Raw genomic sequence first — 144,179 nt, forward strand, 5'->3', positions numbered from 1 at the left:
CTCTTTCCACTGGGGACTAGGTCTGTAACTCACCCTGACCGGCAGAACAAAGAAGGTTGTCTTTCAAATGGCAAGCCAAGCAGTGGTGAGACATCCATATTTTAGTAATGCTTTCCCCACAATGTTCCCTTTTCATTGGGATCTCACAACATGAACGAGCCTGTAGAAAGGAGGAGTGAGGCCTGCAGAAATAACTTCTGTCCAAGCAAAGCCCCTTCACATGCCTTTCCTGGGCTTATCAATGTAGAGGAGAACGCAGAGCAGCCCCACAAGCTCCCGCCGGGACCATCAGCTCCTGAGGGCCCCTGTGCCTCCTTGCCAGTGCCCCAGACCACCACCAGCCCAGCAAGGCACAATGGCCCTTCTTCAGCGGATGTGGAGACTGAATGGTCTGTCTTCACTTTTACTGCCGGTTCTGCCATCTGCCTTTTGTTATCTGAAATTACTCCTATGGGTATCTGCTCTGCCTGCTCTTGTCTGCCTCTTCTGCTTACACTGCAAGGTCTTTGGGCCAGGGTGTCATCTGCAGATGTTTGGGCTACGCTCAGCATGTTGGGGATACTTGAGCTGAAATCACAATATTTTTCACACCCTAGTTTTCCCCTTGCTCTAGTAAGGAATTTAGAGATTTGCCTTCCCATCGGGTTTTCCACAACGCTGGGTATAAACAAATATAAAACTGATTTTCAGATGTTTTTTTCAAGACTGATATGGATTGAGTGGACTTATCCTTTTTCTTTGGTCAACTGTCAGAGTAAGCAGGAACTGGTTGTTTGGAAACTGAATCCTTACAGCTTGTATTCAACCCATTATATTTCATATATTCCCACTGCTTGGCTATTGTTCATATTTTAACACTATTTTAAAAGGAAATGTGCAATTTATGACAAGTAAAAGGTGTGAACGACTGAATCAATGCCATCAATGATTTAATGGAAAGCGGAATCAAATGCTCGGTCAAACTGAACACCTTGGAGCACAATCCTGCAGACTTTATTCAGATTAAAACCCCATTGAAAGCACTGGGGAATTTGGTGTAAGCCTTTTATTATCAGAAACCTAGATTTCCATTGCAAAAACCATTGCAAGACTGCTACTGGCAATTAAATCTGCTCTTTGCCTACGATAAAGTCTTAATACAAATTGTTTAAACCAAACCTGTTTTAAATATGTATTTGGAGGGCTGAGGACAGGGAAAAGAGGTTTGATGATGCATCTAAAGAACAGGTATGGTGCATTCGATATATCTTTGTGCTATGGCAACAAAATAGTACAACTAGAATTTGTGCAAAATACAACTCACAACTAAGGCAACTACTCATTTTGTGGGTCAGTGTAGTCACATTTGTTTTTCACATCCGCCAGTCCATGAGACTTTAATGATTAACTTAATGCATCTGGTAAATTATAAACTGGATCTTTTACTCGTACGTGTACCATAGGAGGGGTTTTGTATATGCAAAGTCTTTTTTTTAATTATTCATGTTCTTGGAAGTATAATTACATTACAAAAATATAAGATGGCTATAAATCTTATTTGACTTAGTAAGGAGGAAATAGCTAGTCAGTTGAAAACAGGTTTTACTTCAGTAACAGATTTGAAAGAAATAATTTTTGATTAACACAAATAGTACAAAGCATCTGAATATTGTTCCTCTATTGTAAATCACAAATTATTGCAACTACCTATACAGATTCTAATACACCCTTAGTGTACACACACTGATGAGAAACATTTTTGCAATAAATACACTTTGCATATGACATTTAAAACAGTTGATTAGGGGAAAGATAATTAAAGTTGATAGAAGTGTTGGATTTCCATTTATGCACTTTCTATGTTTTATAATTGCATTAGTGTTATACAAATATATTCCACCATTCCTGCAAGTATTGAGACTGGCTTACTAGATTATTTGGAGTGAAAATATTTTAAACTATCTATCTCTTGAAGCATGTTTCTCAATATGAAAGCCTAAATATTTTCAGAGGTAGTTTTATTTGTTAGTGTAGCACACTTCCCAGCATAGAGTTAGAACATGACTAAAGGGTATCTATGAAAAAGGCATGGTCAGGTGTGTCCTGGTGCAGTGAATGCTAATATGCCTTCAGTAGAAGCACATTATGCTTTTATTTCTGACTGTACGCTGAATTATTTACACCTTCAAGGCAGCTGATTGAACTGCAGCATCAGTCAATTAGCAAATCAAAAATTTATATGATTCCAATTTAGCATGGAGTCCTTCTCTCTTTTTTTTTCTTTTTAGATTTTCACCCTGACAGTGACAAATTACTCCTCTGCTGGCTGAGATTGGAAATTAAAAGCATTTAGAGTTGCTCATGCATTTATGCTAATGAGAACTTCTGATATGATTTGCATGCAAAAGAGGACAATCTGAAAGCTCATCAGTTTTTCATGCTTCCGCATTTTGATGTAGTAGGATTTTTTCTGTTTTCTGCAGAGCAGAAAGATTTTTCTTGGGGAAACAATACTCTATGTGAACAAAAAGAGTTTTTCTTTTAAGTCAGAAAGTTCCTGTTTTTTTTTTTTACCCTCCAGATTCTTGTCAAATCATTTGCTTTGCTGTTTCAGAACTGCAGCCCACATTCATTAGCATTTTAGATGTTTATCAAAGGAACGATCCAGTATCTGCCATGCGAGATTAGAGCTCAAGCTTCATTTTAAATTCAGCAAGAAAAAAAGACCCGAGGACAGATGAGAAGAGGGACGTGCACTCTGACAATCTTCTTCACAGATACACCCGAATTAATCCTATTTAGAGCAAAATTTGATTAATCACCAGAGGTGGCAGTTTTAAGTTTAGTGAAATAGTTAACTCTGACAAATTTTGGGGTCCTCTTTAGCACAGCCATCCTGGAATGCAAATAAAGAAGCCAGGCGATACAAACGAGACAGCAGATAACTTTAAAAGCTTCTGTTCAGTAAAGAGATTGCTGCCATTTTTAGGTGTTTAATTTTTCTCTCCGACTTGCTATAACAAAAGACAACATGGCAAAGAGGGGTCTGGAGGTAACAGAAAAATTCAGTGTATTTATTTTTCTTTTACTGTGCATGATTTTGTATATTGTAGGTAGTATAATTAAAATAATTTGCTAAGTAAAAGAAGAGAATTGTTTCCTGATTGTTCACCTTGCTTGAGAAGGTTGATCAGGTTATATCCATGTATGTTTGTATTTTTGTGAACATACAGAGTTTTTGTTTCGGAAATGATCTTTATAACAGCACTAATTTGAAAGATCCCGGTTAACTATTGTCTTGTGTGTACAAAAATTTCTGGTGATATAGTACATGATGAACATTAGCATAATCCAATAATTCTTTCAGCCCCCAAAAGCTACTATTTAGAGTTTTAATTGTAATTATTCCTTCTATCTTATCACTCAATTGATCAAGTTCCAAAGTATTGTTTAGTAAAACAATACATAATATGTGATACATCTGTTTCACATTTGAAATTAATTCACATAAAACTAAGAAATGAAATTCAGATCATAATATAGTCAAACCATCTTCCAGAATACACTTTACACTTTGGATCATTTTTTATACCCAGGTACATGCAGCAGCACTGAAGACTTGCTGGGTTTCAGAGGTGTTACAGAAGAGAATTTCACCCATTGACTTCACTGGTGTTGCAGTGAGGTGTTTTACAACCAGTGTGCTGTATGCTCAAAGACAGATAACAGGTGTATACTGTGTTTTGATAACATCTCCTGTCTTAAGGCAGTATTCTTGCTTTATGTAATTGAAAATAAAATATCAATTTCTTCTATAACTGCAGCAGTTCCCCTTTTTCTTTTGCTGCATTTATCCTTGGTCCATGGAGTAGATATCTTACTTCATCCCTTGATGAGAGACAGGTGTGGTACGGTAGTCATGAAAAGGGAAGCAGAATGAGTAGTCAAGAAAGGAGACCAGGAGAGAAAGGGCCATGCAAGATCATAACTCAGCCTTGCCTGTCATCTTTGGCACGTTAGAAGTTATGGTACAGTGGAAAAAAGAGCTACCTAAAATCTCCCCAGTCCTTGATGCTGTTTGCCTGCAACTGCCACCATTAAACCAAATAAATGATTTCTTGCTCTTGCTTCAGACCGGCATCTCTGTATCACCATTCAGCCCTACTTCTTTTGGCAGCCAGCTAGATGACTCTCTCATTTTGCACCTCTAAAGGTTCCAGGCCAAAATGTCTCACTTCAAGTTCTTCCTCCAAGTCAGGTGCTTTGCAGCTACAGCTTCTGGGTTTAACTCTTCGAGGTTTTGAACTCTTCAAATAGTTGATGTGCCTCACCACTGATAGAATTCCAGCTTTCTTCTCCCTCACCCATTTCTGGGTTATGCAAGTGACATGTCCTTGGCCGTTAAGATTAGGTCTCAATGGCAGTGACTGCTTTCCACTTTCCTTCCACATCCATAGGAAGCCCTCAGGCTCTGTGGCTGTTTCTCTGTTAAAGCAGATGCACAGAAATGGCTCAGAGGCAGTTATCACCAGGGAAGCAGAAAAATCTCCGCTTGCCAGTATCTATTAAGACAGGGAACCTTGAAAACTCCATGAATATGATGTAAGGCTTGCATGAAGTTCTTCCTTCATGAAAGTCTTCATGTAACACAGGTTAAAAGACAGTGCCAGAAGAATGGATTATTTTTTCACTTTCCTTCTCTCATAACTAAACATCATTTGCCAGGGTTATGTTACTTCTTACTGAATGACTCTTGAATTGCAGAGTGAACACTTTCATGTCTCTTGCTTTGCTATCTTTCCTGAAAAGCCCTGCTGAGATAACCTACCAAAATACTAAATTAAGAACATGATTTTCCTAACTTGACACCACATGCAATGTGAGTTGTCTCCAGAGCCCATTTCCTAACCTGTGCTGAAATTCACTTTGTGTGCATGTAGAATCAAAGATCCCTGAACTAAAAATCTACTTTTATATTCCCCAAAAGAATTTACAAGCCCAGCATTTTCTTTTATCCTTGCAAAGATAGGCATATTGCCTATTCTGAAAACGCTTCTCTTCGGCAAGAGGATTTGCAAAGGCTTCCATTTCAAAACAGTCTGAAGTCATAATTACCTTGGTTTTGAGTGAGGTAGTTTTGCTTCATCATCCTCAATGATCATCAACTGTGGTAAGGAGTTTTTGCCCTGCAGATTTTGTTTTCTAAATTGCTCCTCCTTGATTCCAATTGGATAGCTGAGATCCTTGAAACCAAAGATTACAACAAAGAAAAATAATTATTTTGGAATTATTTAAATGTCAGTCTCCCAACATAATGCAGTTAGTTTCTCATCAATGCTAAGAAAATATCAGTCTTTATCACTTACAGTTCATATATGTTGAGCTCTATCTCGTTCACACCATTGGTGAAACATCATTTTCACAGGCTCATCATGACCTATTTGTGGGGGCAAGCCAGTACCTCTTAATCTTTCAATAGACACCTTTGTAAATCACCTTTTGTCCTTCAGGAAGATAGACTATCAAGTAGTATTGGAAGAGAATTCAGAAGCCTCTGATCTGGAAGTGTCATGCATCTTACATTAGTTTAGCAATAATCTTCTATCTCCCTCCTGGTCACCTCTTTGTCAGTAGAGATTCTAGCTTGCCAGGCTGATGAGTTCAACTGGGACGTCTTTTGAGCCCTGAAGTTGATTCTCTTCAGGACTTATACGTTCGTATGCTGGTGGACAGCCTTCCTTGAAGCAAGTTCAATGATCTAACGTATCTATTCCCAAATGCAGCAAATGAGCAATAATTACCTTTGTGAACAGAGAGTGCCTCAACCATTAAAACTGCTGTCCAATGCTCTAATTGTAGCCATCATCCTATGTTCATCAGGGAGCTGGGGATATTTGACTATAAATTCACCCGTCTGATTGAAACATACTATCAGAAAATTGCTTTACAATCAGGTATTCTTCTTGGAGATTTCCCAGCACTTGTCGTTTCCCATTTATAGATGAGTTTAGGTCAGTTATTGCTGAATTTATGTGTGCCAAAAACTCTGTATATAGATTTCTATCTGGTCTGCTTCTATAGTGGACTTAACTGGCAAATTATTTGCTTGCTTCTGTTCTGGTAGGAACCATAATGTTGCAAATTCTTATTGTCTTCATAACACACAGTAGAGTATGACAAAAGGAATTACTGGGAATAATTTTCCATTCTTCAGTTTACATCTTAACACCAATGTAGACAAAGTCATGAATAGTTATAGGAAGTACTTTAGAAGTGTTGCATTATATTGCCATGTTCTCTGTGTGAAACTCCCCTTGAAGTCAATAAGAGTTGTGTATGCTATTCAGTGGCATAATCAGGCAATAAATTATGAAAGCTCTGCAAACACCAAACATAACAAGCCACAAACAAATGACATTAACAAGTGACAAAAATACCCAGTTTTATGCTAGTAGAAGAGTTAAAGCTAATAATTTTGAACATGATAAAATTCTTATAGCTGGTAGGATTTGGCAACCTCTAGCAAATGGGTTAAGAGAAGCTTAGCTTATACACCTGCTTATTGCAGGGTTCCCAGCCTCTTCCCCCCAGTGAATCTCAATTGCAACTGTGATGGAAAACGGGGCTGAGTGGAGACTTGCATGCTCTGCCATTACAGCGTTCTTCTGCTCCAGGACTCCTGATAGGTGGCTTTGTTGGGGCTCAGATGTAATTTCCGGAAGAGTTTAAAACAGATCTAATGTAAGGTAATATTTTAGGTCAGTGGTAACACTACACGTTTGAAATATCCTCCCAAAAACTTTGCTTGAGGAAAAGCTGGCTGCAAAAAGTGCCTTTGAAAGAATACATTTTCATAGTATACTTAAAATAAAATGTTGATATAGAATTTTCCAAAATGACCACTTTAAGCCTATAATCTAAAATAAGATTTACTAAAAAATTCAGAAGATCTTGACACTTACAAAAGGGACTGAGAAATGTGAGCCTTGTGTTGACTAAAAGTGACATTCTGAAATTGTTCTCTCAGATCTTAAAAGCCAATTAAGAATAAACAAAAGGATCCCAGAGGTCTAAGATTGCTCTAGGCTTTAGAGCTGAGTCTAACTTACAAGAAACAAGATCTTTGTAGAATACAGCCGTGCTTCTCCTCGGAGTATTTGTAACAGCAAGATGAATGTGTGCTCAGATGCTGCAGCTGTTATCAGAAGCCAGAAGTTTATGACAAAGCAAAGGAAAAACTGGCTGTCACTGCAATGGTTCTTCCACCTTCCCATCTGGGGGATGCACCCATGGTACTCCTTGGACAGTGAAGGTTTCTGACTCTCACTATGAAAGCATCCTTCTCTGCTTGCAGAGTAATTCTGAAGCCCAGGCTATAAAAGGGGGTGTGAAGATCCAGCCAGCCCTGCTTTTAGAGCAGCGATAACTGGCCAAAAATAAGTTGGGCTGATTCAGCCTCTTCCAACACTTGTTGGTTTGGGTTTGTTTTGTTTTGTTTTTTTTTTGTCTAGAATTAGTTGAAGCTACTTTCAGGTTATTTTATTTGAAAGAAGATTTGTGCCGACTTCCTGCTTCCTCTTCCTTATTGTAAAAAATACATGACATTGCAGAACAGGTTTCAGTTTTCCAATATCCTCCACTCCTTACTCAACAACAGCAATTGAATTACCAGGGCAGCGCTGTGTTCCCTTATCAGAGCTAAGGATGGCTGGCCAGTGGTTTCACCATTAGCTTCTGCTGCAGCTCAGTGAGTAAGTTTGCTGTAGGCTTGGGTACCACTTGGAGAAGAATGGCACTCAACAGAAACAGAGGAGGAAGGGCTCCATGAAAAGGGCAAATAAATCCTATCTGGGCTTCAGTTTTAAACTCTATCTAGTACCATAGATATCACGTAAGGCTTCAGAGCTGAAAGCCACATCAGCCAGCATGCCATCCTGTGCAAGTGGGCTGCTACTCCAGACCAATGAATTGTGCCACTAAAGCTCATGAGGCTCAACATCTCCCAACCTCCCTTGCTCCTCCTTCCTAGGGGGGAAGTGGGGCAAAAGAAAGGATCATTTTGGGAAGTGGGGAGCCAGCAAAAAGCTAACAGGAGGCAGGAGGGAACCCCTGCCATCTGAGAGTAAAAACATGCTCTTTCATTAGGAAGGTCCTTCTACGCATCTGAAATTCTCCTCTTCCCTCTTGGCCTCACTGTCACATGGTTGAGCTCTCTGTTTGCAGGATCTGTGATATTTTGGTTTCTTTTAAAAAGATGTGATTTTGTAGGCAGATGATAAGTATTTTTCATTTCTGGCAAAATCAAGGGCTCTTATGGAAAGAAAGCACTGTAGTAAATACTGCTTTCTGATCATTTATCTTTTGTGTGCAGAAAAACCATAGAAGTGTGTGTGTTCTTCATTGATATTCATTTGGTCTTTCATGAGTTACTTAATTTTCTTCAAAAAAATAAAAGGGAGATAGAGGGAGAGGGAAGATATATGGTATAATTCCCACAAAGTATTTCATAGATGGGTATTTTTTTCCACAATTCAGTGGTGTGGACAGCAAGAAAATGTCTATTACTGTGTTAGCAATTACAGAAGCACTCTCCTTCAGTCTACAGTTTCAAAAAGACAGTGTACATTTTTCATGTCTGAAGAAAATGATTGTGGACATTTAGCCAGCAATAGACTTAAACTTATAAGCAGGTTCTACATTTACTTGAATTACTTTTATATGTGCCAAGACAACTATGGCTTACCTTTATATTTCTGTTTACCATTTGCTGGCTTATACCGTCACAGTAGTTGTTTTATGTGGAAGGGACATGTAGTATTTTTTCATGTTCCATTGCATGTGTGTAGTTGTCCACAGCTTTAATGCATGTGGTCTGTAAGTGCCCCTGAACAGGCTGGAAGGCCAGAAATGTAATATAATTCTAGGACCGGACATGTGTGTTACTGCTTGTATTTCTTAAATTGTACTTCATATCTGCTCCAAGGTAACTTCATGCCTACTCCAAGGTACCACTTTTTATCATTGTATTTCCAGGACATGCAGATTCATCTCAGTATTTGGCGTTAGTTGCTCTGTGTCCAAGCTCTCCAGAAAACAAAGCTTTTGTTTTATGAAAAAAGCCAAGCTTTTGAAGTTGGTTTTATTACATACTTGGATAAAAATGAGATCTTCAGAAATCTCTACAAAAATGAGATAGCAAGACTGGGCCATCATTCAGTAGCCAACAGTTCAATGGTTAGCCCACTCACCTACTTTACTTAGAACATTGACCTTACTTTTGCCCCCTCCCACCCCACCAAAGAGGGGGCTTGTTTGCTCTCAGACTGGTGGATGCTTTCCTTCCTAGCAGGGCTTAAGAAACTTTACAAGTTTGTTAAAATGTTCCGGCCAACTCTACTTCATTATCTTCAGGCTCGTTGCTCCAGTTTGGGGAGTCTTCCATAGACATCCTCATAAAGGTATTTCATATGTGTATGTTCTCAGAAAGAGAGAGGTGCTTCATCTGTATTTATTTTCTGACATAGCTGACAGGTAGAGTGATCTCTTCTTCTTCTTTCTTCTTTTGTTGCAGCAGTACTAATCATACCACATGGAGACACATTTGTCATTATATGTAATTACGTGCAATATGTTTACATTATAATATTTTATATTGGAGAGGCACAGGTTTCATAATGTTTTTACTCCCAGTTCTTTTCTGCTACAGATTATTTCGGTTTATGCATATTTATAAATGATATTTAAAAGTACAATAGCGCATTAATTATAATAAAATGGTGATTTGGAAATAGCAGCAACTAGAGAACAGATCTAGACAACTACATAACTTCTGACAGAGGATCAGCAATTTGTTAGTGCATGGGGAGCTTGCCTTTGCCTCCTTTAATGTACAGAGAGTGACCACGAGTTATTAAGAAAGGCTGCCACTTTTTACACGATTAAAACAGGTTTGAGCAAACCTTGCTATTTCAGAAACCTTTTGAAAGACTTGTTCCTCTGTGGACCTGTTACTAATCCTGACAGCAAAGTGTTTTTACCCTCTCTCATCACTACTCCCCTTTTTTCCACTTCCTCCCCCCTTTTCTCCAACCCAATTAGCAGATTAGCCAGCAGGCTGTGAAGCCTGAAGAAGTAGAAATTAAATCGACTTTTATCACATGCCAAACTGTGGAGTTAACCAAGAGTACAGCCATAGCCTCGGAGACTCCCGTCCTTAAGGACCCCCAAGGGTGGGTAAGGAAATCAAAGGTGCCATCAAAGACTCCTTCGAAGCTATGACCCTTTCCTCCACAAAAACACTTCCCGGTAGCATACGGACGAGGCCCTGATGGTGCAGTTAGGTGACATGCTGTGGGGCTGGCAGCAGTGGGAAAGCGAGGGGCTGCATTAGTGCAGCCAGCCCCTAATGAGAGTGTGTTACAGAGCTGAGCAGAGCAGGTGAAAGGCAGAAAACAGCAATAACCACAAGTCAAGCACAGCTCCTGCATGTGCTGCCATCAGCAGAAGAAAGAAGATATTTAATTGTGGGGTTTTTAAGTGCATAGTTGCAAATGCGGGTAATATGACAGTGCTGGCAAGGCAGATGTAGTCGTTAGGTTTTAGCAGGTTGAGGTAAACTTCATTATTTAGGCAATAGAGGTATGTTCTAACTAGAGCCATTCTTCTATGTTGATATGTTACCACACATTAATTACCATTCATTTACTAGCACATTGTGATAAATATTTTGCCTACCTGTGAAAGAATCTTTTTGTCACTTTTGAACAATTCAGGCAACTTGTAGGAGATATACACAGGTGAAAGACCTGCACCACTTTAGCCAAGTCTATTTTATAGATCGTATTTTATATCAAATAGAATAAATTATTATTGTATAGATGGTAAAACAGTGGACCAGGCTGATACACACTACATGAGCGGCTCTTACAAGTAAAGAACAGTTCTTAAGGTTGCTGAACTGTTTAGGTTTGAAAAGATTTTGGAATGTACTGTATAAAGTACAACTCCATAAGATAGCTTGAAGTAAACTCTTTCTGCACTTGAAGAAATTAGTGTGACTGGGAAAAGCAAACATTTTACCTCCACAAAACAGGAGTAAGGAAAGCGGGGATCACCTCAGCTATTGGACTGCCGTGGAGCTGCTCACCCCACACCTTCCGGACTCTGGCATAATCCTAAAATCTACACACACATCAAATATTTTCACCTCAAAAACAGACCATTAAATGTCTGCCTGCATACAGAGGATCATACCAATGTGAAGTTTGTTTCTGCACACACAACTGACAGACTTGCTCTATCTGTCCCATTGCTTTCCTCTGACTGTTAGCTCTGAAGCTTAATGACGACACCCTCTGTAAAAAAAAAAAAAAAAAAAAAAAAATGCAGTGCAAATACTTAGCAAATAATTAATCTAATCATCCTGATAGAGAGTATTCAGTGTGAATATCTTGCCAGAATAATTAAGATTTGAAAATTTCTTTTTCCTTATCTTCATGAAATCAGAGAAACAGAGAAGATCCAGGAGTTGAGGATCTGAGGAGCAGAGCAGAAAAGCTGAATCACAGAAAGAGAAAACAACAAAAAACATTTTGTAGGAGCAGGAAGGTAAAGTAAACTTTTAACAAAAAATAATTTTCATAGTAGGTAAGAGAGAGAGGATTTTAAAATGCAACTATTCATATTTATAGTTCACTGCACATTTTTCTGTTTTGGTTTTGCATTAATGTACTCTAAAATTATTGTACATATTTTGACTGCATGTTTTCCAAATAAGTTTGAAGAACGTGTGGGAAAATTCAGTTAAGCAACAACATCCTGTAAAATTCCAGTGGGCCAAGTGATCAACACACAGAAGGTCAAGATAAATACATATAGAAACATTAAATAATTTGCCATAAATAGCAATAATTATGTGTCATCCCATTCCAGCCATGGAGAACATCCCACCAAAGTCTGCGAACTGACTAATTTTTAAACTTCAGGGGCAAATCGATTTTTATATATATCTACCCAACTGCATGCTGTGTCATGTTCTACCTCTTCTGCTTCAGACAGCCTGCTGTGGCAAATTATTCCATGTATGCTATACAGAGAAAGCTTATTTTTTAAATATATTTATAGGTTATAAAAATTAACTTTTAATGGGACAGTGATGTTAATCGGCTCTAAATAACAACAGAGTTCTGTGATACAAAGAAAATATAAAAGGAAGGGATGGTAAGGGATGATTGAATTAATAACATTCTCCTGCTATATTCCACTTGTTCTTTTCATTTCCTCAACACAATTATTTAGTAGCGGCCTCTGGTAACGTTTTACACCTAAAGCATGTTCATAAAATATTCAGAAGTTACTATATTTTAATACTGCTGAGTAAGTGCTTTGTTTTTATTCTCTGATGTTTATAGTATGGTGCTGTATTCCTGTATGAAAGGCTAAAGAACAGTGCAAAAATACAGACTTTATACTTAAAGTTCGGCAACAACATGCACACACACTTTGAGGGCATGTATGGCTTGAAAGGCCAGGTACCATCTAGCAGGTTGAAGTCTCCAGGGAATGGCCCACTGCAGAACAGAGAAAGCGGAAAAATGCACAGTTCTGCCACTTTACACCAAGAAGTGCTGTTTGTGTCTGCTCAGGGAAGAGTTGCTTTTGCTGTTTGCCTCCTCAACATCTTTACCTCAGCAGACCTCAGCTGTGGGTCCAGTTCCTTCCATGTACAAATGACACTGCCCGGGTAGGAGGATGACGTGCTTAATATTTGTATAGGTGTTTTTAAACACTGATCTGCAGGACCTCTCCCTGCATCTCTGCCCCACCACAGAGCAGCACAAGGTGGGAATTCGCTGCTAGTTTTCAACAGATGCGCACAACTCCCAAAGATCCATTTCTCTGTCTTTTTTTATGTCTTAGAATGCTGCTGCCTTGAGGATGTTTCCAGTCTTCTCCTTTACTTATAAAGGCTAATCCTTTTCTGGCAGTAAACAAAGAACTCTTTCTTATACAACCAATATTAGCTACAGCTTTTGTCTGCGGCAGATTGCACCAGTCATACAGAGAAGGATCCATCTTCAATGCTCAGACTTCGGAAAGCTCAAAGTGGTTTCAGTTTTATGTGTCTTGTCTGGCTAATGCCATGATTGAGCTCATATGATAGGAGGCTGAGACCTGATTTCTGAAGAGAGTTATATGTGAATAGAAATGAATGAATCAGTTCCCACCCCAAGCTCATACAAATGCCTAAGTACAAACCATTCCCTCTATCAGGACAAACCTGGAAAATCGAGTGCTTCTACCCCCTAGCCAATGAAGAAGACACAGCTCTATTATCTCCTCTGCATAGGAACAGGGAAATTTCCCAATCAGTTCAGACAGGGAGGCCACCTCTGAACTGCCATGGGGGAGCTGAGACTCAGAAAGATGCTTCAAACTGCAGGCACTAAGAGGCAGAAGCATAGTAAAGCTTACTGGGAGAAAGCAAGCAGTTTTCAGATTTTAATAGGAATTTTGAGAACTGAGTTTAAGAACCTCTTTCACCTGAGTCCCCTCTAGTTCTCATGGCTGGTATTGAGCTTCTGAGGCTGGAGGGCTGCTCTGGTTTCCACAAAGTTTCAAATCACAATAAAATATTCTGGAAGGAGCGTTTAATGAGGCACTTCGAAGTTACTTGTGGTTCCCAAGAATGAAGCCCAGATCAGCTTTAAACAATAATTTTCTCTGGGACACAGTAGCTCAAGAGCGAGTGACCTGCAGAGCTATGTTAGAGAGTGTAAAGTTCCGCGGTCCCCCTAATCGTAGGAAATAAGTAAACACAATCTGTGCTGAGGAGCAGTCATGATTCGGGCAGAACACAGCACCAACTACGTAGTGCTTGGTCTTTCCATTACACTGATGTTAAGGGGACAGACATCTGCAATCCTTACTTCTAACTTTTTACCTCTCACTATGCTGTCAATAGTCCGCAGGTCTTTCTTTTCCAGCAGATGCCTGACACAAACATATTATTTTTTTTGTAACCCAGCACAATGGGTTAAACCCTTCACCTTGACGTCAGCAATGTTAAAGAAGAAAAACTTCCCATGAAAAGCATGATATTCAGATGTGCTGACATCTTGAAATAGTTATAAAGGAAATCATTATCCAGCTGCATCTTGATTGTCAATAAATGCGGTTTTTATTATTGTTGTGTTTTTCAGTGAGAAAGGGATTTTACAGTGGCAAAGACACCTCTCCCAGATCATATTTTGATTACATGTCATTATAAACTAGGTAATTATGGTTATCTGAAGTGAATGCAAGCATATATTTTTGAATATATTTTGCTTTTACCCTAGCCCTCCAGTCCATCCTGGTGTAGGCTGCTAGAACAGAACTGCTGCAAGTATTTTTTTCCATAGCTTTTTAAGGTTTGCTGCTTTATAACATCAGCTTCTTTCAGTCAAATGCATAAAGAAGCTGGGACTAGCAACTGTAGTGTTTAGGCACTCTAGAAATTAAATATTAGAAAAAAGTGAAATGAGTTCTCAGACAATATTATCTTTCTTTTTAGGTTATAAAGCATTTTGCTGAAAGATATCACTTTTCACACACAGATATCAAGAGTTCTAGTTTCCAAACTGAATTACAAATAAAAATATGATTTTGAATTTTGGATCAAAAGAATCCATTTCCCCTCACAGAATGTATGTATCAACATTATAAATACAGTGATCATTGTTTCAAATTGAATTTTTACAACAATTGTGCAAATAATTAAATTTTCCATTCATGTTCATTATGAAAAAAACATCCCGTTCAGAGGCGCTACTCTTTGCAGATTTTTTTTCTTTTGCTCAGCCTCCTAACTGCCTCGGGAACTGTTGCTCACTGTTTTCATCCTCTATTGACCGTAAAGGAGTTACTCCCAAGTTACAGGAGCATAAATAAAATGAATTATGTGCTTTGGGCTTTCACCTTGTTGCTCAAGGAAAGGAGAAGAAAATGGAAACCCTCACAGCCCTGGGAACGTGATGTTTACGTGCTGTGTGTCTACTCAAACCTTGGAAAGAGTGATTTGTTTTGATACGTACAAGACACCATTAGCCAGAGCTGCTAGAAACGAGGCAGAATGCTGAACCACCACACTGAGATGATTCTGCCTCTCCTTGCAGGGGGGCTTCATGCAGGGTGCCTGGAAGAGCTCAGCAGGAACCCCTTCTCCTGCTGCATTTTTGCAGACTGTGCAAAGCAGCGGGCTCCAGATCTGCTCCTCTCCCAGACTGACCTCAGGGCCCACTGCACCTCGCTGAGCTCAGCCGTGTGCTGCTGCAGGCCAAGTCTCTGCTGCTCGACTGTGGCAAGGTTATGGAGGGACTGGTGACCCAGGAGCCTCTGCCTGTCGTTAAAGAGAAGTTCCAGACCCTTCTGCAAACCGGAGTATCTGCCTCTCAGATAGGTGGTAATTTTTCTCTCTCTGAAAAGGCAGCTGCTCCTAGCTCCTTGCTTCTGCTGAGTTCAGCAGCAACCCAGTGCCTGTGGCCAAAATATCCCCCAGTTGCTTCGACCTGACAGCAAGCACTAGGCTGCAGAAAAGCAAGCTATAGCACTTACCTGAAAATGTTGAATTGAAATAACAATTGTATTTTCCTCAAATAAACAGAATAAAAAATCATTTTTCACTCAACTTTTGGGAGTATAAGGCACTCAAATGCAAAATTATGTGTTTCTGTGATGGAAGATTGCAGGAATACATGAGGAAGATCACACTGATGTGACTGGCAGAATTAGCTCTGCCAGGTCTCATCCTCTGCAGAAGGAGAAACCATCCTCCTTGAAGAATAGATTCAATATTTAATGACCATCAAGGCATGTTTGTTGAAAGTGAAGTTTAAAAAGAGTACTTGGACTTAGAAGACAGTAAGTGAAGAAAATTAAAGTACATAGCCGGTCATTCTGTTCAGGTACACATCATCTTTATTTCTGATAGCATCTTTATCTCTCTCACTCTTGAAATGCATTTGTATAATATGTGTATAACTCTGTGTGTGTAAGTTCGTGTGTGACACTGATCAAGGCGTATGCCATAATTGGATTGGCTGAGTTTAATTCAAGGATTTATGATGAATGTGTCCAGATCTTGTTTCCCTTCTTCTTTAAGACCTGGGATCTGTGAAAGAAGTAACAGCAATGGTTTAAGAGGCAGTTGTTGCAGTACATAGGGCTGTTTCTCAGAAAATCCTGCTTTCCGGCACTGTGCCTGTCCTGGTATCATGTGGCCAAGTAAATATGTCTGATTTCCTAATAATCCTATAACTCTTCTCATGCCTTCTGGTAATTGTGCCTTCATGTGTTTCAGCATCTATGTAGCAGTATAAACTAGCCATTATTACTCAAAAAATGCTTGGGATTATTTCCTAGAGATTTGCAGCTGGTAGTTTAGCTGTGGTGAGTACCTTTGAGTAAAATCATTACTTAACATGATTTTACATGTCAGTCAAAACCTGGATAAATGTAAACTAATTTGTGTTTTAATATAGCTACAGGTTTTCCACTTAACTTGATCACCTTCAACTGTGAAAAAAATAATCAGATAATCCTATTGGTGAAACTGTATTTTAAAGGGAGGTAAACAGTAGATAAAAAGAACCTACAGGAATGTACTAAATTACAAAATATTTTCTGTAGTGTTACATATGAGACTGCATTTATTTTGTGGAAAGCTCTGATCTGGATTACTGCCCTGTTGTGTTCAGCCATAGAGAAATAAAAAAAAAAAAAGGTAAAAAATAGATTAACAATTTCAAAGACGAATTTTTATTAGACACAAGATGGCAAAAGACAATGGATGAGCAAAACATAATGTAAGCATCTTCTTAGAAGACATCACAGAGAAATAAATCATAAATGTATTGGACAAACAGATATAAAATGAGTTCCAGACAAAAAGTCCACGTAGAAACGGTGCAGGACTCGTGCCTCAAGCAATTCGTGGTGATGAAAGGGCACTTCACTGCAGTACAAGAATAATACTCAGCTGCGGGCTCCAGACATACTGGTGTAAGGGAACCCCCTCTGTTAATTCCACAATAAGGGTGTCCAAATGAAGAGACAGATTAGCAGTTACACCTGTTATAGACCTGCAGCTATAAGTAGCACTGATGAGCTAGAGCACTTTAAAACTTGCTTTTTGGTTATGTTCTCTTGAGGTGGAAGATGCAACTCTGGGTCAAGGACAAGGCCAGGCCAGCAGCTGCAATGATTACAGTGAAGTTTCCTAGGAAGGTGAAAGGTTGGAGCCTTCCACGCTAACTGAAATGCATGGTACTTTCTGAAACTACTTCTCCCTAATCTTTAATTTCAAAATGGCTTTATTTTTCTTAAGACACTCTATATCTTTATTCCAAGTGCAGTTTTTTAAATACATTGTCCAGAATTTCCTACTGTGCTCTTAATTATCCATCAGCCAGCTTCTCCCTTATTAATTAATGCTCAAGTTTTAGCAGCAGCTTGAACCGGGTCACTCTTCACACGTTGAAACAACAGATGCAAAGGGCTTTGTGAGTGACAGGATAAAAATCAGGCACCGTCTTGGCATGAAGCTTCAGAAAGATGTTAAGAAACCTCTCTGCATTTCATATTGGACTCTATTCCACATCTCCGAGTACTGTATATACTGTACAAATGCTTCATTTTAAGTCTGCCAACATTGCTACTCCAATTTGTCAATCCTGGAATTCTTTTTAGTAAATGCTACAAATGTACAACTCATCGTTGTTATTATGTTCCATTAGAACATTTGCCAGTTTTGAGTTCTGTCAGATATATGCGATAGCATTTGATGAATCACTGCTGAAATGATCCACTACAAACAACATCCAATTTCTTGGAGTGCTTTCTACCAGTATTGATAAGTATCTGGGGTTTAAATGCAATGCTGCTTCTACACAATCAGTCATATTGCTTTTTGCAAACATTTGGAATGAGTTTACTATCGACTTCTTAATTAATCGTCTTGGCTCATACTTTTTTCTGTCAGTCAAGGATTCACTAGTCTACCTCCACAATGATATTTTGTTGGAGAAAAGGTGTCACCTTCAGTTGCATGATTGATTTGGTAACCCATTTCCAACATTGGAGTGCTCCAATACAGCAAACCTCCATCTGTACTTGAGGCTTGCATTTCTTGCCTTTGTGGAGTGTGTTCAGCATCTGGGTTGCTGCAGCAGACAGGACAAGACTTTGTAAATATGCACACAAGCTCTCTTGAGCAAGTCATTGATCCAGAAAATGTCCTGTAGAGCAAAACCTGCAAAGCAGAGTGCCTCATCCTGTAAACCTAACTCTTCAGACATAGGCTTGTCTAAGTCTTGGGGGAGGGAAAGAAGTAAAAAATTAAAACAAAAAAAAGAGGGGAAGGTACAGCTTTGGAAAAACTAGGATATCTCTGTATTCTACTTTTCGGTAGAGGTGGAAATATTTCAGCCACAATGTAACATGTAATTCTATAAATCACATCATCTTCATCATAAAAATTTAGTTGAGTAGCAAGCAGTTAGAGCCTTCTAAGGTGTATATATAACTATGAAGTCAATAAAGAGCTATATTCTACAATATATTCCAAAGGCAGTATTTTCATCTGGTTCTATGCTTAACTACACAGTTAGTAAGTTTTTCATCACTTCGTTGTTACTAGGGAAGGTTCTCTTTCAGCTCATCATTTACTCATTCATATTCATTTCCCTTCCTTGAGGACTGGAAAAGACCTCAGACTTATGATTGTTGTTAATTCATTGCATTACTAAAGGACCTTGGAAACTCAGTGAAGGACCAGCTCCCAGCTGGTGAGGACCTGCCCATGAACGAGCGAAAAGATGGACTCAGATCCAAAAGACTTACTCTCTGAATTTAAGGCAGCACCAGTGCAAGGACACAAAAAGATGACAGACAAGGGAATCAGCTTCATTTTCTGTAACAGAGAGGGAAGAACCAATCAAGGGATGAATAAGAATCCCTTTTGGCAGCTCTTTGGGAGGCAGGAGAGCAACCATGAGAGGTTCAAGAGGTCAATAGACACAGCATTTTAAGATTATGATCAGCTGTGCTGAGTGCACCTCAGCTCATAGAGAATAAAGACAGACTGAAAAAATAAAAGACTGGCTAAAACAGCACCATTTTTTAGTTACTGTGTTAATTCAGTGCTCTGTGAAGCGTGTTGGGGCTAATGAGTGTAAAAGAATAACAAGATATCAGCCACATCAAGCAAACAGATTTTTCCTTAATATTGATTATGAAAACATTTGATAACTTTCTGCTTGTTTTAAATTCCAGTGCTTTATTTGGACAGCTGAAAATCCAGCAAAATGAGATATATTTGACTTCAATGCTGATAAAATTACAGATCTTTTAAAAACACTAAATGGCCTTCTGTCCTTTCTTTACTTAAAAAAAAAAAAAGTTCTTTCTTAAATCTCTAAGCTGTCCTATTACTCTTTCTGTCATTAATTCTTCCTACCACCCATCATTGTGTTATTCTAGGTAACAAGCCTCCCATGAGCAATCTCATTTCTTCCACCATTCTATTACCTCCTTTCAGGGAACAAAACTATCTAGTTTTCTGCATTATGGAAGAAATTAGTTCTGTTTTAAATGTCTTGAACTGACATACAAATAAATTTGCCATGTGTCTGTGGTGCAACTCAGATCAGAATCTGGAACACCTCTTCTAAAACCCATTTTTTCCCCAGGTTTGAGCTTTAACCTCACAAGCTTTTTTTTTTTTTTTTCTCCCCAAAGTGCATCTCTACTATCAAGAAGTACTCACAATTCTTTTCAAGTCCTGTCTAGCAAAGAGTATGAAATAGAAATGTTGAATGCAAACAAAATGTCTCCAAAGAAGCCATAAAACTTCTCTTGTACAGCTGCTTTACTGCTTTAGACTACTAAAACATACCACTGATTTCTCCAAACAATTCTAGCAGATTTTAAAGCTACTAACTCCTGCAAATCAGCTTTGAGAAATTTCCCTTCAACAATCAAATTATACCTCCTTTCTCATACAAGAAGGTGTAATTTTCACTCCCATGCCCTTACATAACTTAGTCATGCTGTGCACTTATCTAAACCACACTGAAGTGCTGTAGCTTCTTGAAACAAGATAGAGAACTAGGAGTTCTTACTTGCTGGTAAAGAACCTGAAGTTTCGCAGCCATGTTTTCTCCTTTCTCCAAGCCTCTTGCTGGCTACAGTTGTCTCATGGATAAATGGTATGTTTAAAACAGGCACAGGCCCTTCAGTCACTTAACAGTCTATCTAACCACAGCCCTGTTCAACTGATGTTCCATCTCTTAGTTGCATACTTCTAGCTTTTACCTGCAGCTTTTTCTTCTGCTTTTGGTTTTCTCCTTATTCCTTGAATTATCTTTCACCCACTTCTTTTTTCCCCATTTTTTCCCTCAAATTTTCTAGTCTGCCACCCAAGAGCCTGCTGCTCATTACTTTGTGTGAGGCAGTTGTGACATAACAGTAAGTCAGCAAGTCACTGTGACATAATCAGTAAGGTTAGCAATAGAGGCAGCCTTGGAAATCAGAGTAACTGGGCCCTGACTCTGTCTCCAGGACTGATTTAATCCAAGATGATAGGTCATTCCCTGGGACCTTTCAATCAGCCAGAGATACCCAATTGTCAGTTTTGATTTTATGCACTTTCACTCAGCATGTACTACCCCCTCTTTCTTGCTTTAGCTTTTTCCCTGCGTTAAGTAGTACAGACAGTGTTGTTGCAAATCCACAGAGGTAAATGCACTTTCCATCTGCTTATAATTACGGCAGAGGGAAGAGGAGCTAAATTAGATGCAACAAGTGCAATGGGAAATATAGCAGAGTTGTAGTTAAGAGTGCATCACGTTCATTTAAATGAAGCAATATTGTCAAATCTGCATAGAGCCCAAAGGTTGTGGAAGATTGTCTACGTTTAGCCTGTACCCAGGGCTAAACGTAACAGTCACTCTGTCACCTGATGAACCCTCACCAGCTGGAGAGGGGAATCGGGAAAAAGGAGAGAGAATCCATAGGTGGAAGTACAACAGATTCAATGAAACCACCACAAGTACAAACAGAAAACACTCAGCCAAATAAATATGCTGTCATCAGAGTAGCCCTCAGCAGAAGAGAAGCAAGAGGAACCCCAGCAGAAATAACCTCACAGGAACTCACTCTCCTCAGTAAACCTCCTCCCTTTATAATGACCATGACATTACAGTATGGGCTACAGCTTTAGCTAATTCAGGTCGGCTGCCCTGGCTGGCTTGAGCCTGCCTAGCATGGCTGGCCTATGGTTCTATCCCAGGCAAACCAGGACAGAGATGATGGGCCATATCTCAGAAAAAATTGTAACTATATCTAAAATATCATCTTTCCTGCCTTGCACAGGCTGTCAGCATTGTAAAGACTTGACATAGCAGCCCAAGTTAATGTTTGCAAGAGGTATTAATATCCTTCTGCGGCTGGCTGAGTTTTTGGACCTATCTGTCTGTTGCAAGAAAACCTCGCAGTGTGGAAACACATCTTGTGCTTGCAAAAGACCACTTATACCATTCCGGTGGCAGCATAACACACAGCAGTTTCCCCCCAAAACGTGAAAAGATCATATACTTCACCAATACAAGGGCTTCAAAACTTTCAAGCACAGATAAAAGCATGAAAAAAAAAAAAACTCTTTGAGCTAGGTGAAGGAATGATCAAAGTTCCCTGAACATAGAAATGGTTCTGTCATAACCTCAATCTCAGACTGAAAAGATCTGAAGGTAACAATCACCTATATCTGCACACAGGTTTACATGGTAGGTTCCATACAAATACACTGTCTTCAAAGAACATTAAGTAACAAGACAGAGCATTTAAGAATCAGAAAATGTCAATATAGTAGAATTATTGTAGTAAACCAACAGAAGATATAGCTTCTATTAAATAATTCATGCAATAATGAAATTAGTTGAAAGAGTAAAATTGTCTCCGGTAGCCTATGAAATAGACTGCAGTCAAGTAATCTTATCTTGCCAAAATGTGATCACAATCTAAAATTCAGCCAAAACTAACACGTGGAAGATGCCCGGGAAAAAAAAAAACAAACAAAACCCCCAAAAAAACCCAATTATCACAAGGTTAATAACAATATTCTTTTTGTGTGTGTGTGGTGCTGAAGATCAGCCACAGAAGAACAGGAGTACAACCATACAGGAAAGATTTCAATTGGAAGAAGCTTTGGAACCCATCCCCCAGAAGGAACCAAGAGCCTGTGAAAGATAAAAATAGAGACGAGAAGTTGCCTTCTGAAATCCAAATCTGTTGCTAAAATGTGAATAAACAAAATGCTCTGCCAATTTTATGACTCAAAAGAAAGCAAAAAAAAAAAAGTAATCTGAAAGGTAAGGTGAAATGTGTCTGATAACTAATTAGCTGATTGATGGTGTCTGAATATGCCACACAAGCTACTGCCTCACTAAAAACATGCTTTATAAACAGACCAGTTGGCAATAAAAATGTATCTTCACTTCTCTGTTCCCTCAGATTAATCTTTAAACGCATTAATTTTTCATCATAATGAAGTATCTCACTGAAAAAAAAGTCTCAGGTGGAAAAAAGAGGCTTCCATGGATAAAGCTTGACTCATATTAATATTTGTCAAGTTTCATCACTTATGCAACCTTGGTCGTTCATGCAGCATTAAGCTGGACTACTGACATTTCAAAGGATTTGCCAAGGTTTATAAACTGACTAGAAGTTTAAAGAAGCTGTTTTCCTCCCTTTAACAGCATTTACTATCCTCTAAGATTCCTTGCAGAATCAGATTAAATTGTTCGCTAATTGCAGTACCGTTTCAATTGAAAAGCATAATGCAGAAGAGTGATATATGGAAGACAAAGGTCCACAGACATTCTTTCTGTTCAAAGGAAACTGTTCACAATCTATTTCTTTCAGAGATAAACACAGAATCTAGGCATTTAATGTAATAAATGGGAGAAATAATTTTCCCTATTTTCAAATGCCAAAGACTAAAACAACAACAAAAAATGGTCATAAAACTTGGATTAGTTTGAAAAATGCCTAATGCATTGAACATTTTCAGATTGAAACCTGATCACAATATAGTTTGTTTTACATCACTTGTATTTCAGCACTGCAGTAATCCTACTTGAAAGAATGCAAGGCTTGTAGCAACAACAGCCCATCTTCAGCAGTCAGGAAATGGGGAGAAGAACGTCTCTATTTCAATAAAGACTGGCACAGGAAGAATGAACTGTATTTAACTGAATTCTATTATTAACCAGTTTATCACATTTAGAGAAGATATTGGCAATTCCCAACCTGTAAGATACAAATAGAGCAGGGTCATTTATTTATACTGTGGAAAAAAGTAGTTTATCGTTTTCCTGGGTCTGAGCCACACACAAATGAGAATCATATTTAATTAATAGTTTCTAACAAAGCAAACAAAAACCCACATTCCTATATCAGAACAGTTCATCTCAACTTTTCTTAAATTTTTAAAACCTTTGGATTCAGGGGCTAAGAATTGGGTATATATTTTGGTGCCAAGCAGGAAACTGAAAGGATGTTTACTTTTCACCTCACTAAATAAAAGAATACAGTGCTTCAGGGACAGGAACATGGCTGCATCACTTCTCTCAGAGTGGTTTTGCCCAAAAGATTTAAAGCCAGCCTATTACTGTCTTTAAGCCATTAACTATTTCACAAGACATTCAAAGGAGGAAACTTTCAGACAGCACCTGCAGAGAGGAGAACCTCAGTATAGGTCTCCTCCACCTCAGGTGAGTGTCCTGAGGACATGGTTTATAAGATGTCTGGGCTCACAGCTATACTCTCTTACATCTTGCAGATAGCATTTAGGAAAACTTTTTGTGCCACAGATCCTTTCATCCTCCCAAAAAGCAGCAAAAGCCACAGACTGGACACGAGGAAGCACTTCTTTACTGAGAGAACTGGAACTAGCTTCCTAGAGAGGTGGTTGATGCCCTAAGCCTGTCAGTGTTTAAGAGGCATTTGGGCAATGCTCTGAATAACATGCTTTAACTTTTGGGCAGCTCTGAATTGATCAGGCAGTTGGTCTAGGTGATTGTTTTAGAGCCCTTCCAATTGAAATATTCTATTCTATTCTATTCTATTCTATTCTATTCTATTCTATTCTATTCTATTCTATTCTATTCTATTCTATTCTGATCTGAGATCAGGTTGTTTGGTTTTTCAGTTTGCTTAAATGGTTCAAAATTACAATTTTTTCCAAGACTGCCAGAGAATTTTTACAATTCTAGGTGCAAGTGACCTGCACTGAAGCTTTATACCTCAGTACTCCATGAAACATTAGGGGTGTGATTGTTGGGGTTTTTTCCACTAAAAGCAAAAAGACCTTACAAGTGTGGAGCTGCCTACCTCAAATTTTAGGTCTATATGATAACATGATATTGACTTTCCCCATTGTGTGCTGGTGAAACAATGCAGTGTCAGGCTGTTATATCAACTTCCAGCAGACAAAAATCCAACATCTGTGGATTTGCAGTGTTTGTAAACACATAAAATATGATAATGCTTGTACCCAAGTGTTAAATTTTAGCTTACTAAAGTTAAGCATAATAGGTAACCTTTGGGAGCCTTATTAAAAGTATAGCAGCACCAATAAACTGAAAAAGCCTGAAAAAAGAAAACAAGTAGAAGTCCAGGAAATTTTGATATGGTATGACTATAAGCAAGATTATTTTGTAAATATTTTTTTTACTATGTGACATTTTTATTATTGAAGAACTGCTCTTATATTCATATAGTTGTTTAAATCCTTTTTTAAAGTCAGGGATTTATTTTTAAATCATGTGAACCATGTGATCCTTAATTCATGTTTAAAAAGGAATTACTTTCTGGGGACTTGTCCTACCTGAAACACAGATGTTTAACATTCAATTCATAATATTGTAATGTAAAGATAATCTATTTTTATTGATATAACATGTTTCTTCAGCAACAGCTATTACTTGTTAAGTCAGTGTTTCTCAAGCAAACTTAGAAGATTTCTTATTCATAAATATTTTATTATTTATTATTATTTACTGTTCACAATTGAGTTTCCTTATGCCTTTATGCACAAAGAGTGATGACAACTTCTTCAGTGACAAAATAAAAGTTCATTATCTTCAATGACAGGGAAGAAAATGGACCTAAACTATCAGGCCTTATACAAGCAAAACCACTCAAAGCTTGCATTCATTTGCACCAGAACTGAACATGGGTTTGCATTACATTTTACCATGGCAACTAACAGCATTAAAATATCCTACAAGCTATGCAGAACAGAAAAACTAACTGCCAAATTTTAAAGAATATATATTGTAGTGCATTTTAGGAATCCTCTTGTGTACTTGAAAATATTAAAAATAATTGTTTATTCCCAGTTACCATAAACTGAATGATCTAAAAATCGCCCCTAGTTAGAATTCATTAATTCAAATACTGGAGTGTTAACTCAATTTTCACTTGCATGATTGTTTAAGATAATTGTAACTTGAATCTTTTTAAATTATTTCACTGTTGTAATTTGAGCTGAGTTTGACTAAAATAAGATCTTTTTACAGTGAAAAAAATAGTTGATTTATTTATCTTGTATCTTAATGTCACGGTTTGTGGCTGGGCCGGCCACTAACGAATGACAGACGCTCTCTACTAACCCCTCTCCCCTTCCAAAAGGGAAAAGGAGAGAGAACAAAGGAGAGAGACTTTACGGTTTGGAAAAGAAAACTAAAACAGCTTTAATGGAACAATAACAATAAAAGAAAAGATAATAATAAGAATAAGGAAAAAAAATGAAATATATACAGTATGTACAAATATATACAAAACCAATACCGAACCCAACTCCCCCCCACCCTGATGACAATACGTCACCACCACACCGCAGGGCTGGCACTGGGGCAGTCCCAGGCTGGACTCGGCAGCAGACAGGGATGGGATGCAGGAGCTGGACTCAGGCCCTGGATTCAGGGATGCACGGATCAGTCCTCCTCAGATGTCGGCCATCGAAGAAGAGCGAAGGGGCAAGACCCTCGTGATCTCTCAGCTTTATACTGAATATGACGTCTGTGGGATGGAATACTCTGTTGGTCAGGTTTGGGTCACCTGTCCAGTTCGCTCCTCCCTGTAGGTGCAACTCTTTTCACTCCTGGCACCCCAACACCGAGTACAAGATTTAGCAGTGACCTTGGTCGCCATAAGAACAAGTCTAAGCAAGGGCCTCTCTGCATGCCATTCCTTGGTACGAACTATAAACACCAGGCCTTATCACTGCTAGGAGCAGTCACTGTCTGGAAAAACATGCTGCTGTTTCAGAAAGTGCTGGTAGTTAGAGGAGACTTAACTGAAAAATTAAAGCACTAAAATAGAATTAGTTCTGATTTAGCCCAAACCAGGACACTTAGCTTCCAGGTTGCCATTTTTTGCTTTTACCCAACTAACACCAAGACCCATGTGTTTTCCTACACATCCCTTTATCCTTTCATTCTCCATGCTCGTTTTCATAAGCTGCTATCTGCTTTTTCATACCTGATGCATAATTTAGATCTCACTCCAACCTGCAAAAACCAAAGCCTAGGAAGCCATTGATCACAGAGGTTATACCTACAGTGAACATCCTCAGGAAAAGCCTGGTACAGCATTACCTTCCCATTTCCATACCAGATAAAAAGAAAACCATTTGGAGGATTCCTGCACGTTCTCTAAGCAACGTTGATGTGATTTTCCTCAGCTTCACTCCTGGGACCCAGCAGCTGAGGAGAAGCCACCACGTTTCTTCAGCCCCAGGCAAGGCTGCTGTGCAAAAAGCCTCTGAGCCACCCAGATCAAGGGCCCGCGTGCTGCAGGGCTTCCTTAGAAATACAGGTCTTGGATGCCTGTGCTAAAGATTTCAGGTTCCTACTTCATCAAGACCAGTCCTTCTACAAACAGGGTTGGCCTTTTTTTGTTTCTTGACATTTTGTTTAAAAAAGCCCATTCAAGTTTGTCACAGTATTTTGGTACTTTCACTACCCCTCCAAGCTTAACATTGAACACTTCTGCATGTTGGAAGTAAAAGCCAAACACAAAGATTTTCACAAAGCTCTCAGGAGTTCCGTGGGAAGTTGGGTTGATTGCAATTTTTTTTCCTGCCTAATAATGGTTTTTTTATGCCTGAAGTGCTTCTAACACAGAAGATTATGTTTAAGCTACAGTACATGGAAGAATGCTTGGAAAGCCCCACAGAAACATAAAAGAAAATTGTTCAATGAGCAGGAGAGGAACGCATGAAAAAGTTTGGTAGAGACGTGGATTCCTGACCGAATGAGCCTATGTGTCTGGTATGTCCAGAATGCTTAATGTCCAATACACTGGGCAACTGCTGCTTAGGGAAACATCTTAAACCATGAACATCTTTATTTGAGCAAGTGACCTTTATCCAGATTCTAGTAGGACTATGCACAACAAAAATAAGGTTCAGTGTTTATTTCTGTTTTATATCCCTAACATTATTATACTGCATGTATTTAGAAGTAAAAACGTAACCTGAAAATTCTTTTTATTTTACAGTGCAGACATTTCATGTCATCTCTATACAAGGTACATTCAAGGCATTGTCTGTTCATTTACTGGGAACCTCAGTGGTGTTGTTTTATCATATCCACTGTGTATGCAGTAGAAATACATTCAGCTACCCTCTATTGTATAAGATGCATAGTTGGCTCATATGCTCTTGCTCTATTTAAACATTAATAATACACATACACACTATGGGTCCAATATCAAATATGGATGTTTTAATGGGATGTCTAAATCTCAGACATGAATGCTCAAATCAGCACTTAGATCCACAGAGTGGGCATTTACACATCTAAGTGTCCATGTAAGTACCCAAATATGCAATTTGGATGTCCTATTAAGATGCCCATATTTGAAAATTAGGCTGCCTTCCCGGCATTTTTGGCAACATGTTGCACAGTGATTCTGGCAAAAATGCAGGTTTTTAATGAAACTGCACTAAGGGGTTTTTGATTGTTTGTTTGTAAAAAAAAAAAAAAGAAGAAAAAAAGATTCGTCATTCTAGAAATAGATTTTGCTCTACTTTTACTACCTGTTTTATATGGTCTTGTAATTGATTACTGACATACCAGCTGAACATTGCTGCCAGAAGTCCGGTATCCTTATGAAAAAGAAGTTCTAATGCCTCAGGGCATATATTGAGGTTTGTCATATTTTAGTCTGAAGAGTCATAAAATGCACTATCACAGGGTGCTGCAAGTTCGGTACCCACTGAAGCAAAGGAGTTAAATAAGCTCTCTGTTTTATGGAGCTTTAAATTGTAAGTGATGTTCTGTGTTGCACATTGTAAGTACAGCTATGAAACAATATATGTAACATTTTTCTAATTCTCTGCAGAATCTGAGTAGAAAACTGAAAGCCCAGTAACCTCAGCGGAGCAAGAGCACCATAAAAGCATCTGCCAGACAACTCTAGTCAAAGTAGATGCATTAAGATTATCCACCACTTTGGAATATTTACAGGAATGACCACAAAAGTAGCATGAGCCATTTTAAAAAGGTCTCCTAACTTTATTATTTTATAAGGAAGCAAAATCTTTCTTGGCCATGAATTCTAAAGCTTTTCCCCTTTCTTAAAATAAGGACAATGACTCAAAATAAAATAAGCTAAAGCCAAAACAGAATGCATAATGAAAAATAGTCTGATAGTTTATAATGAAATGTATTTTGTCGCTTCCATTTTATTTATAAAAACAGAAGTACCTGCTCTGTGATAGTCATGCCAAGATTTAGCTAGATTTCAGTTACTTTTAAAGCAAACTTGAGTGAATGTGCTTTTTTTGAGGCTCAACATTTTTAACACAAGCCACTGATTTATTACTGCAAGCTATTGTTTTAAGCTTCTATTTCTGTCCTGATGAAGTACTTATGTGCTTGAGAAAGGTTATTTCTCTTTTCCCTGTATCATAAGGGGATAAAATATATTATTCCTCCCCACAAACCTTGCCTGTACTAGAACTGTGTATTTGACAGCTTTTGTCTTGTCAGTCTAATAGGCATCTGTAAGATAAAACCTTCATCTCAGATTTTGCATGTTTTTCAATGTCCTGCATTCTATATGGTCTTTATCAGGTTCCAGGTGTTTTCATCTCTCATTTACGAGATCATGTCATGACTTTTGTAAGAGAATAGGGGCTTTATCATTTATTTTGCTCTAGATAGAATTTCCCTTTTCAATTTAAAAGTCATTCTCTCCTACTGGATGAAACAGCTCTACTTTCAGCATTTGTTAAATGCATTGCCTTTCCTTCTTTATCATACACTACAAATGCACAGTTCCTATAACATTTGTGTTCTCTTTGACTTTCAAACCTCCTCCCCGTCTTATAGCAGGTTTGCACTTATTCATAAACCAATGAAGTGCATGGGTAATGTTTTTTTCCTTCTCCCGTATTTGTAAAGTTTCATCTAGACTTACAGTAGGATGCAAACTAAAATAAAAATCATAACAAAGAGAATGCTGACATAGATGTGAAAGCTTTAAGTGAGCCTGATAGTCAGACTCCAGTGTGCTAAAGCACAGTGCTTCTTTGTCACCTTCCCTATGGTTTTTGTTTGCATAAAGCGTATCTCATTCAAACACATTATTACAATTCAGCTTTTTTGGTTCTAGTGCTAAACTGGAAAAATAATTAAGTTGACAGGAAAAAATACTTTGCCTTCCAAAGCAAAAACTTTGTGTGCCTCTGATCATAAATTTGAATACACCATCCTATGCTCATATGCAAACCCAGCTTCTTCCTAAGGTTTTTCTATATTAATTTAACAGCTCTGAACGTTTTGTTCTGAATTTGGCATGCTCCTAAGGTGTCTACCTGTAAAGCCTTATTCCACTTCTCTCATTTCCTTTAGTTTATAGGATGATAAAAATCATTGATACAAACCTTCATTACTTTTGTGTGGTATTTTATCTGGAGAAATAACAACATCTCCATTAAGGGTAAAGATGAACAAATTTGAAAGGCCCTTGTGTCTCTCTGCAGTTCATAGAGCCAGGCAGTATCAGTTTGTGCTGTGGTCTTGTCAGGCGGGGTAAGCTACAGGGGATCATGCCTGGTCAATGCCTGAACAGGAGTGCTCCCACAGCACACATACAGGAGTCCAGTCAGTGCCACGGTGAGTAACAAGCCAGTTCTTCAGCTGCCTTCGACCAGGACAGCAGTACCCTTTGTGCTGGAAGAGCTGCAAAACCAAATCCTCCCACTTACAGCCATTAACGATCCCATGGCACTTCCCAGGAGGCGCCTACATTTTCCATCCCAGGTTATGGGCTCTATGCATTTCAGTACTCCACAATTCACTTTAAGGTAGATGTATGCTTTCAGATACAATGAAGATGCCATTTAAAACATTGTTGAATGACAACGCTGCTTTAGGAATTCCCTCCCTCTTTGTCTTCTGAGTGTAAAACAAAGTAACATACCACAGGGAGGAACAATGAAACGTGCAAACATTTGACCTAAGGAAAGCATTCATGTTGCAGCAAAGTGTCCTCAAATCCCTCAGAGGTTCCCCTTTTCAGTCAAACAATTAGGCAAAAATAACCTTGAATGACTTCAGTTAATTACAATACAGTTATGATTAATGTGCCCCATTATGAAGACAGAATTAGTAAACGAAAATTATTCCTGTCTAAACCCCAGCTTTTCTGTAAAAGATTATTTATTAGTTTTTCCACAAATACTATTGAATACAAGAAAGCCACACCATTTTCCAGAGAATTCACTATCTCTGTTTCCTGGATTTCAGTTGTGTTGTTGAGTATATACACATATGTGTGTATATATACAGGTCAAAATCAGAACAAACCTCTGCAGACTTTTGTGTTTAGTTCATCGTTCCATATGGTCCATGAAAGCCTTCAGAAGCAAGCTGGTTGAGGAAACCTTACATTTAAGTCTGCCCTCTATCTATATTCAAAGGGTTTTCTATGCAGTTTTGAATAGTTCTTTTTAAAAGCCCGGCTGGAATTTTGTCAAATAAATTCTGCAGTACTTTAAGTTCTTTTCACTCAATTAAGCTGTTAATAATGGTACCCCATATTCCAATTTCCTGTTATAAAATGGGAACTTCTGCTGCAAGAATGTTATATCAGAAATGATTAAATAACTTGTTGTACTGATACCTTTCCTCTGTATAACATCATCACGAGGTAACTCCAGACTAAATTTCTACATCATAATTACTAATTGGATTGACTCATTTAAATCTTTTTTGCACATTGCCAGTCAAGACTTACATTTGTTGATACCTATTTCATCTAGCCAAACATATTGCATGTACGTTTTATTCTCCACTGCATGTAGTGTCAATTATAGCGACACTGGTCTGTATCTTTTCATTACCTCAGTGCATACTGAAGCTACTTGGAATGATATTCTTTTCTATTTGTCAAGATGTAGCTAAAATCTTTTATTCCAATCATAATCAGAGGTGAGCAAATAATCTTTCTTCGTCACCACTAACTATATATTTGTTAAAATGTGTTCACAACCACAGTAAAACAATTTTAAATTTTCTTTTCTACCTGTCCCATATACTATGTAGTTTCCCAGGTACTGATCTAGCAAAAATATATGCATAGGCGGCAGATAATTTTTCTGAACTCCATGCAGTGACCTAGAACAAATTAAGTAGATGCTCTGGTCTTTGCAAAAGCAGGGTTCAAATATATATTCTACATGATTTAATATTCCCAATGGGTGTATTTAAAACTTACACTGAACAATTAAGATTCAGTGCCATACCGTATGACCTACACCTTACAAATGTGGAGTTTACATACCATCAGACTTAGGGAATGAAACCTCATAGTAGGCTTAGTGCAATGGGTTTAAATAACACAATAGAAAAAATCATGTAGTTGTTCAGTCCACCCATCACTTGCATATAGTCCTTTTTTCAGACTCATAGTGATTTGTAAAAGGAAATGCAGAAATACCTATATAAATAACAGTGAACTATCATAAGAAATACATGCAGTGTGCTCATAGATTTCTGTGAAAAGTAAACTGAACATTCCCTAATTTCTTAAGGCCCAGTATAAAATTAGAAGAAATAATTTTGATAATTCTAGGCCCATTGCATTGCAGACCCATACCCCGCCACTTGCAACTCCAGATACCTCTAATTTTCCAACTTGCTTTGTCATGTTCTTCCCTCTACATTCACTACAGCATGTCATAACAGAGAGGAAAAAGGTAAATACTGTTATGGAAAGTAGCATTCTAAAAATAGAGCCTGTTTCTTGTATTTGGGAACATTTTCCTTATGTGGAAAATAATTCAGTATTTATTACATTTGCTGTAGCATAATGTCAGATTAGCTGTATTAAAAAAAAAAAAAAAAAAAAAAAAAGAATAAGAATTAGGCACCAGAAAAATATCTTCTCCTTAATAAATGAAAACTGCAGCTTGCATCTCCCTCTGTGATTCATCCATGCTCTCCCCTCCTCACAGACCATTTCTTTTTCCCATTCTACCTCACTTTCTGCAGAAACTGAGAGTAGGAGAGAAAGGACATTTGCAGAGCAGGAGATTATGAGCTGAGTTTCCGATGCTTACAGGATTATCACAAGTGTAACAACGGTCTTTGTTTCCTTAAAATTTGCCTCCTGAAGCAATCTGCAAGGTTTTCCCATTTACCAAAATGCCATTTTCTCACACTACTCTGAACAAAGCTGTGGCTAGAATACTTTCTACAAACATGATCGCTACCTCTCTCAAGTCTTTGCAGGCAAATATTAAATTGCTTCTAGTAAAAGAGATTAACTTTTGTTTCTGCATTCCTTAAATGTGGCTGTGGTAGAAAATGGGGAAATAGAGCAGAAAAGCAGGCTAGAAGAGAAGAAGCAGTGAATAGTATAATTGGGTAAGGTGCCATGGGAAAAAAAAGAGAAGGACAACATGTGGAAAAGGAAATGAAAGATAATGAAGGATGTAGTGAATATGTAAGAAACAGAAAACTGGGAAGCAAGGAAGGAGGGATGAAAACTGGAATGCAGGAGGATGAGCAGGGGAAAAAAAAAAGCCAGCTCCTAGGTTTACCACAGAGAACTTGATGGGCAGATTTTTTTTAATGTTGTTTGGGTTTTTTTTGACAGCCAGAGGGACTTCTGACTTTTAAGTGAATTTGAGACTAGAGTTAGCATTACTGGGAAAGGACACTCAGAAAGTCCAAGTAGCATCAAAAGGCAAGACTTAACACTTCCTTTTATACCCAAAGCTAATATTAAAGAAAATTGGGAAATACGAAAAATTCAGACACAAAGATACAGTGAAATCAATATTAAGACTAAGAAAGTTCTGTACAAAACACATTATAGGCTGAAAAATCAATTTTGGAACTTTCAAATACGTTGTAATGAAATATTGCAGACAAATGGAAGAATAGTCCCAACCATGGAAGTGTGAAATACCTCCTTTATACATATATATAAAGAGATACAGTATTGCAATAACTGAGAAATACTTACTTTATCAACTAACATTAAGAAGACAATAAAATACCTCTATACCGTATCTAGAAATATTACAGAGACTGGTAAATATGTGCTTAGAGAGTATTCTATGAAGTACCTACAAGAGAAAGAAAAACAAAATTGCCTGAACTGGAAAAAACCATATATTTTATTAACTAACGCTAGGAAAATTGTGAAATACAGTAGCACACATATAGAAACAAAATAAACTGAAAGACATACGGAGCCTAATCCTGCTTTCCCTTATGCTGAAGTGATACAGTTCAAGAGAATGGAGTTATTCTGCATCCAGTCAGTGGTAAGCAAAAGACGAATTTCTCCCATTGAGTATATATTATTTAGTCTTTGAGAAACAATAAAAATAGTTTTGGAAGCTAAAAATACCTGCTGATCATACAATAGGGTTCACTTTTGAAATATTAAATTTTAATGGCCTCTCCATGAATCTTCCTCTGACAGATAGACTGTGAAAAGTCTGCGGAGCAGCTGAAATTATTCCAAACAGCAATTGTTTTTCTTAAGCACAAGTTACTGTTGTAGACCAAATACAGACATCATGAGACTGTTTTGTGCAATCCTTACAATGAATTAAAGTGTCATATTTTGCTGCAGTGCAAATGGAAGTGACAATAAATAGTTTTCTTGTCCTAGTTAGGAAAGAACTCATGCATTCAAGAGGGACTATTCTGTATGCTGGATCTGAATGCTGGATGTTCTTCTATCAAGACAGAACACTGCATGCAGTGAAAAAAATCTTGGATTGACAATTTGGAGGCTGTATTGTCAACTCTTGCGATTTTTATTGAAACCTTTGTGCTATGTGTTAATTTTCCTAGGTCTCATCTTCTGAATTGAAGGTATTACATGAAAATCTGTTTTCTTTTTCCTTTTTAAAAAATGCCTTGTTCTTACTGTGACAAAAAATGCTTTAAGCAGAAATCCTAACATACAAAAAAACCCAAAGGCAAGTGTAAAAAAAAAAAAATCCAAATATACACTTTTAAATATGATGTTACGATTTTGTGGGAACAGGCTAATAACAAACCTGACTGCCTATTTTTGGCATCATGCCTTCTTTCCCTCAGCATGTTATAAAAATTCTTACTTAGAGAACTTCTTATGATTGATAACTGGACTCAAATTATAGGAAGCGCTTGTGGGGAGGGGAAATTGTACTACTTTCTGTAACACATTATTTCTTATTAAGTACAGGTGTTGCTACTTGCACATGCTGGCAAAACTGTGCATATTACTGCCTATGTATAAATAATATGATCTATCCTCTAATTATATGTTTTGCCTGTTGTTATGGTACATGGTCCAACCATGGGGAAAAAATTATTGAACAACAAGTGGCAAAAAGGTCTTGCTCACAATACAATGTCTCGTTAGACATGGATGTAGTCAAATCTATTTCATATTCAAGAAAGACAAAGTTCAGTGTTAGGCACACTTTCCTTCTCCTTACCCCCACATTGTTGTGATTGAGAAATTTTGTCTTACAGTTCAGTTCTACGGCCAGACTGAAGGATAGCTGAGAATGCAAGAGCAGCAATTTTCATTTGAATACATATTAGGTTTAACAAAATCCACAAAATTCAACTGCATTTGAAAAGACTTTTTAAAATCTTTTTTTGCCTTATTCATGAGACCCTTATAGAACAGAAAGAAGCAGCAGTGATCTGGACAAAGGGGAAAAGATTTTCCAAAGAGAGAAGTGGTATCAGTACATTAAGAGAGAAAATAGCTTTTTCAGGAGCTAACAGAAGAAACAAAAAAAGAAAGGTTTAGTGATGAAAAGAGAGCTGCAAGAAACAGTGTAGGCAATGCTTAAATTAAAGTGCATCTTATCTAGAATTGCTTTGCCCTGCATCTTAGCCAGAATTGCTTTGCCCAAGCTTCCCAATGTTGATGCTGGCAACAGACCTCTGCTCTCCCAGGAGCACTCATATGCATATTTCTTCCTCTCACAGCGACCTCACCCAAGGGAATAAACTGGCTTTCAGAAAGAAGTATTTCCTTTCCGGCACAGGCAGCAACAGGTGGTTTGTCACCTGAAGCATTTCCTCTCAGGCATGGTAACACAATACACCAAGGTTTCTCAGAGGATATGTCTTGTGGTAGAACTCAAGAACAAAGAGCTGCATGTTAACCATATAAACAGAAAACCAGAAGCATGTGATGAAGACTGGCAGGAGGCAGGAAATTCCCACCTCAATCTCTTCAGCAGGAGGGGGAAAAAGATGGGAGGGAAGCCTGTGAGTTCACCTGGATATGGGAGCTCCTCACTCTGCTGTTCCTCCTGAGTGCAGATGAATGCCCAAGTCCTCATTGCTCAGCCTTTTTGCTGGAGTTCCTCCCTTTCAAGCAGCTCAGCAGCCACTGTGCCATCACAGGATGAAATTGCTGTATATTGCAGAGTAGAGAAGTCTCCAGGAGTATGGAAGACCAAGGCTCAGGTCCCTTCTTCATAGTGTTCCAATTGGCACAAAACAGAACTCACCTGAAGGAAAAAGAGACCCCTCCAGACAAAAGCTGGGATATGCGAAGGACATTTGGAAGATCAGGAGTTGAGCCTCCAGCCTGAACCAGGCCAGGTGTTCTTGATGAGCTCCCTTGTTGTAGCATTCTGACTTTTGTCACTATTTCTACTCTGAGCCTGGAAAATCTTTCTCCAAAAGGTAGGATGAAAGAGAAAGTTTTTACTGAAAGTTTTAACTTTGATGAATCATTTTTCTATCATGAAAAGCTATTTTGTCACAAAACTCCTGGCTAGCTCTAGTGGTGATATCATTGCCTAGTATATCTGTCAGACAGCCCTCCTAATTAAGCCATTTTTGTACAAAATTCTGTGTATAGTTTGTGAATCACAAAGCTTATGACTCTAGTTCCATATCACCACAGGAAAATTCTCCCAGAGGGAGATCATAATGCTGTGCTCCACAACCCGAAATTGTTATAAAAAGCATTTACTCTTCCATATTGGAACAGACTGTCCTACTATCCTAGCAGCCTTTCAATTCCTCAAAACATGGAACAAAAAGGAGAGGTCTTTGTATGAACAGAGAGGCATTTGATCAATTTTTTTCATGTGTTGCTGGACCTAGAAGTGTTTCATAACATAACGGTTAGACATATTCATGTCAAACTTCAGATAAGGTAAAGGTAAAATGAAAACTAAGGAAGTGTGATGTCTGAAGTACACACAACGAATGTAACACCATACCAAACCATCAAGTCAGTACTGCCTGGGGGGCTGAATTGTTCCCTGAGTTCTATGCCATTTTTGCTCCATCAACAAAACTTAATTGGGTAATGAAACAGGTTAAAAATTTTTGGTCAAAATTAAAGTGCAGTTTTGCAAGAAGAGCCTTCTAAAACTCACGCAGTAATTAATAAAAAATTAGACTTGACAGCATTCACAGCCATATCTGCTTAGAGTCTCCTGGTTTTCATCCCACTGTAGTATAACAATTTTCACCATCAGAGTGGGAGAAGAGTGTTGGATGAAACTAATATTGTGCTCCAACTGTGGCACATCATCAGGAACAAGTGTTGGTTTGCCATAATACCACCTTCTCCAGATTTGATTCTTGCTTCAGGTTCATTTCTGCTTCCGAAGTGAGTGCCAATAATAGTTTTACAGTATTCTCACCATTTTTGCCATTACCATTACTGTCCTTCACTTCCCAACTCACTTCCAAGGTCTTCGGCCACCATCTAGGTCACCCACATATTTGCTCATGTTTTAGAATGCAAGGTTTATGGGACCACCACTATTTTTTTTTTTTCTCTGTTGTTTCTTTCTTTTTAAAGGATGGCATGCATCTCAAATAAATAAATCAATAAATAAAGCTCATTGGAGGAGAAAACCACTTAAACAGACCTCTGGACAGGTATGTCTGTACTGGTTTTGTTTATCACTAAATCTTGTTGAGTTCTGTTTAGCTGTCCAGCCCTGCCGGTACCAGGAACAAAATCAACAGCATGGTGGAAGCAGGTGCATTACAGCAACAAGCCCTTTTACATGTTGTGCCTGAAGACTGCTCAAGAATTGACCAAAATCAAGACAAAACACTTGACTCATTCCTTTCTCTTTTTACTATCTCTTTCAAATCCTGCTCTGCTGGACAGAATAGCACAACTTAAAGCTAATAATGTGAGATATCAAACTTGTCATGCAGAAAATTGTTCCTTGAAAATACTCACCATGTAGCTTCCACTGAACCTCTTATTTCCTCTTCCTCACAGAGCTACTGGGTCAGAGGGAAGTGATGAGAGCAACTTGTTAAAAAGGGAAGACCACATCATTTGGTATCCAATATTGTGTGCTGGGCTTGACATTCACTGAGGAGGAGAAAAATACTGTAGACGTTCAATCTCAACATGTATTTCCAAGTGGACATATATAATGTTTTACTGAAGCTGTTCATAGGGAGATAATGGTGTATGATTCCTAGCTTCCAAATAAAAAACAGTGCTTGAACTCTATAGCCTGAAAACTTGAACATTTAAACAAAAAAAATCAAGTGTTGGAACCTGAAGTTACAAACCCAGAAGACCTTCAGGTGTTCAGCATTTCAGAGAGCCTCTTTAGTAAAGAAGCGACAGAAGATACCAGTGAGGACAGGGGACACTAATCAAGCTCTTTTGTTGTCAGTTGCTGCCTCTATATTTTCTTCCTCTAACAATAAGTTTACTCTTCAAATGTTTACATGCATCTTATGTTTATAGCTGGGGAGGGGGATAATCATGTATTTGCTGAAAGATATCTGTGAGTAAAAGCTGTGCTGGGCTGTGTGTTTGGATACACACAAGATATTAAATTATGTCACTATAGGTTTTCTTTTTGCCACAGTAGCAGATATTTGTGATGAGAACAGCAGGTATCATTCTGCGGTGCATCAAATGTTATATTGCATTCTTAAGGATCTCTGTAACTACTTGCTCTCATTATACAGAAAAACATATTTTCTACAACACTTGCTAGCTATGCAGTTGCTGAAACTGTTGTAAGTATACAAGAAATATTAAAAAATTTTAGACATGGAAGTTTGGAGCTGGAGTTTAAAACCCCTGAAATCTAGAGGAAAATCTTCCTGGAAGTTCAGAATCATCTATAAATTTGTCATTAAACCTAGGTTCAAGGTTCCATTTGTCTGGATACTAGGTTTTCCCACATATGCGCTTCTCTGGATCTGCATCTGTGTATAGCTAATAACATTAACAACATCTGCTATCCATCTGCCTTTTTGATTCCACACAGATTTCACTTCTGTACACCTTTTTAAAGGAACTTAAATTGACACCTTACATTCAATACATTGAAGAATCAGGTTGCAATTTCTGCTTGCAGATTTTGTCTCTACAATTAACCTTATTTTGAAAGAAAGTAAGAAGAGATTAATACAAACAGGTGTTATTTGAAGCCTTTAAAGTTCTCCTGAAAATGCAGTATTATCACAATTTTAAGCACTCTTCCATAAATGTTACCTAATTATCTTCTGCCAGCTGATTTTAACTCAATTTTTTGCATTGCTCGTCTCAGAAGAGCAAAGTGAAACCTGAAATCAGAAAACTTGGCTGCTTTCAGATGCCACTGCAGTAATGAAATTCGTAGTCTATGTGCTTTTAGAGAATCATCTGAGGCCATAAAACTTAAGAGGCAGACTGGGCCTCTTTTTAACTTTGCACTGAATCGTGGTGCCTAATCAGTGTCATTGTGGTGATGGTACCAGGAGAATTTTGGCTGCTTTGACTGAGGAGGTTTTTTTTTTAGGTTTGGTAGTGCTCACTCTTCAGTGAATCTCAGAGGGTGGAGTGGGATGCAGATTCACATAGACTACAGATATATATATATTTGTACATGTACTTGCAAATGTAAAATCTCGAAGTTTTGCAATATCACAAGTAAAGCTTACTTCACAGATTTCCCTAATGTATGGTCTGATGTAAATCCCAGCTGCCGCAGAATATAAACCAATCATGTTCCTTCCTTAATATAGTCAACGCTATTTAATGCTATACAGAAGACACTACTTCCGCATCATCTTCCTCCCTGCAGCACTATGCTTCTATAGACTTAGTGGTGTTGGAGTGTTTTAGCTGTAAGTCTCTAACTTGTTTATGCAGATTTCTTCATTCTGTGCTGTGTAACTCCTGCAGTACAGTTCTCTAAGCTAGACTTCGTAAGCTTGCCTCCCATAGCTGATGCCACTTAGCCTGCTGCAAATTGATGTGGATGGCTCTCTTGCTTTGGAGACTGAACATTTTCACCTTCACAGTACACTCAGCTTTCACTGGCCTGGGGCTTAGGAACCTGAGATACATTCTTAACTAGGAAATTCCACTTTGCATTGCAACATGCTATAATCATACCAGTGGACTGAAATTTCAAGTATCCTAGAAAATTCCACCTTGTCACTCTTCAGAAGGGCAATGGTTCCAAGAATTAGCACATTTCCCTCATACCCACTTCATATTAACACTTGAAACTAAGTAGAGATTCTAGCTCAACTGATGAAAGTCAAACAAGTCAAGTACAGCAGTAGCTTGTGCATGTTTTCTGTTATTATATTAATTACATGCATAGTAATACTGTATCATTTTCACACACCCCTTTGGCACTGCTGAATGCTTATCGACGTTATCATCGTGGCAAAAAAAATTACAAAAGTCAGGAGATTCAATGGTAGGCGTGGAACTTTGTCTTCTTGTGCTACTGTGAAGAAAAACACGGGCTGTGACCTACATTGCATTTTCAGCCTCTTGGATTTTGTCAGTTGATGTTACAATCTTCTAAGCTATGTTTTTATTGTTTTTATCTGTGGATCCTTTTGATTTTTCTCTTAATGACAATTTACAAAACAGGTTTTTGGGAAACATTGTTTCTGATGAAAAGATGACACATTTCAATGCTTTGAGAGATGTTAAGCAGGATGATCAGACACTTTATACGTCTGGTAGCTACCCTGGGGTGTTTTATGACCTCCTAGTGAAAATATATATTTATCATTAACTTAGGGTCAGTTATTGACCCCCTTAACCTACAAGTGTTGCTTTGTACACAGTTGACATCAATGCAGTATAAATTACTGAAGCCTCTCCCCAAAGGATTTGTAAATGGCATCATTCCTTTTAGTATCTAGATGCCAGCTATCAGGGGAAAATTCATGTGAGAGTTAAAAAACATGAGGTTAATTGAAATTAGCCCTCAACTGAAAAAGGAATCTTGAAGGAATTTTGAACTTCCATTAAGTATGAAAATAATATTTATTCCCATGTGGAAGGCAGAAATTAATCTTAGATAAAGAGCAGTGACTATATTTCTGGTTTTCACTTCTCTTCCTGCCTTGGTTTTCCTTCAACACCCTTGACACATCCTGGGAATTCTGTGCTGCTTTCCAGTATATTTCTTTTTTCACTTTCCTTTGGTGGTGGATTCCTTGCAGTGCCCTGTGAAAAAGACTTTCGTTCCGACAGCCTTGTCCAACAGCCCTTCTAAGGTGCGTGCTTCTAGCTGTTCAGTGAGTAAAAAACGCCTCAGCCTTTTGCTGGGCAAAAAGCTTGCTTTACTGTTGCCCATATGCATATGAATGTAGACTTGCCTTTCTAAAGCAAACACTGACACTTATGGATTACATTTAAAAAACCTTAATGGAAAAAGCTGACATACTGTAAGATCAAGATCCACAAAAGCTACAGGCAGTGGTACAAAATGCCTGTGATTAAAGATTTGTGTGGAGGATATTCACCTCTGGGAGACCAGGAATTGGAATTCACTAGAGCTCTGCCACCAGCATCACTTCTGAAGCAAAGATCTAAATTCCTTGTGGAGCCTCATGTCCATGAGTAGCTGCAGACAGCACATTTCTCTTTGTAGTGCTCACTCCTAGAGGGTCGTTCCCAAAGTGCCTTCTGTGGACCACGATGATACCTGCTGCCTGTCATCAGGACAGTGGCAAATCACATGAGTCAGCTTTTCCTCTTACTAGTTGTTAAATTATATTAGATGACAGAGAAAGAGAAAAGAAAATCAAATGCTCTTCCTTAACATTATGTTTCCATATAATCAGCTGCTGTAAATACCACTGGGATGCTACTCAGTCAGCAAAGAAAGGAAAAGATAATCCATGAGATCTTCTCCCTTTTAACATGACATCCAACCAATTGAAATATTTGAAAACACCTGTTTGAGTAATAGCAGTAATAACAGCTCACTACAGGCAATAGAGTTTTCACAGGGGCTTGGGTGCCAGGGTAACAGGCGCCTCATGCCCCTTCAGTGGAACAAGTAATTTGCTGTAACACTACAAACCTCAGTTCTCCATAATCACAAGAACCTTATCAGCACTGCCGTGTGATATTTTAACATAAACTTAAGATTGCACTTTATATTATTTTTCTCTTTATACCTCCTAACAGTGCTGTTCATGATTAACAGATCTGGAAAGACAAAATAGATAGGACAAAATAGATGGGACAAGATGTAATTACACATGGGAGACATGTTTTTTGGGTGGGAAAAAAGCACTAAAAGGCACTATCATGAAAAATTAGTTGAGCCACTGTGATGTTAAAAAGAAGGATAGTATAAACACCAATGATGCGTTAATGTGTTCTTGACATAACCTTTCACTAGAGTATGATCCAGCAAAACCTGTCTCTGGGATTTCTGATATGAAAGGAATGACAAATAAAGGTCAAACAAAATTGTACTGATACCCTAAACCTATCTTTAAGGATATTAAGGTTGTTAAAATATTTTTAGACTGTTTACTGGAGGTGGCTTAATAGAGATTTTCACTGTTGTATAGAGCTATCTTCCCTTTTCATTATAACATCCCTTTTTTTCTCTTCCTCTGCTCCATACTGTACTGTCAGTTCTCCGTTCATCCTTTTATATCATCCTCTCTATCTCTCACTATATATATACATCCTGATTTGTCTCCTGCTCGGTAGCCTACCTCCTTGTTTCCATCTTTTGTTCCATTTATCTTTCTGATGGCTGACATGATAGAATTTGACAAGACTGACATAATCCACAGTGGGATTCATCTTAATACTATAAAAAAATCCAAGTAAAAAAGTACGTTCCCAGAATATTTTAATCACAATATTTTAAACAATGTTATACTCTGAAGGCATAAAAATTAAGGCTATAATAGGTCATATGTTTAGTCTTAAATTGCCTTAAAAATTAGTAGATAAACAGATAAAAAAGTGGCACAGTATCACAAACATGAGTAATTGGTTCATGTTATAAATAATCATTACCTTCAGCACAAACGTACAGGACAGTTTAACTTCCATTTCTCAGGTGGGGCTGCTTATCTGCTGTACTATTATTTTTGATCCTTCAGTCAAAGTATACTAGCTCTTGTCTTACAGCATTTGAAATCTTGCAGCCAACCTGTCTTTGCCTGTATGCCAATGCAGGCAATGTCTTGTCAGCATTTGTGTGACTAATGTACCATCTTGTGATCACAATCCAAAATTTTCTGATGGCTTAAATCAAAAGTTTTGGAAATACTCAGAATTCAGCAGTATTGCTAAATGAATGGATGGACCAGTGTAGTGGGAAGTATGACATTTATGCCACTGCAAGGTATGTGAGACTAATTTATTTTGCTTATAGCTCTTGAGCTTGGGTTTATGAAGCCTTCAAAGGTGAGGTGTCATGTACATTTTCTTACGATGGGAGAGTCAGGAAACATGAAATCTGTGAGAAAGTTTTGGTAATGCCAACATGGACTCAACAAGCTGCCAAGGCAATGCTAGCACCTTGGAGGAAAAAACCATGGAATAGAAGGATCTCTGTCCAAAAAACCCATTTCAATTAGATATAAAATGTGTGTTTATTCTAATTTTTGTGCATTAGTGATTGAATTTGTGGAAATGAGTATTCATTGTTATCCACAAAACCATTAATAACAAAGAACGAAGTAATGTAACTCTTCTGTCAACAGGCTATCAGATTGCTATAGTTCTACTTGTCCTCCTGATTGTCTCAGAACCAGATCTGATATAAAGCAAAATTAGAAACTTAAGAAATATGTTGTTATGAGAGGGCTTTGCTGGGCTTCGAAGGGTGCAGAACCATGAATCAGCTGTTCTAAAAGCTGATCCAGTGCCTACTTGAGACAACAGTTTTTAAAATAGCATTCACCCGAAAAAGTAATAAAGCATTACCCTATCCCACAGTTCAACAAAGCACATACTGTCTGAAATTCAAATGTATCATTAATCTCTATCAAATCCCATTGAATCTGTTGGTACTCAAGTTCACAGCTACACATTTTGAGAAATAAAGCTTAGCTTCATGCCAAAGTTCTGTAACGGTAGTTACTATAAAGCCATTACATCTTCTACTCATCTTACCTGTATAAGATGGATATGCCTAAATGGGATAGATATTTTATGGTAGATATTAATATTTCTGTAAGGAATACTCTGATTAAATCAAAACAAAACAACTGTCCAAATTCCATAAATGTATTTGTCTATGACAGAGAGTAGGAAGAATGCAGACTTTGTTTCTTTTCTATTAAAGCAGCCACTTCATAATCTTTTTTATTAATGCTTTCCAGATTTTATAGTACTTTTTATTAGCCAAGCATCTCCTTTCTCACAAATCAATGTGTTCTGATAACCAGAAGAATCATGTTGGCAATACTGAAGAAGTTAAAACAAAAAAATATGTTTTTAAACTTCAGTATTATCTCTAGTTTCTGAGCAACTTTCATATGGGCATAACAGAAATGTCACTCAAAAAGAAAAATTGCAGTCAAGAAGTTAAAAAGGATTTTAAAATATTTCCAGCTCCTGGGCACTATCCAACATGCAACTATAATATAACTATCGAATTAAAATAATTTGATGACAATGGCTCCTTTTGTCAGTATTCTTCTCACAAGCTTCTCACCTGTTACTCAATTCTCAAAATCCTGTCTTTAATCTGATGGATTTAAGTGTTAAAAGAGGTTGCAAACAATGGATAGCTGCTGTAATCCTTCAGCAGAGTGGAGGGGGTTAAGTAGCACCGCTTTAGTCATGACAGAGTTCTGTGATTTGTGAGTTTAAGTAAAACCTTTTAACATTATTTAAATATACCAGGTTGCTACTTTTTTTTCAGTTAAATTGCTAACCAACTTGCTGAATCTCAAATTGCTCCCATTTTTACAGGAACCGTGCCAGGATATTACAGACAAAATGGCTAAATTGGTTCTGGAGGGGACCATAAGCTGTTTAAAATAAGATTACATTTATTTTTTTAAACATCTTGTTTGTATGTATGTATGCATGATTTAGAGTATTGGTATTCTGTAATTTAACTGTATGATTTTATGCCTGCTGAACTTTAGGATGCTCATGAAAATTAGGTGCCTGTTTCTCTTGTTTCTCTGATGAATGAAATGTCAATAAGTATTGTCTTAGCCCCTTTTTGCCTGCCTTGTGCTTTCATGCCAACCATTTTCAATCATGGTCTACCATCTTATTTTTTTCTATTTAATTCTCCTATTTGCATGCATCTTAACATCCTTTCTTGCAACACTCTCTCTCTTAATCTCTGTATTATAGTGTCTATTTCTCTTCCCCTACCTATTTTCTGTGTGATACCTGTTAGAACACCCTTAACCTCTATCCTTTTTGTATCAGCATCTCCACAAACTGCTGTAATGCACATTCAAAAATTGCAAAGGAAAGTATAATTCCCTGGGAACAGAGGGCAGGTATTTTTGAGAGTCCAGGAAGGACTGGAAAACAGACTCTTCACTGTGGGCCTGGTTCACCTCCCAAAATTACCTACTGGTGGATATTTTCTTTTTTACTTCACAGTGCACGTTTGAGGGAAAGCAGAATCAGCCCCCTTGTCTTCTCAGCTTTAAAGACAATCAGGACACCTCTTATAGCACAAACACAATAGCACCTGCCAGAATTACACTGCACCACATCTGTGTTTAACTTGGAAACTGCATTTATCTGCAGAAATTTTAGGCCAGATAAGACGTGAAACAGGAAACAGTGAAATCAGAGACAATAACTAGTAATCTTATGCTTCCTGCCTAGAATTACAATGTTGAAAATATTGTGGTTACAGACAGCAAAAACATGGTTTTAACAGCAAGGTAGCAAATAGCCCTTCTCTCTAGAAGTCTTCTTAACTTAGCTTTCTGATCCTGACAAACAAATGGATGGTATGCTCTATTTGATCTTTAAAATGAAAAGGAGGAAAAAATGCCTTTCTCAAACAATTGGAGAATTCCATTAGTTGTGGTGATAGAGTACCCAGTTATTTGACATACAAGCAGATTTTTCCCTTGCTATAATTATGTGTTTAAGATACATAATTAACCAGTTTGTAAACTGATGTCTCAGCTGAAGATCACACTCACTGAATTCATATCCTTGTTTTGATACACAGTTTAAATGAGGGCCCTGATACGTATTCTCCTAATTCAAAATAAACACATTTTCTTCTCAATATTTTATTTTAGAATCAAGGAGTGTAAATTCAATGCCCTGAGTAACTAAGGACTGTTTAAGAAAAACCCTACACTGGGCTACACAAGTTTATATGAATCATCTTACCTGCCACATGGAATTAATTCTGCCAGATTAGAACAGAAAAAACCCATTGTTATTGTTACGTAAGAAAACAGACAAACCCATAGTCACTGATAAGTAAGAAAATAAACAAACAAATCTCAACCAGAATTAAACTGTGTATAGGATCTGTTCACTAATTCTTTCTGTATTGTCAGTTACTTTCTAGTGAAAAGGATGAATTGAGCTATTGAATCATGTCTTTTCTAGATGAAATAGTTTTCGGCAGGAAGTTCCATCATCACTGCAATCCAGGAGCAACTATGGCATTGTAATGAAAGTAAGGTTTTGCTCCTTGAAAAAGACTGGCTTTCTCATTCTTCAAGGTGAGTAAGACAATTTTGAGGCTAAGGCACTGAGCATCTGACGTATCAGCCCAACAACAAAATCCCCATTATAACTTCATAGTTCTTTTGGATCAGAACCTCCAGTGATATATGTGGTCATTGGTCCAGTAACTCAATGCTGTCTTTCAAATTCATGTCAAAGTTCAATAGGAAAATATGGATGTCACTTCTCAACCACTGATCATTAGAAAACCCCACTGGATTTGCAAACAGTGTTAAACTACATCTCAGACACCCACTAAGTTACGCATTATCCCCACTTATACATTAGTAACATGAATCAGAGACACTGTCAGGTATGAGGCAGGTCTATATCTGTGGTAGAGCCAAAGTCAGAGTTCACATCTCCTGAATCTTCATCATGCAACTTGTCCTTCCAGTCAAATTGATCACAGAATCACAGAAGGGTGAGTGTTGGAAGGGATGTCTGGGGATCATCTAGTCCAGCTGTGGTGCCTTGGTGTCTGGCAGGGTTTTGGTAGGGCTTTTGGTAGTGGAGGAGGGGACTAAAGAGGTGGCTCCTGTAAGAGGCTTTGAGACGCTTCCCCGGCTCCAATTTTGGACCCACCTCTGGCCAAGGCCAGGCCAATTGGCACCTTTGCAAATAACTCTAAGAGTCAAAGAACCTGTCGATTGAGTTCTTGGTTTGCCTTTGCTGGTGAGCGGAAGAGAGGAGGGGGACGTGAGAGAAACAACCCTGCAGACACCCCGGTCAGTGAGGCAGGAGAGGGGGAGCTGTGCCGGAGCAGAGGTTCCCCTGCAGCCCGCGCTGGGGTGGCGGCTGAGCCCCTGCCGCCCCTGGAGCCCAGCGGTGGCCCAGAGGTCGCCCTGCAGCCCGCGGAGGGCCCCGGGCCGGAGGGGCAGGGACCGGGCCCGGAGCAGCCGCGACTGCGGCCGCGCTGGAGCCGCCTGTGGGTGGGAGGGCGGCAGCGCCGGGAGGGACCCGCGCTGGGGGGTTCTGGGGAGCTGCGGCCTCGCGGGAAGGACTCGCGTTGGGGCAGCGGGAGGAGGAATGTCTGCCGGGAGAGGGACCCCGCGGTGGGGCAGGGGAGGGCTGCGAGGGCCCCTCTCCCTGAGGGAGAAGGAGCAGCGGAGACATCTTGTGCCGGACGGACTGTGACCCCCATTGCCTGCCCCCTGCGCTGCTGGGGGGGAAGAGGGAGCAGAGCTGAGCCCGGGGAGACCGGAGGGGTGGGGGGAAGGTGTTTCTTAAGACATGGTTGTATTTCTCATTATCCTTGATTGTGGTGGTTCTTTGTATTAAATGTGTGTTGTTATCCCCAAGTTGTCTGTCTTTTGCCCGTGACCATAACTGGTGAGTGAGCCCTTCCTGTCCTCTGTCTCAATCCTCAGGCTTTTGGTTGTGTTTTTCTGTTAAGATCAAGATTGGCTACCATTGCAAAGTGAGGTTTTTTCCATGTGAGAACTCTTTATCTTCCTGCTATCCTTAGTTCCTGAACAAGGGGCTCACCTCAAAAAGTGAAAGGAAACAGAAAGGGCAGAGAAGACCGGGTCATGCGTGCTGGGTAGAGGCAGCAGTTATTGGAGGGATGAACCCATAAAGGGCACATCAGCATACAAATATGACACTCTGCCTCCTCACACACACACGGCTTCCACCTGCATTAGATTACAATTGCTTTTGCGTCTCAGCAACAAAATATACATCTACATAGTGGTGATCTCATCCTAAAAACCAAGTTTTTTCACCTTACTCAGGAATATTTTTGAAATTATGTCATTATTTAGAACTAATCAAAAATGGTTTGGAACTAAAGCACACAATAAAACGCCCAGATCCTTATTTACCAAAATACCAGCAGTTTAGCATTCTAAACCCCCGTTTTCTTCAGAAAGTACTAAGTCATATTTTTCACCAGCTATTCTGTCTAAACACTTCATGTTTTTTACATTGCCCAGTCACCCTGTTTTGCATGACTATGTTGACATACATTGTAACATATGCACATTTCGAAGTACTTAGGCGTCTCTCAAATGCATCAGAAACCCCCAACCTCTTGCACCTAGTTCTCATCTATACAGATAAACATCACCAAATGCCAGCAGTGAGATCAGTTAATAGAATGGTATCTGAAGAGTAAAGGGCATATATTAAAACAAAATTGCACACAAAGTATACCAACAAAAGATTCCTCTGAGTAGGTTGTTGGTTATAATTAAGACTAGTTTGTAAGCTCTCTATCTCACTACCTGGTGGGATATGAAGATGCTCGGTCCTACCCTCACTAAATTCACTCTCTCACTGCTGTGATCACAGGGGTGTTTCAGCCCCTTTCAGATCACGTCCCTATCCAGTTTCCACATAATCTGCAAACCAAGTTAGCATTGTGCAGGCTGGCTGAAAATCAAGACCTTCATACCCCATCTGTGTGGAAAATAGACACCTCATGGCATTAACAAACCAAGTCTTAAATTTCAGGAGTCACATGAGAGGCATCATACACCACAGTGTCAGTAGACTCTTTGATGTCTTGAGACGGAGAAGTCAATAACTCGTTCTTTACTTCTCCACCACACCAGGAGGCATGCTCAGAGGGGGCAGCAGATGCATACCTAGACAGTGACTTAGACAATAAATCAGGCGAATGGGCTTCTCAGCTTACCCATGGCCAGCATGTCATGTTTGCACCATCTCTATCCCTCTGGCCATCTCTCAGGCACTCATTATTTTCCTTAAACTGGTGTGTTGCTGTGGATAAGCATGTCAGAAAGCATTTTAAATCAGGTCAATATGGAGCAAACTACAAAGCCACTCCTATACTATGTATGTAAAGTGGACTCCTCCCTCAGCAACAGTACAGGGGGAGTTATGTGAGTAGGCTAACTTTTGCCTTGTCAGCACACTCAGGACTCTGGGAAAATTCTGCCACAGGTGCTGTTCCTCTCTCGGAAACACTGTTTCTTCACTGTTCTCGGTGAAGACCATTTACAAAAGAAACAGCACCAGTGAGGCACAAAGTTGATTGTGCCCAAAAAGATGCTGTGAATCATAGCAGCAGAACTGTAGAGTTAGTTCAGATTCACATGCATGAGTGTCAGCCAGTCTGAATGTCTCTGCTGGAGCTCCAGCATTAATATCAAACGATAGAACAGAGGAAATGTCATACAAGCCTCCTTCCTTGGTTGCTCCTTACTACACTAAATCTTCTGTGACAGAGCATGTAACAGACCAGGAGAAACAAAAAACCCTAAATGATGGTATCACAGTTCTATGATAGACTTCAATCTTGACAGAGTGTTCACGCTGAGCTGTTAAACTATTTTACAGATCAACAAAGAGCAGGAATTCTTGGAGTCATTTATTAAGGCTGGAAACAGAAACTCATTTGACTGTTTTTCATTCATTGACTCTTTTTATGCGTGGTTTTTTTTTTGTTCCAGGGTATATATGATCTTTCTTAGAATCTTTCTTTTTGCTGTTGTATGAGTAATTCAATATTTTACACACTTACTGATGATTAGCATTCATGTAGCTCGTTAAATGGCAGACTTACTATACATCTTAAAGGATTTCCAGTTTTCTTTGTACAAATATCTTACTTTCCATTGTTGAGTTTTAGGATGCGAGGAACGAATTTCTTCAGAGACCAGAAGATCTTTATCCTTTGACAGTGTAGCAAATCCTTTATTCTCAAATTACTCAGCAGGCACGGTTTTCCTAATACTCTTCCACCTGGTGCTCCATAACATGCTGGGTAGATGTGAGGAGCATCTTCATTTCAAACATGATTTCTTTGTCCTGTTCTAATAGCAAATATCTTGTAGTTTCCCTAAACTTTCCAGTGAACTTCAGAGTGAAAAATGCTCAGGCATACCTTATCTAGCACTGAATCCTGTAGGTCTGATCAGCATTTGTAGCAGAATTTTGTTGGCAACTGATCCCATGACCTTTTAGGGGTCTAAGAAACATTGTGAAATATCACTGGTGTGATAACTCCATGCATAACATATCAGCAGAAAGTGAGAAATTCAGCAGTGCTTGTGTGAACTAAACTGAGTTTTTCACAGCTCAAACAATCCATAACCCTTTCTCTTCAATGTTTCAAGAACTTTTCACCTCTTTAGTAAAATAGACTCAAAATGGAAGAAATTGAATTCCCTCTCTTTCTGTCTTCGTATTTTCACACCTATGTGCTCTGCCAAAGCATTTTTGCACTAAGAGATATAATTGTGAACTCTTTAACACTCTGCCCACCTCAAACCTCTGCCTACGCTTCCGTCTTGTTTTCTCTTCACAGTTAATACAATAGATCAAACAAGCAATCCTTTTATCTGGAATTGTCTGAGAAAATACCCATTCTTTCATTGGACATCGCTGTGGAATTTGTTTATGTGAGTGTGAATGTGTGTGTGTGCTATATATGTGTGTATATGCTTGTGTAGATGTGTATGTGTCATTGCATACGCTTTGTAGATGCTCTTTGCTGTCTCTCTGAAACCACCAGTGTTTTCATCGGACAGTTCAGTGACTCAGAAACATGTTACTATTGACCTCCTTCTGATATAGCAAGTCAACCACCATTCCTCCTTGTCTCAATTGTTTGTCTCTCTCTCACAGTACAGCTAAACTAAGGGACCAACAGCTAGAGAGAAAACAGATGGAAATGGGGTGGATGAGGCCTCTACTTAAAAGCCAGCAATCCCTTAACTCACAAGCGTCTACTCAAAAATTCACAAGTTTTTTTTATCTGTTTCTTTATAATCATTGTAACAGGACAGCTGATATCTGTTTCTTCACCAACACAGTGTGAAATCTGCAGTTCTTCTCAGTCTGTTTTCAAGTGATCTGTGAGGATCCACATCCCCATCCACAACAGGATCTACCTGGGCCTTCATGTTCTCAGCACTAAAACCTCCAGGGCTGAAATGGGGATGGGGGCAGAGCTGGGAAAAGGGAGGACAGAGAGCATCTTTTCTTCTGCCATGTATTGGGAACAAAACTGAGGGGGAGATTCAGAAGATCAGAGGAAGCAAACAAAGGTTACCACAGCCCTACCCTCAGATGGTAACTGGAAGTGAGCCAACAGAGAGACTTAGTCCTGTGCATAACCCCTCCTGCTTTGCAGGGCATCTCTGTAAAGGGTCAAGGGATAATTGCCAGTATCAGTTAATCTTAAAACAATGAAAGAATCTGTAACTATCACATTTTGCTTTTGGCTTTGACCTCTCTAATCTCTATCTCTCTTTCCCCTGCTGTTTGTTGTATATTGTTGAGACTTCACTAAATCTCTGGGCTGCTTGAGAAAGGATGATGCCTGTTGGTCACTGACTTGCAGAAAATGATAAATGGCAGAGTAGTGATGCTCATGTACTGAGCAGGAACTTTGGTCAGCACCGAGCAACAAAAGTTCAGCTTACTTTCGGCGGCATTAATTGGCTGTTATTAATTTCACAATGAACAGCAGAGGATAGTGGCAAGGGATAGGAACACTTCCCTAAAAATAAAAGTGAAATAAAAAAAGGCATGTTTGCAAAATAATGGCAAGAGGTTCAAGCAGAGCAAAGATTAACTTGTCCTGGGATATTTTTTTCCTTCGCATTTTTCATCCATTTATTTTAACAGTAACTATATAGCATATGAACTTATCTTGGTCTATTTTGGTATCTGACAGACATGTTTTCCTGTTTAAGAAAAGCTGTTTGGTGCTTTCCAGTCTCGAAGAAAATGCAAAAGCCCCTTCAACATCTGAGCTGCTCTGGACAACCCATCTGCCTGAACGCTAATTCCTATCACACTCCTTCCTTATTGCCTTGTGAGGTGGCTCTGAGCTCTTCCTTGGCTCCTGACAGAACTCATTTATAAAAATGCACTGCTGGGATGGATGTTTTAATTGTCTTGTTATGCCAGGCAACTTGTTTCTACATAAATGACTTTTTGGATGTTTCTTTCCCTGACCATTTTCAGTCCTTCAGGCTTTATAAGAATTTAGAGAATTCGAACTTGTCCTGGTCAGTATTTAGTCATCACATTCCTCAGCCGGGGAAGTGTGAGTCTCAAAGCTGATGAGTAAGAAAGTGACAAGGAAATAATTTCGTGGAGACTAAGGCACAGGAGAGGTCAAGTGTTGCAGCCACTGGCAGACTCAAGGGTTGTGCCCTGGGGAGCTGTCTGAGAGGTCCTAGTTCTCACCAACAGCATCATGGCCTGCAGAGCACAGTCTCCAAATATATCATCTTCTGGCCTGTTGTAGCACTGCGATCCCCCTTCAATACTAGCAGGACTCAGAGCATCTAAAATGAAACCTTGTATCCTGTGGCACATAGCAGCTATGATGTGCCTCTTTATTGCATTCTAAGTGAAGTTCCCTATAAAGAAATATTGATTGAAGAAAAAACTCATAAGGATCAATGGTTTATGTTCCAGCTGTGTTTTATGTTACAATAACAGCTCTTTGGAGAGTTGGTGCTGAGTGAGTGCAAAGTAATACCAGTAATTCCCCCCCTCTTGGATCATCCCATACCAAATTCTTCACTGTTCTCATTGTTGACTCATAGGCAGAAAATAGCTACTGTCATCTCAGGGGATACTGTAAAAAAAAAAAAAAAAAAAAAAAAAATTTAAAAAAATTAGGGGGGAGCCAGGGGATGGAAGAGGAAAAGGAAATCTGCTCCAAAGAGCAAATGCTGCAGGAGTAACTGCCAGGATGTGCTGAGGGAGGCAGTGCCAGTCTGTCCCCAGGCACTCAAATCCAAAGTTCAGCAGCTGGAAGTTAAAACACTACTGACCTAACTCATCATTGCATGGCAGAAGTTGCAGACAGGTACGTGCCTGGGTAGTGTTGGGAACCCAAAACATCATTGCTCTGAGCATGATATGCTTGCAAAACGACATCTCTATACCTCTGTAGGTGTTTTTACAATAGCAGCGACTTCCTCCGCTGAAAGTATGTGAGGTCAGAGCTAGTAATGAGTTGTTTACAAAGGGATTTAATTTGTATGTCTCCACTATCAGAGATTATCCCTGTAAAAGGCACATGGGCTCTTCTACTCCGGGGATTACTTTCCCTTCAGCAAGGAACATTTATTTTAAAATCTTGATCTCCTTTCCTAAGCATCTCTCCCAGCCTTTGTCCCTGCTTATTTCTTCCCAGACCGCTGTCCTTCCCAGAGGCCTCATTCTCCATGCCACCTCTTGTTCAGACCAGTTTCCCCTGCCCCAAACAGTGTGTTTCATCCTTGCCCACCTCTAGTTGCTCTCTATTGCCCAGTGAAAGCAGTCCCAGTGTGAGCTCTCCCCATCTTCTCACCTGCTGTGCAGTGCAGGCATGCCCTACCACTGCACTCACCAGCCTTTCCTATGGGCTAGCTGGATTTCTGATGATCACACCAAGTCTCTTCATTATCGTCTCTTATGTACAGGCAGACTTGCCACCTCATTTGGGCCAAGAGACACTACAAAGTAGCCAAGCACAGAAGGGTTAAAGAAAACCTCAATATGCCTGGTAAAGCAAGTCCAAACCCCCTAAAGGATCTTGCAGTCTCAAAGGAGTGACCCTTCAGATCAGGGGTGATGGAAGGACTTTGGTCCACTGTATCCGTTCTGTAGAGATCATTATGACTCTGACAATGAATGCATTCACAAAGACCACAGTTTAAACACATTTTAAAAATGTGTCAAGGATTTACAGACTACTGCTTGAGAGAGCTTCAAAACTGGGAAAAAGCAAGACTATTTTTAATGTAAAGCCATTGCTACCTTGTAAGAAAACACTTTTGTATTCATATAAAGTATTTATTAGGTGTGAGGTTTTATAAATTGTTTAGTCCTGCAGCCTTTGGAAAAAAAAAAAAAAAAAAAAAAAAAAAGCCAGGTTACTTTGAATGCATTACCAAGTATCCTGTGGAATATTTCACATAAAAGGAAACAGAAGATGTATAAATGTAAACAGGCTAATTGTATGCAGATATAAATTATGCATGTTGGTCTTATGAAAAAGCATCCCTGATTTGCAGGGGTCTTACTCAGCAGCTTTGTGTCTTGTCTAAGGGGATATTTAGTATGGCTGTGATGTGCAGAATTTAAAACAAAACTTTGAATTCTGCAGAATAAAAATACAGCCCAACTGTGATAAGACTGCACTGTTGGGAGCAGGAGGGTTTTATTATTTTATTTTATTTTATTTTATTTTATTTTATTTTATTTTATTTTATTTTATTATTTTATTTTACTTTATTTTGTTTTATTTTATTGACTGTTCTGCTCATTAGCCCTGTTAACATGTGTGTATGTTTGCCCACAGATACAGTGCCAAGTAAAAGATTGTGTTAAGACTTAACGTTTGCAGAGGGATTAGGGTTATTTTGATGTTTCTTAACAGGGATATGTAAAATATTCTCAAAGTCACAAACCTTTTCATGGTTGAAGCATTTCTGATTAGTCCCAGGCATAAGCAGCCTGGCCTGCAGAAGTGCGGAGCAGCTGCAGTTCCCACCAGCCACCCTGGGGACTGCGTGGGGCCAGCACCTGTGAGGAGCCAGGCTAATTGGGACAAATTCTAGAAGTGGTTGAAAGGCATCCCTGCCCAGAAAAAACTATATGTCACTTGCCGTCTTTTCCTCCCAGTTCTGCAGAGTTCCTCTCCTCCAGTGTGAAGTCCCTCCCTCAGCAGCATATTTCAACTGAAGTTGCAATATTCATGCTGAGGGATCCTTCATAGCGGCTGTAGGATTATGTATCCCTTGGATATCCCCTGTGGGTATGACTCACACCCATGTTTCCTGTCTTTCTGGCATGGATTAGTGAAATGGTGCTGAAAGTGGAGGTACAGGCAAGAAGGTTAATGGAAACAAGTCTGTGGAAACACAAACACAGCTGAGGTGGAACCAAAACTCAAGGAGCTCACTGCGGTTAAATCAGGGCGACCTGGTAATCTTCATCCTAAATTTCTGAAAGTACTGGCACATGTAATCAAAAGGCCTGGAGCTATGGTATTTAGTGAATCTATCAAGCCAGGGGTGATACTGTGTGATTAGGAAATGGTAAGGTTGGAGAGGGAAAACATACTGATCCAGGCAATGACAGCCCCATCTGTTTGCTCAGTCCTGCTTGGGATATGTCTATTAAATAAAAGATGTAAGGGTCCTTCAGTGTTAAGTGACAGTACAAAAGCATCAAGACAAGGTATAACACAGGGAAAGGAATTCTTTCTTTCGGAAAAAAATGTCACAAAACAAAATGCACTCTTCATTACCACTTCTGGCAAAATAAATGCACAGTGAATGGTTCAGTACAAAGCACCAACAGCTTCTGACAGAACGTGGTGGTGCACAGCTCCATTAAGAGGAGCTACTGTACCTAGATGTTCCAGCCATGCAGACATATGATGTTGCCATTTCAGAAAGCTGGGGAAAAAAAGAGAGCTATTTCCAACTCCTTGTCTATTGCTTCTTCTGCTAGACTGTGCGATGGGGCAAGAGGCACAGCTTGCATATTCACCTGCCATGATAAATTACATCAATTTCAGTCCCTCAAGATGGAGCTACTGGTGCAGAGAGCCACTAAACACCACCAGTTGCTTTATGACACTACAGATGTAAGACAGAAAAAGGCACACTGTGCAAGTGAAACATAACCCTGTAACCAGGGTCAGGCTGGGCACAAATGTGAGAGGGAAAGCAGGATATTTCCTTCACTCATACATTGTAAATACATCCTCATCAAGATGTGTCCTTTGCTAAGTATCTGTACTGTATTAGCTCAAATTAAAATAAGCCTTAAAGACAGCCATTGCCATCTCTGACCCTGTCAGCTTTTCTGTCTCCAGCAATGGCCAGTACCAGCTGCTCTGAAAGAGAATGAAAAAAGCCTACAGCCAGCAGCTATTCGGTAACAGGCCCTTAGGGGAAGTTTCTTCCCAAGCCTCATTAAATGTTGGCTTCATTCTCAAATTCCTTCTAAACTTCTCAGATTCTATTCTGGCCTCTTCGTCTGGTGTCTGTGCTATGGACTGTGCTTTCCAGCAAGGGTTTTCCTTGGCTGGCCCCAGCTCCTTTGGTGCCCGCACTCATGGCTGGCTCTGGCAGTGAGCAGAGGCTGTGCTCCTCGCTTGCTTCAAGTGACTGGTGGGGACAGTCACCACAATGAAGTTTCATGGCTCTTCTGCTTAAATGCAAGCAAAAGACTTCCCTTACATGGTTTATACTGACTGCTGTCAGCAATTTTCTCTTTTTCTTTGGGATGAGATTTCTTTGGGGGCAGGGAGGGTGGGCAGGCAGTTTCAAAGCCCTCCTTGGACCCTACCTAAAGCACTCTGTTGTGTAGCTAAGACAGTGAGTGCATGTCACCAAATATCAGTTTACTGTACATTTCACAGCAGAGTGCACCTGGGGATTCAGGAGACAGAAACAGCACTCACGTACAGGGTGGACCATAAATTGTTAGCGAATTAAGGCCCTAAGGGTTGTTTAAATATTGCAGTAATCATCTTGTCAGGCAAAGTCCTACATTCTGCTAAGATTAATCTGACATTCATCAGGAATGGCACAATAGAAGGTTATTTAATTTGGATCACACTGGACTGGAAAACTGGCAGGAGGACAGAAATGACCCAAATTGGAAACATTCTGAAGAGAGTAAGTCAGTCAAGAAAAGCAAGCAGAGAGCAAAAGAGCGTGTATGTGTTTATTGGACACAGACACATTAATTACAATGTACACATACATAAACTTAAATGTGTGCACACAAACATATAGGATGGTGGAAATTTCAAGAGCATTCAGTATTGGTCTAACTTTGTTTTGGTATCAACTCTTTGGGATGACGCTTCAGACTTAAATGAGAGTAGAGTGAGACTACTGGAGATAGCTTTTGAAACACCTCTCTCAGTATCTCTTCTCCCCATTTTTTTTCCTTCTTTCCTTACGTTACATGAAAAGGGAAACAACCCCAAACATTTTACATATAGCCTGGACTAAACACTGGCCATTAGGTGAATTACTTTCAGGACAGAAGCGCTCTCTTGACAGCACATTTTTCATCATTGAACATTTAAGTAGTGCAAGAAATGTATCTCCTCTTTTGGCAACTTCACTTATAAATCCTCCCTACAGCTTCCCCAACCATTACAGTTTTTCCATATTGATGTAGTCTTCCTGTATGTTCAAAAAATTACAAATCTGGTAACAGCTGGATATACATTAATGCCCATCAACCCCGGGAAAATAAAAAATAAAAACACATTCCCCTGGGTCATTGCTGGTTTTTACTGAATAAGTTACTTAGCTCGTTACACTTGTCAAATAGCAAATACAAATAAAATTATGGTTTATCTTGCTGATTATTCAGCCACTGAACACTCGTGCGGGTAAGCTAATGACTGAAACATTCAGCACTGTTCATGAGATGTCTGTACTCTGCTTTCCCTTCTTGATTTACCATTAGCACGGAATGCAATGGCCCCCCCACGTGCCCAGTGCCCCTCCCCCCCCACACCCTGAAGAAGTTGGAATTCTTTAGAGAAGACCAGTTTTAAATAAAATGTAAAATATTAATTGTGCAGCAGTCAAACGGTCATATTTACAAAGGGGTTCAAACTCCTTAACAGTTATCTGCTGTATTTGTATGCTAGTAAACAGCGAAGATAATTTAGGGCTTTGAATACCAGTGCTGAGTATAATCAATGTGAATCAGATGCACATTACCAAATCGAAGACATTTTATATATGCATTATGTCAGATCATGAATCAGATTTGTGTAAACTGAAATCCTGGAATACAAAACCATTTGCAAATTCAACTATAGCCATACCAGTATATAATTATGTTACACATCAAACAGTGATACAATGGAGCGAACTATCATATCACTTTGCTGCTTTCAGGACATCTACAGAGCCAGGTTTATATGGCACATTACTGCCAATTCATCTACACCCATCTGAGTAAATCGGTTGGCAGAGAGGGGCAGATTACCACTAATGGCTCTATTATGGAAAGAAGCTGCAACCATTAGCTATTTTACATATGGACAAAAGAGAATTTAATTGATGGCCCATCGCCCAGCAGACAGAGAGAAATGATGATTTTCACCTTAATGCCAGGCATTAAAAATTCACAGGGCTGTGAAAGAAAGAGATGTTCATCCAGTCTCATTCTGCTTATGGGTCATTTTAAGCATAACTTGAGAAAAGCAGCACAAGGGGAGCTGTTCTGCTTTGAGAAAGCTTGAGTCCTCTGGGAATAAAATTCACAAGTTGAAGTGTTAGGATGTTAAAAAGCCAAGACCGTGACCCTCTTATTTTCCTTAGCTACAATTTTGTTGTTCCCAAATAGTATCCAAGCATTCAGCGAAATACATTTTGTGGGTGTTTATATTTGTAAAAGAGGGGGAAAAAAGAGTGGGTTTGGACACATAGTACATCACAGTAATAATATAATTTATTTTCACATCTTTAAATACGAATGTGTATTCACGTATTTATACATAACATCTAGTTCATTTCACATATATGACAACCTCATGTGTGTTTTTACGTCTTCGGTTTTTCATTTACACATACGCAAAAAGCTCTTGCACTGTAGTGTTGTATCCAGTATTTGTATTATTCTGGTAGAGCCAGGTTTACCTTCCATGTTCAGCTAAGAAGCTTTTTCTTATTCATGTCCTCCTGGAAGACCCCTACAGACTTCGCTATCTCCAGGATATCTGCAGTTCTCACTTCATGACCTACAAAATGGCAAAGCGTAAAGTTACACGGGACTCCAAACAGGATCTAACAGGATTGGCACTCACTCTGGGGTGCATCCCAGATTTTGATGTTGGGGCACCTCTCCTGCATCCTCTTGCTCTATTGGGGAAATTTTCCTGTAGAGGTAAGAGCTGCCTGGTCTGCAGTAATTTCTAAGGTCTTCTAAGATCACCTCCTCCCTCCAGTCTGAAAGCACTGCAGGTTATTAGCAAACTTCGAGATTCTTATGGTAGTATCTAAAGACCATAGTTGCGTAGCAAACTATACGGTCTGCAGGGTACAGGCCATCCAAATGGAAAACAGAGCCGCTGAGTTGGAGAAAGAGGCAAACATACAAGTCGTGTGTACAGTGGCAGGAACTTTTTACATCCCCAGCTGATGTAAGAGGTTAATGTTAAACTGTTGTGCCTGTAATTTATATTTTATATGAGCAGAGAGGGAACTGTAAGAATATATGAGCCTTGTCTCTTTTATGCTCAGATAGCTAGAGTCAGGCTGAAAATCTCCAGCCAGGTTGGTCTGCATACAAAAACCGACTTGTCAGGCTAGAACAAAGAGCAGATGGCTTTTTGAATTGGAGACACAAGAATAGAAATAAGATCTAAAGCGATGCTGAAAGACACTACTTACTGTTGTAAAAACTGGACAAGGTAAATAAGGAAGGGAAAGTGTCTGTATGCAATGCTGGACACAATATTGGATGGATTGTTTGAATCATGCATAGCATGCATATGATAATATCTTAAAATATCCTTGGAGACAAAGACCTAGGGGAAACAGGGATGGTAAGCCATTCAAAATAACTTCAGAAGGCATTGCTTGTGGACATTGTAGAAAAGTGAGGGGAAGTGGTGAGGCAGAGAAAAGATGGCTAACAATGAATGACTCCAATTTGTTTTTCTTTTCCAACATTTTGCCATGGCGGCAGGTCCTGGAAGCAGCAAATGCCTTCTTTAGTCTGGACTGCATCGCTTTAATCCGTAGCACTGGAGACCAAAAGCAGGCAAGGATGGCTGTCAGCCAACTTTGTTCCTAGCTCTTCCAAGAACTCAGAACAGTTTCTAGCACTGTGTAGGCTATGGTGGTGATCCAGCACGGGTCTGTGGCAAAAACAGTGCCTGGATCTTCCACACTGCAGCTTGAGGGGGGTTCAGTGCCCTTCACACTCCACTTCTAAAAACTGTTTGCAAACAGATCATCTGGGAATAGTTTTGTAGGATGTTGTGCACAGACTGATGCTATGAACCACTGGCAGCAGAAACCAAAGTTTTCTCAGTTCCTTCTAATCACTCTGGCCCTTTGCCAGTGAAAAAGGATTTAGATCAAGGTGAAGATTTCACCTCCAAAGAAAAGTTGTATTTGTTGCTTTCAGGTAGACAGCTATTGCTAACTCAAATCACTTGCAGTAGAGACTGTGATGGTGGGTGAGGTAGCTACTGCTTTTGTCAGAACTGATCTCTCTACCCAAGTTCATGTGCATATTTGCACAGGTGTGTAATAGGTGGGTAGATATTTGCATGACAGGACCAAACATCTATCAATCATTTAGACTTTCTGGTAAGGAGGACCACATCCAAACTGCATCCAGTGAGAATTAGATAAAGATGGAAGTGAGGAGTTTGTTCCTGTCTAAAGAACCATGAAAAATGAATCTGTATATTCATTTTAAAAACACTGACATCTCTAGAGACTTTTGACATATCAGCATCGGAAACAGGAAGGCTGGAGAGAACAGCCAGCAGTTACAAGGAGCAATAACCATGTGGCCTTCTCCTTCCACTCTTCCTTTCTTCCCTTAAATGAGACATCTGATCAAAGGCTCTTGCAGAAATGCTAATGAAGCCTCATTTTGTTATTTCCATGGAATCCAGCACCCAGGGGAGGGATAGATGGGCAAGAAGGGTAAAGCTGCACTTGCAAGATGATGTAGGAGCAGGAGATTGCTGTGAGAGCGGTGCTGGGAAAGTGTCTGCCACAAGTCAATATACCCTGATTTTTTTCAGCTATTCAAGTTTTAAACTTCAAGACTTGTCTTTAGCACATTTTTCTCAAGGCAAAATCCCTTCAAGAGCTGATGAAGCTAGCTGGGATCTACACCTAAAATAATTGCAAGGAACAGGAAACTGAAATAGTTTTCAAGTCATCCTGGCCAAGAGGAGAATATTCTCACAAAAGAATGGAAGCTAACATGTTATATTCCTTCTGTGAGTAAGACAGGTGCAGTTTCACTTGTATGATTTTACTTCTTTACCCTTGGTCTTGGATGCTGCCATCAAGAAGAGTGGAAATCACCCATGTTCTTAATCAAACAGCTAAAGGACAAGGATTTCCCTTGTCTACACCCTAGGTTGTGGTCCTCAGAATTATAAAAATTAGTCCTAATTTTCTACATGTTTAAGTGTAGGCTCATGAGAAGCCCTCTTGAAGTGGATAAGACTAAATAGGTACACAAACAAGAGGTACTAAGATCAGAATTTCTGCATTCATGAAAAAGAAACTTTTTTAGGGTATGCCAAATGACTGAAGTGTTCTGAGTTCTTCTTCATTTGTCTTTTTAATAATAAGGGCAGAGAAGTGGAATTAACTGTTTCTGGCTTGATATCAATGTTATGAAGTTTAAACTGAAAAATGTTAATGCGTTCCTATGGGCAGTTAATGGACAGTTTGTGCAACCAGTTTGACATGAAACTGTGCTATTTCTCTCTCTCCAGTACTTTAGCTTGACTTTTAGTGATATCAGCTGATTGCATCTATCTAGGTAGAGTAGTTCAGTTACTTATTCTTCTGATTTAATTGTTTATTCCCTTGTAGAAAAGATACATCCATATGATCTTTCATCCAAAATCAGCTGAATTTTTCACCCTGTCTTTTAAGTATCACAACAAGAGCTACAATAAAAAGTACTTAAAATATATCAGCATGAAGTCTGTTTAAGTCAATATTGGGTTTAGATTAAAATTTCATAAGTGTGTCCAGCACTGTATTATACAACATGGTATAATATGGTTTCAAACCGTCTATTACAGGTTTCTTGAAAGTATATAGAGATAGCTAGTGATTAAAGGCTTTTTGTTCAAGTCCCCCATTGGTTTAGAAAACTGTGAAAAAAAGAAGTATTTTCAAGAAACATTACATGATTAGTCTGAAAATGCAATGCTAATAGATATTCCTGAAGTAAAATTTTTGCAGGATGCAGCTCACGCACAAATATTCTCATACCTGTTGTATGAGTTTTAGAAAGCTCCATATTCAACAAGGTCAACCAATACATAGGCAGGGAGTTGAGATGAAACTTTCACATGCAGTGGCTCATTTCACATGTTGCCCGCTTCAGGGATGCTTTCCTTTTCTCTAGGGAGCTGCAATGTGCTGGACAGACCAAGACAGAGCGTATTGCCGCAGAATGGACCGGTAAGGCATGATTCTGTTTCATAAATAATGAAAAGACTCCTGATTAACTTCTCAGATCTCCTTCACTTAAGAAAATTATACCAGTTCTATGTTTTTGCTCCATGAATGCATACAACTTAGGGTTTTCTGGAAAAAAATATGCCAACTTTCAATGAGCTCTGTGCAAGAAAACCTGAGGGCAGAAGGGGGTTGGACGTCCTTAGACAACGATCATCATTACAACTTCAGTGACTTGCCAAAAAGCACCAGAGCTGAAGGAAAATTCAAGCTGCCACCATTGTTTCTAAATGTTCTTGTGTAAGTAGGACATCTGCACATATGTGACTCCTGAAGCCACAGGATCTCCTGTCACTACAGGCCTTCTTTCCAAGGCCACCAGGGAACTCCTGACAGGGCATGTTTGAACCCTATGTCCTGACAGCTGACAGTACCAGCTCTCAAATCCCTTCCAGTGGCCTGGGACCCCCAAGTTTGCTGGATCTCAAAAAGTAAAACTCTTTGTCTACGACGCTACCTTATGCAAATCCCTTAACTCTGGGGAAATTAAAAAGGATGCCAATACATCGGGTCTGTTGAATTAATTTGTTAAAAATAAACATGGTTAAAAATGGTTACTTCCAGCAAGTCAAGAGTAAGTTCCTGTTTGCAACCTGGAAAAGACAGCTTACCAGAAAAGTGTACAGGCAAGGGAATGCAAGCCTACAGCACCCCTGCCATCAATCTCTTGTTCTCACTGTCTCGTAGGACTTGCTGTGCCCTATTTCTTGTCTCAGTGTCTCCAGACTTGGGCTTTTCTGAGTATGTATGAATGTAAAAGGTGTTCATTGTCATCATTCCTTTTCAAAGTCCATGCATTTCTCTAATGATAAGTGTGTTTCTTCTGTGATATACCTTGAATCAGCTACTTCACATCTGTGTGAATGTGAAATCCTTAAAGCCACTCTAATATTGCTCTCTTTTATACAAGAGGAGGTCTTGGAAGAGCCAATTTCCCTATTCATAACTATTTTTCCTCTTTAAAATCAAAAAAGTTATCAACTCACACTCTGTTTTTATTTTTTTTTCCAGTAAAGCTGTGTGGGGTTTTTTGGTGGTTTTGGGTTTTTTTGGCTTTTTTTCTCCTCAGTGTGAAGAAGATTTAGCAGAGATTACTGGTCTTTTATGTAGATCACACACAACATGTTATAACCCATTGTCAGTCTGAGGTTTAATCACACCTAACTAGACTGAATGACACATCTCCTAATATAATGCTAAAACCACCAAAAAGTAGAGGTTTTCCTGCCTGCCTGTTTTTTAAAGTGAAAAGCTGTAATGTTCTATAAACAAAGGTTATAAAAAAAACAGACTGAGATTTTTTGACAAAATAAGCATTTGTCCTACATCTTTAAGATAAAAGCATACAAACTAAATCGAGAAGTTAGAGATAAAGAGATCTTTGTATCCTCTCACAATATCTAAAGAACCCCTGACAATTTAGGCAGACTGTTTGCAACTCAAATGTTGATCAAAAAGAAATTACAAAACATATGCTTGCAGGAATGAAGTATCAGGATTGACAGTATATGTAGGAAGCATATTAGTGGTGTAGAAAAAAAGTTGTGTTTTGGAACTTCACCACACCATTCTAATGCTACAGCTATCAGGATTAACTCTCATTACAACTACATGTGGTCCATAGCCAAAGGAAAAAGAAAAGTGAAATAATTCAGGTCAACAAAGGCTTCCAGTCTCTTAGATAAAGACCAACATCTGCACACTGCACTAACCAGTTTTAGAGGTTCCAGGTACTGTTTAAAATATCATGTAGTATAAAAAAATCTAGTACACCCATCCACTAGATTCTTAAACCTGAGAGAAAGGAAAACATCACCCCATATATTTAACTATAAAAGTTGGTTCTGCCTTTTCTTCTGTGCTTTTCTTTTCCTGTGAAATAAACAGCAGCTGTGCACACAGGGCCAGGGAAGTTGCCTTAGTGATTTTGTGGATCATCTTTTCCTTACGATGTCATAGATGCTTGATTAATCCTTGTTCAGTGAAAAAACCTTCATGCTCTGCTCCTCATTTCTGTGGAAGCTAGCTCTCAGCTTCAGCTCCTCTTTCATTAACCCTGATCTTACCATGCAAATGATACAAGTTATTGCACTTCCGGAACTCTCAAATTATATTACATATTTGCATACTGTGAGAAAGCTTTCATGCATGATTGAACCTGTTTACATTTTCCCTATCTGAATTGAACAGCTCAGATTTTATAGATACCTCTGATTCAGCTGAAAGAGATAGCTTGTCTCTCCACAATCAAGGCTCTCAGAGTAGCCAGAAGTACCAAAAGAATGAAAGGGAAAACAGAGGGAGCTCCAAAGGACAGATTTCTGCTTAAACAATTGAGTTAAATTTCTCTCAGAGGTACCATACAAATAACAAAATCGAGCTGTATCTGCATTTGCTTCTTCATTACATATCTCATAAAGGTCCCTGAATATTTGCAAATTTTTAATTCACATGTTTTGTTTGAGGCTTTTCTTTTTATTTCTAGAAATTAGAGTTGCAATTCACATTTCTTGTAATAGTTTGTTTTATTTTGTTTTGATTTCCTGGGAAGGCTTAAAACCAGAAAAATCAATCTTGTTATGACAGCAAAAATCAGAAAGGTAATGGAAACTGGTTGATTGAAACATTCTAACCTATCTAAACATATTGTCTAAAATATTTAGTTTTATGGAAGCTAAAGAAAAATAATGTATCTTCTCCATTGGTGACTAGCACCTTCTGTAGAGAAAGCTCACTAACGTATACCAAATGTTTGAAAGTCTATTATGTTCACAATTCTAAAAACATTTATGCAAAACATATTTTAATCATAAACAATATGCACTGAATGTTTCCCAAGTTAACCAACATCACATGAGGCCAAGCCAAAACATTTTCTGCCCACACTGATGAAATGGCAAAGGAATTTTGTTTCCCCTTCTTAAATCAAACACACTGATTCAACAGCTCTACCTAAAAAACCTTGTGAGAAAACATTCCTTTGTTTAAGATTTAAAACCCACAGAGCTTTTAAGAGCAAATAAAGATTGTGCCAGATGCTGTACAAATCACATATGCACAGTGCAGCACTGATCCCTGCTCAGCTGTACCTCAGTACAAATAAATAATATGTGGAGATGAAGCCTCCAAAGAGTTCCCTAGCAAAACCAGGAAATGCCTGATTTTATATTCCTGATATTTCTAAGTACATCACTTAAATAAAATAAACTCAGACTCAAAAGGAGAAAGTTTTCTAGCCTCTCTTTTACACCATGAAGAAGCAAAAAGGGCAAAATTCCAGTTTTCCATAGCACTGCAAGTCACCTTTAAAAGTGCATGCTTTTCCAGAGCCTCAACTCCTGTTCATTTAATTAAGAATGACAGATGCTCAACATCTGGAGAAAATAACGTCTGATTTAGTGGCCATGTTGCACTGGTGGAAACTTCAGACTGCAGGTTTGGAGTTACAGAAAGTTTGAGGTAGATATTTAAGCCAGTTGAGCTGCTGAAAGAAATTATATGAAGTGATGCCTAAAGCAACAACATGAGAAGAAATTTTGATTTCACTTAAATGGTATATTTCCATTTTTCATAGCTGTATGCAACCAACCAGCCTTGTCATTCCTCTGTATCTCCCCTGTCTTCTATGCCTGTCCCATGTTCTACATCTTAGTGTAAGGCAGCCATGGTTAACTTGTTAACCAAACTTTTGCCATTGATCATTTGGTGCACCTCACCATCATATTTTCATACATAGTTCAGTGGAAGATTAAAAAAAAAAAAGAAAAAAAAAAAAAGAAAACCAAACAAAACCAAGAAGAAGAAAAACTCATACACTCCAAGAGAGTAAATTAAATAAAGCAGCACCATGCTGACAAAAAGTGTGTTTACCACTCTTTGGATGTGAGCTCAGGAAACATGATGTCCTGTATCATAGCCATCTTATGGTATTTTTTAGCCTTCACGCTGCCATTGTAAGCTTCCTTCCCTGGCATTCATGAGGACAACCTGGTGTTGGCTATGCTCACACAGGTTTGCAACACCGCTTTCTCTGGCGATGGTTCCTAGTGCCCAGTGTGGGCTTATCTATAAATGGAACAGTGAATAATTTAATGTTTCTAGTGAAATTCAGGAAAATCACAAACTCTGAAAAGATCACAGATACTGCAATACTGCTAATGCTACACCAGTGTTTAAGAACTCATCTCAGGACCTAGCGAATTGAGTACTGATTAAAAATTATTTGCAGGTCAGTTTAAAGTCTAAAATACGGACTTGGCTGTTTAGTTTTCTGCATTTGAAAATTGTCCATGTGTTATCTGTGATGTCCTATACATACTCACCTGAGACTCCTTGTTCTAAGGTAATGGGAGCTCAAGGTCCTCAATGTAAAGACACTTCCAACTTCTTTGCTATAGGGTCAGTACATGTGCGTTGAATGCAGGTGTCCAGGTGGAAGCAGGGGGGTGGAGGTGGGATTTGGGGCCTGCAGGGCTTCACCATGCCAAATACAGTTCCCCATTGCCAACATTTGTCCATCTACACCCAATACACATATATTGATACTTTCCACAAGTCAAGTCTATTTCGCCTGTGACGGTAATTGGTAAGTGAACTCCCTCTCTTTATCTTGACTCAGGATCTTTTTCATCATTTTCTCCCCCACCTTGTTGAGGAGAGAGAGTAGGAAAACAGCTGGGTGGGTGGCTGGCAGATGGCCAAGGTCAGCCCACCGCAGCATGTAAATAATGTAGCATAGCATCTAATTGAAAGGTAGGCAAGGTGCCATGATGCCTCCAGTGGTTATTCTGTTTTAGCCTGCTTTCTCCACAGAAAATGAACAAAAAAACCACTAGCCATTCTAGCAAACACAAAAATATGCTTTAGACACATGTTTAGCTTCCATAGAGTAAAATATATCGAATAAATATTATAGAAGACTTTTAGCCACAGGGCATTAACTACAACAAGTTACTGGCAATAGATTTTGTGAGACTGTCCAATATTTTGGAAAAAGAACAAACTAACTTTATTCAGACAATTTTTTTCAATATTTTATAAAAGTAAGCCAAAAATAAAGCTTTTTATAAAATGTGCACATAGTCCATTCTCTCCCCTAGACTCTTCTGCCTTACTGTAAAGTATTTCTTGTGTGCCTTTTTCCATCTTGATCCAGAAACAGGTTTATGGAAGCAGCACTGGAAAAAAATTATCTTCTGGTATTTCCAGCCTAAGTACTAGTCCAGATCTCTGGACCAGTGATTATCTAAACCAGCTCTCCTATTGCAAACATAAAATTTTTGCTTTAAAGAGGGGGCCTGGGACCATTGCAAGTGCCAGGAAAAGTGCTTTTTGTCCCCTCAAGCTCAACCACAAGCACAGAGGCTGTGGAGAGGAAGTATACATATATGGATTTCAACTTTATTTCCACAGATAAACCAGCATTCTCTATAAACTGAGGTGAAAATTATCAGTCCAGAGGAAAATGAAACATCTCAACCCTTTTGAAATAGACCTTGCAGCAAAATTAAGACAAGTGTAATTGGCAAAGATTTGTCTGCTGACAGTATTAAGGTCGTGGATTTTAATTGAGGTTTTCTTCCACTGTTGGTAATTTCTATTTAATCTGAGATTTGGGAGGTGGTGTTTTCTGGTTAGCAAGCATAGTCCAGCAGTAGAATGAGTCCTGGGAATGCCATGGAGCAAATTTCATCTTTTACCCTTTCTGGGATTATGCATTGTTGTTCATAAAGAATGGAAATTGTAGGGTTATGTATTTTATTTAACATTCTTCCTGTTTCTGACAATTGCAAGGTTTGTTTTCCCCAAACCAGGTACTTCAAAAGACAAAATCTCCAGACCAGTTATAGTGCATAATAACCATTTAGATTTTAAATGTTAACTGTTATTCCTATTAAGAAAAGTCTAAGATGCAGTTTCTTTAAATTTCTCAGATTCTGTGAAGGCAAAGCAATTTGTTACCAAAATACGAAATGTTCACCTCTTGCCAAAAGAGCAGTGACAATCTGTAAGCAGCTAAACTACAAAACTTGTTTTGCTAGACCAATTTATAACATATCTATTGGATAAGAAAGAGTAAGACAGAAAAGAAAAATGACTCTTCAGGAAAAGCCTAAAATGTGGTAGGTGTATCAAAAAGCTTTGAAGCAAAACCTATTTATATAGGAACACTATTTAACCTAAATTAGATGTCTTTGAAATAGTTGAGTTAATGGCATCAGGGAGAAAAAGAAGAGGTTGGACAATTTTTATGAGTAAAATATTCGACCTGAACAGTGAGAAAGTTGAGAGACTTTTTGAAAGAAAAATCCTTCATTTCAAACATTTTATTTTCCCATGAAGGCTAGTGTTTGAGCCTCATTCTCAAATTTCATCTTCCTTCTTAGAGAAGACTACTAAGTGAATTCCCTCATCATAGGGAGAGACTTGCCCACTCTGTGCCTCCCACAAGATCAGCTGTATTTGAACTGTTCATGACGTTTTGTCTGACCTGTCCCTGGGAGCTACCCCAAAAGACAAAGCCCACATCCTCCCTAAGCAATCCCTTCAAAGGCCTAATTGTCTTCACAAACACAATTTCCCTCCCTATATTTTCATCTTTTTTTGTCATTTTAATCTTTTTTTGCAATTTAAATTAATTTCCCCTTGTCCTAATCAGAGAGGACACGAAGCATTGTTCATTCTTCACAACAAGGTTTTTTGCACATGTCAAGCTGACTATTCTCAGGAGGACCCCTCTTTTCTAGATTATCTGAACTTTTGCTTCAATTATTTCCAAAAGTCTTGGGTTTTTGTAGTCTTCTAGGTTTATTCTGCTTTCTCTAACATTTTATTCCCAAGAATTGTGTCCTCTGTTATTTCACAGCTGCTTTCACACAAGCTCCCTTTCTGCAATGAACTGCTGATAAGTTCTTTGAAGGTAGGGTAGGATCTGCTTGACAGGCTGTTTGTCACCACACCACTTTTCCAAAAGGTGCTCGGGTATTTAAAGTCGTCCATCAACACTGAGGCCTTTATCACACGTGATCTCCCAGGCTGGGTGTTCACTGGCAGACTTCAGCATCAGATCACTCCTTCCACCTTCTGTCATTGCCCAGAGATTTCAACGGGTCTGTCATTCCTTCCATTCTGGACTTCAGAGCATGCATGCATGACCATGACACTGCCAGATTTGTAAAAACACACTAAATCAGTACCAGAAAGGACTATCATTTGTCAGGACCATCATCCCAATGTAAATGGAGGTAGCTGCAGTATTGATGCCAGCCAGGTTTGGGATTGTGTCAACATAAGTCAAAATACGATGCATCTGTCACAGACTCTTATTTGCTGTTTTACTGCTATTCAGCTTTCAGCTCCCAGGTACCATACTGCTTGCCATGTTTATGTGACTTCTTTACATACAAAAGGCTGTTACTCTGGGCAATTTATATATCATCTGTTTTACAACCTCACAAAGTGCCCTATTAGGTGGGAGTCATGCTGCCTTGCACTTGGATCATTTCCTGACTTGTATGCCTCAGTGTACTGTATTCCTTCCCAGTACTGTTGAACCGTGCTTAGCCATCAGAATAGTTCTTGTTCCAGGTCATCTTATCGTACAGTTCAGGTTTTCTATATTGACAAAGCTCAAATTAGATAAATATTTAAGCAGGAATGGTTTAGCAACACTTCTTTCTTCGTTATAATCACATAGAAACAAGAGCTCTACCTTTCTTCCCTCCTGCTTAGCTCACTAAAAGTACACATTTCAGAGCCCTGAAAAATGGCAAAATTTCTTTATTTTCCTTAATGATACCACACTAATGTCTGTTTTCTGTAAGTGGGTTCATGTCCCTGCTGGTTTGTGTGGCTGCACAGTAAAGCATTGTTCTTCTTTCGAAAAGATGGTTATTTACAGGCTGTATTACACTCTCTTTTAAGGTCCTGTTCACACAGGACAAAACCCAGACATAGGTCACTGAGGTCTGGCAGGATTGTGTTCATGCAAAGGCTGGTAGAAGAGACCCCATCACATAGGTAGATTTAAAGAACGCATAAATTCAAAATATTTTTACTGCAGCTTTTCTGTGCACAAAGACCATTTGCCCTTTACAACAGAGTGTATGACATAAATTGAACATCTCCATTCCCACAATGAGGGTATTTCTTTTTTTAAAAATAAGATCATTTGTAAGAGAATCTTGTTCAGTCATTTGTAAATAGTCACCTCTGTAAACCAAGAAATAACCTTGTTTAAAACAGTACCAACATTGTTGTTCTGTTGTCACCCGCTGGTAATTGAAAATGTGTTTCTGTCAGTTCCTCCTCAGACAGAATGTAATTCTTTCCAAGATCTTGATCTTAAATTGGAAAAAAAAAAAAAAAAAAAAAAAGTCAGTGATAAAGCAGCCAGAAGTTGCTACTTGTTCTTTGCACTGGTGGTATTGCTACTGCCCTTTCTTATAATCTAAGACATTATTCTTACTGGCTCATGGAAGTCAGCAATACTGTCCTATTTTTTCATTTTTTTTTCCTACTGAATTGGTATTGAACACTGCTTTGTACTGAAATACAAGGACCTGCATTACAAAACAAATAAACAAAAACCCAAAATTATATGGGGCCAAATCTTGAAGTCATGCCTTAGCTTTTAGCTTTGTCATTACTGACACCAAATCAAAAAGGATTTTACCCAAGTAGATCAGACAAAGAATTAAGAAGAGCTCTGTGATTACAGCAAAGCTTTGTAGTTAGAGTAATAACAAACCCTCTGTTCCTCTGCTTGTGCTTCACAGAGTTAATCTGATTTTTCTTTGTCTGGTCTTGTGGAATAAAGTAATAAGAGTACTCCTAACACTGTCTGATTGAGCTACTGTCCTGAGAAAACAGTCCTGTAAAAGGAGAACTAGAGATGAGTTGTGGCAGTGCTGAGAAACACCGTTTTGTAGCTCCTGGACTTGAGGTGCCTCATGACTGACAAGACAGAGCAAACGTGGCATCATAGGCACGGCCATTTGCATTCATTCATGCCATATGCCCCTTGTGGACCACTATTAACCAGCTCAGGTAACAGTAAAGAACAACCCCATCAATTCCAAAGAGCTATATAACGCCTGCTAAAACCAGCACTTTCTTCCTCTGGTGTAAATATGGACCCTCTTCTCTAGGCACATTCCTCTTGAGTTAGTGTCAAACAAGCAACCACATAATTCAATTCAAAATAGTACAAGAAGGGAAGGGTCATAGTTAAACTGCATCAGATAGAGAAGCTGAAATTCATCACTAAAAACCCTTCCTAAAAGGGCCAGTTTTGTTGGAGAATTTGTGGCAGGTGGTACATTAGCCAAATTATGAATTCTTGGCCAATAACATCAAGGTTTCAGTTATTTTTTACTTCTGTATGACCATCACCTCTGCCTTTGTTTTCTGCCACTCCCCTTCACTCCTCACACACACTTCCTAATTTTTTTTCCGGACCCTCAAATCCCTGCTAAAAGTTTTTATTGATTGATAGTGCAGGTTAGAGATTCACTCTCAATATGCTTCAACTCTCTTGGAAAGTTTAGCACTCAAAAAATGTGACATCAGCTGACTTGGAGGCTTGGTTTGTTATCTCTCTGCAGAGTATCATGCAGGCAATAAAAGTTTCTTCATAAGTCTACGAGAATAACTCACTTATGTGAAAAGGCTACCCTGGGTCATGGAGATAATGCAATTCATTCGCTACTGCCCATTCCACCCTGGTCCTCTCTCTGCTGGGAGTGGGGAGGCTACTACAATCTGAAGGAAGATTTTTGATGTGGACAGATATCCTTTATGCTCTAGACTAGGACCAATGGTTCATATCCATTAGGCCAGCAAAAGAAAGCAATCAGATGGCAATGATTTTCAATCACTATTGGTTCAGTGTTAGATTCAAACAAGTGACCTGGAGGTGAAGTGTTCCACATCCCATTACTGATCCTCTAAATTATTCTTCCCCCACAGATGAGACTTGACACACATAAAAAAGTAGCTTGTGAGGAATTGCAATAGAAAAACTGAGACAGTAGTTCATAATAATGTGGATTTTGTTAGCCCTTTATGCTTAGGCAATGCTATTATGGTACAACAATAGGGCAGAATTATTGATTGTATCTAGTAGCTCAGAACTGAGTAATCACAGACAGCATACCCAGTTTATGAACTAATTCAACTGCTTTACAGTTGTCTACGTTTAGCTCGTATCCAGGGCTAAACTATGACAGTTGCTCTCTCACCCAACAAGCCCTCACCAGCCAGGAAGGGGAATCCTGAAAAGGAGAGCAAACCCACGGGTTGAAGTGAAAAGAGATTTAATGAAATAGCACTAATACTAACAAAGGTATACAAAGTCATACTCAGCTAAATGAATATACAGCCATCACAATCAACAGGAGAGCAGTCAGAGGACTAGTGAGAGGACCCCAGCAGTAACCTCACAAGAGCTCTCCTTCCACAGCCAACCTTCCCCCTTTGTAATGAGCAGACAGGGGATGGGCTACACCTGTAGCTAACTCAGGTCGGCTGCTCTGGCTGGCTTGAAACTGCTGATGGCTGCCTGGCATGGCTGGGCTGTGATTCTGTCCCGGCCAAATCAGGATAACCATGTATGGTAATTTATTTGCTTTATATTTTGTTTTATATGAAATCAACTTACTAGAATTTCTATATTTTGGAATTATTCAAAAATAAGGAATACCTGAATAAATTCTCAAAGCAGAATGTAATCCTCATCTTTTTCTGTCCTCTACTTTTTCCTGTATCTTAGCAATAACTAGAAACATTTTTCAGAAAATTTGCCTCTGGGGTGCAACCAAATCTGAAGGGGAGAAAAAGTGCTGTATCTCATGGAGGACTTCATAGAAGAAAAAGAATGGAAGAAAATGAAATTCCAAACTAAAAACTGCTATAACAGATACTTTGGGGGACCAGCTTCAGTAAAAGAGGTAGGAAAAAATCTTTACTTAGTTTCCTTTGCTCACTAGACAGTTACCTGCCTCATTGGAGAGGAACATAAACATTAAATGCAAGATCTGAGGCAAAACAAACACTTCAAAGGACTTGCATCATTCTCTCTTGCCCCTTTGTATCACCTTTTTGATGCTACAAGGCATTTAGTAGCTCCCTCTAGGGCTCACCCCCTCTAACCCAGCAGCCTCCACTCATGCACATGCACACATATGCCAAAGGTGCCACCAGTACAAGATCATGACAGACTGGTCTGGCTTCAAACAGGAGTCAACAGCTTTGTGTTTGTCCAGGCTTGAAATAGTTTGATCCTCTGAGGGTCTAAGAGGAGCAACTTTTTGCAGATCTGTGGTTTTTTATGCTTGCCTAACAGCTGAACAGAGCTTTTATTTAGTGCAGCTTTTTGTTTTCAGGGAGTAGGTGATCATGAGACAAAGAAGTGAAGACCTGGCAAAGGGCTTTTTCTCTACAATCCCCACCTCTGGCAAATAGCTCAGTGCAGCAAAGAGAAGGCACACAATGGAGCTGGAGGAGTAGAAGTGCTCTGCTCTAAAAATATGTGACAGTGAGTGATGCAAAAGGAGGTAGGCAGGGAAGTGAGTGCTAGTAACACTTTTGAGGATCAATCAAGTGCTTGCCTTTTTTGCTATCACTTGAACTGTGATGCCACTCTTACAGGACTTTAGACAACTGTTTGCTGAACCACTTATAAAATCCAGCAGCTTCTCTTTGCAGGGATGCATGAAAAATAGCCAATAGGGGGGAAATAAATTGCTTATTCCACATAAGAAAGGCTGGCTGAGTCTGGCATTAAATAAAACTTCCTTAGCAGAATGCAAGATGGCTAGTGCACTGAGAAACCAGGTGGTCTGTCAGAATTTAGATCCAGGCTGACTTTGAGGTGTATCATGACCTTGGTTATACAATTAAGTCAGAGGGAGCAGACTTCTTTACAGCATAAACCAGCCCATATATAACTTGCAGTTTGTCCTCTAATACTTACCTAAGATGAGCTAAATCGTTTATCTCTCCACTGACTACAGAAGGAACCTGGACAGCTAACTTAGAATAGACAATCAATTTTTCTATAGCTTATATTAGGGGAGGTGGAACCAACCTGTAGTATCTTTCATATAACCGGTATCCTACTAAAATTTATTTTACAGAATTAAAGAGCAGAGGAGGAAAATTTTGCTAGTAAGGTTTGAAAATAGATGGATACTTAGCAAGGCAGAGACAAAAAAGTGCTGTTCAAGACTGAAGGTGACCCAAGGAGGAAGACGTGCATTCAACAGCAGCCAGATTCTATTCTAGGCGGGGGGGAAACCAGGCTTCTAAAGGTCTTATTCCATATTTGAGTGAATAGTAGAAAATATGTCAGGAAAAAAACATCCTACCATTTTTACTATGTTATTTGCAGTATCATTATTTAAGAGCCTATATGGAAGCTGTGAGGGAGGGGAAGATGTTAACACAGAGTTTAAAGCGATGCAGTGTTCCAGGAGATATATTACCCTATGTGGCTGTACTCTCCAGCTGACTCAGTAAGGCACTAGGAGCCTTTTCTAAGCCCAGCTCGCAAAGATTCTGCAAACTGCATCTTGGACAGATTCATGATAAGGAGTTTACATCTCTCATCTCTAAGCTAAGCTTAAGTCTAGCATAAACATACCAGCATTCGTCACTCAGGTGCTGCCACTAGTAGTGCTTCTCCTAGAAGTATAGGATCTATGGTGTTATTCAGCATCACTTTCTCAAGAATGAAATGAGGATGATTAAATGATAGGAAAGGAAAAAAGTAAATGAAAAGCGCTATTTAATATACTCAGTCACTCAGGGGATAAAAATACCTAAATATCTAGAAGACAGCTATACAGAACCATTGGTTTAATTGGTCTACATATCAGAATATTGCCATTTACTTAGCAGGGTAGTGTTTATATGTCAGAAGCATGATATGTCTTGGGCTGACAGTATGGAGAGAGAAAGGTGTAAAGAAGAGCCACAGGAAAGTAGACTGAGAATATGAAAGCAAATTAAACTTTTGCAACCTAGAAACAGGCTGCCAGCTGCAAAACACCATTGCCTTGAACCAACACTACACAGTGATGGTCCTTGTTTTCTGGAGACTCAGGCTTTACTCATGGCTGCAGATAGGAGGGGAAATGCACCAACAGAAAGCCACCTGTTCTTTACTGGGCAGGAGACACTATTTAGATGCTGTGTTCCTGACTCTATTCCCGCCGAGGCATTGCAGAGTTGGACCAGGAGATTTTACTATAAACTTTCGAATAGCTCCAGCTTTTCCTTCCATACTGCAGAGTCTGATAGTGATATTGGCACACTTCTGTGCCTGGCTGGACAGGTTTCGTGGAGGGGGAAGGAGACAAGTTTGACAACTTTCAGGCTTCATTCAATTCAAAGATTAAACTATGTGCAAATTTACAGACACTGTGGCTGAGCCTGGCCCTGTGTATGTGTATTGACATTGCTGGGTTTAGTGAGTCAGCTTCAGGAACAGTCTACTCAAATTCCCTTGAGGAATCTGCTCAAGAAAACACCTCAGAACAAGGTGAAAAAAACTAAAATACTTGAAGTCAAGTCTAAATCCCTCTGTGCAGGGTGGCTATCTGGCCAGCATTGTCCATTTTTGGTCAGTCTTGGACATTGTCACATCATTTCTTTAAGTGCCCAAGAACAAATGGATGAAATATGCAGAAGCAAGGAGATTAAAGCATATGGTAAAGATGTTTATACATCATGTGCTTGCCATTGACAGTTTTAATTTTCATGCCTGTGAATTTTGTGCTCTTGTTCACCATAACCAGCATACAGATATATGAAGAGGAACTAATCCATATTTATTTCTAACTGATGTACTATAGCTGAATTAATACAAATAAGCACCAAAAATTATCCCATTAGAACATCAAATCACACACAAGTGTGATAAGAAATGAGCAAGTGGAACCACAGACCAGTTTTGTATATTCCTATATAGGGCTGTACTCTGTTAGCCCCATTTTTTTTTTTTTCAGTAGAAACTGATGGGTCTGCTGGAATACAAGCGATGTGAGCAACCGAGGGGAGTTTTTCAAGGCCAGCAATTGAAATGTACTACACGATCATATCTTTGCTTAATTCTGGCTCACAGAGCTATCATAATATTTGCCAAGATCATGAAGTGCCCAGAACTTAACAGCTCAGAAGTCCCTAAGTCCAGCCTTCCCCCTCCTCTGCTATATTCCTTGCTGTGAAAAGAAAAATATTGGAAGGTTTTGAGAGGCTCCCCAGATTGACGTCTGCTGTTCAATACCCACCTAATGAGCTGCTTAACAACTGTTACCAAAATTAATGAGTCAAGTCACAGTTGTAATTACCATATTGCAGATCACAGTATTGTATTAGATTACCATGGACTTCTATTTAGGAATATTTACACCATGACGACTGTTTAAAATGTGCACCAATGTTTCAGCAGATTGCATTGCCTCATAGCCCATATTTATTAGGCTAGGCAGGAATTATAGGAGTCTTATCATGAATTCTTTGGTTCCAGCTTGCAGGAATCGATGAAGAGCCAATCTTAATGTAAGAATACCCAGGTATTGAAAAATGCACAAATGTTAAAAAAAAACTTAATCGTGTGTGTAAGCACACACACCAAAGGAACAAGTATCTGGTGATAAAAACAGTAATCTCGGGCCAGAAGCAAATGCTTCACTATCAGGCCATATCAGTGCAATTGGGCATAAATTACTCTGATTTAACTCCTACTTTAGGAGAAAAGTGGAATGCCCAGAATACAATGCTCTTGGATTTCAGGGTAACTGAGTATATTTTCTTCACATAGAGCCATGCTTTCTTCTGTGCAGAAAGAGGTAAGAAACAGCCCTACACAACAGTGTCCTATACATTATCCCAAAAGTCTGTAATTTTACCTTCCTCCTATTCCACTCTCACTGGTAACAAACAAATCTTCTCCACTTCATGAAATCAGATTATGTGGAAATAAGGTTCTTCTGCATTTGGGTTCACCTCCTATTTTTTTATCACTAATAATGCTTCAGCAGGCACTGACACACATACACATGTAGTACGTGTGTGTGTGTATATATATATATATATATATACACACGAGGCACCTGAACAAGGGCAGCTGTTCAGGGGCTGTGGCTGTCCCCCAGAGCCAGACACCATATCAGGTAGGCACTGCCTGGAGCCCCTCCTCCATCTATCGAGTCCCATTCGACTTTCTGCACCCCCAGCACCTCACCATGTTTGTGGCAGAGGGCTTGCCCATGTTACCCCCTGCTCCCATGCAGGTCATCGGCAAGCTACCAAAACCAGGAGGCGCATACATTGTATGAAAAATAACTTAGAGAGACGTGCAGTGACTGAGCATTTGGAGTACTTATCTTTGCATCTTGCAAGGGCAGTTTCAGAATGGTTTGTCTTGCTTCCCCCATTTTCTTCTCCAAAGAGAGCCTGTTAGCACAGACAAATGAGGCAGATCAGTAACATCCACCCGGACAGGATATATTGAGCCAATTCAAGGGTAGGTAGATAGCAGCTGTGGTCCTGCCTGTGAAATACTATAGTTGTTGCTATTGTGCAGTGAGTCATCAAGCCCCTTTTATTTACACTTTCATAGAAGTGCTGGCAAACACTGATTTGTGTGCTGAAATCTGAGATATGGGGTATAGGCATGTTAAAGAAAGAAATATGCACACATGCATCCACAGACGAGTTTGTCCAGGAGAATTTTAAGCCACACAGACCTGAAACAGATTAACCTTTTATTACTTCTGAATTGAGGACAGATATCCCCTTTAAAGGCTTGATTATATTGCTGGGCTTGCTTGCTTTTTATGATTTCAGAAGATGCCATGGTAACTTGGGCAATGAATCGAGCTTAGGCTGTTTCATGTGCTGAATTTCAAGCTCTGAATTGTAGTTTGCAATTTTAATCAATCTGGTGCCTGGAAAATTACTCTATTATATTTACTCTTGAAAAACATTTATGGCAGAAAAGTTATGAGAACTGATATTTGACATCATGGTTCAGATCCATTCCTGGTTTTGCCTATTGGAGAGCATGAAGTTATTCTGAGAAGTATGTGATTCCTGCCCTTTTTTGGAGAGCCTGATAGATTAATAATATCTGATGTTCAGCTATAAAGATCTGTTCTTCTGTCAAATTCATTCTATCAAGCATTTTTGAGTAGAATATCATCTCTGATTTTTGTAGGAGAAATTTAATTATTTGGACAACTAGATGGAGATTTTTATTCATTTTCTTTCTAACTGCAGAATTGCTTGATTTAGTTGCCTAGTGCTTTAATAATCTATTGACCTGCTCAGGAGAGAGGCACCTTGGTGCTAAAGATCATTCACGGTGCGGTTATTGGAAGGTTCTGAGGCAGATGTTTTATGTGAGGCAGTGCCAGGGTAGAGCGATCGTGTGCATGATGGAATCAGTATTTACCACTTTCTGTGTGTTCTAGAAATGTAGAAAAGTATGAGCAAACGTTACATATCCAAGTCTGCATTTGAAACCATGACTGTCAAGGTAATAAGCTTTTCCTAACTGAGGACCTTTCAGAGCACTGATTAACATATGAACCCTTTGACTGGAGGATGGGAGAAATCAGATTTATTTCAAAGTATTATTTAGGAGATCCCTATGAAGAGAGGGAGGGAGGGCAGAAGGAAGGGAGGGATGGGAGAAAGGCAGGAATGGGGAAAGGGAGGGAAGAAGGAAAGTGGGAGGAAGAAAGAGAAGGAGGGAGGGAGGGAAGGAGGAAGGAAGGGAGAAGGCAAGCATAAGTGCACATAACCCACCAGTCAATGTGTGTTATATCCCCATTTTCACCAGTTTCTCCACCATCCCATACAGAAGATTTTTTTTTAAATCATTTTTGTATTAGGATATGAATCTACTGACTGAGTCAGAGAAATCTCTGGTGTTTTCCTATGTGACAGCAAGTGCACAATGAGATTTAAGAAACTGTTGTGACAGATGCTTTAAAATATATAGTCCATACAGATTCTACAAGGATGCTCCTCCTTCTCTGGTTTAGAACTGTTTAAAAAAAAATCACTTAATTTTTTTCTTATTTAGAGAGAAAACGTTAACAATTATCTGACCAGTCATTCTGTGTCACTAAGTACAAGCAAATCTGGCATGTGAATCTTTATCCTTAATTTTATTTTTAGGCACCTAATTTGTTTTCCCATTTGATGATATCTTCAGCTGAAATCGTAGGCTGCTGATCTCTTGGTTTTTTCTCCTGCAGTGAATGTAATTGGACACTCTTAACCATAGCACAACTGTTCTAAATGACACAGAAAGTAAACGAAGGCTGCTAGATTAAAGAGAAGTCTCTCAATAGATTTGTGATTAACTTGCAACTATAATAAGAAATTACATGAAAATAGAAATGAGTAGGAAAGGTTAACCAGCTAAGACAGGAAATTATTTCAACAGCAGGGGGAAAAAAAAAAAAAAAAAAAGGAAAGATGGTCTCTTTACAGATACACTTCTGACATCAGCTGTTTCTCAAGAGCAATAGACTAGAGCTAAGAAGAGGAGGCTTGTAGGGCTAAAAGATACAGTTCAGATTAGAGATCAGGATTTGAGTCCTGGTTCTCATCAGTAGTTTTCTGCCTAGCTCTGAGCAAGACCAATACCTCAATTTCTCTTCCTCTCTGTTTAGCCTATAATAAAATTGTATAATGCTTAATGCCAGGTTCTCCAGCCTGAAAGCTATGCATTTGACTAGACAACAGATAAAGTTTTCTATTCTCACACACCTCAGCCTTGTACTCACTTTGACAGTGATTGCTCAGTATGGCAAAATGTACCAAAGATGAAGTCTGTGTCCAGTCCATATGAACACAAGGTTATACATGACTCCTTTTAATTAAAGTAGAACATAGGCCCATAGATAGTTAAGAGTAATTCAATGTTACAGTAGGAAAATCCCATGTGAAAAAGGAGGAGAGATGAGAAGTGAAACAAATAATTTCTTGGGTAGATCATCTGTTATTCTAATAAAAGGTCAGATTATCGGTCTTTCCACTGATAAAGGGAGTAAGAAGGACCTCTCTCAATTTTCATAAAATTTGTAGAAATAAACTAATTTCTTCACCTCTATTTATCTGTTAAATTTGCTTGAAAGTATTTGATAGATTCAGAAGTTATCAGGAAACAACCTCCTTTGAGACAATGCACTCAGCCACAGTACTTGTATAAGGCTTGTTTCCCTGGGAAATCAGGTTAACACCACCACCCCTACTCCCCCCCCCCCCCCCCCCCCCCCCCCCCGCCACTCTTCCCGTTAACTTAGCTTGCACAGTTTGTAGCATGCATTCCCAGGTAGTCAAGTTAGCACAATACATGGCCAGTTCCTGCTCTATGTAGACAACAGTTTCAAAATAACAATTTATTTTAAGCCTTTGGACATCCCTCTTCTATGGCAAAGTGACCCATATAGGTCAAGTTTATACCTACTCTAGATCTACTAAAGGGAAAGGAATCGTTTCAGAGACGAGTTTGCCCTATAAGTCTTCTCTTGTGCTTGTCTCAGTTTGGGTCAGCTATCTTCTTTGCCCTGAATGCTTTTGATTTCTTAAATCATCTCAGGATGCTCTCTTTTAATAGCTTTTTTTTTTTTTTTTTCTCATACGATTCTCTCAGCACAGCACTGGCAGCACAACATTCTCCTTTCCTGGGATAAATATAACTGCAGTCAGTAACATGAATCCAAAACAAATGGTCATTGCCCTACTACTATATTAGGTTTACCCATTCTATTTTAGCCAGTTACATGAAGTCAGACAGCTGCTCTTTACCCCTTACAGCCCCTGTGAACTCAAGGAGGTCACAAAGGGATAACAAAACAGTATTTGGCCTGTACTGCTTTACTGGTTTACGTTAACGAGCACAATACCATTGTGCTGCAGCCTGCAGGCATGTTGCTATTGTATCCAGTTCTCTGTGGTTAAAAATAAATACACAATTTTTAAAAAGAACAAGCTATTTTTTGTTATCTAAAAAATAGAAAAATGAAGTTAAAGTAGCCAGGACATGGCTACTTTCTGTACAAAATAGGTCTGCAATGCCCTTAAGTTTACTCTTCACTTTTTATATACTTTAGTTCTTACATCCTGTCAAATAGATCAATATAAGCATCACTTTGTTTAAGAAAAATGGATTTCAATTATTTGCATTAGAGAAAATTAGACATTAGGTTTCATTCATGTATTACAGAGAAGAAGGACTATAACGCAGGGGTCATATCAAGGACGGGGACAAATGTTTCGTAAGTCCCTCCGGATTATAGCAGGGGTTTTCTTGCACAGACTCTGTTCCATCTCCTAAACTCCACCTTCTTATCACCACTTCATCTGGCACATGGATGAGGTCCTACCTATGAAAAAACAGAAATCTTTTGCTAAAAAAACTATTGTAGTACTCGTGTATAATTGAAGCGGATGCCTCTGAAGCAAACAGACCCTGTGGCCAAGCTGGAGTCAATACAACCCTCAGTTTACCAAGAAAAGTACAGCATAAGATCTGAGAACTTCAGCCTATGGGCCAACCCAAGGCAACCCAGCATTCCAAATGTGTCTTACCAGGGCTGAGTAGAGGAGAAGAATCACTCTTCTCAAACTGGTGGCAATGCTTTTCCTAATGCAGCCCAGGATGGTCTTGGCCTTGTTCACCACAAGGACACATTGTTGGCTCATGGTCACCTTGTCCACCAGGAACCTCAGGTCATTCTCTGCAGAGCTGCTTACCAGCCAGTCGGCCTCCAGCCTGTGCTGGTCCACAGAGAAGCAGGACATTGCACTTCCCTTTGTGCAATGAGGTTCCTCTGTGCTCATTTCTCCAGCCTGTTGAGATCACTCTGAATGGCAGCACAGCCATCCACTGTATCAATAATTCCTTCCAGTTTTGTATCATCAGCAAACTAACTGAGAGTGCACTCTGCTATCGTCAACAGCATTAATGAAGATGTTAAACAGTACTGACCCCAGTATCAACCCCTGGAAGGCATCACAAGTGACTTGCCTCCCACTGGATTTTGTGCTGCTGATTACAACCCTCTGGGACCAGCTGTTCAACCATTTTTCAACCCACTTCACTGTCCACTTTAATCCATATTTTGTCAGCTAGTCTATATGGTTGTTATCAGAGACAGTGTCAAATGCCTTACTAAAGTTGCAGTAAACAGCATCTACTGCTCTCCCCTCATCCACCAAGCTAGTCAACTCTTTGTAGCAAAATATCAGGTTGTTTAAGTGTGACTTACCCTTCGTCATTCCAAACTGACTACTCCTGACCACCTTCTTGTCCTTCACGTGCCTGGAAATTGTTCCCCAGATTAGCTGCTCCACCACTTCCCCAGGAATTGAAAAGAGTCTGACCAGGCTGTAGTTCCCCAGATCCTCCTTCTTGCCCTTCATGAACACAGGAGTGGCATTTGCTCTCCTCCAGTCTTCAGGAACCTTTCCCAGTTGCCACAGTCTTTCAAGGATAATAGACAGTGGCCTCTACGTGATACCAGCCAGCTCCCTCAGGACTTGTGAATGCAGCTCACAAGGGGCCCTGTAGACTTTCTGCATCCAGTTTGTTTACATGGTCCCTAACCTGCTCCTTATCCACCAAGAGAGAAAATCTTCTTTGCTCCAGACCTTCCCTCTAGTCTCCTGCCTGGGATCCGGAAGGCCAGTCTTACCAGTAAAAACAGGTGAAGGCAGCATTGAGGCAGTCATCACTGGACTTCAAAGCAGGTACTGTAAACAGCTTTCTCCAAACAGATGAATGCCTATCTCTGGATCACTGTTTATGACCATCTGTAGGATCAGGAAGATCTTGCTTTATGTGTTAAACATTGATCACCTCAAGCTGTCACTGCAGCCACAAACATACAAGAAATGTGGTAAGAAAAAGAGTATCTAAATGTGCCATCTAGACCATATGAATGTATCCCAAAGTTTGCATTTGGCTTCAGGCCATTCAACTCATCTGCTAAAGCAGCTTTCAGTCTCCAAAACTGTCTATCAAACACCTTCCATAAGCATGGTAGGTATACAAGAGAGGTAACACAAGTATAAAGAACTGAAATAAAACCACACTAACTTAAAGCAACAGGTAGGGATGTAGTATACATCACGCTAGGAATGAACAATGTCCCCAGTAGGAACCAGTGTCTTCCATGGAACTCTGAATCTGCAGGACAGGTCCCAGCTGAATGGAAGATTAGAAAAAATCAGCTAAACATCAGGATTTTAAGACAGTACAAGATGGACATTTTGTAAAAACAAAAGCAGATGGAAACCCCTGATTTCACTTTTATAAGCTATATCACTCCCTACTCAGGTGAGATTAGCACGTTCATACAGGGGAAAATGCATTCTTTTGAAACATCTCAAAGCTTCCAAATTTTTTTTGCCATCCCTTAGTCACCTTCGTGCTGTTCATAGGGATCCCATGCCTGTAGACTTCTTAAATGTTGCTCTTCAGAGACACTAGCCTGGCTCTTGGCTAGAGCATCTCTGCATTGCAAATGAACAGACTTCCTTCCATACAAGGCACTGAACTCTCATCTGATCGTATTTACTACCATCCGTCCATTCAATCATATCCTGCTTTCAACTTTTGCCCTTTTTAACTCTCTATGCAGGCTTACAATCCTTAGACATAAAAATACATAGATACACTTATGTTTATCTACCACAGCCAGAGCAGCCTCAGGGATAGTGATTTAATGGCTCCTGTTCTGAGGATAAAGTTGTTTATAAATGTGGATGTAACTGGGCATACCAGTGGGAGACAACTACATATTATCCCCAGGTGTCTCTCTAGGACATCCAATTCATTTAGTAAAGTATCCTTCTAAATGCATACACACACAGACACATGCACACTCACACAGCAGCTGTTTAGATGGGCACAAAACATAGGTCTTTTCCAGTGATACAAGAAAAACCTGTTGTTAGAATGGTGTGAGAGTCATAGATCCCGATTCATTTGGTCTGTGCTGCTATGTTCCTTCCATAGGAATATAAATAAACACAAAGAGAGGACCATTTTCTCCCAGAAGCTTATTCCTTGTGAAATGGGAAGCCTGCATCTTTGGAGGAGGCTGCCTGGACAGTGTTGCTTCCTCCATTCAGTTCTTGAAGGTTTGCTGCAGGACTTGTTGCAACTGGACACCCTGGAAGTTCGACCAGGCAAACCACCCAGTCCAGTATACAAAACCAACAATAACCAAACAGCACTGTTCTTACATAGATTTTTTTCTTTTTTTTTTTTTCACTGAGACGGCAGTTAATATCTTCTGCTCATACTACAGTGTTCCTCTAGGCTGTATGTCAGAACTGGGAATGCTTCTTTTCTCTTAATCTAGGAGACAGTGGGCAAAGTTCATGCTGGCTGCTCCAGAGGGGGTTGCAGGCAGCAGAAGCAGTTATCACTGCAGAACGCGCACCTTAGCCTAAAACTCTTGCTTAAGCAAGATACTTCAGTGGTATGCTAAAGTGCTTTGCATCCCAGGGTACAGTTGTGAATGCCACTGAGAGGTCAGATTAAACAAACAACACTATAAAAACTGTATCTTCAAAGATAACCAATGGATGAGAAACCAGCTAGTGACATAACCTTTCAAATGATCTAAATAACTGATCAAGTATAGAGAGGAATAACCTTTTAAAATCATTAGATTTTGTAAGCAGATATACAAATAATTAACTTCAAATTATGCAGCCAGGGAATAGTGTAGATTGCAGATTTCAAAGTCAGAACAACTGTAGTTACAAAGGCAAGCAAATGCTGCATAGAGAAGGCAGACCTCTTCTTTTGATTTTCAGGTAAGCCAATCAGAGCCAGACCAGCACGTTCTACTTCTTGTTACGATAGGACACTGGAAAACAGCAAGACCAGTACTTTACCTTTCTCTGTCCGTTCTGGAAATGCTCCTTCTCTGAGCTTCTGAATCACTGGCTTTATTGCTATTTATATGATAGCAGTTCCTGGAAGTCTAGTCCCAAACATGTCAGGTTTATATTTGCATTTATAAAGGGCAATATTAAAATGTTCCTAGAGACAAATTGGAAAATTGATGAGAAGTCATATTATTGTCTTTTGCAAAGAATGATAAGCACATACACTTACAAGTGAAAGGAGGCAAACCTGAAAAGATTTTTCAAGCCAAAAGAGGGTGCTAACACTTGTATATGATGCAAAGGGAGTGGGAGGAACCACAGCCTTTGAGCAAAACACTGATACATGGCCAAATCACTGCTGAAGAAAGCCTTTCTTTCTGATAGGGGAATCCATAAGCGAGAAAGTTAAAGATGGATGAGGAGAAAAAGGGCATGAAAAAGGGCCGGGTAGAGAAGCTGAATGACTGAAAAAACCAGCAGTAGCATGGGTTTGACTAAAAACAAGCAGTTGGGAAAAATAGACCCACTGAAAGTGGCCTTTACCAATACAGAAGAAAACTGCCAGCTATTTTTCTGTTTCACTTATGGGTGACACCGTGGAAGTGTTCTCATTCCTGGCTCAGCTACGATGACCTCTGCCCAGTGGTTGCTTATTCCACTGTCTCATCTGGCTTGCAGAGTGAGAAGGATAGAGATTCTATATGAAGTTTCTGATTCTTCTGCACTACTAGAAAGCAATATGACTCTAAAGAAGTGAAAAGAAAGGCAGAGGAGTTCTTCACTTCTCTCCCATCAGTTGTCCTGGTGTCTAAATTATCTTCTAGGCTCTGTGCCCAAAATCTTTATGTGGTGCTATAGAAGTGCAGAGTAATCTTTCTTCACCTGAGAGTGAAAATTGGTGTTAGTATAAAGAGAATAACCCCTCCAGGATTTACTGTACTCCAAGGACTTGGTCAGCTGTGGCAATTTATTCCATTATGACTAGTTTCTGTATCACTGCAATATGCTGGTGGATATGTCTCTAAGATTAAAATCTGCTGTTACATCAGTGTAAAGCTAGCACAAGGCAGACAGAAAGATTTAGTTTTCATATCTGTCTTGATATCTATAATGTTTCTTTATTTAAAACATTTCTTGCAGTATGACAGTATCTATTTTGGGCTGTATTTACATGGAGGGTTTAACCTGCTCTCAAATTTCAGAAGAGGTCTTAAGAAGACATGTGGCTACACGCAAGATTTTTAGCTGACTTAAAGCCTGAGTGCAATGCCTGAAACCTAGCACTCCTTGACAGATGCGCAGGACTTCAGTGCAATGTCCTGGCTTTCCAAAGAAGACCTGAACTAGGGTGGAGTTTCTCCTGATCATACTCTTACCACATGAAGCTGAGCTCTGAAAACCAAATTTAATGCACAAACTGCTCCACCTGTCCTTCTGCCCACTTTGGCCAATCCTGTAAATGATACATGCTTCCAGAAGTTTTCTAGGGCCTGTTCTTTTGTCTCCAGCCTTTCTCTCTAAAAGTGGTCAAAGGCAATTCTTGTAAAATTTTGACATTACCTGCACCCAAAGCCAGCACAGAAAATGAGAGGAAGATCTGCCAAATGACGTATTTTATAGCACCTTAATCCACACTCTATAATAATGCACTCAATATTTTTTAATTTTTTTAATAATGGACCATTTAATATTTTTTTAATCTTAATTGTTTTTAAAAGACCATTAGGAAGGCTTGCCTGTATTTTCTGTGGAGATTAGCAGGAGGGGAAGGGTGGATGATTACCACCCACCACCTGGAGAGGCTAAATGCACAAAAAGACATAAAAGCAGAACTTGAGCCAAATTGCTCAGTCATGCCGAAGTTGACTAGCCTCCTGCTAGACTATGAGCTAGAAATGGAAGGAACACCTGCAAAATAAGACTGGGGAGGTGGGGGGGAAGTCATCCTTGAACAGGAAGTAAGAGGCAGCAAGAGACTATACTGAGAACTAATATTTTCCAATAAATTAACCTCAAAGCCATGTATGAGAGTTGAGCAAGCAAGAAGGTACTTACAAATAAAACAAGATGGGGAACCACCACACCGCAGTCAAGATGGTTGATTATGGTTCTCCTTAGACTGATGGTTTAATGTTTGGAATTCATCAGCATTTCTGAAGACTGGAAAACAGCAGTAATGAATTCCTGCTGCCCTGCTCATTTCCAGACAGTGTTGTGTTTCATGAATATTTCCTCCTTCGCTAACAGTTCAGGTAAAACATAAACTGCAAATCCAGACTACTATGGAGTTAATTAATCTCTAAAAAATTGTTAAGTATTGGTATCCATCCAGCAGTTTCTCCTGAGTCCCTCTTCTACCCGATATTTTTCATTGATTCATTTATTGTGTAGACAACTCGCCAGTATGTGCTCAGAACTGTTTCTAGATAGACTGAGACTGTGATAATGAAAAAAGATAGTGAGCTGGTTTACCGGCACAATGTTATTTATTACTTGCAAATAACAAAAACATCATTCAGACTGTAGGTTCACCACATCTGTATTTGTTAGCAGATATCTACCTCTCAGGTTCCTTGTTAAACAAAGACATACGGGTCCATATAGTCCTATATAAGTAACTTCTGAGAATTAGAATTGAGGTACCAGGTTGAAGTACCCATTAACCAAACTTAGTGTGCTATGGAGATAAAGTGCAATTCAGAAAGAAATGATAGGTGATGAGAATAGCCTTCCCTTACTAGGTTGTTCTGCAATACAGAAACAGAGATGAAGTAAATAAAACAGCAAATGGGAACATCTGACTCAAAAAATAGAGAAAAGAGCAACTTGGTGTCAACAGTGGATAAGCAGATGATACTTGCTGGCTGCTCTACAATTTCTGTAGAAGCTCTTCTCCAGAAAATATAATGCCCCTAAAAATAAACAAATAAATGCTAGGGATGCAGAAGTAGGTCTGTAGCAAGCCCTCTGAATCTCTCAGAGGAGGGCTCGCATTTGAGTTAATCTCCATAAAACTGATATTGCTGATTCTGTTACTATTTATATTTTCTTAGCACTTAGAAGTCTGACTAGAGTTTCATTTTAGCAGGCATCAATAAATTTTGCTTGTATCAAAAAATGACCACCTTTAACACCTTTCTTGAAGGCTGCAACATCTGGAGACAATTTGAACGTGAAAGTTTCTCTGTTCCACAGAAAGAACAGACAAAATGGTAGTACTTAATAGCACGCAATGGATAAAATCCATTGCCCAATGCATGTTATAGTCCCGACCTTTTCTTCAGTCTGAAAGTGAATACCTGAAATAGAGTGTTTCTGTGATGGCTGGCCACTTGAACTGCAAGAAGTTCCACCATTTCATGGTTTGAAAAAAATAAGGTATGTTTATTACACTCTGTAAAACGAGCTGAGTAAAACCAACTCTATGAGTAACATCGTTTACTTTCTCTTTCAGTCTTCCTTACTTTCTTTGTATATACGCTCCCTTTTCTTGGTTCACACTTAATTGTGAGAAGTGGCTCCCAGATGAGCGCAAATGAGTGTCTGATAAGGTTGGATTCCATACTTAACTGGCATTAAGGTTTGCTAGACTTTAGGGAAAAGGGTGCATCAGTGTTACGTATATGCTTTATTTACATTTCTAAGAGAAGTGAGAAACAAAAAAACATTCGAGCTTGTCTGCAGAGCCTTCACAATAGGTTCACCTTTGATGGCGTATGAGTCTCCTGAGCCAATTTCAAGACTGCACAGTCCCCTTCCCTTTATCTTCATGAACTGTGTCCTAGTAGACTGAATAACATGGTGATTTTTGCCACTTCTCACATTTCTAGATGAACACTTTCTTCAATCAAAGATGATGAAGTGAAATGAAATTATAAAAGGCAGAAAACATAGAGCCCAGAGTGTGACCTGGGAATCTTAATTTTCCTCAATCATTGCTGTAACGGAATGCAAGTCTGCAGCAGCGGGGGTGAAATTATAGTACAAATTACCATGCTATGCCAGATAAATTATTCTCTGCAGCATGGTTATTAAGTGATAGATAAATAACTAACACTGTAGGACTGATTGACAAAATATAAGTGACCTGGAGCTAAGCAGGGCACCATGGAAATAACATTGCAGTGCCACTAATATTTTAACACTGAAATGAGATTTTCCAAAGCAGAAAAATCTTAAAATAGTACATGACTAAGCCAGATACAAGTTTAAACAGGTACTAAAAGCCCTTCAGCTGAGAACTCCTAGCTTCATGACACATCTCATGTAAACATTTCTTAAATGCAAAATTAAGTACTGGTGCACGTTCTATGTCTGTGGAGGACACAAAACTAAGCTTTAGACTTCTGCTATGAGAGAGTGATAGGATTTTTCTGTTCAAATAGATTTTAGTAGATGACTAACTTCTTTAACAACACCTTCAAAGAGAATGTGGGACATGGGCTCAGAGGTTATTCAGTCACACAGCATCCTCTAAGTTTAGAAGCAGAGCTAATATAGGCAGAAATGATTCAGAGTATTGTCAGAGTGAACCCAAGAAATCACTGACAACATGGATTCTCTGGAGAATTATCTCTGTTATTTCTACAGCTGGGACCGGCTACAGTTGCAACATTTCTGTGCAAAAGCTGTTATAGTAGAACAACTTGGGTCTTGCTGTTCGTGATTTCTCAAATTTACTGAATGCTTTCTACCAGAATTTGTGACGAGTTTATGTAAAGGATGATGCTTGCCTTGAAAGAAAACAGTTCTGCCCAGGTCATCCCTAGGAAAGGAGAAAATTCTTATACAACCAAACATAAGGGCACCACTCACAGAGTAGGATTTTTGATAAAGCAAGCAAGCTCGTTTAACAGCAAGGAGAAGAACACTAGCTTTTAAGAAACCAAATATCCATCTGACATTGGGCAAAACAGCTGACTGCGAAAGAGACAGCATACGCCGTGTTCCAGAGGGAAAGTCATGATTGACCGCAATCATGAAAAGTGTATTATTGAACCTGAAAAAAATGTCATTAAATAAAAGTAGTGAAAAGCATGGATGTTCTTAACCTAGATATTTTTATATTTTCTGCTTACTAGAAAAATTTGTTCTGAAACCTTAGTGTTAGGTCTTTCATCCATAATGTGCTGTAGAAGATGCAAACTGTCTATCTGAGTCCCTATGAAGGTGTAGTATGGGAAATTGAATTACTGTGGAGACAGAGAGAAGCAATCCAGCTTTCAGGCCAGTGGCAGCTAAAAAGAGGTCTCTGGCCTTGTAAAGGTAAGATCTGATACTCAGGTACATGCTCCAAATAGCATTCTGGCCCCAGGCCGGGTGAGGAAGCGTCGCTACTGTATAGCTGTAATAGGTAACAAAATGAGCCAATGTTTTGATACTGCTCTTTATTTCAGTGAAGTGCTTACTGTCTGAGGATCTCAAAATATTTCATAAAACAGCACTGACATGATGCTTAGAATGACACAGAGACATCTTTTGCCTCTGTGTGTGTATCACTACCATCATCAGAGAATATCATAGGTAGAGAGAAGTTACAGAAGGCTGAAAAATAATTGCACAAGTCACGTGGATATTTAAAATCAAATTAAGTCTGTCTAATTAAGTATCTATGTAATTTAATACAGAACTCCAGCAGAAATAAGGGATTCCTACTATGGATTAATACTGAATATCTCACTAGAGAAGGCTCCTGTGTGATGCCCCACACACAGTCATCACCTCTAATCTTTCCCAAATGCAGACCAAACTGAAAAAGAAAGTAGAGAGGAAGGCAGAGAGAAATATAGGCAATTAAAGAGACCCATCCATGAAATAATATGAGTGTTCTGGATGTAGACAAGTAATTAAAGGAATCAGTAGGGATCAGGCTGAGGTCCAGACTCAGATACATCTAGTAGGAAGCTGGCCTGTGGGTAGAAGAAGTCACAAAAAAGAAGCAGCATAGCTAGCTCACTGTCTCCTTAAGGCAGAACAAAATGCTGGCAGGTGACAGTAAACACAAAGAGATTGAAGAAGATGGCTCTCTGGAGAAAGGCCCTTGTCAGAACTTTTAGAACACAAGAAAAAGAAAGGCAGATTTTTGTTTTCTTGTGTTCAAGTCAATTTTGAAACTGAGTGTAGCTCTGTAGGGAAGAGAATTGTTCCCTGGGGGAATTAGGGAAGTTGTAGAGTTCAAACAGAATGAAGAACAGGGGGGAAATCGATATTTTTTTCTCTAGAGAATTGCTTTCAGTAGTTGGTGTGCTCTAGAATCAAGTCAGAAATTAAAAAAAAAAAAACAAAAAAAACCAACCAAACAAAAAACACCAAAGTCCCCCACCTCTGAATTCTTAACTATTGCAAAAAAAAAAAAAAAAAAAATTACAAAGGCTCAATCATTTGGCAGTGAGACTTCTGGAGTTTTGGATTAACCTTACTGTCTAATATTTCATGACAAATCTGGGGAACACATAGGAATAGAAACTCCTTGAGGGGATGCTCCTTCTTTACTTGCACCTTTCCTCGTCATTCATCAGTTTGCTTATTTGCTTTCTGAACACTTCCTGTGCCCACATTAAAAATACTGCAAGGTCACTTAATCAGCTGGTATCCTAGTACGTGCATATTCTATCTAGCATAACAGGGTTGACTCAAGGCTGGATGGCATTTCCTGACCTTTAGAATGGAAGATGCTTTTATCCTAACCAGTAAGACCCTGATATAAATAATCCAGATATTAAAACCCAACCATTAAATACTTTCCCTTTAGATCTATTTCAGCAGCCACGTTTTCTTGCAGCAGCTGTCCAGTTGGTATTCTCCAACTCTACGCATAGTACTGCAAAGTACAGAGCTTATAGCTCTGCCCTTAATTGGTAGTGGCACGTTGAGAAACACCAATGGTTCTGTAAAGTTTTGCATGCATAAGAAGATCACTGTTGTCTTTAATGTTCAGGTCTCCTGAAAAGGCAGGTATTTGCCTTTCATTCTTCCCCTCCTCCGTTCTTCATATCCCTCTCCCCAAATAAAGTCTTCACAGGAAAAAAAAAATCAGCTGGGATCAGGTGGTTTTAAGCAAAGCAAATTATGTTTTCTGCTTCACTGGACTATCTTCTGCCCTGCAGTATGGGAGAAAGCCCAGAATGTGCATGCCAGACCCAGGGAGCTTCCATCAACCAGGGACGTTTCTGTAGGAAAGCAAGCTGCTAAGAGCACCAAGATGAAAGCTTAGTGGGCTAACTTGAATTTAATGGGATATATTGCACCCTAGATTGTTGTCATGTTGGTTTAGCGCTGTTGTGGGCAGACAGCTCCAAAATCTCACTGAAGCTTCTGCCATGACAACGATTCATAGTCACTTTCTTTTGACACCAAAGGAGGAAATGAAACTGGAATAAGAAAATGGCATTATTCCTCAAGCTCCCCTCAATTTCTTTTAAAACAAATCTTCAGTGTAGTCAATCCTCCACAGCAATTTCTACAGCCACTCATTGAAAGGACCTGTAAGCAGACTTGCAGAGACAGAATTTCTTTAATGGAACTACTCATTTCCATTCAGTCCCTACTGAACTGTGTGCATCTTTAGTGACCTATGCATCCTTAGTGATACGCAGGCTTTGTCTGAGTTGCCATACAGACTCAGTATGGCCAGTATATCCCATTTGTACGCTACAGGACTGTACCCATACTGAGCAGAATCTGTATGCTGCTGTTGAATCTCTTGGGAAAGATATCAGTATTTGGCAAATGACCAAACCCCTTTTCTTTCCCCTGCAGCATTAGCTCTCAGTTACAGCAGAAGCCAGGAGGGCTGCATGCCGGACCTGCTTGTACCATTCTCACAAGCATGTTCCCCACAGACGCGTCCTTGGGAGGGCCTGAAAGTGCAGCCAGGGCTCTCCAGTTGGTGGTGTCGTGAGGGACAGTAACAGTGAGGAGGTGAGGACAGGGAAAGACAAAATCTGAGACGGTCATTCTGCTCCAAGGCAGGGAAGTTACCCTACATGACTGCAGGATGTGTGTGCTGACTCAGTTTCTGTTTAAGAGAATAATTTGTAATGTTGGGGAGAGCAGAAATGCTACTTTCTCAGAAAGCAGCAGTGGTTCAGAACAGCAGCAGAGAGCTGAGACTGTATCCTTAACAGCAGCTTTAGGACTGGACCACAGCAAGAGCTCTAGGGAGAAAACTCAGTTAACCAAAGTTCCTTCTGGAAGCACATGTGGCAAAATAGCAGCTGGGATGCATTTTGGAACTATATGGTTCATTTTCACTCAAAAGAGGTAAAATCAGTCACATGTCCAAAGGTCCACAGGAAGTCTGTACTTATGAAAAAAGCTGAACCCACATCAGCCGTCTGTTCTCTGAAACACTTGGTATGTGGAGTCTTCCAGCTGTAGTCCTCAAAATTATTTGCAAATGTTGTTTCTCACAGCCCATCCGCCAATGCTGTAATAATGTTATCCATCCAAGCACACATTTCCCATGCAACTAACTACTTCATCTCTCTCGCTTGTCAGAAAAGCTCGCTGTGCTGGCGCTTGCAAAAGAATTTCATCATCCTTACTTGAGTCTCACAAAAGGGTGGAGGCTAAGCAACCTTTCCTTTTCTGGCAGGCACTGGGAATTACCGCTGGGGATGAATCTAAGCGTGGCAGAAATAGGCAGGTTCTTTCTCAAGGCTCAAGTTTGTGCTCTCGTCTCTGCTCTGCAGGCTCTACCCAGCATCAGTCCAATTCCTCTCTGAATAGCTAGAGTTTTCCACACTCTGTTTCAGAACGAGGATGACCCAAACGGAAACACTTTTTGTGTGTATATCACAAACCTGGGCAATATCTAATTACTTGAACATGCATATGAGATTTGCTCTAAGTCAATGTCTTAAAGAGATGATTAATTTTGGGGTTGTTTCCAGTGAAGGGATTTTTTTTGTATTACCAAATGCTTCATGAAACATCTTATTTCAAACAAAAGCATTGTAGGAAGCCCAGATATTTCTATAAACTTGTCCTATTTACTCTCTATTGCGCTGCAGTTCAAAACTGATCCTGACACTAACAATTTATGAGAGTGGAATCTGTGGCCAAAGGCAGAGACATTTGGAGGATTCAAGACAAACCCATGACCAGATCCCAACCTAGAAATGGGTCAACTCCAAGCCCTAAGGAAAGAGGTACACCCTGTGTGATCCAATTGACTGCAGTACAACCCCAGGGTCTGACATCTGCTTTCAGGCTTCTCTCCCCAAAATCCATTTGCTTTAGAAGGTGGGATGTTGGGGAGGAGGGAGAGGAGCTGTAAGAAACAAATGACTAACTGCAAGAGGCAGCAATTGGTCTCAGCATGTTCTGCTAATACATACCTGATAAAAAGCATTTTTTTCTCCTCACTGCAAGCAACCAGTTTTATTAACATTGAACGATAATGTGGAATGACTGTGGGGGAAAAAATGTTTAAAATAATAAAAAGAAACCCTGCAGGTGAGCAAGATTGATTTTCATAAAAGCAACAGAAGAAATATATCTTTGGGACATTTTCTCCCCCCCTCCTCTTTGGAGGGTAAGAGTCTGGCGTTGTCAGTCTTACCAGCAGGAGGCCAGTGACAGGTTGAGCAGTGCGGCTGACAGGACTGAAGTCAAATCTCCAAGAGAAGTAGTGCAGTGCAGAATGGCCAATATTACAGATTATGTGGGGGAGAAGGGATGCACCAGGGTTATTCGGATAATAAACCCCAAAACAGCAACAACCCACAAACAAATCGGAACGACAGCTCTGCAAAAAAGCAACAAGAACTCAAATCCATCAGATTCAGATCATACTGAATTATAAAGAAAAATATCACTAGCAACAGACACGCTTTACATCTTACACTCCTTCAAGGGGGCAGATAGATTTGCAAAGGGCTCATATTCTTGTAAAAATGCAAGTCTTGGTGCCTTAAGATTACATCCAGGCTGAAAGTGATGGATGCAGTCAAACTCGACACCTGCTTGGCATTGCATTCTGCAGTGACCACGTAGCTACCGCTCAGTGTTTAACTGTCCAAGACTTATCAGGTAATGGCAGTGTCGCTCCCACGGTAGTTACTCACTCAAGTAACAGCTACATGGATGTGTAGCACATTAGATTTTCACAGTGTGTGACATTTTTGCTGGTATGGTGAAAAATCAGCATTTCTGCTTAAAACTTTGAAGTTTCTCTGCAACATGTTGTGCTAAGCTTTTTTTTTTTTCTCCCACTTGTCTTCAGAAGCCATCTCCTCATGCCACTCACTCTTCAGTATGGCAGCAAATCGCCTGCTGAGCTATGAAGTCCTATTATTCAGAGGAATTCTCGTTGTTTTTATCAGCGTTCTGCAGCAACTCACCTTATCTAACACACTTCTTGTTGGGAAAAGAAAACTTGAAAGCTTTCCCAACTTTGCGTCTTGCAGGTTTACCTACCCTCTTAGGCTTTAGTGGTCTTTTGGACTATTGATGTTCTCTGTACCAACTAGGTGCTTTATCACAATCCCTATCACACAAGAACAAATCTGGGATGCTTCTGTGCTTGAAAGAGAGTAGGAAGAGTGGGAAAAGGATTCTGTGATATTGCATCTTGCGAACATCCCATATTTGAGAAATAAAAATTAAGTGTCAGCATGGATCCCCGTTCCAGAGGACAGCTACATCGTATCTAATCAGTCTAGTAGGCTGGCCATTGGGATAACAGGATCTCAAGGGCAGAGCTGGGTGGAAATTCTCAATGCCCACTTACTCACTGAAAAAAAACAAATAAATAAAGAGAAGGGAGAAAAAAAAAAAAAAAAAAAAAAAAAAAAAAAGAAAAGCAGGAGGGAGTGACAGAGACCAAGAAGAAGCGACAGCAGATTTGGGGCAGAAGAGGGAGATAAACCCTATTTGCAAATGTTGATCACATTTGGTGATGAGTCTTGGCCAAGAAAAATGAAGAAGGTTTTTTTTGGTAAGATTTCAAAACAAATCTGGATATCTGTTCTGAAATAGGATTTTTCTGTGGAAAATGAGAGCTAAATAAAAAGACAATGAGAAAGGTCTAGCCTCAAATAAAAAATGGGAACACTTGGTGTTGGGCTAAATGCAATGTTTCAGTTCAGTATCTCCTCCCCGCCTTCCCTCTCTCCCCTTTACTTTAAATGCTATAGATACAATGTTCTGGTTTATTTTAAAACACATTTTTCCTGTTCAATTGTATAAATAAGCTGTTATTCACAAAGCTTTGCTTAGGGGAGCTAGAGCCAGGTCTGACAGAGTTGTTTCAAATGTACACCAAAGATGGTGGCTGAGTGCACTTCCGGGTAATGCAGGGGTGAATTCACCTGGGGAAGAGGGGGGAAGAGGAGTGGAAGAGGAAGGGGGGCGAGTGGGCAGGGAAGAAGTTACATTTTCTGGCCTTGCCTTGTGTGGACGGCTGCCCAAGGCAGGTAATCCACTGCCCTGTGGTAAAGCGTGTTCACAGAGACAACTTTGTGAACTCCCATGTGATGCACCTGTAAGATGCAATAATGCTGGCTGTCTGGTGAGAGCAGCTTTCACACTGCTGTTTTATGGTTTTCCTTCTCTACAGTAACTTTGAATTTATCAGAACAGGCTGTTCTACATGTATGGCTGACATTGCAATTATACCCAAGCATATGTCCCTATGCAAAATGCTGTTTTACTCATTCAGCATTCATGCGTGGATGATTTCTTGTGCCTAAAGTATTTAATCTAATGGGCACTTTTAGTATACACAACTACAGGCACTAAGATTAAGGATTTAAAATACTAGACCAATACATTACATAAATGAAAATCTCTTTGGCACCCACAGATATAATATAATATTTGGGCTTTCTGACCTTGAGTACAATTTCCATATACTCATAAAAAATTGATAGCACTTCTCATTATCCGATCCTCTCTCCTCAGCCCACTCACCCTCTACTCCCACATCACAGCTGCCACCTCCGATCCCCCCGTCCTGTACATCAGCCTTGTGGTCACCTCCAGAGGCCTCTGGGGGCAACTTTTTCAGGCTCTGCAATGAGGCTGCTGTGCTTTGCAGTCCGCAGGAGCGTATCAGGGAACACACCTCTTCACTTTCAGTCAAGAAATTGACAATGCACTTATTCCCAAACATGAGATGCAAAGAAAGCCTTCCACAGCTACGTGTGTCTTTAAGTGGTTTGCAGCACAGCACTAGGTTTCTCAGAAACCTGCTTCTCTGAGACATCAGTCAAGCAACAGCTCAGGTTCTAGCCATCCCGTTGTTCAGGCGTCCGTACAATAGTTCATTCCTAGTGTTTTGGGGGTTTTATTATCCCTGTTTTAAAAAAGGCTTATCCATTCTATGATTGAATTAATAAAAGAAAAAGCTTTAATGGGGAATAATGTGTATCTAATTATTAATGTACTATAGAACTTAGCTTTTATATTGCAATTTATATTGCAATTACTTTCTTTGTGATATAAAGCAGAACAATACAGAGGAAGAACTTCTTTATTAATGCCTAATAGCATGGTAATTTAAAATATTCGAGTTTCTTTAATAAGGTGCTGTATGAATGTTACCTAATTTGACAAGATTAATTATACAATTAATTTGAGACTGCTCTCAATTAAATTAGTAAAAATTCTTAAGAATACAGGAACCTAACATGAAGTGAGATACCTATTAAACAGGATATTAATTAGACAGAGATGAAATAATGCATGCTTTGTTAATATAAAGGGCATTGAGGAGTTGGTAAAGAAGTATTATTTCATTACTTTAATAAAATAAAGGTAGTCCAGGCACAAAACAATTTCAGAGAATCCTTCAGAAGACTGTGTGATAGAAGTCAGTGTTAGTTCTGCCACAAGGACTGAGGGGCTTGATTCTCACCTCAGGCCAGATTTATTTCAAGTCATTTGATCCTGTAGAACTACTCCAGTGTTATTGCAGGGTAAATTCACGTACAGTCCCAATGGAAGAGTGGGAGCAGGAGGTAGAGATCAGTCTTGGATTAGAAAATATGCCTCGGCTAAATTTGCATAAAAAGAAGAAAAAAATGATGCACCACAGCATCATAAGTTCATAAAATGAGATGGGGTAGAGTTCAGAATGCTAGTAGGAGGGAACAAGGCAAATGGCAGGATCAGAACCATAGACTTCAGAACAGAGGACTCTTTTCAGGGACCTACTTGGAGTCATCCCATGGGAACACTCCCAGAGAGAAGAGGGGTCCAAGAGAGCTGATTGATCTTCAAGGATCACCTCCTCCAAGATCAAGAATAGTCCATCTTGCCCTGCAAAGCAAAGGTGATAGGAGGCCTCCATGGATGAACACACTGCTCCTGACAAAACTCCAACATAAAAAGGAAGTGTATAAGAGACGTAAAATAGGGGTCAGGCAACTCAGGAGGATTAAAGACACTGTCCAAGTGTGCAGTGATGAGGTTAGGAAAGTCAAAGCCCACTGGGAGCTCAATCTGGCAAAGGACATGAAGGACAACAAGAAGAGCTGCTACAGGTACAACAGCGGCAAAAGGAAGACTAAGGAAAATATGGGCCTGCGGCTGAATAGGAAAAAGCTATGGACAAGACTGAGGTCACCATGACTTGTGAATCGCTATTTTACTGGTAAGACCAGCCTTTAGTATCCCAGGCACTGGCGACCAGGAAGAAGGTCTGGAGCAAGGAAAACTTACTCTTTGTGAAGGATGTAGGAAATACTTAAACAAACTGGAATACACAAGTCCCTGAGACCTGACGGGAGGAACCCACAAGTGCTCAGGGAGCTGGCCAGTGTCATTGTTAGGCCAGTCTCAATTACCTTTGAAAGATCATAGTGATCCGGGGAGGTTCCCATCTTAAGTGAAAGGCAACAGCGGGTGCCAACTTTTCAAAGGATGGACCATTTTTCTTCCCTTCATTCAGAGATGGCACACATGGTATAACTCAGACATGAATTCTTGTTGAGTCAGAGATCCTGTGCAGTCATCTATTTCCACAGCACACATGTGTAAGACTTCTTTATCATGCGATCTAGAAAGCAAAAATCTTATACCAGCTGTGGCTTTTTCCCAAAGTCCCCATATCAACTTTGACACTAAGTTTTTTTTGTCACATGAATAGTTGGGGTAAATATGTTGTGTTTGTGTCTGGTGGGGTTTCGGTAGTGGGGGGTGGGGGCTACAGAGATTCCCCTGCGGCCCATAGTGGGATGGCAGGCTGACCCCCTGCAACCCATGGAGATCAGCAGTGGCCCAGAGGCTGGCCTGCTGCCCGTGGAGGACACCAGGTCAAAGCAGGGGACCAGGCCCAAAGCAGACCGTGACCCCGAGACAGCCCGCGCTCTAGCAGCCCATCGCTGGGAGGGCGGCAGCCCTGAGAGGGACCCAAACTGGGGCAGAGGAGGGCTGCGAGGACACCCCTCCCTGAGAAGGAAGGAGCAGCAGAGACAACTCATGATGAACTGAGTGCAACCCCCACTCCCTGGGGCTGCTGGGGGGAGGAGGTAGCAGAGCTGAGCCTGGGAAGACCGGAAGGGTGGGGTGTTTTTAAGACCTGGTTGTATTTCTTATTATCCTTGGTAGTGGTGGTGTTTAAATTAAATTGATGTTGTTTTCCCCAGGTGGAGTCTGTCTTTTGCCTGGGACCACAACTGGTGAGCGTGCCCTCTGTGTCCTTTGTCTTGACCCTCAAGCCTTTTTGTTATATTTTCTCCTCCCCGTCCCTCAGAGGAAAGGTGAGTAGGGGTGAGTAAGCAGCTGCATGGTGGTTTGTTGCTGGCTGGGTGGGCTTAAACCATGACAGTAAAATATTCTCCTCATATATATTGGTCTTTTAAACTCAGGCAGTGAAAAGTTCCCCACAAAGATGGACTAGCTCATTTTTTCCTTGTGAAAAAAATCTTTTAAACTCCATAAGCATCTGTGAATTTTAAATCTAAATAGAAAGTTGGATAAATAGGTCCCCTCACAGCCTCCATTGTATGAATCACAACAAAGTTCTTGTGAGACAGAGAAGCTCTGTTAAACAGTTCCTTTCGGGAAAACTGACTTCATATGACCTACCTGAGGTCAGAGAAGAAATCTGCAACTTTACTTGAACTCAGCCCTACTGAGTACTAGGCTATCACCCATCACTAGAGTGTTGTTCCTCTACTATCCACCAGTTCACATTTGCATCATGTTCAGCTTTTAAGAGCAATAAATTTTCTGGCAAAATAATTTTACAGCACTCTCTAGTACAAATATAATCAAATTTGTACCCATCAAGAGTGGGATTCCTCTCAGCTAGCTTCAGACTCCCACAATGTGGACATCAACACTCAAGCTGTCCACCCTGGGATTCCTTTGTAGCTAAAGGAGAAAAGCAGACTCTGGTAGATACGAATCAACTGATCTATTTTAGATATCTGTTTTAGAAGGTCATGTTTCATATTCTGGAAGTGTCTATATCTGTGTAGAAAGGGAGCCTAGCATGACTAGCTCAGATGAATTTCATCCCAAGGGTCTCAGATAAAATTTGTTAGCTCATTTCATCTGGGAAATAGAATACACGATATCACTGATATGACCAATGAGAACGAAACATATAATTGCAAATATCAAATATTTGGAAGTTATCCACACAGTGAGCTTTAGCGAGATATTCTTCAAATAAACTGCAAGAGGAAATAAAATCAAGATAGACATCCCAAGAACAGGAAGAATCTTAATTATTAGATAGCTTCTTCCTGTGAACTCCTACCTTCTCTCTGTTTCAAACCAGTCAGACAACATGAGTTTAGGTATTTGATTCCAACCAAAACAGTATTCATTTGTACTAATACTATTAGTAATGTATTATGTATATCAGTACATATTATTGTCATAGACTCTTCTCTGCTATGACAAGCTAGTCATCATTGCTTTGAAGGTATTCTAAGGGATTGCTGTGTATGAGCTGAACTGTTTAACTATATTAGAATAACTGAATTAGACTTATACTGCACCACTCAATTAGACAAATTTAAACCCCCAAGGTTTAAGGAGATCTGAAACTTTCATGGTTCCAAGTTTACCTCAAATTTCTCATTTGTAGCAATGTGAGTTTAAAGTCCCTTCTCTGAAGCATTTTTTAATTAGCAGAAACATACGAAGTTTTGTGATCTTAGAATGAAACATAACCAGCTTCTCTGATCAGTCATCCAGACTGAGCCCTTATGACACGTAAGATGCATTCAAACTATTGCATTCCAGTCTTAAAAACAATGAGGATTTATTTTTGAAAATGAGAATTGTCCTGTCTTTAGCAAAGCAATTTTGCTGCTACATGATTTGCTGCAGTGGTTTGATAGACAGTTCGTCATCACAGCCTCAGCCTTTCTAATATGACACCTACCAAATACAGTGAAAATATGGGGAAGGCAGCCATATCTTTGCACAGAGTGCCAGCAATTCCCATTCCTATTAGTGTCTGCCAGGTGCCCAAATACAATGTCGGCTGAGCACAGTGCTTCTAAGAAGTACCTTCAAACTGAAAAAGGTGTTCTGCAAAGCTCCATCTCTTTGATCTGACTGCAAGAAACCTTGAGTAGATGATTGAAGAGAGCACGGCTAGAGGCGAGCACTCAAACCAATTGTTCTGCTGTGTCAGAACAAGGGCAGAAGGGATGACACATTTGAAGGGTCCATTTTGAAACTAAATATCTCAACATTTCAACAACAGAGGGTAAGAATCCATGTTTTTCTAGCTTTCTAAAGCAATAATACCTATCCAAGCCACTCCTAAAGAAAGCCACAAAAGCTTGGGCAAAGGAAGGATGCATGTATTACACTCCTCAAGTTTCCAAGGACTTGTCCTTCTTCATCGTCTTTAACCTGTTCTGTAGGCCAAAGACTTTGGGTGAAAACTTATCAGTTTGTTGTATTTTAACTTGAAATGCCAAATCTGTGGCCGTCACAAATCTGCTACATGTCAATGACAGCCACAGGCTCTGCTTACCCTGCTCTTGTGTGAAGCACTTGACTAGACCTTTTGCCGGCACTAGAGCGAAGTTGTGGGGCAAAGCAAAAAGCTAGTGTGCCCAGACCCACACCAGCAGAACAAGAGAACATCCAGAAATGTTTTTAATGTTGCCAGTCAGAGACAGGGGCAGTTCTAAACTATGTGAGAACTTGCTAGCCATAACTGAGCAATGGGACTAGGGAATGTGCTTCAAAAGAGCCCATTTAAATGTCAGAGCTCTCAACCCTCCTAGCACATTGGTGTCTTTCAGTCTTCATGCAGTACCTTTCCCACTCCATGAAAGCCCCATTTGCTCACCTTCCCCCAGTTCAGTAAAGATTAAGTTGCCACAGGTCCACGCCAAAAGCTGTGATCTACTCATTCCTACATTTCTACAAGTTATCTCTGACCTTAAATTTGTCTCAAACAGCTGTCACTTCAGAGAAATATGTGAACGGAACCAGACTATCTCTGACTACACTCTATGGAGTATAGCAAATACCACCGCAGAACTCATCATCCTACTCTGACACGTGTAGTTAATGAAGTGCGGGCCAAAATCTTGAAGCAAGTTGCTTTATAAATATCCTATACTACTTCATTTCAAAACAGAGATTCTGCTTGCAAGGAAAACTTCCACTTGGGAATGTGTTGCCAGTCAGCCTAGCAACATGCCCCTCAATCTGAAGCATGTGCTGGTCTCCAAGGGCAGCACTTCGGGACTATCTGTCAAAACAGCAGTGTCCCATTCAAGAGGCAAAGTGTTAAAGTAATCTCATGGCTTTTACAGAGTTATGTTCAAGCTAGGACTTTTCTTTTGATGAAGCTTGCTGATCAAGGTTATCAAGTCAGGTAGTCAATAACACTGAACCCTTTTATCAGCTCTTTTTGGTAATTATAAATTATTTGCCATTAGACAGTATGCTAATTCTTAGACTCCTACAAAGAGCTTAATCAATTGAGTGCATTTGATTATTTTCTAGTCTAAACATCATGGACTCATCATATAAAGTATCCAATAACACTAAATTATTCTAAATAGTTAAACTGATGTTAAACCAATCAGAAATGTTAGATGAATTTATTAGTCTTGCTGCATTATTTAGCCAGCACAATGAGAACAACAGAAACAAAATATACCCAAGAGGTGAAGTGCAAACTGAGTAAGGAATGAAGCTCTGAAGTTACTGTATAGAAAAATGAAACAAAATGTGTGATTAACTTTCAGGAAGGAGAAGACAGGAAAGGTATAACAGGCAGATCTGTACTGTGCATTCTCCTTTGGGTCACATTCTTGCCAACTTGGACCTGAATAGGCATGTTAACCCTGAGGAACACTTCTGTATCTGAGGTTGGCTTCCCCACATCAAAACCTTTCTAGTTACTATCTTGCAGTTTTAGGAACAGATCCAACAAAGGTACCTAATACCTATCCAAAGGCAGGCATTTGATTTCAGACCTCTGATCTGAAAATGCTGTTCAAGTTTCACCTAACTCTCCTCTCCTCTCCTCTCCTCTCCTCTCCTCTCCTCTCCTCTCCTCTCCTCTCCTCTCCTCTCCTCTCCTCTCCTCTCCTCTCCTCTCCTCTCCTCTCCTCTCCTCTCCTCTCCTCTCCTCTCCTCTCCTCTCCTCTCCTCTCCTCTCCTCTCCTCTCCTCTCCTCTCCCCCTAGACCCTGCAAATGACCTAACAAACCTTTTTCCCTCAGAATATCTATTACAAAAATAATCATCAGTCCAGGTGGCTGCCTCCTACCTAAGAACTTTCTTATAGATGTAGTAATCCTTCCTTTAAGTTACCTCTGCTTTCTATGGCTTGCAAAAAGCACTTGCATAGCTCCTCACTGGAGCCCCACATGCAAGCAGTTGATAGGTGTTATTGTGAACCACAACTGAAAGCATTTTCCACAACCGTGGCTTTCCCTTGAAACTCTGGCAGCATGATAAAAAAATCATCAAGTTGATTTCCTTCTGGAGTTCTTATTATCCTCCTGCCAAAAGCCTGCCCAGTCTTTAAAAAGAAAAAAAAAAAAACCCCAAAAAACAACCAAACCAACAACACAACAAACCTCTATAGGTCCAAAAAAAGGATTTCTGTTTAAATAGTATGTAATAGCAGTGTATTACTTCACCTTTCCCTTTTCGCCTGCATTAGCACAGTCTCTGAAGCAAGAAGCATTTTGGCATAAGTAGATATGGCCTTAAAAAAGAATCTCCCACACAGGAAAAGACTCATTCTGGGTGACCAGAGCTGGCTGCCCCTCTGTGAAAGCATGCCCTTTAATTTAAGCTGAAGCTACTTTTAGCTGCTGTATGTGTAATTTAAGACTGCATTTGCTTTTAAGTGAGTTGCAACATGTTCTTTTAACTGGGTAATGGATCAGGCTACAGACTCTTCCACTGCTGAGATGTAGCTCTAAATGAAACTGAAAGAACTGCCCTATGGGTCAGACCAGAGGTTCGTTTAACTTAATATCCTGTCTCCAACACCTGCCAGTAACTGCTGCCTGGTGAAAGAATATAAAAGCCACAGCAGAAAGGACTGAGTGATTCTCTCCTCTGTGGATTGCCCCAGCTCCTGGCAATCAGCAGCTTAAAAGCACTGCTGAAATTAGCTAACAAAGTCGACTCTGTCACACAGATTTCAGAATCCAGAGACCTTTTCCAAAGTTGTTTCCACCTATAACATTTGTCAAGTAGCACAATAACTCTTCCATCCTCATCGCTACACTTGAGAGAAGTTGGAGTGAAAGTAAAATGGTGCTGATAATCCCATTATCTGACATTCAGCAGAGGCTGTCCTGTATAGAAGGAGGTGCAAAGTGGTAACACTAGGCCAGCTAAACCTAAATGTTTAGGTAATGAGAGAAAATACCCGTAATTCCTAGAAATACCTATAAAATATATAGCAAGTGCTTCTATTATTATCTATTATTTGAACCTCTATATTCTGTAGTTTTGTAGCAAAGAATCTTTTTCCAATCAATGCATTTAGCCATCTTATTTCTTGCTATTTTGAATGCATGCATGCTTGTAACTTAAGAACTTCATAATAATTCTATTTTAATGTAGACTGAAGTTAGTGAAGAACACTTTTTGCAATACAGGCAAAGCAATAAAAACAGATGGTCCCAGATTTGCTCAGAAATTCCTGTCTAAAGCTATTTTCACTTGCTTTCTCTGCTGGCAAAGTGTAAACAGCACTGTAAGAATCAATCCTGCACACCCCTGTCACACCGCTGGCTGAACAATCTTTGTTGGCCACAGCTCCTTAAGAGAAGTTTCTACACTCTGCACTGACACACATAATGCAGCCAGCCAAAGGCTCCCTATGCAGACACTAATGCACTGTAGCATCGTCGTTATTTTTATTTACTTACAGAATGCCAAGCTTGATACAATTCTAAACAAAACAGACATGGTCCTGGCCCAAGGAGTTGCTATACTTTCACATCTACTAATTTGGGTGCCACAAAAGTACTTAAGCCTCTATAGCTCCCTTGAACTTTCTGTTTCTACTTCAGAAGGTGACAAGTTCATGCAGAAATGCTGTGCCATTATGGGACAGTATTACCCTACAGCCATCTGTCACTGTCCTTTTGCTGGCACAGGCTGGTTGAACATTTCTCATTAAGTTCAGTGCAAATGTCAGCTGTAAAAGCTACCCTGATAAACTGGCCAGGCACAGGTAGTGAAGGTAAGAGACAGGTCTGAGATTGTCTAAGTTATTTAGCTCAAGTGGTTTCTACAAAAATGTGTGAAAAAACATTGACATTAACCTGGGAGAAGATGTGCACTACCTTTTGCAAAATCAACTTTTTTTGAGTCTTAGACCACTGTAATTTTCAGCAAATTGATTCCATACAGGCTGCTAAAAAAGAAGAAACGCTTCAAAAGTTAAGCTGACTTTTAGGGGAGAACTGGGGACTGTTTCTGGTTGCTAAGGAGTAATACAAGTTAGAAGTAGAACCTAAAGCTGGAGCAGATGTCTCCCAGATGTCAGCTGAAAGAGAAATCTGTCTCTATGTCCCCTCCACATGGTGGGTGTGCACAAAGGAGGGGAGCTAGTGGTGGGGACAAGATCCAAACTCACTGAGTGCCCCAACTTCTCCCTCTCTGTCTGCCTCTGAAATGCAGCACAGGGACTTAGAAATAATCTGCTGCAATTTCAGGAAAATATGTGCTGTGGGTGCCATGAAAAGGAAGAGTGAGTCAAGGGCTGAGGGTGGGGAAAATGAAGTTCTCTTTTTATCCCCCATAAATCTGCACCTATCAGGGGGGAATCAACCTGCAGCCAGGTGAAGGAGAAGGCAGGTTGCAAAATGTATATCACAAAATGAATGCATTGCATAGCACATAGCTTCATCACTTAGCTTCTGAACATTTCCACCTTCAAAGCAAGTAGTTAAATATATAAAGAATGATAGCTCTTCTCTGGATACTTTTTAGCTATAGAAAACTAAAAGTAATATCAAGTTTTAGTGTATACGAAGCAAAAGTTGAGACAGACATCAGCTAAATATTAAAGTCTACATTATTGTGAATAAAAGGCTGCAATACAGCAGCTCATACCTCCTCTCCTAACAATAAGTTTCCTTTTGGAAGCATGCTTTCAGTTGCCATGACTAACAGTCACAATGGGGAGGAGTTCTTTGGATCATGATAGTGAATACAAGGGAGTGAGTGCATCATAATTGGTAAGATTTCATCAAAACATTGCAGATAACCCTTGAGGACGAGAGGACGAGGGCATGAGGGCCCCTAGCTTTGATGTCCATCTTCACAGGTTGCTACTGAGTTTTCTGAAGCTGCGGGATATTATTTACACAGGGCTATGCTGGATAAATGTAGGGCTGTAATGAAGTTTTGGTTAACTCAGTAGGATGGCCAAAGCATCAAGGGGACCCTCTTGATGATAGTTTTTCCTCTCACAATTCAAATTCTTGATGGATATCAAATATTGTGGAGAATAATGGCATTCATACTAGTGATAACTCTGGAAATATTTTTATTTCCAAATAATAAAGATAAAATCTTATGGATCTGAAGGAAGGTGTGATTTTTGCCTTTATTTTTTTCTTGGAAGTCTTCTTAATAGCAGTGATACCTTGGACACCAGCTCCTCCCTTACTCATACAGAATAATATGAACACCACTCTCTTAGGGCTACAGCAATCTTAATCTGCTGTGCATTGAGGAAGGAGACCCATTGCTGAAATTAAGACAACAGATTTTATCCTCTAGCACTGAGAAAAAAAGTGCCACTCTGTGACACGACAGCACCTTGTGCTTTGTGTGATTACAGACACTTGTTCAGTCTGGTTTTAGCCCTGTATAGTGGTTTGCATTACCAATAAAACATGCATGCATCTGTTCACTCACCATCTCCTCACACTACAGGGAGCTGTCCCTGTCATCAATGTCCCTGTCTAAGAGAGGGAGAAAAAACAATGAATGCAGAGCATCAAATTGCATAACTCTTGGCTCTTCATACCATGTTTATGCTAGTAAGCCATGACACTGCTTTTTACATACAATTGCAATTTTTCTTTTTTCTGGTTATTCATGATTTGGAGAATGCTGCTTTAGGCAGTCAATAGCAATTATACTTGCTGAAAAGAACATACAATACAAATTAGAGCAATATAGATTTTCCCCCCTGTTACTTTAATGTTTAGTTACCCTGTTAGATTTAAACTGAGTACATAATGTTTAATAAATTGCTTTCACTAAAACCCATTAACTGACACTTAGAAATAGCATTTTAATCCAAAGGAGTGCAGCAAAACATTACTGCAATTAATAGGTACGTTGGAGCAGTGAAAAATCCACTCTAAAACAAAGTGTATCCATGGTGGCAGGTTGTTTATATCCAGTACTTCAAAGCATCTTGAAAACTGAGAGCAAGATCCTTAGCCAGGTCCAGTGAAAGCCATGGAGTTACTCCTATCTACATTCAGCGGGGGCTTGGCCCTGTGATTTAAACCCATATTCCATTGCCTTGGCAAAACTCACTGCCTTGCTGGTGACTGGGCACAGGATGAGGAAGAGGTTTAGGGCAAAGGCTTTATGGAGCCATGTGCCAGCTGACCGAGGGGCAGGAGAAACTGGTCCATGGCTGGTACTCATGGTTACTCCTATGCTTCCTCCTCCTCTTCCCTTCCACACCTCTTCCCAGCAAAGGCAGCATCTTCTTCTCACAGCTGCTTCTTCCCTCTGTCTCATTTTAAGCAGCAGCAGAAGTGACAGTACCACATACCCTCTGCAGAGGCTGGACATTTGAACCAGGACTTTATGATGCAGGTGAGTCCTAGTAAGCAGGCTCCTCTGAGAGGAACCTTGTATCTGTTTGACTTGTTTCTTCATGCCTGGCCACTGACTATCTTTTTTTAAATTTTTTTAAGATGCACTGAATCAAAATTGTGACTGTCACAAGTCAACAATTCTCTAGTTTTGCACAGAGCACAAGTATTCCTTTAGCGAATAGCTGCTCATGGTGCTTTGTTTGCAGAGAGAGAGGATAAAGGTTTCCAGGAAGCATAGTTAAAGCTCACGTGTGAGTTTAGTTTTTTGTGACATGCAGAGCTAAATGTGCTTCTCTCCATCTCTGTTCTGAATGTGTCATCAGGTGTCAGCCCTACTGCTTATGTTGCCCAACAGGACAAGCTTCTGTCCCATCACACTTACCTGTCCCACAACACTTGCCTCCCAGCACACTCATCCTGCTTTGGCACTCCCAGTTCCCTTTGCTACCCAAAACCCTCTCTTAAACCGGAGGTCAGCAACTCAGCAGCTGTCCAATACGTTTGTCCTTCCCAGTTTCTGAGCTTTTACCCTATTTGTCCAAAACACATTGCTTATTGTGCAAACCTCTTCAGACGTAGTGGTTGTACTCTTGTCTTGCAGGAACCCTGGAATGTTAACAGGAGTGTAGCTTTCCTTGATCCATTTTTCCTTCTTAGTTTTTTTGCTTTCTCTTCCTTTGGTTTAGTTGAATATACTGGCTTGAGCATATACTATTCAAATTTATTATGAAGCAGTTCCATACCCATCCATTCTTCAGTCTTTGGCTATGACTGAGGAAACGCCTTTGTTTAAACAGCAACATGAAGGATTTTTGTAATCTGTGATTTCCATAATAAAAGACATGCAGTGCCAGTGCCTAGAATTTGAAAAAATTTTTCTGCTGAAAGAATCTGCTAAAATAATGTCTGAATATTGCTTGCCAAGAAAGGTGGATAAGGACATCCCGTATTTTTAAATAAAAACACAATAATTATGTTTAATACCAGAAATTCTCACCTGTAATGTAAACTCAGTAGTTTAGCAAAAGAATTTTTTATGGTGTTGGAAGACACTATTTTTCAATGTAAAGATTCTCCCATTATTCCTTTTCTCCTGGGGAAATTTTTAATGAATGTGCTAGAAGTACTAACAAAATATGAGACTGTCTCATTGCAATCAGGTGGAGGAAGAAAGATAACACAGTATATGTTTTATTAATGCACTAAATGTTCTTGAATCTATATCCTGTAAATGGGGGTCAGCTGTGGAATGTTCATTCCTGGGATACTTTCATGAATCCCCAAAATCATATGGGAAGCTTTAGTGGTACTAAATGATGACTGACAGCCATTCTGTTTGCACAGGTGCTTGTATCAGTATTTGCACTAATGAAAAAAGCCACCAAATCAGTAAGGATTTCTCCAATAGCTGGGATGACCAACTTCATGATTTTCTGCTGGAGAACAAGCCTCTGTCTGTTCAGCCTGAAAAGCTCAACAGTTAGGAACAGAGCAGTACCTAGTTATAGCTGGCCACCACGATGTCAGTTGAAGGATTTTAGATTAGCTATGCTTGAACAGTTTTTATGAACTGCTTTTAAAGGATGATGAAGATACTTACCCAGAACAATGGTTCTCATATCCCCAGGAGGCAGTCCACCTCTACTAAAAGTTTATCCTTCCTCTAAAAATGGAGTCTCATCTCCTGAGCAATTTCACATTTGTACCGTTAGCCATTTAATTTAAAGCATGGAACTTTATATAGCAACTAATCTCTGTGTGGCCTGGCAGAGTTGGTTGATTGTCACAGATAATTGGTTGATTTGGACAGTATTCAAGCCAGTGGCCTTCTGTATCCAAGATAATCTCTCTTCAGAATATACTGTGCACTCTTTTAAAGGTAGCATGGAAAGACCATCATCATTAGCAATTTTGCTGAAGAGCAATATTTAATAACCGACTAACAGGCCATTACTTGAATTGCCTACCTCTGTCATTTCAGCACGGCTAAAATAGGAATCCCCTCTCAGTCTTCCAGAACATAAGAGGTTTGTAATCAACTATTTGTGTAAATCTGGGGGCATGTAGGTAGTCATGAATTGTCTGCTTTCCAAATAAACAAAATGTTTAATTAGTGTCAGTAAGCTTCTTGTACAAACAAAAGATTCTCCCTGTCTACATCTGCACTCGACAGAACTCCTTTCAATCCAGACAGACCTGTGCTGAGAGTGAGTGGCACACACTTACCCAGCCTGCAGCATGCAAGGCATACACAGTAGCTGTGGGCAAATAGTGTCTTTGCCTTTACGCTCATGCATTTCTCCGGAACAGATAATGTAAAACTTGGTCTCTGTCCAAAAGAGTGCTCAAATCATCTTTTTGTTCTGGTATTGAATAGCAGCTAACACAGCAGGACCCAGTCCAGGGTTCCCAGTCATATTTGCACACACCGGTAACAGCAGCAGCAGCAGCAACCCCATTATTCTTGCACTTACTCATTTGTAAACGTCTGGAAATATCTTCTGATCTTTGTATGTTTTGCCAGCTCTTCGTGTGAAGTTGCAGCTTCATCCAGTGTAACAATACAAGGATTTACTTGGAGATTAAGGGGATTAAAAATTACTGTGTCAACTTTTGGTGCGTAGAATGCAGTTTTATAGCATTGGAACACATCTTCAGCCACTATAAACCCATAAACCTCCAATGAACTACTTTATATTACACCAGATGAAGGTCCAGCCTACAGCTATTTAGGTAAATTTTACAGAGGTTTGCAAGAAAATTTTACTGAGGCTTCTAATTTTTATTGGTATCAGCTGGGTAATTTTATTGAGATCTGTTAAAAGGGATGGTGAATCAGCACCAGTTCTGCCAGCCCTTCATGTTGTCTCTGTAGCTGCAAAGTGTGGAGATTCATGACGCAATGGCTAAGGGACCCACAGAGTGGTTCAAATAACGTATTCCTCCAAAAATGCAGAAGATCCCACATTTCTTGGAGTCTGGGAATGACCGGGTAAAATCTGTCTCTAGACTGCAAGCCAGCAAACATAGAGACAAGGAGGGAAAGCCTGCCAGCCCAAAGGTCAGAAATTACTGTTTGCATTTCCTCCAAGGCTCTAACTGTTTAATATTTGGGGGGGGTTAGTAGCAAAGGATCATTAATTCTCAACTCCTAATCAGTGCAGACATTAATGTGCAGCAAGTGCAATTTACTTGGCTTGGTAAGTGTGGTTGTCTGTGTGTTATTTTGGAATCATTCTCATCAATTATGGAAATAATTATTTTGCATGCCCCACCTTTGTTAAACATGTCACAGATCTAGGAGTCAACATCCCATCATTTAATATTTTCCATATTTATAGGTAATTGATTTCAAAGAACAACAATGACTCCATCTTGTGCCCTGTACTCATACTGTATAACCAAAGTGACATTAAAAATACAGATTCAAAATGCTCAGCAAAACAGGTTCCTTAAGAAGGTGGTTTAATCACTGCAAATTTCTATAGACCCAAAGGCACCACCTGACATTCAGCCAAATTGCAGTTAACTATTAGGCCATTCTTCAGTTTTACTGAGCTCATTTCAAACTGAGTTAAACAAGGAGTGACTGATAACAATACTAACTCCCACAGCATCAGTACTACTGCTCGTATCGCATTAGGAAGTGACTGGCACATCTCCTGCTGCCATCGGTGCATCTACCTGCAGCTTCCGTGACACAGAGAGCTGACAGAAAACTTCTCAAAAACATAGGCAAAGCCAACAGGACCAAAACCAGGCTGCTCCCAAAATGAAAGGTACATGAGGGAATAGAAGAGCTGAGACTTGGGCAAAGCCAGATTGGCTGTTCCTGCTACAGGGAATAGACAGCAAGTGAGGAGGTGTCCCCAGCTCCTGGGGTGACAGCCCTGGTGACACTCAGCCACCACCAGCCCCATGTCCTCTGGGAAAGCAGGGGCCTGCCTGGCCCTTACAGGTTCTGCTGCAGGAAATACAGGTCATTTCACTGCCTGAAGCAACTGCATGTGGTGGGTAATGCCACTCTGCAGAGCTCCAGGCCTGTCAAGGGGGTGGGATGGCTGAGGAGGAAAGCATCTACATCTCACTCATACCCCCATGGGATGAGCTTTGAGGGGCAGCTGGGTGCAGAGCCCCATTCATCAGGCTGGGCACTTTCTCTCCCACCACCGCCCCTGTGTTTCGTCCCCTATGTGTGGTTTCTTGAGTCAGGATGGCAAAGGCTGGAGCAGAGAAGGAGGCAGCATTCCCCCACAGGCTGCTCCTTGCTGGGCAGCAAGCTTGTACCACCAGCAATAGAGCACAAGGACTTGCTTTTGGAGACAAGGCATCCGCTCAAAGCAACATCTTTTCCATGCTCTCTCCACCCTGGTTAGACTGGACACCTGCTCATATCTTCGCTTTTTAAATGCTGGAAGTTAAAAAAGTGGTCACTTTCTGACCCGTGGTCTAGCCTTCCATAATTGCCTGACAGACATCATGGCAGGGATCAGTCTTGAGGATGGGTAAGAAGCAAGAGCGAGAAGTGGCGTTACAGCTAGGCTCGAACAGGTTTTTGATGGCATTTAACTGAGCCTGTGCTATTTCCATTTGCTACATGGGATTTTGATGATGTAATACAGCCAATGTTAATATGATCCAAAATGGAATAATAATATCTCATTCTGATTTCTGTTTCAGTGTTTTGGGTTCACCTGAGAGAGCAGGTACTGCTGATCATCTTGACCACCTGGCAGACTGTGAAAGGCTGACCCATTTGATTTTGCAAACAGCAAAAGTGGAAAACCTGAGAGAATGTAATGCTTGGCCACATCAAATGGAAGGGGGACAGTTTTGTCATGCAGGGTATATTTTTAAAGTTTTTTTGCACTGGCTTCTGCTTATAAGGTTTTGTCTGTCAATCATATATCAGGAATAAAAACTATAGAATGGGTGAAAAATCAAGCAAAAGATGTTGACAGAGTTAGATTTTTATCTTTTTTTAAGAAAAAAAAAAAGTCATAGAAAAGACACGGTTTTGCAGAAAGACACTGCAATAAACTGTTCATGCCTTCTCACTGATGGCTTGCAGATTTCACATTGGCAGAGGCAAAGAAGCTCTGCAACAACGTTCAGATTGAACCAATTGAACCAGCTCAACAGAGAGTCCAGAATGCGAAAAACTTTCTTAATACATAAAACCCAAAGAGTCTTCCTTGTGCACAAACAAGTAAGCTTCCCTCCAAATAAGCATCTTCTTTTCCTGTGGTAGACAGATTCGTGTGCCTTCATCTCACCATCTCAACCACAATTAAGACTCCAAGGAAGTACCTGAGAAATGAGAGAAATTTTCTGAAGAAGACAGGACTGTTCGGCTTTACAGCTGTATTATCTCTTCCCCTGAGCCAAGCCATCAACTGAGGGCATTTGTGACTCATGGGGAGTCCTGAGAACTGCAGCTGCTATAATGGCTTATTTCTAGGAAACAGTTCATAGAGAGAGATTGATGCAGAGACATATGGGTTCCCACAACAGTGGCACTGGACTCACTTGGAAAAGTCTTAGGAATCTTGGACCTTCCCATGCCACTCTTTCACAGTGTCTAATCACCAGAGCTCTGCTATTTAGAAGAGATTTTCTTCTACTTTACGGGTTGCTAAATGCTAAGCAGAGCAGTGGGTCTTAAGTCTGGTTCTCCTCTGTCTCACATGTCTCCATTAACCATAGGACTATAAAGCTAGTTTCTTTAAATGTTTGAATGTTTAACAATTCAAGTTTAAGGGTTTCAGCTGCTAAATCAAAGATAGACTCAGCTCAGACCCCTAACAGCACCATCCTTCTGACATTCACCTGAAATGTGAAAAACTCAGATTCAAGCGTCTGTTCAGAAGGCTGGGAGCAAATAGGCACTCCATCTGCAAATGGATAGAAAGAGGAGAAATAGAGACTTGTGTAGCCTGAGGAAAGTGTCAGCTAAAAGAGAAATAGCCAAGACATGTGGAGATGTATGCAGTAAATGACAAGACAGGTTCTCAAGAAAGTTTCCTGCTGGCATAGCAGGGACAAGACTCAAGAGGTGTGAAAGGCTATGAATGCCAGCACTAGCAGAGGACTAGATTGATGGTAAAGGCAGGTCTTTTATGGTCTAACTCCAGCACGTCAAGCAAAAATATATATGAAATCAGCATGTGTGATTATGAAGGTCAGCCTGCAGAGGGTACATAGTGCTAACTAATTATAAGAAATAACACATGTAATGAAGCGATGTGCTGACTTTTGAGAGTTTTCTGTGCATCAGGAGCACCAGGACATGCCCACATGTCCTAAAAAGTACATAGTTGTTGCCCAAAATAGCTCTGCCTCACTGGCTTCCTTAGAACATGAACTCTGCACCTTACCCTTGCCTTGATGCCGCTTCCTCAGCTGTTACCTTCTTTTTTTTCACATCCTGTTTATTGCTACAGGCTACATTTGTTACTGTTTAGTCAAAGAGCTTATGTCTTGACCAAAAACACAGTGCACCACAGGCAAGGCTCTTAAAATGCCACATTCATGTTCAAATAGGCAGATGCTGAAAGGATTTCTGTAATGTTTTAAATAGATGGCACCAAGAAGGCCATCTGAAAGCTCACTAAAAATGACATTTCTCATTCACTTCCAAAATCAAGACCACATTCTGAACCAGAATCTTTGAGGAAGCAGAGAGGAGTTAAGCAGGAGAGTGATAAAACCCATCCAGATGTATAACAGTTAAGGTATCCTGCAGGGCATAATGGCAATGGCAGCTGGATTGGAGTCTGGCCTTAAGCCATGAGCTGGCACTGCAAGCAGCCTGCTTTTTGGTGTGAACCTTCTAACTCTTGTCCCTGCCACCTCCCAGGAATTTCTCACAGGCTTTAAATGCACACATAATTGCAGGGTCTGAATTTCTTTTTATCTTTCCAGGCACTTAATTCCTAGCTACTTTCTTCTCCTTTTGCCTCTTGGGGTCTCTCTTTCTGAGTTCTTCTCTCACCAGTGTGCACACAAAAATGTTTATGCCAATCCACTTCTTCAGAACAAATGTCCCTCTGCTGTAGCCAGAACGAGCCCTCCTTCTCTAGGTGGAGGGCACCAGTAGTCGCTTTTCCAGGATGCCAAGAAGAACTGACAGCAGAGGAGCACATATGAGGAAGGAACGTGGCTGTGAAGTTGAAAGTTCACCAGGCACCACATGGCACAAATGTCAGAACACATCTCTCTCTACCTTCTCTGCTCTGCCAAAAATAAAGGCTGGGGGCAGAACGCCGATCTCCGATCCATTTGATTGCCCTCTGCTGTGACTCAAGGACAAATGTTTGCCTTTTAAGCAGCAGGAAAAAATTAACAAAGGAAGAAAGTTCATCTACCTGTAAAATTACTTTAGCACAAGCAGGCAGATAAAGCTGGTCAGCACTTGGAGGCTTCAAACTATTTAAAATTGCCACATTCTGGGGTTTGTTTTCATTCCAAGTTCCACATGGGAAAAATAAGGTTTTTCTGACATAATGTTAAAAGAAAAAGAAGAAGAATGATTTCAGGTAAATCACAACCATGCAATTTTACTAAAATAAAAATATTGTGTCCTGATTTTTGTCCTTTCAATTTCATATTATGGAAACATAAGAAACATATGATAAAGGTGACTTGCTGCATTATAAAAGATACATTTAATTAAATCAGATAAATTTCACAAACAAATAAAGTTGTTTGTCCCAGCAAGATCACTATCCAGTGCTCAGACCTTAGATGCTCTTTCATGAAAAAAAAATCATAATTGACATTTTTCCACAGGAAAAATTTAGATTTTGGTGAAACAGGCTTTTCCAACTCCAAAATACGTTACTGGAAAAATTTTGCCAATTTTGAACACATTCAAGGCTGGTTTAATCTTGGGGTTAAAACCTGCAGGCATGACTCAAAGGCCTGGTGAATCAATCGGCCAAGGGGGTGCCGATCACACGCTGACTGCACTGTTACCAACGGTGCACAACCCTGCTGGAAACCAGGTCATTCCAGTGATTAAACTCATTTACAATACTTCGAACAGGAGAGCTGTTCTGAAAGGATCACAGCAATATTGACTAAAAAGTCAATGAGATGCTGGGGAAATTAACGTTGCACACTTGATACACTTAGAAATGCCATTAGCTGGAAACTCAGCTAATCCTACAGAATGGGGGCATGGAAACAGTGTGAGTTAGGAGCAAAGAAGGCGTTCAAAAAGGTGGGTGAGCAACTCCAGCTGCCACCAGATTTTGCTTGATGTGTGGACACAGGCAGTCTAGCCATGAGCCCCAGTTTTGCAATATGATTTCTGTGAGTGGAACAAACTGCACAACTGGAGCACTCACTGTTTAAAAAGAAATGATTGGAGGAATCATTGATTGCTCTCAGGTTTACTTGGCAATTCTGTTCTTTTCTCCAGTCTTCTGGTATATTTCATATCAGAGGCATACCTAGACAACAACCCCATACAAAAAACAGCTTAGGAATAAAGAAGCTGAACCGCTTCTAATTTTCTTTTTGTTTTTTATTTCTTCTTTTTCCTTCTTTCTTTTTTTTTTTTTTTTTTAAATGGAAGTCCTTCTTGGGAAAAGCTATTTCATAGCTGTCAACTGTCTTTCAGGGGAGTTTATAACTGATCTCAGGGGATGCGTGTGATCTAATTTATCAACGTATCAGAAAAAAATGTAACCGAACAATACAATAGTAATCCATTCTCCATCAGAAGGAACACTTTCAAGATAAAGAAAAATCCTTTCACTCATTTTAAATATGGCTCAGTGATGGAGGCAAAACTAAAGATACAGAGCTTACAATGAATATGAATATCTCAGATTTAATTGCCAATGTATGAAGAAGGATACGGCCTTTACGCAGTGACTGCATGCACATGGGGTGATTTTTCTGTAGTACTTTTGTGTAGGGAGTTTGGGCCAAGGTGGGTCCCTCTCAGTTTATTTGTAGGTCAGCTGTCAATACGTTGTCTTTAGAGCAGCTCCTCTCACCTTGTGCTTTTCCAGCCTTCCCTCTTTCCTCTGCAGCACAATTACTCGTGTGTCAGACCAGTCAACAGGCTGAGCTGCTGTGATTTTTTTCTGAGCCTCTCTGTTCTCTCGTTTTCTGACATTCCTAACATGAATAGGTGCGCTAAGATAATTACTCTAATCCATCTAGCAAAACACCCAACTTACACATTTGAAGCTAATTAGATAAACTTCAAAATGGGTCATTTTTCAGCCCCTCAGCCTCCCCCTGCTTATGAGCATTACCCCTGAGGGGACTCTTTCTCAATCAGGTAGACATTTCTGGGAATGAGATCTAATGAATCCCTTTACCTCCTGAACTGAAAAGCTCTTTTCACTGAGGCTCAAGCAACTGAGGACAAATTCAGGTATGGTAGAAGTAGAGCTCTCCCAAAGCAACAGTACTGCTTCTTTCTGACTAAATTAGGTTTGACCCCATCTACTGACAGGCCAGGAGCGTTCTGTGAGCAAAAGTGTTGCTGGATCGTTTCTTCTCTGGTAAAGAAAGACAATGTAAGACTATAGCGATAAGTTCCCCTTACTGACATTAGTGCTACATGCAGATAAGATCTTTCAAATGAATAGTAAAGGCGCTTGCCAGAAATGGGTCTGTTCTCTGGATCCTGGAGCTGGATTGAATTTCATTAGTAGCAGGGCAATTTTTCCCCCCAGATTTTTGAAAATGTTCTGGCCTGATGCTGTCAAACTAATGTTTTGTGCTCTTTCAACGTGAAATGATATTTTGTGTTTTTGAAAATGACGAAAAATTATTTTAAAGGATATATTATTTTTCTTTTTCTGTTAATGGTGGTTGACCACAGTATTTTTATTGATTTCCAACTGGAGTCACATTCCTGTAAGCGCTTGCCAAGTGCCCAGTAAGATACAATTCTGACCTCCGCAGAACATGCTGTTTAACTGAGGGAGAGATCAACAAAAGGCAGCAGGGCAAACAGAAGCACTGAGTTGCAGCAGGTTGAACAAAATCAAACAGCAACTTGGTGACAAATCTAGGATTCAGTCAAAACATTTAAATGAATCAGAGTCATGCTTCTCCTTTTACATCAGCAACACTACAACAGAGATGAATACCACAGCAGACTTTCAGGCTTTTGTCAAAGAAAGAAGTGTCTGAGTATACTGCATTTTGGGGCATCAGTGGGAAAAAAGGACAGACTTTGGGGGGAAGGGAACAGAGAAAAGGACAAAACAGGCACATTACTCATAGAAAATTTAACTGGTGAAGTATGCAGTCACAAACTTGTGCTACTCTGTATTTCCCAGCTTTTGTGGCCTCTCTCAACTTAAAAGAAAAGATTGTGAAACTACCCTCTAAAAATGTTTGGGGTTTTTTTCATGCCAATGTGGTGCTGTGAGTCTTATCAGGAAGAGTCTTACTTTATTAGAAGATGGGAGATGTGATATATCTGGGCTCAACAACAATCCTCAGCTACAGCAGATATACTTTTTTCTTACAGACCTTCCCACATCTCCAAAGCAGAAGAGAGGAGGTGCTTCCCCTGAACTGCACCATGCTGAGGTCAGACATGCAGCCCTGCAACACGGAGCTGTAAGGCTGCTGGGCGGGCTGCAGAGGAGCCAGCCTTGCTGCTGCTGGGACCACATGGGAATGGATTTGCCGTGAAGTTAGGTGCGTGAGGCAAAAAAATCATCAAACCAGTAAAACTGACACAGGCCTTTTTGTTTTCTCTCACTCCAGAAGAAAAGGGTAACACATGATGGCTGTGTGTGACCCTCTGAGGCTCAATTGTTCCCTGAGACACGAACACAGAGGACCTTCCCATGCTTCCCTCCATCTCTTTCACTGTTCTGCTGCTGTAGTTTTAGAGGTGGAAGCAGATGAAAAAGGTTTTTCCATTGTAATACAAGGTCTTTTCTTCTATTGCCTGCCACAAGTGTAATGCCCTGTTATTTTTGTTCATTTTGCTTCCAGAATGAGCTCTGATGGAGCTCCCTAATGATAACAAACCATCACTGCAGTAATATTGATACCTGTTGTAATCACTGGCATTCTGGCTTTTCAATTTTCGCTATTTGCCTTGGATCAAGTAGCTCTGTGCTAATGCAACAGAAGGTCACCAGATGAAGGGGCTGATAACAGAGAGGGACGGTTCTACTTAACATGCATGGAGGATTATGCTTTTCAGTCGTCCTCGAGCTAATCTTTCAAGTTGTCCTTTTTTGACTTTCTCAGTTTAATCAGTTTAATCTCATCTTCCCTCTTTTCTGATTACAAGGATTTTCTGTAGAAACCTTGCCTCCACAATAAGGACCACGTGGCAATTTATTCTTATATTGATTTCAACATCTCTTTTCTGCTCCCAGGGCTCTGATGCAAGGGGGGAGGGTGGGAGCCAGAGGGGAAGCAGAGGGTCCCTCTAGTGCCTCCTGCCTAGCAAATCCTCACACTTTTGTTATCTGGGACTCTGAATACTCCCTTAATACACTTGAAGTAAGAAATGGCAGCCAGATTGGAAATACTCAACTGTGATTAAATGTTAGTAGAGACAGTAAGAGCGATAAAGCATAATCACAAGATGAGCTAAATCTGGGGCATCAGTAATCAAACTGTTCGGGCCACATTTTCCAAGGGGCTCTTTCATGGTTGCCATCACAACTGCTTACCCAGCAGAACATAGTATTTCTTGCCCCACAGGTGGGGAAACCAGATGCAAGGCCCAGGGAATTAGACAGAGTGGCCAATCTGCACAAGCGGGTTTGTGCATACATTTGCACATGCATTTGTGCCTGCAGATTTGACTGCACAGGCAAACTTCTCCTGTGTTTTTGTTTACTTTTCCAGGTCAGGAGAAATTCTCATAATTCTTGACTTTTCCAGGTAGGAAGGATGAAGATTGCTTAGCACTGGATTGACATTTTACCTATTTATGTCTGCAATGTACAGTAAGAACAGAGAAAAGAAAGCAAGGGGTAATGTGCTTTTTCCACTGTACACACTACCTAACCCTTGAGTCAGGATGCTCAGGCAGCTATAGGGAACAGCCAAGCAGGAAACAGGCAGCCCCACTCCAAGAATAAGCTGAACCTGTCCAAAAAGCAAGTAAGAGGTCCAAGAGATGATGGCCACCTTGCCATTGCACCCAGGGAAGAATTGTTCCAAACTCCCACCCATTTGTTTGCCTCTGCTTTAGACACCACCTCTTCATCACATCTTCGTAGTGTCACTCTCCCCCAGACACATACGCTTCTTGACCTGTGAGTAACACAACAGCAGTGAGATGGGATCTGATGCAATGGGCTGATGTATGTTTAGTTGTGTAAGCCTGCTCTATTTTTCCTACAGGTAATGAAGGATTTTGCTTTCTCTTCAGGGTTCCTGGAGATAATGATATACCATAGCCAGCGGAGGTGAACATCTGTTTTAAGAACTGTGAACTTACAGAGACCATTTGTCTATCTGATCTTCCTTTCTTGTTTTTCAGTGTGCCCTATCCATTTCTCTGTTAATTAAATAGATGTGAAATCACTAAACCACTGGGTCGAAGAAACAATTAAACAACAACTGAAACAAAAAAGTGGGAGGGAGGAGACTTTTCTTTTTCTCCCCCAGCTGATTCTGCTTGGTAGAAACTGCCCTGCTCTTTGAGAGCGCGCTTTCTTTTCGTTTCATAGAAAGAAGATTTGGATTCATGAGGGTGTATCCGTCTAATGACAATATGGTGGAGTTAACCCAAGAGAACAATGCATCCCATTAATCTGCTCATGCTTAATTGGTAAGTACAGTATGGAGCTGGCATTTCGAAGGCAGACTGTAAATGTACTTGAATTGGTTGCTATTTAATTGTTGCAACTGGCACACACATGCACGTACCCTAAAAAAGACAGCGAGTGAAAGCAACAAGAATTCGTTATGAGTCACTAATCATTATTAATATTACCCATAGCAGTTATAGGCAAAAAATAATAAGCATGAAGCTACTGTCATTGACCTCTGCACCTGCTGTCTGAGGAGAAAAGATTGTCCCTTGCCTGCCTTGCCCAGTGCCCTGCAGCAGCCTGGAGCTGGGTAGTCTGGGAGCTGTGGGACATGGCAGAGCGGGGAATCACCACTGCAGTCCCCTCAGCTTAACTTGCTGCTGCCTTTGCACACAAGCATGGGGGCAATCTCATGCTCCCCTGGGAGCTCAGCAGGGAAAGGGGGAAAACTCTGGCCCAGCCGGTGCCCCCGCTGCACCCCTGCCTCTGCTCTCTGATGCATGGGAGGAAGAGCAGCAGGCACAGCAGGGCAGCCCTAGGACCCAAGGGTTTCCCAGGAATGGCAGCAGGGACTGAAGGTGGAAAGCATAAAAACAGATGAGAGGCAAAGGGCTACTGCATTGCAGAGATCAACAAGGAGGCTCTGGTCCCTAAAGACAAGAGCATGGACCAGGGCTGCTTTCCAGAACAGTGGACGGCAAGCAACATACTTTTGTTTCACCCACTGTAGTCATCTTTAAACAATACTGGAGGATGTAGGGAGGCTTTGCAGGAAGTTGAAAATCACCCTTTCATAAAGCGGAGTTCACCTTCCCCTACAGGCACGAGAAAAGGGAAGACTGCTAAAATATGAGTTCTTTGGCAACCCAATACTTGTATGACTAGAATATTGCTTATATGAAATTACTTCTCACAAAACCACAAAATTCTTTGCTAAAAAGTGAAGTCCCACAGTGTTAACAAGACTATCACAAAAGCAGAATGAAAGAAACCTAAGCTTTTTTCTCTTGTGCCCTACCACCTCATTCTCAGCACTGACACCACCACTCCGTATCATCTGCGCACAAAAACGTTAACTTCAGCCTTCCAGAAACCTCTTTACTAAGTTGTTCCCTGTAAATATGACAGATTAGTTCTTGAGCCTTCTGACTGAATTATTTTTCCCACAGCAACACTATCCATTGTGTGGAGGCTGCAGTCATGATCCGTGAAAAGAATAGTGCTTGTAATAGTTCTTATAAATAATCTTATCGCATGAATATAGCAGATATTTGCCCAGTTGAGAAATACAGCTCATGAGACTAAATTCTTGCAAAATAGTATCCCCCTGAAAAAAGGTTTCAGCAGTGTGAAAAAAAACAGAAATAAGCAAAATGGAAAATGACAACCCTATAGTTCCCTGTGTCTGTGCCTTCCTGTTGGATGTGACAAGGGTGTAGCAATCTTCACTCTTCTACATCCACAGCACAGCTGGTCTGTCCCTTATCTGGAAAAGACCAGAAGACCTCCCGATGTGTCTTGCCCTCTATACATTCAAAAGCAGTGTTTTGCACCTGGAGCCTGGAAGGGAGAATGGAGGTGGCAGGAACACCTTGTGTGCAGCAGAGACATGGTAGATGTATAGATGATTGTTTGGAAGGCAGACAGGATGAGAGAGTGAGTTGGGGCAGTCATAGCAGAAACAACCGATTTCTGTTGTTTCCAGACCATTACTATCACATCTTCAGTTGCTTGGAAGATGTCCTCTGTATCTGAACACTAAGAGTTGGACCTATGCATTTTTCTTGTCAGGTCTTTGTCTTTTCAAGTGAGATCTCCCTCTCTACTGAGCTGAAAGGATCAGGAGAAGGTATCCATAAAGGTACAGCAGCTGGAACTCAGAAGACCCCAACAGAAGGTGGCAGTGCCCACAGCACCAGGAGAGGTGACAGCAGAGGGCTGCATGCAGAAAGCAGTACAGCAGTTTTGGAAGGGAAAGAAGCAGGGAACTCTTAAGTTGCTGAGCACGAACTAGTTCTTTCCAGAAAACTGGATTACAAATAATCCTGTCTGTAAAATTACTAGAAGAAAAAATACATAAAACAGCTGACCTCAGTTCATCTCTCCCTTTTGAGGAGAAAAAGAGCCTGGAACAGTTCTAAGACATGCATTTCTATTCACAAAAGGTCCTGATGTAACATCTGCACCAGTATCCAATCTGGATTTTCAAGTGAAATCAGCTTTGTGTGTCCATTTGCACACTCACAGTATTGGCAAATGAAGGCAATATCACATAACACAAAGCCATAGACTTTTCCCTAGTTGCCTTAATTGTATTCTGCTATTAAATGATCATCATGCAAATGCTGAAAGGAGAAAAACTTGTCTGGTAATGGAAATCCTCTCTGTTCTTGTAATCTATTTATTGAAGCTTTTCCAATTATTTTTATATTAAAAAAAAAAAAAAGAAAACAGAGTAAGAAATATGAGTACAAAGAAACTATGGAGAAAAGGCATTTGTGATTGGATTAGTGAATCCAGAACAAAATCATCAATAGATGTCTTTATTATTAAAATAGAGTAGCAATTTTGGCTGAATGATTAGCCAAAGTTTCAAAGCCTCACAGAGTTGTTTCTATTAGCATAAGAAATCAGCAATGTAAGTCAATTGTACTCTTGGCATACTCTTAAAATAATCTTGTTTTCTCCCCCCCCCCCCCCCCCTAAAAAAAAAAGCGGAGGAAAAATTTCACCCAAGGCCCATTTTCCTGAATGCAATAAAAGTGAACACATCAGCAAAGACTGTTATTCTCCTTCAGGAATTCCCAGATCTGCCACCCTAGAGAGCTCAACATCTAAGCCCTGCTGGCAAGCTGCTCCCTCTCCACAGCACATGGCCAGCTCTTCTTCCGAGACTTCTGCTCTCTCACTGGCAGGCTTCAGCCAAGAATCCCTGTGTTTGCAACAAGTTGCTCATGCCATCACCTTAGCTCTGATACTCCATAGCTCTTCATGGCCCTCGCTCACCACCACAAGGGACCCAATAATTTCCAAGGAAGTCTGAAGGACAAGCTTACCCGTGTCTGCAGTTTGGGGAAGTGGGGAGGACCAGAGACCACGCAGCAAGCCATCTCTGGCAGTTTTTATCTTGAGGATACAAAAGCTGACAACAGCAGACCTGATTCACTGAAGGCTTTGCTTAGGTACTATCAAGTCCTTCCTTCCCAGTCAGAAAGATTCCAAGGTTTGCTTGTCCCATAGCACGTAAGCCGTGGCACTGGGCCAAGCATTTTGCCTAGGAACTCAGCATCTCTCTGTGTTCGTAGTGGATCTGCTACTTCTTACATAAAAATCTCCAGTCATCTGGTGCTGCCCCTCTTTCTTCCAAGGATCCTTTCCCTCATGTCTTCCATTGCTTCAGTAACATCTCCTAGTGGATATTTTCTAATCTTTTATTTCTAATAACACAGATAAGGCATAAGATTTATAAAGGCTCTGTCTCTTAACTTGTCTCCTTCACATTTATTTATTTATTTTCTTTTTCCTGAAATAAGATCATCAAATAAAATTTCTTCTGCTGCAGCACAGCAATTGGGTGTAACCTTTTATTCTGATTTGTCATTTCATTTCCATATTAACTGTGTTGTGAAGACCTGTCAATTCCATTTATTGAACATCTTTAAAATCTGTGCTTGGTTAATGACTGAGGCAACTAAAACTCTGGTGCATGCCTTGGTTCTTTCTCAGCTTGAATATTTAAATGGGTTTCTTGCTGGTCTTAGTGCATTTATTCTATCTAAATTGCAATCTGTGCAGTCATTTGCCTGGCCTGATTTCTTTTTTCTCCTTTTTTTTTTTTTTTTTTTGCATGCTTCACATTCTCCTCATGAAACTCTGTTACTTGGGTCACTCCTGTTTTATTATTCTTATTTTGCATATTCCATTTAAGATTTTGACACAGGCCTTGTTTTATTTAAACCATTTTCTTATAGGGTCTGGGGGGGAGGCTGTTGTATGAGGACAGGGTGCAGGTCTAACACCATGAGATCCTTGTCTCCTGAACCAAACTAAGGTTTGTCTGTCACTTCTCATACTGTCCTGACAGTTACCCAGAGGTTTCATCTAAGAACAGAAGATGGAGGGCTAAACCATTGTGCATGACTTATCCCTTGCAACAAGATGTAACCTGATATAATCCATGGAAGTGTAGCTTAACGTTTCAAACATGCCCAGAGATAACAGTAATTTTGCAGCAGGTGCTACCACGTGTCTGATGAAAGCTGCAGAATATGTACTGGGAAATCCTGTTGCTGGTACAAATCTGGTGCATCTTTATTTCCGGCTCCACTCTTCTTACAAAGGCATTCTTTGTGATAGATATATTAAACCATATCTCCCCATTACAACAGCAGTACTTTTCCATCACCTTTAATTATGTCAGATGAAGCATGCGGCTCAAGCTCACCTCCATTTACCTGATGCATTACTGTCATTTTGAAGGGCAGATGTTCTTACATCCCATGCTTCAATGAGCTCAGTTCTTTTCTATTGCTTTACAGAGACGTGGCTCCAACAAGAGGTAGCGCTTACATGTGACAACACTGACTGGATCTGTACTCCACACCGCCACGCGCACAGATGCTTCGCTTAAACTACTGCAGTTTGTCACCATTCTGCTCCAACACATCCACTGTACATTGGTTTTACAGCTCTACTTGGGGTTGCTATTGCAATATTCTGGAGTATTTTTCTGGTTTTTCGTCAGGGAAATGCTCATTATGTACTGCTATCTGGAGACCAGCAATTCCAGTTCATAAGCTTTCAAACTTGTTTTCATTCTGTAATGGAGTGAAAAGCCCATCTTTTGAGAGGATTCACAGGCCCATATTTTGCAAAATTCTTGACTTGTAGAATAAAGAAACCCACAGATTTTGGCTTAGAACACTGGTGATTTTTACACCCTTGAAAGACAAAGAGTCTCGGCCCTCAAAAATGCTCTTCTTCACACCTTCCTTCAAATGGGCAACACTTGGTGAAGCATTTCTGGGACAAGGAAAAAGCACATTTGATGAAAATCCAAATAATATCCAGCCAGCTTTCCTCACGCCCTTTACGCTGAATCTCCAGACCCCAGCCCTTCACAATGTCCTTCAAAACATGTTTGCCTCCTTGTTTGTTTCCCATCATGAGTAACTGGTCAAGTGGGTAATAGTAGAGGGCACAGAAGTGCCATAAATCTTTAAGAGACCTGATAAAACTTTTAAGGCAGCTCCTACCTCCTCAGACCAGCAGAAGGTGTGATGCAGGACGCATGGTTGCTCTGGTAACTTCACACCATCCCTCCGGTGACTGTAGCAGCAAGGTGTCAGCACAGCATGCCTTGGTGGCTTCACCATCCTCAGATGCAAGAAGGAGACAACGCTATTACCTCCAGTAATTCTCACCTCTCCTGGCACAAGGGCCTTCTCAGGGTACACGTGGCTCGAAGGCTGGCCTTTCACTTCTTCCTACAAGAGCAAAGGAAATATTTTTTTCTCTCAGACTTCTAAAGAAAGTTTACACCTTTATTTCTGAAACACCAAAGAAGGAAGACTTTAAATAATAGATTTCCAGAGTGCTTGTGTGCAAATGTCAGGGATGGATGAACTCATTTGAACTGCAGAATGGTTGGAAAAGTGGTAACAGCACACCTGAAGTCAGTGAAACCACTCTGCTGAAGAAGCGACCAAAGAGCATGAGAGGTGCCTCAGGAAGGGAATTGCCACCACCAGCAGCTCCCAATCATGGTGCCGAAGCTCCAATACCCAGTGAGAGACACAACTCCTTGCAGAGGGAGAGGTGGAACAGCTACCTTCTCCTCACCCCTCCTTGAAAATGAAGAAAATAGCAGTTTGTTTAAAAGAAACGAGACCACAGCAGGTCTTTGACCAGTCATTGGCAAGAAATTAATGAGTTATAAGTAATGTATTTCGATGAATTTGAAGAGAAAGTGATTAGGACAACATGCTGAGAAGAGTCGTCTGTTTTGCAACAGAATTGTTATATTTGCAGTAATGACTTGAAGAAGACTACTTTTTTCCTTTTTACAAGAAGAAAATTTTTTTCCTTTTTACCTATTTCAAACAAAAGATATAGTGTTTGTGAGTCTAGGCACAGACTGAGAAGAAAGATGAGAGAGTAGCGAAGCTAGTGTTACACCTTGCTTATAGATGGGAAACTAAAAGCCCTTTTCACGTGACCGTATGGAAGGAAACAAGATCCCTCACAATACGTGCTCCCAGGCTAGAAGCTGAAGTTTATGTTTTCATAAGTCTTTGGGACTTCATAGCCTGCTTAGGCATCAGAGAAGACAATTAAATGAACAAACATCCTTTCTCATTGTTCTCAGTGGGAATTCTTGGTGCTAACCATTCTGAAATGATACCCTTAATATGGTGATTTCAGAGCATTTACACGCTGCGGGAGTTTTGTCCTCTGACTGTGTCAACTCTAACTAACTATAGTGGATGGAAAACTGAACGAGTTGTAATTGATTTTATCAACTGGACAGCAGAAACACACAGAAGAAAAATATTACAGAGGATTGTCATCAGAAAATGTCATGCTCTACAGCATTCTGGGACTATGTGGACATCTCTGGGACCATATGTGTCTTTTCCAGGCCCACAGGGCAATACAAGTATAATGTGCTCAAATGTTTGAGGCTGATCCTGTATATTAAAAAAAAAATAATAGAAAAATTCAATTCTCTTTCAGAATCTCACTGAATATACCAGAGCATCTGCAGCTTGAGTATAACAATGCCAACAAAACCAAACAGATCTGTTTTCTCCTTCCTGAAAGTTAATCTGTTGCTACACTGAATGTTATCACCACAGAGGGAAAAATTCAGCATCTGACATTACTCTGTAGTGAGGTTCCTCTATGATTTTCTGAAGAAACGCGCTCTACATGATCAAATGCCTTTCTGTTGAGGTTGAGGTTATTAATACGCTGTTGAGGTTTGTATTTTGCTTTGATTAAAGCAATTAAATTAACTTCCTCACATCAGAAGATATAAAATACCTTCCCAGCTTCAAAATCCACCTCACCTTTGTAGTATCGCAGATGTTATTTATTCAGGTATTCTGGCAAAAAAAAAAACCCAAACCCTGAGGCCTTGGTCTTGGCAATCTTTAAATATATAAGTAACCTGAGAGATATGAAACACTAACAAAGTCCAGTTTCACATTGCTAGTAGTTGGCTTCTACTTCTGGCCGTTATACACTTTTCTTAGATGAATACAACCATTTATGTATGAAATATCTTTGAAAGAGCAATGTTTAAGACAGCTATTAGAAATAACAGAACTAATTTTTAGTGATGCGATGCGATGTTAAGGCAGAAAAATTGTCCTTAGTATCTGAAGAGCACTCAGAAAATGTTTACTTGCAATTCTGGAGGTAAAATATTGGGATTTTGGGGGTTTTGTTTTCTGTTTGTTACTCTATCTACCCTAAATGCTATTTAGAATTAAAAATTCAGTATATTTCATGTTTTCTTAAAAGCCAAACAAGATACAGTCCTCAGATGAGGCCTTTATCACTACTGCTACCATTTGGGCAGCAGCAGTTTCCCACTTCTCTGTTTTGAGATTTTGGAGGGTAAATACTTTCTCTTAATTCTGTTACAATTACTTTCAACCAAGTTTGTCTCAGCTAATAATAACCAAGAACTTGGCTTGGCTTTGTAGCTTAAAAATTTGGACAGTCTTCTTCTCATAATATGCTTTTAAAATCACTCCTTTCCCACTTTCAGCCTGACTACCTGAAAATGATCCTCTGAAGATCAAGAGAATGATTGGAAACCTGGGAATTTCACTATTCTCACCGCAAATTTCTCAATACAATTTTAATATGGAAAAGTTCATTTTTCATTATTTCATGGTAGCTTTTCATAAGGAGTACAAGGAATAATCCGAACTGCAAACCCATGCGTTGTTATAACAAATCAGTGAGTTTAAATTCCAATGGGCATTAATCAGAGTTCATCCCAAGAAGATTTTTCTTGCATTTAAAACTAAATACAGAAAGCATGAATAATACTCCAACAATCGAAAGGGGGCAATAAAAAGAGCCCAAACATCTCACACAGTAGCTACAAGCACAAAAAAATATGAGTTTAGCAGAGATTTGGGTAATGCTAAACTCCAGCTATGTGATTACAAGGCAAGAAAAGATCTCAGATCTCTTCTGTATCCAAAGCAAAGGTTTATCTGTGACTGAAACACATTGTAGAGCAGAAGGGCTAGACATTACCATGAGTTTTTACTTCCTTTTAATGGGAAAGAGGACTAAAATACGCATGTGTGTGTGTGTGGAAAGCGCACAGTTCCTTGGTTTTTCTACCTGAGAAAAAGCTGGAATGGCAGGTCTTCTTGGTCCCTTTCTGTTTTCTTGAGGGAAATCACAGGCAGCCATGAGAACCAGATGGAAGCCACTCTTGCTTAATGCAGTGGAGATCAGGACTGATTCTCTGGTTTTGTCCCTGTGAGAACAGAATCAGCGATGAGATTTTGAAAGCTGTCAATACTGGGGAAGGCCTACGGAAACACTTCACAGGTGAATTTTCAGGGCCGAGGAATGAAATTGGTTTTAATAAACCCAAGCAAAAAAGGCTTAAATAGGACTTTAGTGATGCATAAGACTTCAGCAGTCCTCTGCCCAAGGGTGTCTTTCTTTCTATATGTAGTACCCTGTCACCAGGCTAGGTTTTAATTACATGAGCCACGGGCAAAACTAAGTCTGCTTTCTAATATTATTTTGATGTGGTATTCCCTGTATCTCTAGGAAATTAAGGTCCCTGCTATGCTTATCCTCTCTCGAGCATTAAACGGCAAGTGTCATTGCCAAAGACAAGAGGTATGCTTTATACTGGTAGTGGGAAAAAAGCTGACTTCCCCCGCTTTGAGCAAATGATTTAAATCCTCTACACACCTCCAGTAACTCTCAGAGATAAAACTTACCACTTGTGCCATGACAATTAGAAGGCATTAACAGCAGGACATACCAGACACCAGTTGCCAAAATGCCTTCCTACTAATTAGTGCAGCACTTAGTTCAGATTTCCAGTTCTTTTCTGGAGTGTAAAACCTGCAATACCACAGCACAGGACAAATTTGTTGCTGCAGCTGCAGCACTCAAGTCTGTCATGAACTCTCTGCCTCGTAGTTCAGAGTCACACCACCACAGATCTCTGAAATGACCAGATATAATTGGGTTCAGTGGAGTTCAAAGCTATGCTCCAGCTTCCTCATATCGAAGTCCCTTGATTCAGTGGCAGCTGAAGCACATTGAAATGCTGGGAGAGTAGGGGGGAAGTTATGAGCACAGCACATTCAGGTCTGTTCTGTTAGATGCCAGGATGCAGTACACAACCAGCCTTTGGTTGAGCTTTCATGAACTCAGGTGTGGTCCCCTGGAGAAGACTTTATCTCCTCCTCTAATTACTGCAAAACATATCTCACTTTTGCTAAGGTACTTTGCCTATTTCACAGCTTGATACTTCTGAGACTCATTTACTTTTTTTTTTTTAAATGTCAGGACTTTCTCCTGAGATTGTTCATTCATTATATTTATTTTCTTGGACATAATTTAACAAACCATCCCTGAAGAATTTGCAGCTATTAACTTTGTCGAACAGTAGCTCAAATGAGAGTTAACGGCAAACGGTCTAAAAGAAAGTAATGGGCCAAAGCACCTCCAGGGTATTCATCTGCTCCAAAACTCATTTCAATAATTCTTTCCCACAAAGACACCCCCCCCCCAAAAAAAAAAAAACACTTCTGTTGTTGTTGGTATGAGACCATAGAGTGCAAATATAGATAGGCATAGCAGGATCAGGATTCTTTTGTCTTGATAGCCGATATACTAAAATCTTTGCCCTCATTCCTGGTTGATCCTTATGCATTGTTCATTCCTACCTCACGCCCACTCCTGTAAGCTCCAGCAATAACAACTGTCCAGCTACACCTTCATGGGATGGCCATTTGGCTCACATTGCTCTCAATGGTAGCTCTTAACTTGTGGAGACCTGGGCTGATGTTCACTAGCAACCTTATTCTAGGGAGGAAGACCTACTTGCTGCCACTACCAAAACTAAGGAAGCTGTAAGTGGAAGCGTAGCTCACTCACCTTGTACGGTCTTCAGAGAATAGTATAGTATTATATAGTATACTATATAATGTAACATACTCCTATAATCTTGGTCATCCTGCAGGCTGTAATTGCAAATTAATTTCTGATGAACAGAACGTGATGAAGAGTCTGAGTGCCCAAAAGTCCATCTGGTTTTCTCCAAATGCACCAGCTGTACCCAACTGAGAAAGCATGTCCATTAGTTCTGTGCACATAATTCCAAACAGTACAATTTCATAGAAAATATTGCTTCTTTCCACAAACCTTGCTTCACCAGCAACTGTATCCTTTCTTAAAAACACTGGCTAGACATTCTTGTACACAGATAAAGAATGTAATGTCATTGTTGCTGCTGCATATAGCTCATTGTTTTCCTGCAGACGTTTTATGTGTCTGCTCCTGACACAAGCAGACCCAGTCATTTGGTCATTTGTTTGGTTTTGAGTATTTCAGCATTAAATAAAAGGAAAGAAAAAGGAGCCCTTCAAATCAAAATAACCTCCCAGTACACTGCAAGTTAAAGCAAAGTCAATTTGCTATTTTTTTAATGTCATGTTTATGTTATTTTCTATTCTGCAAAGTCACAGTGGAGAGCCAAAAGCACTGGGCAGCAGTTTCCACCCAGTACCCGGAGACTTTGTATAAGCTATAGAACCACATGTGCAAAATATTTTATCCAGTCTTTTATGTTATTACTTCTGGTCCTTGAGTTAGTCTGGATGTCTTAGTCCAGGGTTCACGGCTGTATGTCAAATTATTTGGTATAGACCTATATTTTTTTTCTTTCAGAAATGCTTGGTTTTTCAATATTTGATGAGAATGAAGATACTGTTTTGTCACTTTCAGCTGAATTTGAGAGAGTTTCATGTGGTTTTATGTGAGTCAGAGTATCTTTTTGAGTTACATGTCTCCTCTAGGATGCTTGTAAGTCTCCCTAAAGAAATCTCTTTGTATCTGTCATGCTACAAGGAACACAGAGCTAAATCCTACTGTAACTGGATGAAGAATCTTCATTAACACCTATTAGTTTTGAATCAGGTCACCTATCACATGCTATTAGGATTTCCCCATGCCAGTACAGATGGGCCATTTTTATAGGGTTTTTTCTGCAGTAATTTTTTTTTTTTTTTTTTAATAGTACCATCAGCCTGAAATAATTTTTGAGCAGTATAACTGGAAAGAAATTGGAGGTCTGACCTACAGAAGTGTGTATGACTGGCATTGCCATCTTAGTAAAGGTCCAAACTCATGTTCAAACCCCTCCCTCTCACATCCAGTGTCAAGCAGGTTATTCACTGCAGGTCTCCTGAGAGAATGCTCTAACCAGCCAAAAATGCAATGAAGTTATTTGTGTAGCTACTGGGTAAAAAAGGAGTGAAAACATTGCGTGTGAAAAGGAATGTTTCTTCTGAGACACAATTATTTTTTCCTTTTTTTTTTTTTATTTTGCCAAAGACAAATACTTCTTCAATTTGAACTGAAAATTTTTTATATTCTCTGCTCAGTAGTCCAACCAAAAAATCTATTGTTCCCACCGTGCTACTTCTAACCTTTCTATTTTGTTTGAACTAGGTTTACACAATTTGCTTTCTAAAGAGCCACGGCATCAGGATCTGTAGAACAGCCAGGGTCAAAATTTCACTATTTCGAATACACCTACAATACACACATATTTGCATAATAGGCCCTAATGTCTCCTTCAGAATCATTATGGTCTATTGAGTAAATAATGTGTCTATTGAAAATGGTTGAAATACCCATTTAGTTGATAGACTCTATTGACTCCTAATAAGAAGCTATTAGAGTTGAATAAATATTATGCATTTAAAACTTGCCTAAATATATTCCATTTCCACATATTTTCGTATTTACACAATGGACTGTAAAGAACATGTTGTATTTGCTCACACACAGCTCCAAGAGAGAGCTTCCCTTTTTGTAGGTTTTTTTCTTAACTTTGCAGGTGCTAAGGTAGGCTGTATTTGGGTCGTTAATTTTGGTTTTGATGAGACCAACATGGGGGAACAAAATCAAAACAAGAAATAAAATTAAACTACATGAGTCGGTACTTAAATAAAATTGAGGTTTATGTTTTCAAAGAGTTAGCATAGGATTTAGCCATGCTCTTTTGGGCTCATATGTGGGACAGCACAACACATTCTTTAGTCAATTGTTTAAATATGCAAATACATAGAAAAGAATGAGCTTAGTTAGGCAATGTATAAAATGCATATTTGTATTTACTCAGCCTTAAATGTTTTCTTGAGAGCTGAAAGAATCACTCAAGTTAAAGCATACTTTGATAATTATCCATATATACAGATTTTGCTAATCCATAGCAATTCTGAAGCAACTGTAAGTAGCTGTGCCTGTTCAGCATAAAGATTTCAGACTCCAGATGTGCCTTACACTGTCTTGTGTCTCATCTCAAAGTTTCAGATCTTGGAACCTGGATCACACATCGTTGTACTCCATTTGCTGCCACGTGGACATAAAAAAATAGCTGGGACTCAAAGCTGGTACAAGAGTGTTTCCTGGATGTTCTTAGTTCAAGGGAAAGCAAGCCAGGGAAGTGGCTGCTGCCATTCTGCTCAAGTAGATGGTTCAACTGCTTGTAAATAGCAAGAGCCTCCTTCCTTTCCCTCTTTGAGGCCTGAAGAGGTACAGGCAGTGACAAAAGCAATCACATTTTCACACCAACTCACTCCACGTTCTCCAGCAATCACAGATTCTATATTTGTCATTCTCTTGTTGCTTTCAAGTGGTTCACATATTTATGTACATTCCTGGATCTCAACAGCCTCTAAAAGACCTCCAGGACCTTACCAGCAGTTTGTCCCAGAGGTTGAAGTGGGAGGCTGTCCTTCATGGCGCATATGGGCCCCGCAGGAGTCTGACACAACAACTTGAGGGCTTTGCATAGATCTGCTGAGCTTATTTCCAGAGGTCAAGCTCAGGCACTCGCAGGTCTGACCACTTAGTCATTGACTCTGTCTACTCTACTATACCTCTTCACAAGCTCAGTTTTCCAAAAGGTTGCATTGACTGTATATCGCTCTGACAGTGTTATGCAAATCGTTTTCTCAGTTTATTTAATTTGATGTTGGCAAGAATGGAGGGTTAATGGCCTTGGCACAAACGCATCTTGCTGCTATTTTCCAGTCAGTTCTTTGAATATCTGAACACTAGAAAGTCTTCTTCAGTCTCACAATGGCAAAAAAACACAGAAAGGTCTAATTTAGGTATCAGCTCTATCCCATTGTGGACTAAAGATGAGATCTCCAAACTGGAACTGATTTGTCCTGTACTAGACACATCTCATTTGGTTGTTTTATTCATATGTTTCCTCTGCATTCTACCACTGTCTTTCACATTTTAGACACCTGCATATGTTGCAGAAAGTGTGGTCGACAGGCTGTCCCCTTCTCCTTTCTCCCCTTCCTCCAGCCTCCTCATCACGCTAGGTCCTTACGCAATGAGCGCTGCCCCACCTGTGGGGAACAGAGGTCTTCCAGAGCACTGGCTTGTGAAGAAACCATAATGCAGAGATGATTTCTATATCCTCACATCCCATATATATTAAATAATTCTCCTCTTTGTGCCTGAGGTGTACCGAACTGCCAGTGAGAATGACTCCTAATGAAACAGAAAAGTCTCCACAGATGCCCCTCAGCATTGGAGATGCAGCATGGTCCCACCTCTCACCTCCACCTCCAAATCACCTATCTTCCCACAGCCACTTTCCCCTGTCTGTCAGAAAGACAGAGAGAAGAAGTGCATTCTGTGTCCTGCTAGGGGTAGGTTATGCTTTAGTGTTTCACAGGCAGGACACCGAAGTCTGCCCTTTCTGGTATTTCTAACTGACTAGTGAGAAGCAAAAGTTAGAGAATTGGATGAAAAAGAACAAGCTAGGAGACCTAATAGATAATTATATTATCTTCTTTATTTTTTTTTTTTTTAAATTGTAGCAAATTGATATATATGTTCTCAGTGGTTTGCATAAGTCACTTTATTTCTGTCTTCCATTGTCCTGAATAAACTTGAAGGAACCATCTGCTGCTGGGTGCCTAAGGTCTGACTGAAAGATGATGATGATATTTTCAGTTTAAGCTTCCATTCCTCTCCTCTCTTTCTTCCTTATCCCACAAAAAAAAGTTGAAGCACTCCACACTTTCTATACCTCTGGCTCCCAGGCAGCATTTGCAACAGTAGGAGCACTGGAAAGCATAGAAGCCAAATAATGCTAATAGGGCAAACAGAATGTAATTGCTTATGTGTGCTGGTTATATCCTGAAACAAATTGTTTCTTAATGCTGAGGTCAGACAGGGTTTAATTAGGAAAAATACAATTGGTGTAAAATTTTGCAGCAGGCTGCTTCTTTGGTGTCATGCCAAGTCAACATCAAGCCTTTCCAAATGGAAATTTTCATTAGAGGCCATTGGCAGTCTGGTTAGGCTGAGTTTCAACTTTTTCGAGTCTCTTGGTAACATGAACCTGAAACTCAGCATATCTGCTTCCTAATAACACACTGTCCCTATTGCAACTGTTCTCACACATGCACACAGCTTCTACATATGTAGTAACACATGTGCTCAAGATCAACAGTGGCTACTTTCTTCTGGCCTGAATCTGTCAAGATCTGTATGCAGACAAGACATAACTTCGGCTTTAAGATTGTGGATAAATTACAGTTTATTTTCGTATTGTTTTCATATCAAAGATAGAGAAAGAAGCCTTTGAACCTCAGCAGAGGAAGGGATATTTCTAAGCGCTTTTTGCTGACTTGTGACCCTTTTTTTGTTCTGTTTGTACCACTCTATGCAAGGTTCTCAAGGATTCTTACTGATGCTCAAAGCACCGATACCACTCTTTACATTGATTATCACAGCCCCAGTGCTTGTGCTGCCAAGGTTAAGGTTGTATCAGCATTCCCTTTATAGACCCTGCCACAAAGATGATCAGTGAGCTGGAGCACCTCCCCTCTGAGGACAGGCTGAAAGAGTTGGGTTGTTCAGCCTGGAGAAGAGAAGGCTTCGGGGAGACCTCAGAACGGCCTTCCAGTACTTAAAGGGGGCCTACGGGAAAGGTGGGGAGGGACTCTTGACCAGAGAGTGTAGTGACAGGACGAGGTGTAATGGTTTCAACCTGAAAGAGGGGAGATTCGGATTTGAAATTAGGAAGAAGTTCTTCACTACAAGGGCGGTGAGACACTGGCACAGGTTGCCCAGAGAAGCTGTGGCTGCCCCCTCCCTGGCAGTGTTCAGTGCCAGGCTGGATGGGGCTTTGAGCAACCTGGTGTGGTGCAAGGTGTCCCTGCCCATAGTGGGGGGTTGGAACTAGATGATTTTTAAGGTCCCTTTCAACCCAAAGTGTTCTATGATTCTATGATAAAATTTGCTCCAGGGTGGAATTTTTTTTTCCCTTTTCTAATTTTGTGAGTCAGGCTGATGTTCATAAAACTAAGGGATGGACATTCTGGCTTATAGCAAGCAGGTGTTGAAGGCTTCTTCCACTCCTTAGCATACCTCAGTCTCAGTTTGAGTCTTTTCTTCTTATTCCCATCCTGACATGGAGAACACTGATGAATAGCTTGCAAAGAGAATGTGACTTGGTGCCTGCCACAGCCCATGGTCTTTAAAGTTGAGCTACCAGAGATGCTTACACCAGAAAGCTCTGTCAGCAAAACACAGGAGCAGTGAAGGATTTGTGGCTAATGTGAAAGCTGGCTGGTGTGGCAGGTGAGCTGGCAGAGAAGGAAGAAGGACTTGTGAGCCAAACTGCCACTGCAAATAAGACAAGCCAGGTTATAGGAGGAAGAAACTGCTGGGAAGAAAGTGGCAGAGGCCCAAGTAGATAGTCATTGTACAGCAATTTGTTAAAGTAAACAGGAGCCTTTCATTTCAGTATCTTCCTGCCCTGGTTCATGCTATACCTGAATCAGCATTTACAGAACTACCTCCTCCCTGAAGGTGACCTTTTCTCTTCTTTGTGTTTTTTTAGCCAACCACCTGTGCTCGGTCCCCTATGTTCTCTCCTCCTTCTGCTTTCAGTATCTTCTGAGGGAGTGGGACGTTATCCACCCTTTCCTCTCTGCTATCCGTGGGCCAGCTGAGGTGTACTGCTGCCTCTGTCCCCCTTCACTCCTGCACCAATCGTGCTTTATTTGTCTGTTGGATGAATCCTTATCCCTGGGCTGCTGTATCTGCCTGGCTGCTGCTCATGTGCACAGCTCATAGCATCAATGATAGTTAACAGTACTTTCTGTGGGTAGGTATGTGTGGGGAGAGAATAAAATAGAAAACCAGTTGTGTTGCTGTTCCTCATCTCTGTCCACATGCTCCAGTTAGGGTCAAGTCTTCATAGCAGGAGAAAAAAAGGGCCATTCAGGTTTGGCAAAATAAGAACATAAATATGGGAATATCCACTGCACATGCACGATTTTTCAAACGACAGTGCCTCGAAATATTTGTGTTGTGAAAGTTATCAAAAATCTCTGAATAGAGGTTTGGAGATTTAACCAGACTTTGTGGGGTTTAGGGAGGAAAAGAATCTTTTATATAGAATGATAAGATCCTTTTTATTTTTTTTTTTCCAAGAACATGCCCATAGAAAGTTCTTAATAGCTGTTAGCAGCAGCTCTTTGGTGAGTGTCCTTCCTTTATAGTTTCACTTTCAGGGTTGGCTTGAAAGGAGAGGAAACTCCCTTGCTTTGTATGAAAAGGACTCTCAGCATTATTCAGCGGTGCCAGCTAGCTATATTTCCGAAGCTGGTGGGTGATGCTGTCTTGTGCATCTGAACCTAAAGCAGTTTGCACAGGAAGCAACAAAGCAAAATGGTGGTTTGCTTGTGGCTTTTCTCCCCATTAGTGCAGATGAGGGACCGTATCGGCCTCCCCTATCAATTCTGCCAGAGTCCAGACATTTATATCACATATTCCAATATCCTTCTATTCCCAGTCTGGAGTCAGTTTTAAAAGAAAGATGTGTAAATGTATGTTGGGCAATCAGCAAAGAAGTTTGACATGACTAAATGGAGACTTCAGTATTTTGCATATTGCTATTTCTGTCTTTTCTTTGCTTCTAGGGTGCAAATCTAGGGTATGTTTCATGGTGTCAAATGCCTGTGAGTTTTTTCACAAGCTATGGCGCTGATATCTTGTACTGGCACAGATTTTACAGCTTTGGATCCCCGGTTGGGGGGACACAGCCAGGTCAAAAATGAGATATGGATGGTGGCCCATGCCTTGGCAGCCCAGAGCCACTGCGCGGCCCCAGGAAAACCAGTACACATGTCAGCTCAAAGATCACCTTCACAGACATGCTAATAACCTGCTCCCCCACTCCCACAGAGTCCACCTGCCTTTAACTCTTCTGGGGTTGCCTGACTACTTGGTTTCCCCTTGGCAGAGGGAAGGCAGCAGCACTTTATCCTTCATCCAAGAAATAAACAAACAGCAAGGTAGAAGAGGGCAGCATCTTGACTGCCTTTGCTTGAAGTTTGTTAATTTGGGGTTTAGAGTTTCTCACTTTATTAAACACATTTTTACACATGTGCAACTATGAATGTATGTATTGGGCTCTGGTTCTGGCACCGCAGCAGAGGGTCAGGTGGTGAGATGGGGGTTGGAGGAGTAAATATAGTTTCTGCCATGTGATCATCTCTCCTCTGCTTTTAAAACCTCCAGCCTTTTATCGAATTACCCCGTGGGTAGCTTAGTAACAGATATGATGGCCCATTCTTTAGCGCACTTAAAAACCTAGAAAATATACTGCCATTCTGGAAAGAAACAAACAAAACTAATGAGCTGAAGGTGTTGTCATGGAAGTGTTACTTACAAGCATGGAAGGGGCAGCTGCCCTTCACCGAGCTCTGCTGAACAGCCAGAGCATAAAGCAGTGCTCCCCGTCACGTACAGCTGGGAGGCTGCGGGCTCTGTAAATGCTGTTTGTACAGATGACGAGTCCCCAGCTGAAGCCGGTGATCAGTGGACCAGGGTCAGAGACATTAACACACTCAAAGACACATTGCTGGATGATCACTTGTACTGGTCATTGCCATGCAGAAGGCACGTTAGAGGGAAGCTTGGCAGAGCTGGGTAGCACTGAGCCTCTCTATTTGCATGCAGTACAGGAAAGCAAGAAGTGCTTGTCTCCTGTTTAAAGGCAGCTGCTGCTGCTTCACTGGGAGCTTTGGCCTTTTCAGTGGGGAACCCAGGAGACAGGCTGTCAAAACAGAAGTCTCTTGTTCAAACTACCAAGCTTAGGAAGTGGGGATAGTGAAAAAAGAATAAATAAAAGAAAAAAATTAAAAAGCTTCAGATCAGTCAAACCGAAGAGAGTTGTTGTTCCTTGGTTGGCTTTTTTTTTTTTTTTTTCCCTTTTCTGAGGTTATTTAGTTATTTTTAGTTGGCTGGATGCAGAAGCAAGCAGCGTGGAGTTCACTCGAGGCCTTGAAGATAAATTCATAATTCAGTTTTGCAAACAGACAAACAAATAAAAGTTGACTTACACGGTGGAGGTTTTATATTTCCTCATTGTATTTCCCCTGCTTTGTACAAATCTTCCTGGAAATCTCTGTAGTAATTCTCACTAACTGCTGTGATGCCGACTGTGCAGGGCAGAACTGATCAACTGCAGGGAATCCTTCCAATTTCATCTCTTTTTTTTTTATTAATGTCAAATTCCTTCCACTTCGTAATCCTCCTTATTCCCTCAGGACCTGAGAGACGATTTAATTGTTAAATTTGCATAGTAACTCAGCAAACAAACTCTCCAGTCTTGTGTAGATCTTTAGTCATTGCAGGCTTCATTTTAGTTATAAATCACTTACTTCTCTATGCTCAGCCATGATGGCATTTCATACTCAGGAGGCTGATGCAGAGAAATGATTGAGGGACAGTCCTTGTGGAGGCCTTTGCTTTTAGGGCTGCTCTTTTATAGTGTAGCTTATTGCAAGATTATTTTGAGAATTGGGCTTTGCAGGTGGACTGTGTTTGCCCTCTCTCCACAATGATGCATGTGATAAAATAATCATGCCGTAAGTTGCTTCTGTCTGGTAGACCTCTTGTAGATGTAATAATTCTGAATATGAGAAATAAGTTAAATCCTTTTTAGTGAAAAAAACCCACAGTAAATACAAAAGCACTTTCACTGTTGCTGGACTACAATGAAATGCTTTGATTTTAAAGGTGAGTTGCAAGTATAGAGGTTTGCAGGGTTTCTGCAGGACATGGGAAAGGTGTGAACAGAAAACTCTGTAGTTCTTCCAGGTTTCCAAATTCAGTCCACAATACCTCACGCTAACATCTAGAGTCTTTTAAAATCATGACACCAACTAGACAGTGGTAGAATAGACAACAGACAACATCACATTACTCTTGCAGTTGGATTACTAGGCTCAGCTCTCCAGAGGTGTGGCAGCACAATTCAGTGGTGAAGCTTTAGTATTTAAGATTTTGATGCTAAAACTGTCCACAGTTCCCTCTACATCTCTACCCTCTACCGAATCTCTGTTTCCTGTGAGAAACCAGCTTGACAACCTAAAATCTCACTAATGAAGAGGAAACTACACAGTCAGCAGAGAGAAGTGTTGTACCAGAGAGGCAGTAGCCTGGCTAAAGGTATGTGGAGCCTTTTCCACCTTTGATGGTGGAAAACTAAACTATTGCAAGTGGCATTTCTCCATTAAATGAGAGATGAGATGAGAATTTCTCCTGATAAGATGCATCTGTGGATTCTGAGGGAACTGGTGGATGATGTTACTAAGCCACTATTCGTCATATTTGAGAAGTCATGGCAGTCCGGTGAAGTTCCCATTGACTGGAAAAGATGAAATATAACCCCCATTTTTAAAATCAGAAAAAAAGGAAGACCCAGGGAACTACAGGCCAGTAAGTCTTACCTCTGTGCTCAGCAAGATCATGGAGTAGTTCCTCTTGGAAAATATGCTAGGGCACACAGAAAATAAAGAGGTGATTGGTGACAGCCAATATGGCTTCACTAAGGGCAAATTGTGCCTTACAAATTTGGTGGCCTTTTACGATGGAATTACAGCATTGATGGATAAGGGAAGAGCAACTGACATCTGGACTTGTGCAAAGCATTTGACACTGTCCCACATAACATCCTTGACTCTAAATTGGAGAGACATGGACTTGACAGATGGACCACTCGGTGGAAAAGGAATTGGCTGGGCGGCCACACTCAAAGAGTTGCAGTCAACAGCTCAATGTCCAAGAAGAGACCAGTGATGAGTGTCATTCCTCAGGGGTTGGTATTGGTTGGTATTGGGACCAGCACTGTTTAATATCTTTGTCAGCAACATGGGCAGTGGGACTGACGGCATCTCAGCAAGTTTGCCAATGACACCAAGCTGTGTGGTGCAGTCAACATGCTGGAGGAAGGGAGGCCATCCAGAGGGACCTTGACAGGCTGGAGAGGTGGGCCCATGCAAACCTCATGAATTTTAACGAGGCCTGCACCTGGGTCAGGGCAATCCCAAGCACAAATACAGGCTGGGCGACAAGAGATTGAGACCAGCCCTGTGGAGAAGGACTTGGAGGTGTTGGTGGATGAAAGACTGAACATGACCCAGCAATGTGCACTTGCAGCTCTGAAAGTCAGTTCCATCCTGGGCTGCATCAAGAGAAGTGCGGCCAGCAGGTCGAGGGAGGTGACTCTCCCCCTCTACTCTGCTCTGATGAGACCCCACCTGCAGTGCTGCATCCAGCTTTATGGCCCCTCATGTAAAAGAGACATGGACCTGCTCGAGTGGGCCAGGAGGAGGGTCATGAAGATGACCAGGGGGCTGGAGCACCTTCCCTGTGAGGACAGGCTGAAAGAGTTGGGGTTGTTCAGCCCAAAGAAGAGAAGGCTCCGGGGAGACCTTAGAGCGGCCTTCCAGTGCTTAAAGGGGGCCTACAGGAAAGGTGGGGAGGGACTCTTGATCACGGAGTGGAGTGATAGGATGAGGGATAACGGTTTCAAACTGAAAGAGGGGAGATTTAGATTAGATGCATCTAGATGCATAGAAAGAAATTCTTTACTGTGAGGGTGATGAGACACTGGAAGAGGTTGCCCAGTGAAGCTCAAGGCCAGGTTGGATGGGGCTTTGAGCAACCTGGTCTAGTGGGAGGTGTCCCTGCCCATGGCAGGGGGGCTGGAACTAGATGATCTTCAAGGTCCCTTCCTACCCAAACCATTCCGTGAGTCTATGTTTTCACCCCAAGTGTTTCACTGCAAGATAATGAATTTGTTACTTCCAATAGACACCTGAGAAAGCATGCCATGTGAACTCATGTGTTTATGCCAATCCAGGTTAAGCCTAAGAAAAGCAGAGATTTCTAAGAGATGGCACCTAGTCAAAGAAGGGTTGGAACTATGCCTGAGATGTAGGCACAATCTCTTATGGCCACTCCATATCCTGCCTCAGATAGCTGTGGTGGTGCCAGCCTCCATCAGCCACTCGCTACACTTCTCAACACCTGTCTCTGTGATTTCACTTATGGCAGGGGCGTTGGAACTAGATGATCCTTAAGGTCCCTTCCAACCCAAACCATTTTATGATTCTGTGAAATGAAGAGGTAGTGCAGCCTCCGTCCTCTGAAGTTTTCAAGACCAAATGAGACGAAGCCCTGAGAAGCTTGGTCTGAGCTCATTGCAAAGGTAACTTGGCTACTGGGGGCTAATATACAAACTTTTCATTAATCAGTTCATTCACTAATACTCTGTTTCAGCAGGGCATTTTAAAGCATGTGTTTCACTTCAGAAGAAAGCTCCCAATGCTTTAGATCCAGATCACATTCTTGAGTTTTGTAAAATGTCAGTCAAGCAGAGAAGTCTCCTGATCTGCTTACTCAGAAACAAGCACAAAAACTCAGAAAAGTAACACAGCCTCCTCTATTAGCTCTGCTTAGTGCTGCAAGAACAGCCAAGCTGATCATGATAAGAGCTGTCTGGCTGCATTGTTCCCCCTCCCACCCACTGAGACTGGGCTGCATCTGCCCTTAAGCACTGACCAAGTCTATCCCCTCCTTTAGTTCAGACAAAGCCTGCATTAAACACCAGGTAAATGCCTCTATCAGGGATCTGTGCTGATCTCTGATGAAGAAAGTCATAATAAAGTATATGCCACAAAGACATTTGCTGACTTCCCTTTTGAAAAGAAGAATAACATCTGCGCAAACTGCTTGCAGCAAACAATGTATCACAGGGATGGAGTCTCCGCTTGCTCCTAGTAATATCTGAATGAATTAATTATTATTTTTGAATGAGATAAAAACCCCATGTGTCACTTCCAAAATGTACTTTGTGAGTGTTAAATCCAGATCACACAGAAGTTATGACAGGTACAGCTGACTCAGACGGCACTGTTCATT

This window comes from Leptosomus discolor, chromosome 2 (assembly GCF_034619465.1).
Source record: "Leptosomus discolor isolate bLepDis1 chromosome 2, bLepDis1.hap2, whole genome shotgun sequence".
Classification (NCBI taxonomy): Eukaryota; Metazoa; Chordata; class Aves; order Leptosomiformes; family Leptosomidae; genus Leptosomus; species Leptosomus discolor.